General features: G+C 34.5%; 2 protein-coding genes, 1 long non-coding RNA gene and 4 pseudogenes across 3 annotated transcripts; 3 read left to right on the top strand and 4 right to left on the bottom strand.

Moving 5' to 3' along the window:
• Positions 1-1,909: 1,909 nt before the first annotated feature.
• On the top strand, positions 1,910-11,648 carry LOC124309808 (cytochrome c oxidase subunit 1-like; annotated as a pseudogene).
• Positions 11,649-15,573: 3,925 nt separating this feature from the next.
• On the bottom strand, positions 15,574-31,785 carry LOC124309798 (NADH-ubiquinone oxidoreductase chain 5-like; annotated as a pseudogene).
• Positions 19,436-20,602, top strand: LOC124309799 (cytochrome b-like). The gene is given in 1 exon segment (XM_046773551.1): positions 19,436-20,602. A coding segment is annotated over 1 exon segment (816 nt). The 5' UTR covers positions 19,436-19,454; the 3' UTR covers positions 20,271-20,602.
• Positions 21,805-25,060, bottom strand: LOC124309802 (uncharacterized). Its single transcript, XR_006909395.1, has 2 exons — positions 24,985-25,060; positions 21,805-22,240 (listed from the first exon to the last, which is right to left on the bottom strand). It is a non-coding gene; the product is annotated as an uncharacterized LOC124309802 (long non-coding RNA).
• Positions 31,786-33,201: 1,416 nt separating the features above from the next.
• LOC124309800 (cytochrome b-like) lies at positions 33,202-34,108 on the bottom strand. Its single transcript, XM_046773552.1, is given in 1 exon segment — positions 33,202-34,108. A coding segment is annotated over 1 exon segment (816 nt). The 5' UTR covers positions 34,100-34,108; the 3' UTR covers positions 33,202-33,283.
• Positions 34,109-44,518: 10,410 nt separating this feature from the next.
• Positions 44,519-45,935, top strand: LOC124309801 (NADH-ubiquinone oxidoreductase chain 5-like; annotated as a pseudogene).
• A 4,486-nt stretch (positions 45,936-50,421) lies between these two features.
• LOC124309807 (cytochrome c oxidase subunit 1-like) lies at positions 50,422-52,116 on the bottom strand (annotated as a pseudogene).
• Between the last annotated feature and the right edge of the window lie 70,535 nt (positions 52,117-122,651).

Here is a 122,651-nt window from a genome sequence, read left to right as displayed (position 1 = left end):
TCCATTTATATCCAATTGAATTAATGAATGATATACATATATATACACACGTACAAATATAGGAATATACATATACATATATATATACATATATATACATATATATACATATATATATATACATGTATATACATATATATATATATATACATATGTACATATATATTTCAATTTTGAATCGACTTCAAAAAAAAAAAAGAAATTTTTGAAAAAAAAATTTTTTTTTGGTCAATTAAATTCATTAAAAATAAATATAATTATTCAAAAAATCCTACTCATTTTTTGATTATTTGCTCACATATGAATCAAATTTGAAAACATTATTTATTAGAAAAATAATTTATTCAATCAATTATGTCCTTTTTTTATCAAATCATTTGACATAATTACCTCCATTTATATTGAATTATATGACTGTATAATATATATACAAATAAATGTATTCATATTCAATTATATTATTGTATAATATACAAATACATATGGATATATATTGTGATTTTCAATTCACTTTCAGAAAAAGAGAAATTCAAAAAGAAAAAATTTTTCACAATGGATAAATTTATTGAAAATTGATATAATTATTCAAAAAATCCTACGTATTTTTAAATTATTTGCTCACGTAATAATTGAATATAATTAATATCTGTTAAGGAAAATAATTTATTTAAATCAATTATTTGCTTCTTTTATTGAATTATTTAACTTAATTACCTCCATTTATATCCAATTGAATTAATGAATGATATACATATATATACACACACGTACAAATATAGGAATATACATATACATATATATATACATATATATACATATATATACATATATATATTAGGCTGATTCAAAAAAAATGGCTAATTTTTTTTTTTCAAAATCCCCACACAAAAACTTCCGAGAAGGTGTGAAAAGACGCCTGTAAAAAGCAGAGCCCTTGATATTATTATTAGGAGGTCGCGCATCGGGAATTTCTATTTCCCATTTAAATAACACAGGAATAAATTTTTTTAAGTTTCACAATTTCGTATTTTTGCAACGGCTCATTGAATTAGCGGACCAAAGCACGTTCTTGTAGGAAATTTGACGCTCTACAAAAAAGGTCCTCACAAAGTTTTCGATAGTCACACTCCTTCAAAAGTTATTCGAGGTCAAAGTTGAACTTACAAAAAAATTCAATGTTTTTTTTTTTTTTCGATGATACTATGAATCTTTTCTCAATATTTTGCTAATAATAATATTTCCTGATGTATTTTTACTATTCGGAGATTTTTTTAACTTTACTTATAAGTTGATTCGTCTTTCGGCACAAAACCTTTGGTTTAGGCGCTTTTTTTCAAACGAATGAACTGAAGTTGCTTTATTAAAAAAAAATTACTTACAGTAGCTCATTAAGAAATGGAGCTCACTTGTTTACCGACATAACCTAAAAGACACATGTTTTGATTTTCCTCGTTACTGTGCCACATTGTTTCTAGCTCTCTTTTCAATCGAACTTAAGATATTACTATTTATTATTTTGCTCCCTAAGTTCATTGTTTTGTTGTTTATCATTTCATTGACTATTATGGAAAATAAGAAATACTTAATTGGTGATATCAAAGAAAATCTTGTTGGACGAAAATTACCAACAAACGGAGAGGTTCTATCAGCGTTCTTATATCAGCATTGTATACACAAACTAACATTAAAAAAAAGTGCTTCAGGTACAATAAAAAAAGTTGAAGAAAAATGGTTACAAGCTGGACTTCCAACTTGCAAAAATTATCATGCTGTGCAGAAGGTTTTACAATTATTTAATGAATGGTTGAAACTCAAGAAAAGTCAATATCGAAAAAAATCTACTGCGCAGAAAAAAAAGAGACAATGTTAAAAGAAAAGTTTGTGAAATTATTTGATATTGCTCGTTTAGATCCGAAGCAAAAACTTGGTGATACAAAAAAACTATTTTTGGAAGCTCAACGATCTAACAAACGTTATGGATTTATTGACACAAGTGCTTCAAATGAAGAAATTCATCAAGTTGCCATGGATATCGATGTTGATGGTTATTATTTATTTTATTTTTTTAGAAAACAATTATTTCATATTTTATCTCAAATAGGATTGCATTTGTTTCTTAAGTATTAGCTGTTAATCATATATATTTGTTAATAGGTATTAATCAGCCTACAACTAGTAGTCCAGTTCAGGATGGTGGTATTATTTCACGGTTCCAATCGACAATTGGTACAGGAACGAGATCTGGAAGTCAACAATCAGAAATGTTTTCTGACTTTGAACCTCCATCTAGTCAGCCAAATCCTCCTCCTAAAATTGATATAATGACTCCTGAACTTGTATCTGCCCTCGATCGAGCAAATGTTACTAGTCGAAATGCTACTTTTATCTTAGCTCCTGCTTACCAAAGTATTGGAATAGATATTGAAACATTAAATTTAAGCTACAGTACTATCCGGCGAGCCCGTCTTAAATTTAGACAAGCTATCGCAGAGCACTTGAAAGAAAAGTTTAAAACTGAAGATCGCTATACTGTACATTGGGATGGTAAAATTTTAACTGATTTGACCGGTTCTGAATCTGTAGATAGAATTGCAATAATATTATCTACTTCGAACGTCAATCAACTCCTCGGTGTACCAAAAATATTTGACGGAACTGCAGAAAATCATGCTGTAGCCATATTAAATACATTGGAAGACTGGAAAGTTACTCCTTACATTAAGGGAGCTTGCCAGTGTGAAATTTTCAAAAAATCGATTTTTTTTTTTTGCTTTATCGAATAGTATACACTCTTCCGAATATTCCCTGAAATTTTCATGCCGAAATTCAGATTATTTCGGTTACTGTACAGCGTTTTTTGGAAGAAGGCAACGGAGCGCTACAGCTGCCGCGTCGGCCGTCTGCCCGTGCGACTGTTATTTCTATTGTCTCGTTCCTACCTGCACGTACATGAACTTGGCTCGCCAATTGTCGAAAATGCGAATTCGGACTATTGAATAATTTGCCGTTAATTAGCCGTAAATTAGTCGCGCGACTTATTTTTTTGTCGCACTCAATTTTCAAAAAAAAAGCGGATGGCGTGCTAAATTCTTGAAAATCAATCAATCACTGTGTGTGGCAACTAGCCCCAAAGCACGTATTCTGCGGCAAGCAGATAGTAGAAATCGCTACGCAGTGTGCTGTGTGCACCTTCAATGAAGGTTACGACCCAATTTTAAAAATTTTGAAGACGATGGGATGCACGATAGGGCCGAGCGCCGCAGATTTCGCCGCTAAGTACAAGAATGCGCGCATCATCCAAGCAAACCGCCAGGCGTCCCTGGATAGCAAAGAGGCGAGGACAGCTCGTCGGACTGAACAATCCATTGAGCAGGATCTTTTCGAAGAAGCAGAAGGGATATTGTACGGACCTGGCATCGCTGATTGACCGTAAGTAAACGATTTACCTAAAATTTCCTCACTTGAAACTTTGAACGCGTTTTTCTCGAAACAGCATTTTTCAAAACGGTGTCCAACTTGGAGGGCAGAGTTTTAAAGCTTTCGAGTTGAATTTTTTACACAATATTCTTAACGTCATTGTTTATCGTGCTATGGAAGCTTTTTTTTTTTTTTTGACATCTTCCTATTTTTTTGTAAAAAAAACTGCCAAAAAAAATGCTAAAATCGATACTTTTTGTTCAAACCGGCGCCATTATTGCAAAAAAAAAAAAAAAGAAAAAAGCCTCCATAGCACGAAAGCCAATTATATACCGATCAATAATCTTTTTGTGTTTTTTGTTTCAGATCAAAATTGTGACCCCCAACGTGGACACCACATCCAAGTGCATTTTCTGCAACAATTGTTTCATCATTTTTATAGATATTAATTAATAAATAAATCGATCTTTAAAAAATTGTTTAGTATTCTTCAATACCCAATTAATATACAAAAAAAAAACCAGACCGATTAGATTATTTTTTCTTTAAAAAAAAAAATCGCGAAAAACAGCGATTTTTCGGGCTGTCACACTGGAAAGCTCCCTTAAGGCTATGTGCTTTGACACTCCAGCAGTGAATACTGGTATGGTTTGTTTCGTTATCTTTAAATAATTGAAAATCTAGTTAATACCTACTAATTAATACTATTTTCTCACTTATGTTTCTCTTAATAATTGGCACTATCTTTAATCTACATATTCATACATTATTTACAGGAATACTAAATGGCACAGCTGCTTTGATTGAAAGAAAATTGAACCGGAAACTAATTTGGTTACCTTGTCGCCACCACATTTTCGAAATTATTTTGAAAGGAGTTTTTGAGGTGTTTTGGCCCACAACTTCTGGTCCCAGTGTACCTATTTTTGGGCGATTTGAAAATTGGTGGAGCAAAGCCGATCATTTGAAGTATCAAAGTGGCATGAAAGATGAATTTGTTGCAAATGCCTTGAATACAGACAGACTTGAAATGATTAATCTCATCGATAATTTCTTAACGGTATATTTCTTATAATTTATATTTGAAATAGTTGGGAATTCGTGTTTAAAGATTTTAATTAAAAAAATTTTTTTAAACAGGTTACTCAGCCAAGGAATGATTACAAAGAACTTCTCGAGTTATCATTGATTTTTCTTGATGGTCTTCCAGAAAATGAAATAAGTTTCAAATGTCCAGGAACGATGCATCATGCTCGATGGATGGATAAGGCCATTTACAGCTTGAAAATTTTCATGTTCAGAGACCAATTTTCTCTTTCTAAACGAGAAATTAATAGTTTGCGTCAAATATGTATTTTTATTATTTTAATCTACATTAAAGTATAGTTTACTTGTTCGTTGGCAATCGAAGCACCGAATAATGATTTGCAATTGTTGAAAAAGTTACTTCTTTGCGAGGAAATTCAATCATCAGTCGTACAAAAAGCATTAAAAAAATTTAGTGATCATCTATGGTACATGAATGAAGAACTAGCAGCACTGGCATTGTTTGACAACAATGTCTCAAATGAAATAAAAAAAAAATGTGTGAAGCAATTATTAATAATAAGGAGAGTAAAATTATTCGAGAAAAACGATACGTTGCTAAAGGAATCGAATTGAAATCATTTTTTGATAAAGATTTAAGTGAATTCGTCTCGAAAAATTCACTCATGCTTTTTGAAGCCTTTGATTTATCATACGATTTTCTTGAAGTCGACGTATCATTATGGTCTAATATTGAAAGTTATAGAGATAATTTAGATTTTTTTAGAAGACTTTCTGTAGTTAATGACTCAGCAGAACGAGGTATTGCTCTGATTGAGGATTACAACAACTGTTTAACCAAGAACGAAGAACAATTACAGTATCTATTGCAAGTCGTCCAAGAACATCGTCGTAGTTTCCCAGATTGTAATAAAACAACCTTGAAATAGTCTTTATTTGAGAATATTATAGACGAGAAATCTGAATGTAAAAGTTATAGAATATAACACAATGAATATATCTGACTATAATTGGGCTTTTTCAATCATTAATTTTCCCATCGAGTCAATATAAAGTTACCTTACTTACATGCGATGTTAAATAATAAACATGTTATCATGGAGAATCCATAACTGATGCACTTGACTATTTAAAAATGTAATTGTTCCGAAATCTATCTTCTTTATAACAAAATAATGAGAAAAGATTCATAGTATCATCGAAAAAAAAAAAAAAAACATTGAATTTTTTTGTAAGTTCAACTTTGACCTCGAATAACTTTTGAAGGAGTGTGACTATCGAAAACTTTGTGAGGACCTTTTTTGTAGAGCGTCAAATTTCCTACAAGAATGTGCTTCGGTCCGCTAATTCAATGAGCCGTTGCAAAAATACGAAATTGTAAAATTTGAAAAAATTTCTTCCTGTGTTATTTAAATGGGAAATAGAAATTCCCGATGCGCGACCTCCTAATAATAATATTAAGGGCTCTGCTTTTGACAGGCGTCTTTTCACACCTTTTTGGAAGTTTTTATGTGGGGATTGAGAAAAAAAAAAATTAGCCATTTTTTTTGAATCAGCCTAATATATATACATGTATATACATATATATATATATACATATGTACATATATATTTCAATTTTGAATCGACTTCAAAAAAAAAAAAGAAATTTTTGAAAAAAAAATTTTTTTTTGGTCAATTAAATTCATTAAAAATAAATATAATTATTCAAAAAATCCTACTTATTTTTTAATCATTTGCTCACATATAAATCGAATTTGAAAACATTAATCATTAGAAAAATAATTTATTCAATCAATTATGTCCTTTTTTCATCAAATTATTTGACATAATTACCTCCATTTATATTTAATTATATGAATGTATGATATATAGACAAATGAATGTATTCATATTTAATTATATTATTGTATAATATACAAATATATATAGATATATATTATGATTTTTAATCTACTTTCAGAAAAAGAGAAATTCGGAAAGAAAAAATTTGTTCACAATGGATGAATTTATTAATAATTGATATAATTATTCAAAAAATCCCACTTATTTTTTAATCATTTGCTCACATACGAATTGAATTTGAAAACATCATTCATTAGAAAAATAATTGATTCAATCGATTGTGTCCTTTTTTTATCAAATTAGTTGACATAATTACATCCATTTATATTTAATTATATGAATGTATAATATATATACAAATAAATGTATTTATATTCAATTATATTATTGTATAATATACAAATATAGATAGATATTGTTACGTGGGGGCGAGGGTGTACTGAGCGGTGGTAGTTAATGATTAACTGAATAATCAAGCTCCCACGTAACGACAATGAATAATTATTAAAACTAAGAGAAGACCTACCTTTCGATAAGCCGGTAATTTGTAGGATCGTGTTGCTATAGTCCTGTACAGGTCTGTGAGGTTTGTTTAAATTGTTGAGGCAATTTTATAATAAAGAAAGTGGGAAGAAGGTCGTTCAAAATAAATGTTTAATATGATTTAACTAGTAAAAGATGAAGTATATTCTGTTTCGATTTGGTTATTAAGATGTCTGGTAACAATCAATGGTGATAATGATATATGAGCCGAAAATAACAATTTATAAAGTGTTCAAGTTCATACAAATCGTGTGTTATAATATTCTAAAAGATATTATTATTTGGTACCAGGAACATCTACTCTGAACGATGGTTAACTAGCTGGTCGTGATTATTGGATTGTATCTCTCTTTTTAGATTATCTTGAATCAATTATATATATATTATGGTTAAGTCTTATTCGTTAATTCTTAGAAACAATAAATACGATTTAATTGGGGGTAGTGAAGCTAGCCACCAATTCTAGACTTGATTTTGAATGAAAATTACTGAAGTAGATTTTGATTATAAAGGTGAAACAAGAATTCGTTTAATTTCGAAGATTAACACTCGGGTTGACTTAGCTTTAGGTGAATCGGTCGACGAGATTGAGAGCCGTCGGATCGTGTCGGTCTGCGTCGGTAGAATGCTGGACCAGGAGCCTCACCTCAAGTTTGGAAGAGTTGATCAATCGAACGGTGTTGAACGTCGGTCACTTAGTCTTTTAGATTTGGAATTATATTTAAGATTACCTGATTCGATTGAATCAGGGCCGAACTCAATTTAATTATGGAAAATGGAATATCATAAAAATGTCTATTCACAGAAAAGATGAGATTTAGTAAAGAACAGAAAAGATGGAAATGTAGGAGAAAGTGAGTCTCTTGCAGCTAACAGAATAACTGAATGTTCGAATTTGACGAATTAGCGCGAGACTTTAGGCCGGTCACAACTAAGATTTTCCGAACGCTACTATTGCTCGAGAGGGCTAATCCGGGTTTACGTCCACGCACTTCGCGACTTGACAGACGTAAGACATGGCTGCTTGGGCCAGAGGGTATTAATAGGGAAAAATCTGCAGTTGCAACAAGTTGCAACAGTAATTAGCCAATTAAGTGCGGGGGCGACCTCCCGGTGTCCAAATCTACACGGTCAGCGTTAGTTCGCGCCATTCGACGGTGTTCCAACGATTCTCAATCTCGTCACTTATACGTACAAGATGTTAACAGAAGGTATCTTAAGATAATTCTCACGCATTCATCCACACATCTTAACAAATAATCTATTTTAATTTGGTGGTTCCAAAGGTAGTGGTTTATCCTAATTATTGATGATAATTTTGACTTAAAAAGAGAGATATTCCCGGGCTGAGTGCCACTGTTACTAGGTCAGTAATTTTATAGCGCAATTCCTGGTGTCAGCAAATAAGATACAGTGTCAGCGGATGCCGAGGACTGTACGTGACCTTATTAGAATATGAGATTGTAATGAAATAATTAAAGAAATGAAATGAAATGGAATTTTGAAAAAGGTACGCCAAGGCAGTACGTCGGGGCGTAACAATATATATTATGATTTTCAATTTACTTCCAGAAAAAAAGAAATTCGTAAAGAAAAAATTTTTTCACGATGGATAAATTTATTAGAAATTGATATAATTATTCAAAAAATCCTACGTATTTTGAAATTATTTGCTCACATAATAATTGAATATAAATAATATCTGTTAGGGAGAATAATTTATTCAAATCAATTATTTTTAAATTTTTTTTTTAAATTTCTCTTTTTTTAAGAGTAAATTAAAAATTATAATATATATATATATATACACACTTGTATGTATATATATACTTATATATATACATACTTATACATATATATATATATATATATATATATATATATATATATATATATATGTATAAGTATGTATATATATATATATACATATATACTTATATATATATATATACATTAATATGATAGAATATAAATGGAGGTAATCAAGTTAAATAATTTAATAAAATAAAAAATGATTTATTTAAATAAATTATTTTTCTTAAATTAAAGAATAATTAATTTTTAAAAATTAAAAATATGAAATTAAATAAATAATCATTTATCTATCTGTATGTTTTCTTAAAAGTTCATAATAAGTTCTAATCCATTGTATAAATGTTCCAAACTACAATTCATTAAGTTAATTAAATGGCATTTTCTCAATGAATAATATTTTTATCTTAATTAATATGTGAGCAAATAATTAAAAAATATATAGGATTTTTCTAATAATTATATATAATTTTGCAAAATTTAATTAATGTAAAAAAAAAAATATTTTTTATAATTTCTCTTTTTTTAAGAGTAAATTAAAAATTATAATATATATATATATATATATACACACATAATTAATAAATAAATTTAATTTTCAATTTATATAAATTATAATTTATAAAAAATTTTAATAAAAGAAATTTTAATTTCATAAATAAATTTACAATTTATCGCCTAAATTCAGCCATTTTATCAAATATTGAATAAATGACCATTTTCAACTAATCACAAAAACATCGGCACATTATATTTTATATTTGGAATCTGATCAGGAATATTAGGACTATCTTCTAGAATAATCATTCGTATAGAACTAGGAACACCTTCATCATTTATTGGTGATGACCAAATTTATAACATAATTGTAACATCTCATGCATTCTTAATAATTTTTTTTATAGTTATACCCATTATAATTGGAGGATTTGGAAATTGACTAATTCCTCTAATACTAGGAGCACCTGATATAGCTTTTCCCCGAATAAATAATATAAGATTTTGACTATTACCACCATCATTAATTTTATTAATTTCAAGAAGATTAGTAGATTCAGGAACAGGTACAGGTTGAACAATTTACCCCCCATTATCAAGTAATCTTGGACACTCAGGACCCTCTGTTGATTATACAATTTTTTCTTTACATATAGCAGGAATTTCATCAATTCTTGGAGCAATTAATTTTATTTCTACAATAATTAATATACGACCAAAAGGAATAAGATTTGAACAAATACCTTTATTCGTCCGAGCAGTAAAACTAACAGCTATTCTACTTTTATTATCTCTTCCAGTTCTAGCAGGAGCAATTACAATATTATTAACAGATCGAAATATAAATACAACTTTTTTTGACCCTTCAGGAGGAGGAGACCCAATCTTATACCAACACTTATTTTGATTTTTTGGACACCCAGAAGTTTATATTTTAATTTTACCAGCCTTCGGAATAATTTCTCATATTATTTCACAAAAATCAGGAAAAAAAGAAACATTTGGAACTCTTGGAATAATCTATGCAATAATAACAATTGGATTATTAGGATTTGTAGTTTGAGCACATCATATATTTACTGTAGGTATAGATGTTGATACACGGGCTTACTTTACCGCTGCTACAATAATTATTGCAATCCCTACTGGTATTAAAATTTTTAGATGATTAGCAACTCTATATGGATCTAAAATAAATTTTAGATCATCAATACTATGAACATTAGGATTTATTTTTCTATTCACAATAGGAGGATTAACAGGAATTATACTTTCTAACTCTTCAATCGATATTATTCTACATGATACATATTATGTTGTAGCACATTTTCATTATGTTTTATCTATAGGAGCAGTGTTTGGAATTATAGCAGGATTTATTTACTGATACCCATTATTTACTGGAATAACATTAAATATAAAATGATTAAAAATTCAATTTACTATTATATTTTTAGGAGTAAATATAACCTTTTTCCCTCAACATTTTTTAGGACTAAATGGAATACCACGCCGATACTCTGATTACCCAGATGCATTTACAATATGAAATATTATTTCAACAATTGGATCAATTATTTCTTTTATTAGAGTACTATACCTAATTTTTATTATTTGAGAAAGAATATCAACACAACGACAAATTATATTTATAGAAATTACAAATTCATCTATTGAATGAAAACAAAAATTTCCCCCTTCAGATCATAGATATGAAGAAGTTCCAAAAATAACAAAAAAATTCTATTATGGCAGAAAAATGCATTGGATTTAAACCCCATAAATAAAGTTTTAAACTTTTTTTAGAAAATGATAACCTGATCAAGAATAAATTTTCAAAATGCTAATTCACCTATTATAGAACAATTAATCTTTTTTCATGATTATACTATAATTATCTTAATCTTAATTACAATATCAATTTTATACTTAATATTAACTATAATATTAAATAAATTTACTAATAAAAACCTTTTAAATAAACAAAATATTGAAATTATTTGAACAATAACTCCTTCAATATTATTAATCTTTATTGCTTTACCATCAATTCATCTACTATACTTAACAGATGAAATTAATAAACCCCTAATTACAATTAAAACAATCGGACATCAATGATACTGAAGATATGAATACTCAGACTTCAAAAATATTGAATTTGACTCTTATATAAATAAATCAATTAATAAAAATTCTTTCCGTTTATTAGATGTAGATAATAACACAATTATTCCCTTAAATACACAAATTCGTATAATTATTAGATCAAATGATGTAATTCACCCATGAACAATCCCTAGACTAGGGAAAAAAATTGATGCAATTCCAGGACGATTAAATCAAATTAGATTATTAATTAAACGACCAGGATTAATATTTGGACAATGCTCAGAAATTTGTGGAGCCAATCATAGATTTATACCAATTGTTATAGAAAGAATTCCAATAAACTATTTTTTAAAATGAATTAATTCATTTTAATTCATTAAGTGGCTGAAAAGCAAGCAATGATCTCTTAAATCATTTTATAATATATTAGCAAATATTCTTAATGAAAAGAATTAATTTATTAAAATAATAGTTAGTCAAACTATAAATATTAGAAAATTCTAATATTCTTTTATTCCACAGATATATCCTATAAATTGATTATTTTTATTTACAATTTTTACTATTCTTTTTACTACAATTATTATTATAGCATATTTTAGAAAAAAGAATTTTTTTTAAAAAAAATTCGATAAATTTTTTAAGAAAAAAAAATTTGGTTTCTGAAAATGATAATAAATTTATTTTCAATTTTCGATCCAACTTCAACATTTTTTCCTAACCTAAACTTAAATTGATCAAGAACATTAATTGGAACCTTCCTATTTCCATCAACAACTTTTTGACTAATTATATCACGAAAAAATATTTTATGATGAAAATCAATATATATAATTCATTCAGAAGTAAAAATTTTATTAGGTAATTTTAAAATTAACAGAACATTAATTTTTTCATCTTTATTTTTATTTATTTTATTTAATAATTTTATAGGTCTTTTTCCTTATATTTTTACTAGAACTAGACATTTATCAAATAGAATTACATTATCATTATCTTTATGATTAAGACTCATACTATTTGGATGATTTAAAAATATAAATCATATATTTACTCATCTTGTTCCTCAAAACACACCAAATGCATTAATACCTTTTATAGTATTAATTGAATCAATCAGAAATTTAATTCGTCCATTAACACTTGCGGTACGATTAACGGCAAATATTATTGCAGGCCATTTACTAATAACCTTATTAAGAAGAATCGGAACAAAAATTAATATATTATCATCATCTCTTTTAGTAGTTAGACAAATTTCTTTACTAATTTTAGAATTCGCTGTTTTGTTACGTTCCGAGAGGAACGTTTCGAGTCGACTCTGATTCGCCGCGTGATTTAAATTGTTCTCCTGACTTACGTAGTTGGTGTATGTAAATCTCGGGAATCCGCTGATCAGCTCCTCAGATCTTCTCGTTCAACTCGCCTACAATTCTGAGAGTTTGTTAGGTAGGGCTCGTGCCAACCATCACTATGCGTGATTGAAATAATTATTTATGACAACACTTGGGTTAATTACACATTGATTAACGGTCTCCTTCTAGTTCTCGATGGTAGGTTTACAATCGTGGTACAGATTGGTGTTAATCACTATCGCAGTGACAAACTGTTAACAAGTCTCGAAGGTTCTGAATGACTTATAATGATTTTATTCTAGGATTTCGGTAGAGGTCTGATCTGTTCTCTATGATGTCTGAAGTTCTTCTCTTCATTCTGTTTTTGGGAAGTTTGACTTAGAGGGAAAATAGGAGGAGTTCAAAAGGAGTCGCGGTTTCTCGCGGGTCTCGGATGATTGGTTGAGGATGATGAAAAAATTGGGGGTAAGGTTTCTGGTTCGTGCGTGGGATCTCGGTGGTGGATTGGCGCGAGGTGGTTGGTTAAGAGAAGCAAGCGGCGAAGCGCTGACTGGTCTTGTTTTTGTTAAAATAAGGGCGCTATCCTGAATTCTGGGAATAGGGGTTTCTTTCTCTGTGAGCTATCCGTGATTTATCTTCCCTCGTTTCCGGTGTTTTGTCTTTTTGGTTATCTTAACTGTTGCAGGTTTATTAGTTTGGGTTATTACGGTTGAATGGGAAAAAATATATATATAACATGTATGTTATGAATTTGACTGATGAAATAACGGTTAATCTAGCGTGTGAGGACTGTTGATATAAGAATTTGGACGTTGTGATGGTAACTAAGTGCGTTGGTATTAATCTACGACTATCGGTAAGAGCACGTGGGGCTCTCTTATGGTAACTGCACGCTGGTCAGGTAGAGCGCAGAGAGGGCGCCGCCGTGGATACCGGCTGGCACGTAACAGTTTCAATTATTCAAGCTTATGTTTTTATAGTACTAATCACTCTATACTCTAGAGAAGTAAACTAATAATGTCAAATAAAAATATACCTTTTCCTCAACACCCATTTCATTTGGTTAACTACCGGCCATGACCTTTATTAGGATCATTAGCTGTAATAATTATACTTTTAGGTTCTATTAAATGATTCAATTTAAAATTAAAAAATATATTAATGTTAGGAATTCTAATCACCATTTTAATTATAATTCAATGATGACGAGACATCATTCGAGAAAGAACCTATCAAGGATTACATACATCAAATGTAATAATAGGAATAAAATTAGGAATAATTTTATTCATTGTTTCAGAAATTTTTTTCTTTTTATCTTTTTTTTGAGCTTTTTTTCATAGATCTCTATCACCTTCAATTGAAATTGAGAGAATATGACCTCCTAAAAATATTACACCATTTAACCCTTATGATATTCCTTTATTAAATACAATTATTTTAGTTTCTTCAGGAGCTACAATTACACGAGCCCACCATAGACTAATAAATAATATAAAAAAAGAAACACTAAAAAGAATATTATTAACAATCATTCTAGGCATTACTTTCTCAATATTACAATGATATGAATATTTAGAAGCACCATTCACAATAGCAGATTCAGTTTATGGATCAACTTTCTTTATTGCTACAGGATTCCATGGAATTCATGTATTAATTGGCACAACATTTATTATAATTAACTTTTTTCGAATATATTTAAATCATTATTCTAATTTTCATCACTTTGGGTTTGAAGCAGCAGCATGATACTGACATTTTGTAGATGTAATTTGACTTTTCCTTTATATTTCTATTTACTGGTGAAGAACATACTAATATATTTATATAATGTAACTTAAGTATAATTGATTTCCAATCAATAAGTCTAACAAAATTTAGTATAAATAATTAAATTAATATTTAATACCTTAATAATAATTATAATAATTACTATTATTATATTAACTATTTCAATAATCTTATCAAAAAAAACATTTTATGAATTAGAAAAAAATTCACCATTTGAGTGTGGATTTGATCCAAAAGGATACCCACGTATATCATTTTCTATTCGTTTTTTTTTAATTGCAGTTATTTTTTTAATTTTCGATGTAGAAGTAACATTAATATTACCAATAATTATAACATTAACAATTTCAAATATAAAAATTTGACTACTTATAGTGTCATACTTTATTTTAATTTTATTATTAGGATTATATTATGAATGAAAATTTGGAGCACTAAACTGAATTTAAACCTACAAAGTTGAAATAAAATTTATATTCAGTTTCGGCCTGAAATTATAGTTATTTATTAATAACTCTACTTTATAGGGCAATAGTTAAATATAACATTTGATCTGCATTGAAAAATTATTAATATCAATTAATTTACCTTAAATAATTTATATTAAATTAATTGAAGCCAAAAAGAGGCTTATTATTGTTAATAATAAAAATGAATAAAAATTCCAATTAAATAGAAATATAAAATAAAAAAGCTTCTAACTTTTTATTAAATGATTAAAATTCATTTATATTTCTAATTTATATAGTTTATAAAAACATTACATTTTCATTGTAAAAATAAATTATTTAATTTTATAAATTAAATGTTTAAAGATTTAAATAAATCATCATATTATCTTCAATAATATACTTTAAATTTTAAGCTATTTAAACATTTATAATATAAAGAAATAATAAAAAAATAAAAAAGCAAATAATAAAAATAAATTTAAAACATTATTAAAATAAAAAATTAATAAATCTATAAATATATAAAAATTATTTATAAAAATTATAATTATTCTTCTTTCATAAAATTCTAATCAATTTTGATTAAAATTTAATGTTAATTCTTTGTTTATAAATATAATATTTTTAATTAAACCATAAGTAGAAATAACAGGTAAAAACCATATTATTCTAAAAAATAACTTTAAAAAATAAAACTTTAACTTAAACATTTTAACATTTAAATAATAAACAAAAAATCCAAATAATATACCTAAAAAAATAATTAAAATTGGTAAAATTTTTATATAAAAAGGCAAAATAATGACATATCTATAAGGAAAAATTAATCAACTAAATATAGAACCCCCTAAAATTACTATCAATATCATAAAATATATTGAATTATTTATATAAACATCATAATCATTTAAATAATTTAATCTAATTATATTATATCAACCTAATATAGAAAAATAAATCAAACGAAAAGTATAAGAAACAGTTAAAAAAGTTGAAATAAAAAAAATAAATATAATAAATATGTTATAATTTAATATTAAAACTATTTCTAAAATTATATCCTTAGAATAAAATCCAGCTAAAAAAGGAAATCCACATAAAGATAAATTAGAAAAATGAAAACAAATAGAAGTAAAGGGTATTTGATTAAATATTGAACCTAATAAACGGATATCTTGAAAATTATTCAATCCATGAATAAAAACTCCTGAACATATAAATAATAATGCTTTAAAAAATGCATGTATTAAAAGATGGAAAAAAGCTAAAAACTTAAATCCTAAAAATAAAATTCTTATTATTAAACCTAATTGACTTGAAGTTGATGAAGCAATAATTTTTTTTAAATCAAATTCAAAATTTGCGTTTAATCCAGATATAAATATAGTTAATCTAGATAATAATAAAAATATAATAATAAAATTCTCTCTATTAAATAAATTTTCAAATCGAATTAATAAATAAACCCCAGCCGTTACTAAGGTAGAAGAATGAACTAATGAAGATACAGGAGTAGGAGCGGCTATTGCTGCAGGGAGTCAAGAAGAAAAAGGAATTTGAGCACTTTTAGTAAATGAAGCAATCAAAATTATTAAAGTAATTACTATTATAAAAGAATTATATTTTAAAACATCTATATAATAATAAAAATTTCGACCCCCAAAATTTATTATTCAAGAAATTGATAATAATAAAAAAATATCACCAATACGATTAGAAATGACAGTTAATATCCCAGCATTAAAAGACTTAAAATTTTGATAATAGATTACTAAACAATAAGAAATCAAACCTAACCCATCTCAACCTAATAAAATACTAATTAAATTTGGACTAACAATTATTAATATCATTGATACAACAAATAAAATTACCAATATAATAAATCGATTCAAATTTAAATCATTTATTATATAAGAATTTCTATATAAAATTACCAAAGAAAAAATAAATAAAACTGTTCTTATAAAGATTAATGATATCCAATCAAATGAAAATGTTATTACTACACAAGAAGAATTAATTTCAATTAAATTATACTCAACAAAATAAACTAAATCATATAATAAAAAATAAATACTTAATATAAATAAAAATAATCTAATAAAAAAATTTTTAATAAAGCTAAATAAACAAATATTTAATATAAAAATAATTTAAAAACTAAATTTAATTTTCTTTGATACCACAAATCAATATTTTAAATAAACTATTAAAATTAATTTATATTCAAACAATAAAAAATTCTCTATTTAAAATAATTAAATTTAAAGGAATTCAATGTAATATTAATAAAATATACTCACGAACATTACCTTGAGAAAATGAATAAAAAAAATAATTTATTTTACCATGTTGAGTAAAAGAATATAAATATAGTGTGTAACAAGCTCTAAAAAAAGATAAAAAAATGATTAATAAAAAAATTATTTTACTTCATATAATTAATCTATTGATTAATATAATTTCACCTATTAAATTTAAAGAAGGAGGAGCTGCTATATTTGAAGAACATAATAAAAATCATTATAAACATATTCTAGGCATATAATTTATTAAACCTTTATTAATAAATAATCTCCGACTTCTTAAACGTTCATAAATAATATTTACTACACAAAATAAACCTGAAGAACATAAACCATGAGAAATTATTAACAAATAAGAACCATAAATTCCCCATCTTATTAAAGTTAATAAACCAGATAATATTATTATTATATGAGCAATTGAAGAATAAGCAATTAAAGATTTTAAATCAACTTGAAATATTCTAATTAAACTAATATAAATTCCTCCTATTATTCTTAAAACAATCAAATAAACATTTAAAAAAAATACCTATATTAATTAAATATATATAAACTCGTAATAAACCATATCCCCCTAACTTCAATATAATAGCAGCTAAAATTATTGACCCACAAACAGGGGCTTCTACATGAGCTTTAGGCAATCATAAATGTATAAAAAAAATTGGTAACTTTACTAAAAAAGCAAAAATCAAAAATACAAATAAATAAAAAGAATAAACTTGAAATAAATTTTCTACAGAAAAAATATAATTTAAATTTTTAAATTCAAAAAATAAATAAATAATTCTTAATAATAAAGGTAAAGAAGCAAATAAAGTATAAAATAATAAATGAATGCCTGCTTGAACCCGATCCAATTGATTACCTCAACCTAAAATTAAACAAAAAGTAGGGATTAATCTACATTCAAAAAAAAGATAAAATAAAAATAAATTATTTACAGTAAACGTCAAAAATAAAAATAAAATTAAAAAAAATATCAATAAAATAAAATAATTTAAAAAAATTTTTAATTCATAAATAAAATATCTTGATATAATTATTAATGCTCCAATTCATAAAGTTAATAAAACTAAACCAAAAGATAAATTATCACACCCCAAAAAAATATTTATACTCTTAAATTCAAATCTATAATTTCCAGAAAATATAAAAAGAAATCTTAAAAAAAATAAATTAAACTGAAAAAATCAAAAATTATTTTTAGAAACTATAATTAAAAACAATAAATAAAAATAAAACTTTATCATTAAAAAATATTTAAAACTTGAAAATAATCATTACCATGTAAACGAATTATATAAATCAAAACAGATAAACCCAAAACCCCTTCACAAACTCTAAAAATTAAAAAAATTATAATAAAATACATCTCTAATATATATATTTAAAAATAAAATTAATATTAAATATAACATTAAAATAATAAATTCAATTCTTAATAAAACTATCAATAAATGAAAACGATTTAATCTTAAACTTAAAAATCTAATTAAAAATATAAAATAAACAAAATAATAAAAATCTATTAAAATAATAAACTATATATATATATATATATATATATATATATAATTTCAAAAAAAAGAGAAACTTTCCTATCATTAATCTCCAAAATTAATATTTTATTAAACTATTTTTTGGAATTTTAATATTAAATATAAGTTTTAATAGTTTATTTAAAATATTGATTTTGTAAATCAAAGAAAAAATTTTTTTTTAAAACTAATTAATATAAATTTATTTTAATTGATTGATTATAAAAATTTTCATACTACTTATATTAATTAATACTATAATAATATATTTAACAAAAACCCCATTTACAATAGGATTAATTTTACTAATCCAAACATCTTCAATTTCTGTAACATCAGGAATATTAAATATAAGATTTTGATACTCATATATAATTTTTTTAATTTTTTTGGGAAGATTATTATTAATTTTATTTATGTATCAAGATTAATCTCAAACGTAAAATTTCTTTTTAATAAATGAATAATAATAAACATTATCATAATTATTTTAATATTAATATTAGTAATTAATTATAATAAAAGAAATTTTACGTTTGAAGATACAATAAAATTATCTTATATTGAATTAAATAGAAATATATTAACTAAAATATCATTAAACAAATTATTTAATAAACCAAATTATATTATTTCATTCATAATAATAAATTATTTATTTATTACATTAATTATTGTTGTAAAAATTTCTAATATCAATTTAGGATCTTTACGGAAAACTTTATAATGCTACCTTTACGTTTAAAAAATAGTTTATTAAAAATTATAAATGGATCATTAGTAGATTTACCAACACCATCAAATATTACAACAATATGAAATTTTGGTTCATTATTAGGATTATGTTTAATAACCCAACTAATTACAGGTATTTTTTTAGCTATACATTACACACCTAATATTCAAATAGCATTTGATAGAATTATCCATATTTACCGAAATATTAATAATGGTTGAATAATCAAAAATTTACATGCAAATGGTGCTTCAATATTTTTTATCTGTATATACTTACATATTGGACGAGGAATATTTTTTGGATCATTCAACCTTAAACCAACTTGAATTACAGGAACAACAATATTATTATTAACTATAGCAACCGCATTTTTAGGATACGTATTACCTTGAGGACAAATATCTTTTTGAGGAGCTACTGTAATTACTAACCTTCTCTCAGCAATTCCATATTTAGGAGAATTCTTAGTACAATGATTATGAGGAGGATTTTCTATTAATAATGCTACACTAACACGATTTTTTACTCTTCATTTTATTATTCCCTTTATTATTATTATAATAACAATTATTCATTTAATATTTCTACATAACACAGGATCAAGAAACCCTTTAGGAACTAATAGTGATATTGATAAAATGTCATTTCAACCTTATTTTTTATTAAAAGACATTGTAGGATTTATTTTAATATACTTTATCTTAATTTATATTATTTTAATAAATCCTAATATATTAAGAGACCCAGATAATTTTACCCCTGCTAATCCTATAATTACTCCTCCTCATATTAAACCTGAATGATATTTTTTATTTGCATATGCAATCCTACGATCTATCCCTAATAAATTAGGAGGTGTAATTCTTCTTCTAATGTCTATTTTAATATTATTAATTATACCTTTTTATAAAATAATAAATTTCAAAGGATTAAATTTTTACCCATTTAGACAATTTATATTTTGAATATTTATTAGAATTGTATTAATATTAACATGAATTGGAATAAGGCCTGTAGAAAATCCATTTATTATTGTTGGACAAATTTTAACATTAATATACTTCTTTTATTTTTTAATTTATCCTACACTAACAAAAATATGAGTCATTTTATTAAATTAAATTAAATCAACAAATCAATGAACTTGAATAAGTTTATGTCTTGAAAACATAATATAAAAGTTTTAAATCTTTTATTGATTTAAACTTAAATAATTAAATTTTTAATATAATTTATAATAAAAAAGAATAAAATATAAATTTTAAACCTATAAATAAAATTAAATAATTTAATGAAACAGGTAAAATTTTTTTTCAAGCTATTATCATTAATTTATCATAACGTAACCGGGGTAAAGTTCCTCGAATCAAAATAAATAAAAATCTAATAAAAATCATTATTAAATAAAAAATTAAACTATATAAATCACCCCCTAAAAACATCAAAACAAATAATATACTTATAAATAAAATTCTTGAATATTCAGATAAAAAAATTAATGAAAATCCTACACCTCTATACTCAATATTAAACCCAGAAACCAATTCAGACTCCCCCTCAGAAAAATCAAAAGGTGTTCGATTTGTTTCAGCTAAACAAATAATAAATCAAACTAAATTTAAAGGAAAAGTTAAAAAAATAAATCAAATAAATTCTTGATATAAATCAAACAAACTTATAGAATAACCTTCAATTAAAAATAAAATTGATAAAATCACTATAACTAAACTAACTTCATAAGAAATTGTTTGAGCAACAGTACGTAATATTCCCAAAAAAGAATACTTAGAATTTGAAGATCATGCAGAAATCATAATAGGATATACCCCAATACCTAAACAACATAAAAAAAATACTAAACTAAAATCAAATGAATGAAAATTAGTAACATAAGGTATTGTTATTCAACAAATCAATATTAATATTAATATAATTGAAGGAGATAAAAAATAAGGGAAAAAATTTGATATTAAAGGAATAGAGAACTCCTTAGAAAATAATTTAATAGCATCAGAAAATGGCTGTAAAATACCAACGATTCTAACTTTATTAGGTCCTTTACGAATTTGAATTAAACCTAAAACTTTACGCTCTAAAAGAGTTAAAAAAGCTACTCTAACTAACACTATAATAAGTAAAATTAATCTTCTTAAAAAAACTATAATCAATTCATTAATATAAATTACTAATTGTATAATAAAATATACATAAATAAATTCTAAATTTATTACATTAATCTGCCAAAATAGTTAACAAATTTAATAAAATTCATTTTGAATAAAATTATAATAATTCAAAATTATGGTCCTCTCGTACGAAAAACTTTTAATAAAATTAAGGATAGAAACCAACCTGGCTTAAACCGGTTTGAACTCAGATCATGTAAAATTTTAAAGGTCGAACAGACCTAAATTTTCAAGCTTCTACACCCAAAATAAATTTTAATCCAACATCGAGGTCGCAATTTTTTATGTCAATAAGAACTTTAAAAAAAATAACGCTGTTATCCCTAAGGTAATTTAATCTAATAATCTAAAATATAGGATCAAAAATTCATTAATTAATGTAAAAAAAAAATAAAAAGTTTATTAAATTTAATTATCACCCCAACAAAATAATTATATTTATTTCATAAAAATAAATTTATTAATAAAATAAATTTAATTATAAAACTCTATAGGGTCTTCTCGTCCTCTAATAAAATTTAAGCTTTTTAACTCAAAAATTAAATTCAATAATTAATAATTATAAGACAGTCTTAATCTCGTCAAATCTACCGCAGGTGGCGGGGGGGTTAAATCCCTCGTTCGGGACGTGACGACCCCGCGTACATCGAGTAAGTCAAGGGGGACTGAAGTTGGCCCAGGCCCAATGGATGGCCCCCGAGGCGGCCTCAGGAGGCGGATTGGGCGTAAAAACCTGGTCCGCTCGGGAAGTGACGACCCCGGGGTTTTCTAGTAAGTCGGAGGGGACGGAAGTCGGCACAAGTCCGACGGAAGGCCCCCGAGGCGACCTCAGGGGCCGTGCTATGTTCCGGCGCGGTACGGGGAGTCGCGCCCCCGAGAGACCCGTAGCACTTAGGAACTTTTATGGAGATGCATAAGGTAAACAACGAATTACCTCAGGTGGTAGCCCCAGCACAGGGGAAATCCACCCTGGGTTCCGATCGGGTGAAAGCCCCGGTGGCCCATGGCAGCGGCACGGATTCTGAGGGCCGCAAATTGTGCAAGGACCAGGTGACAAAGACGGTAACAAAGACAGCGGACACGAAAACTGGAACAGCGGACAGGACGATACTGGGACACCAACGACGAGACAGGACGGACAGCGTGTCGAGCACGGGCAGCGGAGCGAGTTGCGCTTCCGCTGTATCCGGGATCGGCACGAAGACACGAATCACGGACGATATGGACCTGACGGACCTATTGTCACTGATCCACAGTACGGCGACAAGGATGGCCGAGGCAGCGGCCATCCAAAAAAACATGAGTATGTCCGTCAAACTGGGCATAAAGACCATTCTCGAGGCTGCCGACGTTGCGCTTAACAGGCGCGCTAAAGCAGCCCCGAAAGACCACAAGACGGACAACGAGACGACGGAGACGGACGTTGAGACTGACCAACGGACACAAAACACTCCGCGGACGAAACGGAAACGGGAGGCGACTGGAACCACTCCGGAATCCTCTCAAAAGAGGGCAACGGTTGTGGAACCGGTCGCTGACTGGCAGACAGTCACAAGGAAAAACAAGGAAAAAAAGAAACGGAAGACGCGGACGGACGAGACGAACGCGACAACGGACACGACGGCCGGGGCTGAGGGGCGCAGAGCGGCTCCCAAACACTGGGGGACGGCGGTGCTCGTCAAACCCGGGAACGACACGACGTACTCCGACATCGTCAGGAAGATACGGACCACGGTCGACCCTGCGAAGAGTCACGTTAAAGTGACGACTCTCAGGAAGACGAAGAATGGTCTGTGTCTCCTGAAGATAAAGACAGACGCCAACGGACGAGACGACTTCCGACGCGTCCTGCAGGACGCGGTCGGCGACGCAGGCAACGTCAGGACCGGGACCTCCAGGGTTCAACTGGAGATCATGGATCTTGACTGTGTCACGACCAGACACGACGTGATACAGGCACTGCGACGAGAGACGGGACGAGACGCGGACTTTGGGGTCCATATCTTCGGTCCGAACCGGGCGGAGCAGTTTATGGCCGTATGCGACCTAGAGTCGCAAGAAGCCAGAGCGCTGCTCGGCCGGGGACGGATCGGGATTGGATGGGTAGCTTGCCGCGTCCGACCACGACTGACGGTGACGAAATGCCACAAGTGCCTGGGATACGGGCACACGAAGGCAAAATGCAAAAATACAGACCGGACGAAGTGCTGCAGGAAATGTGGCGAGACAGGACATTACGCCACGGACTGCAAAAACAGACCGGCCTGCCCAATGTGCGCCGAGGCGGGACACGGCGATGCGGCGCATGTCGCGGGCTCCGGGAGGTGCGCGGTGTACCGGGTTGCGCTGGAGGAGTGCAAGAAGCAGGCCGGAAGACGGACAGGATAGTTCAGGGCAACCTGAACCGTAGTAGGACAGCAGACATGCTACTACCACAGATAGCAGACGAACACGACGCCGACATTCTGATCCTGTGCGAGCCGTACAGGGTGCGACAAGCACAGGATTGGATTACGAACGAGACCAAGACAGCGGCTATCTGGGTGAGGGGCGCTGCCCGAGCCCGGATAACCGCTCGTGGCGTCGGGGACGACTACGTCTGGGCTAGGGTGGGCGCTATCACTTACGTCAGCGTCTACCTGACCCCAAACTGCGCTGCGGCGGAATTCCGGGCGAAGGTTGCGCTCCTCGAGGACGGACTCAGGGACCTGCCCGGGGACCTCGTGGTCGCGGGGGACCTCAACGCGAGGGCGGTCGAGTGGGGCATGACGGCAACGAACAGACGCGGACGGCTGCTGCTGGAGATGGCCGCAAGGCTGGACCTAGTAGTGGCAAACACAGGAGACGTACCAACGTACAGACGGCCGGGATTTGGAGACTCCATCCCGGACGTAACGATGACGACGGACAGAACTCTGCCACGGATAGGGCGGTGGCGGGTGCTCGAGGGCTACACGGCCAGCGATCATCAGTACATCGCCTTCGAAGTGGCAGGAGAGACAAGGACGACACGGACGAGGACCCGGCACCCCCCGCGGTGGAACGTAGACAAACTCGACATACTGAAGTTCTCGGCGGAGCTGGCGGCAGCGCCGGCCCCAACTACCGACGTCCCCCCAGAGCTGACTGGCCGGCAAAGGGCGGAAAGACTAGCGGACGAGACGGCCAAACTGACGACGCGGCTGTGCGACAGCACAATGCCAAAACGACGGTACGGACGTAACAGACCACCACAATACTGGTGGACGGACGAGATAGCCGAGCTGCGGAAGAGTTGCCTGGCAAAACGACGACGGGTTACGAGGGCTGGAGGGAGACCCGAAAGGGAAACCCTTCAGGCCGAGTACAAGACTGAACGGAAACGACTGACGTACGCCATCAGAGACAGCAAGACGCGATGCTGGAAGAAGCTCTGCGAGGAGGTGGACCGCGACCCCTGGGGTGCCGGTTACAAGATTGTGACCGGTAGGCTGGGGGCCCGGATCCCGCCAGAACTCAAGGATGCTGAAACCGCACGACGGATCGTCGACGGACTGTTCCCGACGCACCCGACGCGTACGGACGCGACGAACGACGACGAGACGGCGGCGCCCCCCGTCTTCACCGCCGAGGAGCTCGTCGGAGCGACCAAAGCGATGAAGAGGGGTAAGGCGCCAGGACCGGACGGGGTACCGGCGGAGGTTCTTCGGCTGATGGCGAGCCTGAGGCCGGAGATACTTCTCGACCTCTACAACACGTGCCTTACGACAGGGACATTCAGCGACCGGTGGAAGGTGGCGAGGCTGGTCCTTATCCCAAAGGGTAAGGGTGACCCCAGCACGCCGTCGGCCTACCGGCCGCTGAGCTTACTGGACACGACAGGGAAACTGTACGAACAGCTTCTGCGACCACGACTTACGGACGCGATACGGGACGGCGGAGGCCTCTCTGACCAGCAGTTCGGCTTCCGGAGGGGTCGATCAACGATTGGAGCGATCCAAGAGGTGGTTGACTCCTTCCGGTCGACAGACAGACATTGCCACGCTGTGCGACCCGTCGCGCTGCTGGTGACACTTGACGTTAAGAACGCCTTCAACTCGGCCAGGTGGGTGGATATCCTAGGGTCGCTGAGAGGCGACTTCGGGGTCCCGCTTTACTTGCTCCGAGTTGTTGAAGACTACCTTCGGAACAGACGACTGACGTACGAAACGACCGAAGGCCAAGTGACGCGACAGATTACCGCGGGGGTCGCTCAAGGTTCCATACTAGGACCCGACTTTTGGAACGGGATGTACGACGGCCTGCTCAGACTGGAGCTTCCGCTCGGCGTTCGCCTGGTCGCTTACGCTGACGACGTGGCGGCAGTGATAGTCGAGCGAACTCCAGATCTGGCACAATACGCACTGAACCAGACGATGAGACGAGTCGGACGGTGGATGACTGACCACGGACTGCAACTCGCGACGGAAAAGACAGAACTGGTGCTTCTCACCAGGAGACGAATACCGACGACATTACGCATGACGGTCGGGACGGACGAGATCGAGACCAGAGGGGAAGTCAAGTACCTGGGGGTGACCCTGGATACGAAGATGACCTTCTGGCCTCACATACGACGAACGGCTCAGAAGGCGGCTGAAAGGATAGCATCCCTAAGCCGCCTGATGGCAAACACGAACGGACCGAGACCAGGGAAACGGAGACTTTTGATGTCGACGGTGAACTCGATTCTCCTCTACGGTGCGGAGATCTGGGCAGACTCCCTGAAGACTAAGAAATACTGTCACGCAATGACGACGGTACAGAGACGAAGCGCGTTGAGGATCGCTTGTTCCTATCGGACGGTCTCAGCACAGGCCGTTCTGGTGGTGGCAGGCGTGATTCCCATAGACCTTCTCGCGTTCGAGCGCAAAAGAGTCTACGGAAGAGACGCGGACGTGACCCGACTGGACGCGGCAACGACGGAAAGAGACGCGACGATACAGACGTGGCAGGAACGGTGGACGGAAGACACAACGGGAAACTGGACGAGACGACTCATTAAGGACCTGAGACCGTGGATCCAGAGGGGGTTTGGGGATGTGAATTTTTACGTCACCCAGCTTCTGACGGGCCATGGCTACTTCAGACGATACTTACACAACCTGAACCGAGTACGGACGCCCAACTGTACGTACTGCGGACACGAACGAGACGACGCGGAACACACGTTCTTCGAATGTGACCGCTGGACAGAACTGCGACAGAGACTGGAGACGGTCGTCGGAGGCATCACTCCCGACAACATTGTCGGGGTGATGCTCCATAGTACAGAAAGGTGGCAACTTGTTGCCACCTACACAGAGACAATTTTACGACGTAAGAACGCGGACGGCTGCCTGACGTAACGTAACTGACGGACTGCCTGCACGGGACGGACGGACGGACAGACTGACAAAACACACCGACAGAGCTCCCAGCTAGAAGTAATATCACCATAGTTCCTGGCTGGGAGCGTTGCACAGGAGGTGGCGGTTTAGTGGGTAGGCCACCCTGGAGTCCCACATCCGCGCTAGCCCGTATGACTGGCGCGAATCCGTAACTTGGATTCCGCAACTCCTCGGAAAAAAAAAAAAAAAAAAAAAAAAATCTCGTCAAATCATTCATTCTAGTCCTAAATTGAAGAACAAATTATTATGCTACCTTTGCACAGTTAGAATACTGCGGCTATTTAAAATTTTCACTGAGCAGATTGGACTTTTTATGTTTTATCAAAAAGACATGTTTTTGTTAAACAGGCGAATTAATTTTTTGCCGAATTCCTTATAATTAACTATCATATAAATTTATATTTACAAATAATTATAATATTTACTAATTTAATCATCATTTAAATTAAATAATTATTAATTAAATTATTTTAATAAAAAATTAAATTAAAAATAAAATTTATATATATATATATATATATATATATAATTTATAAAATTATTACAATTTTCAAATTAAAACTAATTCTAAGCCTAAAATATAATTTTATATAATTTAAAATAAATTATAAAATTAAGAATTAAAGCTAATCCCTTAAAACTTTTATATCAAAAATAATTATTTTTATTAATTAAAATAATTAATAATGATATTTAAATTAAATTTATTTATCAAAAAACTAGATAACTTAAAAAACGAAAAACATTTCATTTCTATTTAAAAATTAAAAATAATTATTAAACATTAAAAATAATTTAAAATTGAATAGATCTTTTCAATTCGAGAAAAATATTAATTTATATTATTTTTTTTAATTAACCCTGATACACAAGGTACAATAAATAAAATATACTTTTTTAAAAATTTTTTTTCCAAAATATTTCAAATTTCTATCAATATACAATTAAACTATAATTTAAATTATTTTTTCTTTTAACAATACTAAAATTATAAATTTAATAAAAATATTTTTATTAATAAAAGAAATTTTAAATATAAAAAATATAATTTATTAATTTCAAATTCAGTTGAATTAAACAACTATTTAATTTATTGTAAATAAAAAAATCCTTCTAAGTAATTTGAATTCTAAATACACTTTCCAGTATATTTACTTTGTTACGACTTATCCCATTTTATAATGAGAGTGACGGGCGATTTGTACATATTTAATTCTCAATTCAAATAAATATAATTTTAAATTTTACTATTAAGTCCAATTTTAAATAAATATTTCAATTTAATATCCAAAAATAAAATTTTTGTTGTAATTCATTTAAACTTTAATATAAGCTACATCTTGATCTGAAATAAAATTTATATAAAATTTAATGAAAATTAATAATTTTAAAAAAATATTCTTTCAACGAAAATGAATAAACTCAATTAATTAAAGTAAAATTTATCGTGGATTATCGTTTAATAAATAAATTCCCCTAATTAGTTTTAAATACAGCCAATTTTTTTAATTTTAAAGAACATAACTATTAATTATTAAAATATCATATTAACATCTAAAATAATAGGGTATCTCATCCTAGTTTAAATCTTAGATTTCATAAAATAATATATATATATATATATATATATATATATATATATATATATATATATATTTATAATCAAATAATTTTATTTCACCATAAAATTATTTTTAATTAAATATAAATAAATTAATGCAATTTATTAATTAAAAACATTAATTTGTATAAAACGTTTAACCGCTACTGCTGGCACAATTTTTTTGTCTATACTTTTATATTATTCATAATTCTAAATTTCTTCAATTATTAAAATTAAATGCTGCAAAAAAATATTTCTAATTAATTAAAAAAATACATGCAAAAAAATAATAATACTAATATAAAAACCAAAATCAAACTTTAATAAAAATAAATAAAAATTATAATATATATATATATATATTATTTAGTGTAATAAGCACAAAGATTTTTGAAATCTTTAGAAATAGTTTAACTCTATTATTAATAAAATGAGATTTAAAAACAAATTTTTATTTAAAACTTTGAAGGTTATTAGTTTAATTAACTTAAAATCTTAATTTTATAGTTAAATATATAACATTAAATTGCAAATTTAAAATTATAAAAATTTTTCAAAATTATATATTAAAATATAATATAATAAAATAAATTATTAATATAATAAAAACATTAAATAAAATAATTATAAAAAAATAAAAATTAAATATAAAATTATTTAAATTTAATTTAAATATTAATTTTAAATATAATAAAGTAGGTAAAATTAAATTTATATAATAAAATAAAACAATTAATGTAAAAATAATAAACATAAAACATTCAATAAAAAATTTATTATTTACTATTAAAATAAAAACAAAAAACTTTGGAATAAAACCAAATATAGGTGGAATACCAGCTATTGATATAAATATTATTATAACTATAAACTTCATAAAATATCTTATATTATTAAATTTATAAACTTGATTCAAATAATTTATATTAAAGTAACTAAAAAACATACAAATTATTAAATTATTTAAAGAATAAATTATTAAATAAATTAATAAAATATAAAAATCAATTAATACTGACATGAACATTCAAGATATATGATTAATAGAAGAATAAGCTATAATCAATTTTAATGAAATTTGATTTAACCCCAATAATGAACCTATATATCCAGACAAAATTATTGATGTATAAATAATTAATCTATTATTAATATTAATTAAAATAAATAAAGGAGCAATTTTTTGAATAGTTAAAATAAAAAAACAATTTAATCATCTAATATTATTAATAATCTTCACCAACCATCAATGAAATGGCCTAGCTCCTAATTTTAAAATTAATCTAATTTGTAATAAAATCATAAAAAAATTTATATTCATAAAAATTAAACTCATTTTTATTATTAAAATTCTTATAAATAAAAAAGAAGAAGCCCCAACTTGAATGATATAATACATATATTATTGAAGAATTATAAAATTTAGACAATTTATTACTACTATTTATTAATAAAGGAATAAATGATAATAAATTTACTTCCATACCTATTCAAACACCAATCCATGATGAAGAATTAATAGTAATCAAAATACCAAAAATTAATATTAAATAAAAATATTTATTTAAACTAATTAATTGTATAAATTTTTTAAAAAAAATTAAATTTATCATTAAAAATTATAATAATTTATAAAATAAACTATAAAAGTAATTATTACAATATTACATAATTTATTCTATCAGAATAACCCTTTTTCAGGCATTTTATATAAAAAGAAAAAAATTAAAATTTTTATCTATGAGGTATGAACCCATTAGCTTAATTAGCTTATCTTTTTATACATTAATATAATAGAATATAAATGGAGGTAATTAAGTTATATAATTTAATAGAATAAAAAATGATTTATTTAAATAAATTATTTTTCTTAAATTAAAGAATAATTAATTTTTGAAAATTAAAAATATGAAATTAAATAAATAATCATTTATCTATCTGTATGTTTTCTTAAAAGTTCATAATAAGTTCTAATCCATTGTATAAATGTTCCAAACTACAATTCATTGAGTAAATTGAATGGCATTTTCTTAATGAATAATATTTTTATTTTAATTAATATGTGAGCAAATAATTAAAAAATATATAGGATTTTTCTAATAATTATATATAATTTTGAAAAATTTAATGAATGTAAAAAAAAAATTTTTTTTTAAATTTCTCTTTCTTAAGAGTAAATTGAAAATTATAATATATATACACACACACACACACACACACTTATATATATACTCATATATATACTTATATATATACTTATATATATATATATACATAAATATAATAGAATATAAATGGAGGTAATTAGGTTAAATAATTTAATAAAATAAAAAATGATTTATTTAAATAAATTATTTTTCTTCAATTAAAGAATAATTAATTTTTAAAAATTCAAAATATGAAATTAAATAAATAATCATTTATCTATCTGTATGTTTTCTTAAAAGTTCATAATAAGTTCTAATCCATTGTATAAATGTTCCAAACTACAATTAATTAAGTAAATTAAATGGCATTTTCTCAATGAATAATATTTTTATCTTAATTAATATGTGAGCAAATAATTAAAAAATATATAGGATTTTTCTAATAATTATATATAATTTTGAAAAATTTAATTAATGTAAAAAAAAAAATTTTTTTTTAAATTTCTCTTTTTTTAAGAGTAAATTAAAAATTATAATATATATATATATATACACACACACTTATATATATATAATTACTTATATATATATATATATATACTGATATATATACATTAATATAATAGAATATAAATGGAGGTAATTAAGTTAAATAATTTAATAAAATAAAAAATGAAGAAAAATAATTTATTTGAATAAATCATTTTTTATTTTATTAAATTATTTAACTTAATTACCTCCATTTATATTCTATTATATTAATGTATATATATATATATATATATAAGTATATATATAAGTATATATAAAATTGCGACCTCGATGTTGGATTAAAATTTATTTTGGGTGTAGAAGCTTGAAAATTTAGGTCTGTTCGACCTTTAAAATTTTACATGATCTGAGTTCAAACCGGTTTAAGCCAGGTTGGTTTCTATCCTTAATTTTATTAAAAGTTTTTCGTACGAGAGGACCATAATTTTGAATTATTATAATTTTATTCAAAATGAATTTTATTAAATTTGTTAACTATTTTGGCAGATTAATGTAATAAATTTAGAATTTATTTATGTATATTTTATTATACAATTAGTAATTTATATTAATGAATTGATTATAGTTTTTTTAAGAAGATTAATTTTACTTATTATAGTGTTAGTTAGAGTAGCTTTTTTAACTCTTTTAGAGCGTAAAGTTTTAGGTTTAATTCAAATTCGTAAAGGACCTAATAAAGTTAGAATCGTTGGTATTTTACAGCCATTTTCTGATGCTATTAAATTATTTTCTAAGGAGTTCTCTATTCCTTTAATATCAAATTTTTTCCCTTATTTTTTATCTCCTTCAATTATATTAATATTAATATTGATTTGTTGAATAACAATACCTTATGTTACTAATTTTCATTCATTTGATTTTAGTTTAGTATTTTTTTTATGTTGTTTAGGTATTGGGGTATATCCTATTATGATTTCTGCATGATCTTCAAATTCTAAGTATTCTTTTTTGGGAATATTACGTACTGTTGCTCAAACAATTTCTTATGAAGTTAGTTTAGTTATAGTGATTTTATCAATTTTATTTTTAATTGAAGGTTATTCTATAAGTTTGTTTGATTTATATCAAGAATTTATTTGATTTATTTTTTTAACTTTTCCTTTAAATTTAGTTTGATTTATTATTTGTTTAGCTGAAACAAATCGAACACCTTTTGATTTTTCTGAGGGGGAGTCTGAATTGGTTTCTGGGTTTAATATTGAGTATAGAGGTGTAGGATTTTCATTAATTTTTTTATCTGAATATTCAAGAATTTTATTTATAAGTATATTATTTGTTTTGATGTTTTTAGGGGGTGATTTATATAGTTTAATTTTTTATTTAATAATGATTTTTATTAGATTTTTATTTATTTTGATTCGAGGAACTTTACCCCGGTTACGTTATGATAAATTAATGATAATAGCTTGAAAAAAAATTTTACCTGTTTCATTAAATTATTTAATTTTATTTATAGGTTTAAAATTTATATTTTATTCTTTTTTATTATAAATTATATTAAAAATTTAATTATTTAAGTTTAAATCAATAAAAGATTTAAAACTTTTATATTATGTTTTCAAGACATAAACTTATTCAAGTTCATTGATTTGTTAATTTAATTTAATTTAATAAAATGACTCATATTTTTGTTAGTGTAGGATAAATTAAAAAATAAAAGAAGTATATTAATGTTAAAATTTGTCCAACAATAATAAATGGATTTTCTACAGGCCTTATTCCAATTCATGTTAATATTAATACAATTCTAATAAATATTCAAAATATAAATTGTCTAAATGGGTAAAAATTTAATCCTTTGAAATTTATTATTTTATAAAAAGGTATAATTAATAATATTAAAATAGACATTAGAAGAAGAATTACACCTCCTAATTTATTAGGGATAGATCGTAGGATTGCATATGCAAATAAAAAATATCATTCAGGTTTAATATGAGGAGGAGTAATTATAGGATTAGCAGGGGTAAAATTATCTGGGTCTCTTAATATATTAGGATTTATTAAAATAATATAAATTAAGATAAAGTATATTAAAATAAATCCTACAATGTCTTTTAATAAAAAATAAGGTTGAAATGACATTTTATCAATATCACTATTAGTTCCTAAAGGGTTTCTTGATCCTGTGTTATGTAGAAATATTAAATGAATAATTGTTATTATAATAATAATAAAGGGAATAATAAAATGAAGAGTAAAAAATCGTGTTAGTGTAGCATTATTAATAGAAAATCCTCCTCATAATCATTGTACTAAGAATTCTCCTAAATATGGAATTGCTGAGAGAAGGTTAGTAATTACAGTAGCTCCTCAAAAAGATATTTGTCCTCAAGGTAATACGTATCCTAAAAATGCGGTTGCTATAGTTAATAATAATATTGTTGTTCCTGTAATTCAAGTTGGTTTAAGGTTGAATGATCCAAAAAATATTCCTCGTCCAATATGTAAGTATATACAGATAAAAAATATTGAAGCACCATTTGCATGTAAATTTTTGATTATTCAACCATTATTAATATTTCGGTAAATATGGATAATTCTATCAAATGCTATTTGAATATTAGGTGTGTAATGTATAGCTAAAAAAATACCTGTAATTAGTTGGGTTATTAAACATAATCCTAATAATGAACCAAAATTTCATATTGTTGTAATATTTGATGGTGTTGGTAAATCTACTAATGATCCATTTATAATTTTTAATAAACTATTTTTTAAACGTAAAGGTAGCATTATAAAGTTTTCCGTAAAGATCCTAAATTGATATTAGAAATTTTTACAACAATAATTAATGTAATAAATAAATAATTTATTATTATGAATGAAATAATATAATTTGGTTTATTAAATAATTTGTTTAATGATATTTTAGTTAATATATTTCTATTTAATTCAATATAAGATAATTTTATTGTATCTTCAAACGTAAAATTTCTTTTATTATAATTAATTACTAATATTAATATTAAAATAATTATGATAATGTTTATTATTATTCATTTATTAAAAAGAAATTTTACGTTTGAGATTAATCTTGATACATAAATAAAATTAATAATAATCTTCCCAAAAAAATTAAAAAAATTATATATGAGTATCAAAATCTTATATTTAATATTCCTGATGTTACAGAAATTGAAGATGTTTGGATTAGTAAAATTAATCCTATTGTAAATGGGGTTTTTGTTAAATATATTATTATAGTATTAATTAATATAAGTAGTATGAAAATTTTTATAATCAATCAATTAAAATAAATTTATATTAATTAGTTTTAAAAAAAAATTTTTTCTTTGATTTACAAAATCAATATTTTAAATAAACTATTAAAACTTATATTTAATATTAAAATTCCAAAAAATAGTTTAATAAAATATTAATTTTGGAGATTAATGATAGGAAAGTTTCTCTTTTTTTTGAAATTATATATATATATATATATATATACAGGGTGTCCCTAAATTGAGGGACACGGACCAGCGAGCGTGATACCTGACTGAAATGCAACCGAGAATTTCTTTACCGGAAGGTCGTCCGACGCATAGTTTTTGAATTATAAGCGATAGCGTTAGGCCAATCAGAGTGCACCATTTCATCTGGATTTGCCGCCACGGAAATTGCTGTTTTGTTCGCTGAGTGAATTATTATTATTCGGTTACAAAGTAAATATCGGCACCTCCCCTCACTCGCTGTTGTACCCCTTCTCGAGCGCTGACCTCGGTATTGTTGCCGCGGCACACGCTGCCGGCCGCACACCCACGGACGCACACTCGTGTGTGTGAAAACAAGCGAATGCCCAGCTCCACAATACTACGAAACACACATACACGAGTGAAAATAAAAATAAATCTCGAAATAAATCAGCGGATTTAAGATGTAATGTTATAAAACACTTCCAATCATCGATGTATGCATAAAACTAGAGATTTTAGATGATTGATATGCCGTTAGGGTTCATAATTAGTCATTCAATCAATCTGAATTATGCTTTCCGAACATTTTTTGTGTCTTTGCAACATAACTTTTCCACTAGTTTGAAATTCATCATTGACATCCGATTTTTCAATAATGCGAGGGAACAACAACTCGCTGAATTGACGTGTCAATAGGTTTGTAAATCAATTACAATTCACCTGAGTTAACACAAAATAACTGAGTAAATGAGAATTCACTGAATCACTAAAAATGATAACTGAAATCATGAGAATTATTTGAGATATAACTGAATTAGGAAGAGTTGTAATAAGTCAAGTTACTTTGAATAACTTTAGATTCGTGCCAAAATTTTATGTTTAAAGAGAAAAATAATTAAATTCAAATAAAAAAGTAATTTTAAATCAAGAAGAAGAAAATTTTCAAATACCTGAATTCAAATGAAGCAATTTGAATTTAATAAATCTATCCGAATTTGAGGAGAAATAATAATTATTATTTGGACCAGAAAAATGAAGTCGAATTACATGAATAAATTCAATTAATTCAACTCAAAAAATATGGTGTCATTCAAATTCCAAGTTATTTCCTCGTCGATTCAATGCGGGTCTGGAGTGGCAAGTAACGTTGAAATTGTTGAGATCAATGCTAGTGATGGCCACTTATTTGAGAATAATCGATGTATTGATTAATCGATTTCAACAAAATAATCGGACACGGCTCGATTGAATTGGTAAAGATTAATCGATTTGGTAAATTTCTGCGTGTAGTCTTAATATCAGAAGAGATATTTTGATAATTCATAGTCTTATTCAAAATATTTTTAAGTTTGATAAATTTTCAGTAATTAATACTTAAACCACATACATCGATACTGTATTGCATCGTTCGTATGAGTAAACAAGCGGCTTAAGGCTGACCGTGAGCCAGCCCTCGAACTTCCCGTTTTCACACTGCAAATTCAAGGTTCATGGAACAAATAAATATTAATATCCAATTCCAATTTTCCAACTACGAATTCAGAGTCGTGATTGACGATTCAAAAGCCCTCGCATATCATATTACATAAAAAAATATTACGATTGTTTTTATTTTGAACCACTAATAATGGATCGACCATCATAAATTTTAGAAATCTGACCTTGGATCGGTCACTGATGACCGGAAAAATCTCCACTCACACATTTCTACCAAAATCCGAATATTTTAAGATTTTGTTTCACCATGTGAGTTCGCCATTTCGAATTTTTCAAATCTAACCCCAGATTCGTGATCAGCGACCCCAAAATCCTCATGGTATCAATTTTCATTCAAATCCGTGAATCCATTCTCAATAATATGTAAATTTCCTTTTTTAAAAATTACCTCAATCAAAGACCTATCCGATGAGGGGGGATGCCAACAAGATTTTTCATAAAAAAAAAAAACTTCTAAACATCGAATTTAAAATCGAAAAGCGATGAGTCTCAGTATCCTTTCGTGCTTTTGCTGCCTATTTTGCGACAAAAAATGTATTTTATAGCCAGACAAATCAATGCTCGAATTAAATGGGATTTCGTAATTTCGACAATGCTTCATTTTACCTGGAAACATCTTTTCTTATACCCGGACATTGCCAAATTTTCGAAAGAAATTTCGATTATGTAGACAGAGAGAAGCATTTTAGCGCACAATATCCTTTCACGGCAAAGAAGGAATGAATTCAAAGACACGAAAATTTAGATAAACCAACTGAGTGATAAGTGAGTCATACCATACATTATTTCACTGAATAAATTATTGATTATTCGGAAAAGGTTAATTTTGCTAAATTCATGTTACATACTAGATTTATTCGCACTGTTTTCGGCAACACTCAATTGTTCCATAAATCAGTTTACGGCGCTACAAATGTTATTGGATAAAAAAAAATTCTCATGTTCTTCCCATTCGAAGTCACAAAAAATCGATGTACTCCAATTCCAGAAACATAATTTCAATCACGTTCCATGATTCTGTGTTATTATTACTAGGAAATGAGAAACATCGTACGGCACTCTGTTTTGTTTTCGGTATTGACAACTAATCGTTCTTTGCGAAATTATTTGGTGGCTCTGAAAAGTGCCGTTTTTGATCGGGTCAGTGTGACGACTCGTTACAGGGGCTGCAGGTTCTCGAAATGGCCGCCACCTACTTCGATGCAAAGCCTGCAGCGCCTAACTAAATTTTCCATCGCTCCATGAACGATTTCCGGAGTCACCGTCGCTGTCGCTTCCACGATTTTAGCCTCCAGAGCTTGCAAAGAATTCGGTGGGTCCTTGTACACGAATTCTTTGATCAACCCCCATAGACAATAATCCAGAGGGTTCAGGTCAGGTGATCGCGGTGGCCAGGCGATGGGACCCCCACGGCCTATCCACCTCCCCGGAAACCGTTCGTTGAGATACTGACGCGTACGCGCACTGAAATGCGCTGGAGCACCATCATGCTGAAAAGTCAGGGCGGCTCGGCGATCAAGCGGAACGTCCTCCAGCAGTTCCGGAAGCTGATTTTCAAGAAACTCGTGGTACGAGTTTCCATTCAATCTTGCCGGTAGAACGCAGGGGCCAATCTGTGTCAAAAATTACCCCGTATTGTGTGATTGCATAATTAAACGATAATCCTTGCTCTATCACTGATTGCACAAATATTATAATTATTGATAAAATATCTTGACTGTAGTGATTCAACAAAGTTATTTTCATCAAAAGCAGTAAAACACATCTTTAAAGAAATTTTTCGAAGTCAAGCAATAAAACTGTAGCAAATTATATCTGTTTCCATGCATTATCAAACAAGCTTACCAACTCATCGCCAAGCATGCCGCACCACACGTTGATACTCCAGCGAACTTGGTGGCTTGATTCCCGAACATTGTGCGGGTTTTCTTCTGCCCAATGATGGATATTATGGCTGTTGAAAACCCCGTCGCGATCGAAATTCGACTCATCCGTAAATAAGATGTTAAATACGAACATCGGGTCTGCTTCATGCTGCTCCAATATCCACTCGCAAAAAGCGGTTCTTGCCACACGGTCTGGACCGTGCAGTGCTTGAACCTTTTGCGAGTGAAATGGTTTCAGCTCGTGAGTTCGCAAGACCCGGTGTACGCTTGACTTATCAGTCTCGTGTTCCGCGGCCAAACCCCGAGTGCTTTTAGTAGGCGCCCTGTCAACATTGTCGAGGATACGTTCTTCAAACTGGACCGTCCGTCTGGATCTCGGACGTCCAGCGTTAGAACGATCCGGGACGAAGCTGCCAGTTTCGCACAGGCTTCGCTCCAAGCGGCGGAAGACCTTCGCAGACGGATGCCGCCTCAACGGATACCGGTCCGCGTATTCGCGAGCTGCGTCCCCCGCAACGTTGTCACACCTTCCCATCATCAGCACCATATCGTACATCTCGCGATTTGAAAAATCCATGGCAAAGACAATTGTACTCGAGCGATGCTGAAGACAATATGAGCAAAATCTGCCAGTTGCCAGTCAAAGCGCGTTGTTTATAACAATTGACTCTCGAGTTGCTATGCAACCGTATTACTTTCCGTACACAACGGGTGTAAAATAGAATTCGATTGAAAACGAAAGACTGAACTTATTTCAGCAGCATAATATTGAAAATGTCTGAAAGTCGTTAATCTATGATCTGAATAATGAGTAACTACACGGAAAAAATGGAAAAATTGCAATTGTAAGTGGCGCTTCGTAAATAAAACTGGAAAAATTACAGTTTTAGATAACATTTTTATGAATTCAATTTTAAAAATGAATTCTTACAGTTACAAATGTAATTTCACATTTTTAATATGTAATTTCGACAGAAAATGTAAAATTTACACCTGAAACTTTGATTTTTCAAGTTGCTTTCGAAGCGCTACGTTACATAAAAAACTGTGAATTTTCCATTCTTCTTTTTTCTGTGCATTGCAACTTTGAATTCGCGGTCAATCAGCTTCATTTGAGATTTTTAGTTACCCGGAAAGTAGTACTCGAAGAATTATTTCTGAATAATCTGGGTTTAATCAGTTAGTCTTCCATTCTTAGCAAAGGTTCGATCACTGTATGGGTCAGACCATGCGGAGAGAATAAATTCTTGCGACAACGCATTACAGCAGCATAAAGCGGAACCGCTGTTCATGTTTCATATCTTGTTTGCACATAAGTAGAATTTCGATCTGGTTTGAATGTTAAACGTCCACAACGTTTATCACTGGGCTAAATGAAATCCACGCAATGTTCGTAAGTCGAGCCATCAAGTTCGATGGATTTATCAATGTGTTTTTGCAGCATGTTGGATGACGAGCTGGAAAGCTTGCTTAATAATTCTTCAATACAGACATAAATTGCTATCATCACATTGACTTGATTTTGAACTTCATAAGTGGAGACCTGTTTTATGACTGTTCGGAAAAATTCATATGAAATATTTGACCAATCAATGATTCAGCGAGCATTATGGGTTGATTATAAATTCAATCAATGCGGGGTTATTCGTACGACAGATTGGTCTCTGCTTTTTACGCGCAAGATGGTATTAAAAAACTTACCTGAAGTTTCTGAAAATCAAGCTTCCAGATCTGCTGAATAATCGTCTGCTTAAACGTAGAGCAGAGATATTCGTTGATCATGGTAATTTGTGAATGACAGATTTCAGGACAGGTATAAGATACGCCGTAGACGCCGATCGCTTGGCCACTACGATCAGCGGAAGTGAATCCGTTGAATTCTTCCGTGTAGAGCATGACTTAGAAGGTAACGACAACGGCTACTCCGGACGTCGGTCGAAAAGTTATCGGTCAGCTGGTCGAATGTTGCAGGAGAAATCGCTGCCCCAGTAACAAGCGAAAAGCCGCATTTTTCGAAACCGCAAATCAACACTGAATGGAACGATTAGTTGTCAATACCGAAAACAAAACAGAGTGCCGTACGATGTTTCTCATTTCCTAGTAATAATAACACAGAATCATGGAACGTGATTGAAATTATGTTTCTGGAATTGGAGTACATCGATTTTTTGTGACTTCGAATGGGAAGAACATGAGAATTTTTTTTTATCCAATAACATTTGTAGCGCCGTAAACTGATTTATGGAACAATTGAGTGTTGCCGAAAACAGTGCGAATAAATCTAGTATGTAACATGAATTTAGCAAAATTAACCTTTTCCGAATAATCAATAATTTATTCAGTGAAATAATGTATGGTATGACTCACTTATCACTCAGTTGGTTTATCTAAATTTTCGTGTCTTTGAATTCATTCCTTCTTTGCCGTGAAAGGATATTGTGCGCTAAAATGCTTCTCTCTGTCTACATAATCGAAATTTCTTTCGAAAATTTGGCAATGTCCGGGTATAAGAAAAGATGTTTCCAGGTAAAATGAAGCATTGTCGAAATTACGAAATCCCATTTAATTCGAGCATTGATTTGTCTGGCTATAAAATACATTTTTTGTCGCAAAATAGGCAGCAAAAGCACGAAAGGATACTGAGACTCATCGCTTTTCGATTTTAAATTCGATGTTTAGAAGTTTTTTTTTTTTATGAAAAATCTTGTTGGCATCCCCCCTCATCGGATAGGTCTTTGATTGAGGTAATTTTTAAAAAAGGAAATTTACATATTATTGAGAATGGATTCACGGATTTGAATGAAAATTGATACCATGAGGATTTTGGGGTCGCTGATCACGAATCTGGGGTTAGATTTGAAAAATTCGAAATGGCGAACTCACATGGTGAAACAAAATCTTAAAATATTCGGATTTTGGTAGAAATGTGTGAGTGGAGATTTTTCCGGTCATCAGTGACCGATCCAAGGTCAGATTTCTAAAATTTATGATGGTCGATCCATTATTAGTGGTTCAAAATAAAAACAATCGTAATATTTTTTTATGTAATATGATATGCGAGGGCTTTTGAATCGTCAATCACGACTCTGAATTCGTAGTTGGAAAATTGGAATTGGATATTAATATTTATTTGTTCCATGAACCTTGAATTTGCAGTGTGAAAACGGGAAGTTCGAGGGCTGGCTCACGGTCAGCCTTAAGCCGCTTGTTTACTCATACGAACGATGCAATACAGTATCGATGTATGTGGTTTAAGTATTAATTACTGAAAATTTATCAAACTTAAAAATATTTTGAATAAGACTATGAATTATCAAAATATCTCTTCTGATATTAAGACTACACGCAGAAATTTACCAAATCGATTAATCTTTACCAATTCAATCGAGCCGTGTCCGATTATTTTGTTGAAATCGATTAATCAATACATCGATTATTCTCAAATAAGTGGCCATCACTAGCATTGATCTCAACAATTTCAACGTTACTTGCCACTCCAGACCCGCATTGAATCGACGAGGAAATAACTTGGAATTTGAATGACACCATATTTTTTGAGTTGAATTAATTGAATTTATTCATGTAATTCGACTTCATTTTTCTGGTCCAAATAATAATTATTATTTCTCCTCAAATTCGGATAGATTTATTAAATTCAAATTGCTTCATTTGAATTCAGGTATTTGAAAATTTTCTTCTTCTTGATTTAAAATTACTTTTTTATTTGAATTTAATTATTTTTCTCTTTAAACATAAAATTTTGGCACGAATCTAAAGTTATTCAAAGTAACTTGACTTATTACAACTCTTCCTAATTCAGTTATATCTCAAATAATTCTCATGATTTCAGTTATCATTTTTAGTGATTCAGTGAATTCTCATTTACTCAGTTATTTTGTGTTAACTCAGGTGAATTGTAATTGATTTACAAACCTATTGACACGTCAATTCAGCGAGTTGTTGTTCCCTCGCATTATTGAAAAATCGGATGTCAATGATGAATTTCAAACTAGTGGAAAAGTTATGTTGCAAAGACACAAAAAATGTTCGGAAAGCATAATTCAGATTGATTGAATGACTAATTATGAACCCTAACGGCATATCAATCATCTAAAATCTCTAGTTTTATGCATACATCGATGATTGGAAGTGTTTTATAACATTACATCTTAAATCCGCTGATTTATTTCGAGATTTATTTTTATTTTCACTCGTGTATGTGTGTTTCGTAGTATTGTGGAGCTGGGCATTCGCTTGTTTTCACACACACGAGTGTGCGTCCGTGGGTGTGCGGCCGGCAGCGTGTGCCGCGGCAACAATACCGAGGTCAGCGCTCGAGAAGGGGTACAACAGCGAGTGAGGGGAGGTGCCGATATTTACTTTGTAACCGAATAATAATAATTCACTCAGCGAACAAAACAGCAATTTCCGTGGCGGCAAATCCAGATGAAATGGTGCACTCTGATTGGCCTAACGCTATCGCTTATAATTCAAAAACTATGCGTCGGACGACCTTCCGGTAAAGAAATTCTCGGTTGCATTTCAGTCAGGTATCACGCTCGCTGGTCCGTGTCCCTCAATTTAGGGACACCCTGTATATATATATAGTTTATTATTTTAATAGATTTTTATTATTTTGTTTATTTTATATTTTTAATTAGATTTTTAAGTTTAAGATTAAATCGTTTTCATTTATTGATAGTTTTATTAAGAATTGAATTTATTATTTTAATGTTATATTTAATATTAATTTTATTTTTAAATATATATATTAGAGATGTATTTTATTATAATTTTTTTAATTTTTAGAGTTTGTGAAGGGGTTTTGGGTTTATCTGTTTTGATTTATATAATTCGTTTACATGGTAATGATTATTTTCAAGTTTTAAATATTTTTTAATGATAAAGTTTTATTTTTATTTATTGTTTTTAATTATAGTTTCTAAAAATAATTTTTGATTTTTTCAGTTTAATTTATTTTTTTTAAGATTTCTTTTTATATTTTCTGGAAATTATAGATTTGAATTTAAGAGTATAAATATTTTTTTGGGGTGTGATAATTTATCTTTTGGTTTAGTTTTATTAACTTTATGAATTGGAGCATTAATAATTATATCAAGATATTTTATTTATGAATTAAAAATTTTTTTAAATTATTTTATTTTATTGATATTTTTTTTAATTTTATTTTTATTTTTGACGTTTACTGTAAATAATTTATTTTTATTTTATCTTTTTTTTGAATGTAGATTAATCCCTACTTTTTGTTTAATTTTAGGTTGAGGTAATCAATTGGATCGGGTTCAAGCAGGCATTCATTTATTATTTTATACTTTATTTGCTTCTTTACCTTTATTATTAAGAATTATTTATTTATTTTTTGAATTTAAAAATTTAAATTATATTTTTTCTGTAGAAAATTTATTTCAAGTTTATTCTTTTTATTTATTTGTATTTTTGATTTTTGCTTTTTTAGTAAAGTTACCAATTTTTTTTATACATTTATGATTGCCTAAAGCTCATGTAGAAGCCCCTGTTTGTGGGTCAATAATTTTAGCTGCTATTATATTGAAGTTAGGGGGATATGGTTTATTACGAGTTTATATATATTTAATTAATATAGGTATTTTTTTTAAATGTTTATTTGATTGTTTTAAGAATAATAGGAGGAATTTATATTAGTTTAATTAGAATATTTCAAGTTGATTTAAAATCTTTAATTGCTTATTCTTCAATTGCTCATATAATAATAATATTATCTGGTTTATTAACTTTAATAAGATGGGGAATTTATGGTTCTTATTTGTTAATAATTTCTCATGGTTTATGTTCTTCAGGTTTATTTTGTGTAGTAAATATTATTTATGAACGTTTAAGAAGTCGGAGATTATTTATTAATAAAGGTTTAATAAATTATATGCCTAGAATATGTTTATAATGATTTTTATTATGTTCTTCAAATATAGCAGCTCCTCCTTCTTTAAATTTAATAGGTGAAATTATATTAATCAATAGATTAATTATATGAAGTAAAATAATTTTTTTATTAATCATTTTTTTATCTTTTTTTAGAGCTTGTTACACACTATATTTATATTCTTTTACTCAACATGGTAAAATAAATTATTTTTTTTATTCATTTTCTCAAGGTAATGTTCGTGAGTATATTTTATTAATATTACATTGAATTCCTTTAAATTTAATTATTTTAAATAGAGAATTTTTTATTGTTTGAATATAAATTAATTTTAATAGTTTATTTAAAATATTGATTTGTGGTATCAAAGAAAATTAAATTTAGTTTTTAAATTATTTTTATATTAAATATTTGTTTATTTAGCTTTATTAAAATTTTTTTTATTAGATTATTTTTATTTATATTAAGTATTTATTTTTTATTATATGATTTAGTTTATTTTGTTGAGTATAATTTAATTGAAATTAATTCTTCTTGTGTAGTAATAACATTTTTATTTGATTGGATATCATTAATCTTTATAAGAACAGTTTTATTTATTTTTTCTTTGGTAATTTTATATAGAAATTCTTATATAATAAATGATTTAAATTTGAATCGATTTATTATATTGGTAATTTTATTTGTTGTATCAATGATATTAATAATTGTTAGTCCAAATTTAATTAGTATTTTATTAGGTTGAGATGGGTTAGGTTTGATTTCTTATTGTTTAGTAATCTATTATCAAAATTTTAAGTCTTTTAATGCTGGGATATTAACTGTTATTTCTAATCGTATTGGTGATATTTTTTTATTATTATCAATTTCTTGAATAATAAATTTTGGGGGTTGAAATTTTTATTATTATATAGATGTTTTAAAATATAATTCTTTTATAATAGTAATTACTTTAATAATTTTGATTGCTTCATTTACTAAAAGTGCTCAAATTCCTTTTTCTTCTTGACTCCCTGCAGCAATAGCCGCTCCTACTCCTGTATCTTCATTAGTTCATTCTTCTACCTTAGTAACGGCTGGGGTTTATTTATTAATTCGATTTGAAAATTTATTTAATAGAGAGAATTTTATTATTATATTTTTATTATTATCTAGATTAACTATATTTATATCTGGATTAAACGCAAATTTTGAATTTGATTTAAAAAAAATTATTGCTTTATCAACTTCAAGTCAATTAGGTTTAATAATAAGAATTTTATTTTTAGGATTTAAGTTTTTAGCTTTTTTCCATCTTTTAATACATGCATTTTTTAAAGCATTATTATTTATATGTTCAGGAGTTTTTATTCATGGATTGAATAATTTTCAAGATATCCGTTTATTAGGTTCAATATTTAATCAAATACCCTTTACTTCTATTTGTTTTCATTTTTCTAATTTATCTTTATGTGGATTTCCTTTTTTAGCTGGATTTTATTCTAAGGATATAATTTTAGAAATAGTTTTAATATTAAATTATAACATATTTATTATATTTATTTTTTTTATTTCAACTTTTTTAACTGTTTCTTATACTTTTCGTTTGATTTATTTTTCTATATTAGGTTGATATAATATAATTAGATCAAATTATTTAAATGATTATGATGTTTATATAAATAATTCAATATATTTTATGATATTGATAGTAATTTTAGGGGGTTCTATATTTAGTTGATTAATTTTTCCTTATAGATATGTCATTATTTTGCCTTTTTATATAAAAATTTTACCAATTTTAATTATTTTTTTAGGTATATTATTTGGATTTTTTGTTTATTATTTAAATGTTAAAATGTTTAAGTTAAAGTTTTATTTTTTAAAGTTATTTTTTAGAATAATATGGTTTTTACCTGTTATTTCTACTTATGGTTTAATTAAAAATATTATATTCATAAACAAAGAATTAACATTAAATTTTAATCAAAATTGATTAGAATTTTATGAAAGAAGAATAATTATAATTTTTATAAATAATTTTTATATATTTATAGATTTATTAATTTTTTATTTTAATAATGTTTTAAATTTATTTTTATTATTTGCTTTTTTATTTTTTTATTATTTCTTTATATTATAAATGTTTAAATAGCTTAAAATTTAAAGTATATTATTGAAGATAATATGATGATTTATTTAAATCTTTAAACATTTAATTTATAAAATTAAATAATTTATTTTTACAATGAAAATGTAATGTTTTTATAAACTATATAAATTAGAAATATAAATGAATTTTAATCATTTAATAAAAAGTTAGAAGCTTTTTTATTTTATATTTCTATTTAATTGGAATTTTTATTCATTTTTATTATTAACAATAATAAGCCTCTTTTTGGCTTCAATTAATTTAATATAAATTATTTAAGGTAAATTAATTGATATTAATAATTTTTCAATGCAGATCAAATGTTATATTTAACTATTGCCCTATAAAGTAGAGTTATTAATAAATAACTATAATTTCAGGCCGAAACTGAATATAAATTTTATTTCAACTTTGTAGGTTTAAATTCAGTTTAGTGCTCCAAATTTTCATTCATAATATAATCCTAATAATAAAATTAAAATAAAGTATGACACTATAAGTAGTCAAATTTTTATATTTGAAATTGTTAATGTTATAATTATTGGTAATATTAATGTTACTTCTACATCGAAAATTAAAAAAATAACTGCAATTAAAAAAAAACGAATAGAAAATGATATACGTGGGTATCCTTTTGGATCAAATCCACACTCAAATGGTGAATTTTTTTCTAATTCATAAAATGTTTTTTTTGATAAGATTATTGAAATAGTTAATATAATAATAGTAATTATTATAATTATTATTAAGGTATTAAATATTAATTTAATTATTTATACTAAATTTTGTTAGACTTATTGATTGGAAATCAATTATACTTAAGTTACATTATATAAATATATTAGTATGTTCTTCACCAGTAAATAGAAATATAAAGGAAAAGTCAAATTACATCTACAAAATGTCAGTATCATGCTGCTGCTTCAAACCCAAAGTGATGAAAATTAGAATAATGATTTAAATATATTCGAAAAAAGTTAATTATAATAAATGTTGTGCCAATTAATACATGAATTCCATGGAATCCTGTAGCAATAAAGAAAGTTGATCCATAAACTGAATCTGCTATTGTGAATGGTGCTTCTAAATATTCATATCATTGTAATATTGAGAAAGTAATGCCTAGAATGATTGTTAATAATATTCTTTTTAGTGTTTCTTTTTTTATATTATTTATTAGTCTATGGTGGGCTCGTGTAATTGTAGCTCCTGAAGAAACTAAAATAATTGTATTTAATAAAGGAATATCATAAGGGTTAAATGGTGTAATATTTTTAGGAGGTCATATTCTCTCAATTTCAATTGAAGGTGATAGAGATCTATGAAAAAAAGCTCAAAAAAAAGATAAAAAGAAAAAAATTTCTGAAACAATGAATAAAATTATTCCTAATTTTATTCCTATTATTACATTTGATGTATGTAATCCTTGATAGGTTCTTTCTCGAATGATGTCTCGTCATCATTGAATTATAATTAAAATGGTGATTAGAATTCCTAACATTAATATATTTTTTAATTTTAAATTGAATCATTTAATAGAACCTAAAAGTATAATTATTACAGCTAATGATCCTAATAAAGGTCATGGCCGGTAGTTAACCAAATGAAATGGGTGTTGAGGAAAAGGTATATTTTTATTTGACATTATTAGTTTACTTCTCTAGAGTATAGAGTGATTAGTACTATAAAAACATAAGCTTGAATAATTGAAACTGTTACGTGCCAGCCGGTATCCACGGCGGCGCCCTCTCTGCGCTCTACCTGACCAGCGTGCAGTTACCATAAGAGAGCCCCACGTGCTCTTACCGATAGTCGTAGATTAATACCAACGCACTTAGTTACCATCACAACGTCCAAATTCTTATATCAACAGTCCTCACACGCTAGATTAACCGTTATTTCATCAGTCAAATTCATAACATACATGTTATATATATATTTTTTCCCATTCAACCGTAATAACCCAAACTAATAAACCTGCAACAGTTAAGATAACCAAAAAGACAAAACACCGGAAACGAGGGAAGATAAATCACGGATAGCTCACAGAGAAAGAAACCCCTATTCCCAGAATTCAGGATAGCGCCCTTATTTTAACAAAAACAAGACCAGTCAGCGCTTCGCCGCTTGCTTCTCTTAACCAACCACCTCGCGCCAATCCACCACCGAGATCCCACGCACGAACCAGAAACCTTACCCCCAATTTTTTCATCATCCTCAACCAATCATCCGAGACCCGCGAGAAACCGCGACTCCTTTTGAACTCCTCCTATTTTCCCTCTAAGTCAAACTTCCCAAAAACAGAATGAAGAGAAGAACTTCAGACATCATAGAGAACAGATCAGACCTCTACCGAAATCCTAGAATAAAATCATTATAAGTCATTCAGAACCTTCGAGACTTGTTAACAGTTTGTCACTGCGATAGTGATTAACACCAATCTGTACCACGATTGTAAACCTACCATCGAGAACTAGAAGGAGACCGTTAATCAATGTGTAATTAACCCAAGTGTTGTCATAAATAATTATTTCAATCACGCATAGTGATGGTTGGCACGAGCCCTACCTAACAAACTCTCAGAATTGTAGGCGAGTTGAACGAGAAGATCTGAGGAGCTGATCAGCGGATTCCCGAGATTTACATACACCAACTACGTAAGTCAGGAGAACAATTTAAATCACGCGGCGAATCAGAGTCGACTCGAAACGTTCCTCTCGGAACGTAACAAAACAGCGAATTCTAAAATTAGTAAAGAAATTTGTCTAACTACTAAAAGAGATGATGATAATATATTAATTTTTGTTCCGATTCTTCTTAATAAGGTTATTAGTAAATGGCCTGCAATAATATTTGCCGTTAATCGTACCGCAAGTGTTAATGGACGAATTAAATTTCTGATTGATTCAATTAATACTATAAAAGGTATTAATGCATTTGGTGTGTTTTGAGGAACAAGATGAGTAAATATATGATTTATATTTTTAAATCATCCAAATAGTATGAGTCTTAATCATAAAGATAATGATAATGTAATTCTATTTGATAAATGTCTAGTTCTAGTAAAAATATAAGGAAAAAGACCTATAAAATTATTAAATAAAATAAATAAAAATAAAGATGAAAAAATTAATGTTCTGTTAATTTTAAAATTACCTAATAAAATTTTTACTTCTGAATGAATTATATATATTGATTTTCATCATAAAATATTTTTTCGTGATATAATTAGTCAAAAAGTTGTTGATGGAAATAGGAAGGTTCCAATTAATGTTCTTGATCAATTTAAGTTTAGGTTAGGAAAAAATGTTGAAGTTGGATCGAAAATTGAAAATAAATTTATTATCATTTTCAGAAACCAAATTTTTTTTTCTTAAAAAATTTATCGAATTTTTTTTAAAAAAAATTCTTTTTTCTAAAATATGCTATAATAATAATTGTAGTAAAAAGAATAGTAAAAATTGTAAATAAAAATAATCAATTTATAGGATATATCTGTGGAATAAAAGAATATTAGAATTTTCTAATATTTATAGTTTGACTAACTATTATTTTAATAAATTAATTCTTTTCATTAAGAATATTTGCTAATATATTATAAAATGATTTAAGAGATCATTGCTTGCTTTTCAGCCACTTAATGAATTAAAATGAATTAATTCATTTTAAAAAATAGTTTATTGGAATTCTTTCTATAACAATTGGTATAAATCTATGATTGGCTCCACAAATTTCTGAGCATTGTCCAAATATTAATCCTGGTCGTTTAATTAATAATCTAATTTGATTTAATCGTCCTGGAATTGCATCAATTTTTTTCCCTAGTCTAGGGATTGTTCATGGGTGAATTACATCATTTGATCTAATAATTATACGAATTTGTGTATTTAAGGGAATAATTGTGTTATTATCTACATCTAATAAACGGAAAGAATTTTTATTAATTGATTTATTTATATAAGAGTCAAATTCAATATTTTTGAAGTCTGAGTATTCATATCTTCAGTATCATTGATGTCCGATTGTTTTAATTGTAATTAGGGGTTTATTAATTTCATCTGTTAAGTATAGTAGATGAATTGATGGTAAAGCAATAAAGATTAATAATATTGAAGGAGTTATTGTTCAAATAATTTCAATATTTTGTTTATTTAAAAGGTTTTTATTAGTAAATTTATTTAATATTATAGTTAATATTAAGTATAAAATTGATATTGTAATTAAGATTAAGATAATTATAGTATAATCATGAAAAAAGATTAATTGTTCTATAATAGGTGAATTAGCATTTTGAAAATTTATTCTTGATCAGGTTATCATTTTCTAAAAAAAGTTTAAAACTTTATTTATGGGGTTTAAATCCAATGCATTTTTCTGCCATAATAGAATTTTTTTGTTATTTTTGGAACTTCTTCATATCTATGATCTGAAGGGGGAAATTTTTGTTTTCATTCAATAGATGAATTTGTAATTTCTATAAATATAATTTGTCGTTGTGTTGATATTCTTTCTCAAATAATAAAAATTAGGTATAGTACTCTAATAAAAGAAATAATTGATCCAATTGTTGAAATAATATTTCATATTGTAAATGCATCTGGGTAATCAGAGTATCGGCGTGGTATTCCATTTAGTCCTAAAAAATGTTGAGGGAAAAAGGTTATATTTACTCCTAAAAATATAATAGTAAATTGAATTTTTAATCATTTTATATTTAATGTTATTCCAGTAAATAATGGGTATCAGTAAATAAATCCTGCTATAATTCCAAACACTGCTCCTATAGATAAAACATAATGAAAATGTGCTACAACATAATATGTATCATGTAGAATAATATCGATTGAAGAGTTAGAAAGTATAATTCCTGTTAATCCTCCTATTGTGAATAGAAAAATAAATCCTAATGTTCATAGTATTGATGATCTAAAATTTATTTTAGATCCATATAGAGTTGCTAATCATCTAAAAATTTTAATACCAGTAGGGATTGCAATAATTATTGTAGCAGCGGTAAAGTAAGCCCGTGTATCAACATCTATACCTACAGTAAATATATGATGTGCTCAAACTACAAATCCTAATAATCCAATTGTTATTATTGCATAGATTATTCCAAGAGTTCCAAATGTTTCTTTTTTTCCTGATTTTTGTGAAATAATATGAGAAATTATTCCGAAGGCTGGTAAAATTAAAATATAAACTTCTGGGTGTCCAAAAAATCAAAATAAGTGTTGGTATAAGATTGGGTCTCCTCCTCCTGAAGGGTCAAAAAAAGTTGTATTTATATTTCGATCTGTTAATAATATTGTAATTGCTCCTGCTAGAACTGGAAGAGATAATAAAAGTAGAATAGCTGTTAGTTTTACTGCTCGGACGAATAAAGGTATTTGTTCAAATCTTATTCCTTTTGGTCGTATATTAATTATTGTAGAAATAAAATTAATTGCTCCAAGAATTGATGAAATTCCTGCTATATGTAAAGAAAAAATTGTATAATCAACAGAGGGTCCTGAGTGTCCAAGATTACTTGATAATGGGGGGTAAATTGTTCAACCTGTACCTGTTCCTGAATCTACTAATCTTCTTGAAATTAATAAAATTAATGATGGTGGTAATAGTCAAAATCTTATATTATTTATTCGGGGAAAAGCTATATCAGGTGCTCCTAGTATTAGAGGAATTAGTCAATTTCCAAATCCTCCAATTATAATGGGTATAACTATAAAAAAAATTATTAAGAATGCATGAGATGTTACAATTATGTTATAAATTTGGTCATCACCAATAAATGATGAAGGTGTTCCTAGTTCTATACGAATGATTATTCTAGAAGATAGTCCTAATATTCCTGATCAGATTCCAAATATAAAATATAATGTGCCGATGTTTTTGTGATTAGTTGAAAATGGTCATTTATTCAATATTTGATAAAATGGCTGAATTTAGGCGATAAATTGTAAATTTATTTATGAAATTAAAATTTCTTTTATTAAAATTTTTTATAAATTATAATTTATATAAATTGAAAATTAAATTTATTTATTAATTATGTGTGTATATATATATATATATATATTATAATTTTTAATTTACTCTTAAAAAAAGAGAAATTATAAAAAATATTTTTTTTTTTACATTAATTAAATTTTGCAAAATTATATATAATTATTAGAAAAATCCTATATATTTTTTAATTATTTGCTCACATATTAATTAAGATAAAAATATTATTCATTGAGAAAATGCCATTTAATTAACTTAATGAATTGTAGTTTGGAACATTTATACAATGGATTAGAACTTATTATGAACTTTTAAGAAAACATACAGATAGATAAATGATTATTTATTTAATTTCATATTTTTAATTTTTAAAAATTAATTATTCTTTAATTTAAGAAAAATAATTTATTTAAATAAATCATTTTTTATTTTATTAAATTATTTAACTTGATTACCTCCATTTATATTCTATCATATTAATGTATATATATATATATAAGTATATATGTATATATATATATATACATACTTATACATATATATATATATATATATATATATATATATATATATATATATATATATATATGTATAAGTATGTATATATATAAGTATATATATACATACAAGTGTGTATATATATATATATATTATAATTTTTAATTTACTCTTAAAAAAAGAGAAATTTAAAAAAAAAATTTAAAAATAATTGATTTGAATAAATTATTCTCCCTAACAGATATTATTTATATTCAATTATTATGTGAGCAAATAATTTCAAAATACGTAGGATTTTTTGAATAATTATATCAATTTCTAATAAATTTATCCATCGTGAAAAAATTTTTTCTTTACGAATTTCTTTTTTTCTGGAAGTAAATTGAAAATCATAATATATATTGTTACGCCCCGACGTACTGCCTTGGCGTACCTTTTTCAAAATTCCATTTCATTTCATTTCTTTAATTATTTCATTACAATCTCATATTCTAATAAGGTCACGTACAGTCCTCGGCATCCGCTGACACTGTATCTTATTTGCTGACACCAGGAATTGCGCTATAAAATTACTGACCTAGTAACAGTGGCACTCAGCCCGGGAATATCTCTCTTTTTAAGTCAAAATTATCATCAATAATTAGGATAAACCACTACCTTTGGAACCACCAAATTAAAATAGATTATTTGTTAAGATGTGTGGATGAATGCGTGAGAATTATCTTAAGATACCTTCTGTTAACATCTTGTACGTATAAGTGACGAGATTGAGAATCGTTGGAACACCGTCGAATGGCGCGAACTAACGCTGACCGTGTAGATTTGGACACCGGGAGGTCGCCCCCGCACTTAATTGGCTAATTACTGTTGCAACTTGTTGCAACTGCAGATTTTTCCCTATTAATACCCTCTGGCCCAAGCAGCCATGTCTTACGTCTGTCAAGTCGCGAAGTGCGTGGACGTAAACCCGGATTAGCCCTCTCGAGCAATAGTAGCGTTCGGAAAATCTTAGTTGTGACCGGCCTAAAGTCTCGCGCTAATTCGTCAAATTCGAACATTCAGTTATTCTGTTAGCTGCAAGAGACTCACTTTCTCCTACATTTCCATCTTTTCTGTTCTTTACTAAATCTCATCTTTTCTGTGAATAGACATTTTTATGATATTCCATTTTCCATAATTAAATTGAGTTCGGCCCTGATTCAATCGAATCAGGTAATCTTAAATATAATTCCAAATCTAAAAGACTAAGTGACCGACGTTCAACACCGTTCGATTGATCAACTCTTCCAAACTTGAGGTGAGGCTCCTGGTCCAGCATTCTACCGACGCAGACCGACACGATCCGACGGCTCTCAATCTCGTCGACCGATTCACCTAAAGCTAAGTCAACCCGAGTGTTAATCTTCGAAATTAAACGAATTCTTGTTTCACCTTTATAATCAAAATCTACTTCAGTAATTTTCATTCAAAATCAAGTCTAGAATTGGTGGCTAGCTTCACTACCCCCAATTAAATCGTATTTATTGTTTCTAAGAATTAACGAATAAGACTTAACCATAATATATATATAATTGATTCAAGATAATCTAAAAAGAGAGATACAATCCAATAATCACGACCAGCTAGTTAACCATCGTTCAGAGTAGATGTTCCTGGTACCAAATAATAATATCTTTTAGAATATTATAACACACGATTTGTATGAACTTGAACACTTTATAAATTGTTATTTTCGGCTCATATATCATTATCACCATTGATTGTTACCAGACATCTTAATAACCAAATCGAAACAGAATATACTTCATCTTTTACTAGTTAAATCATATTAAACATTTATTTTGAACGACCTTCTTCCCACTTTCTTTATTATAAAATTGCCTCAACAATTTAAACAAACCTCACAGACCTGTACAGGACTATAGCAACACGATCCTACAAATTACCGGCTTATCGAAAGGTAGGTCTTCTCTTAGTTTTAATAATTATTCATTGTCGTTACGTGGGAGCTTGATTATTCAGTTAATCATTAACTACCACCGCTCAGTACACCCTCGCCCCCACGTAACAATATCTATCTATATTTGTATATTATACAATAATATAATTGAATATAAATACATTTATTTGTATATATATTATACATTCATATAATTAAATATAAATGGATGTAATTATGTCAATTAATTTGATAAAAAAAGGACACAATCGATTGAATCAATTATTTTTCTAATGAATGATGTTTTCAAATTCAATTCGTATGTGAGCAAATGATTAAAAAATAAGTGGGATTTTTTGAATAATTATATCAATTATTAATAAATTCATCCATTGTGAACAAATTTTTTCTTTCCGAATTTCTCTTTTTCTGAAAGTAAATTAAAAATCATAATATATATCTATATATATTTGTATATTATACAATAATATAATTAAATATGAATACATTCATTTGTATATATATCATACATTCATATAATTAAATATAAATGGAGGTAATTATGTCAAATAATTTGATGAAAAAAGGACATAATTGATTGAATAAATTATTTTTCTAATGATTAATGTTTTCAAATTCGATTTATATGTGAGCAAATGATTAAAAAATAAGTAGGATTTTTTGAATAATTATATTTATTTTTAATGAATTTAATTGACCAAAAAAAAATTTTTTTTTCAAAAATTTCTTTTTTTTTTTTGAAGTCGATTCAAAATTGAAATATATATGTACATATGTATATATATATATATGTATATACATGTATATATATATATGTATATATATGTATATATATGTATATATATATGTATATGTATATTCCTATATTTGTACGTGTGTATATATATGTATATCATTCATTAATTCAATTGGATATAAATGGAGGTAATTAAGTTAAATAATTCAATAAAAGAAGCAAATAATTGATTTAAATAAATTGTTTTCCTTAACAGATATTAATTATATTCAATTATTACGTGAGCAAATAATTTAAAAATACGTAGGATTTTTTGAATAATTATATCAATTTTCAATAAATTTATCCATTGTGAAAAATTTTTTCTTTTTGAATTTCTCTTTTTCTGAAAGTGAATTGAAAATCACAATATATATCCATATGTGTTTGTATATTATACAATAATATAATTGAATATGAATACATTTATTTGTATATATATTATACAGTCATATAATTCAATATAAATGGAGGTAATTATGTCAAATGATTTGATAAAAAAAGGACATAATTGATTGAATAAATTATTTTTCTAATAAATAATGTTTTCAAATTTGATTCATATGTGAGCAAATAATCAAAAAATGAGTAGGATTTTTTGAATAATTATATTTATTTTTAATGAATTCAATTGACCAAAAAAAATTTTTTTTCAAAAATTTCTTTTTTTTTCAGAAGTAAATTCATAATTAAAATGTATATGTATATATATACATATATATATGTATATATATGTATATATGTATATATGTACATTTATATGTATATATATGTATACATATTAGGGTGCTTTTTTTTTTGGACTATATTTTTTTTTTTCGGTCCCATCGTGAAATTTTGTTGGAAATACAACAAAAAAAATTCCCTGAAAGATTGAGCCCTTAATATTAATATTAAGTGCTCGCCCAAGGCATGTCAAGATTTCCCGCTTAAAATACACGCATACTTCAATTTTTTTCTTTAAAACATCTACAGTTCAGAGGCATTCTACGGTGTAGTCTAGGACGTCAGTAGGTTTTCTTCGGAATGAAATGCTCTAGAAAAGTGCTCACACCGGCGAAGTCGTACGGGCCACCCAAACCCAATTTTTTCATAAAATTCTTGTCTTTTTGCCCGTATCTCGTAAATAACAGGAGCTACAACAAAAAAATATTCAACAAATTTGTAGGAAATTTTTGTAGAGCATTTCACTCCGAAGAAAAACTACTGACGTCCTAGACTACACCATAGAATGCCTTTGAAATGTAGATGTTTTAAAGAAAAAAATTGAAGTTTACGTGTATTTTAAGCGGGAAATCTTTACATGCCTTGGGCGAGCACTTAATATTGATATTAAGGGCTCAATCTTTCAAGGAATTTTTTTTGTTGTATTTCCAACAAAATTTCACGATGTGACCGAAAAAAAAAAAATATAATCCAAAAAAAAAGCACCCTAATATATATGTAAATTATTATATAAAAACGTATGTATATATATAAATATTATTCAATAATTTAATTGGATATAAATGGAGGTAATTAAGTTAAATGATTCAATAAAATAAGCAAATAATTGATTTGAATAAATTATTTTCCCTAACAGATATTATTTATATTCAATTATTATATGAGCAAATAATGAAGAAATACGTAAGATTTTTTAAATAATTATATCAATTTTTAATAAATTTATCCATTGTGAGAAAATTTTTTCTTTTCGAATTTCTCTTTTTCTGAAAATAAATTAAAAATCATAATATATATCTATATACATTTGTATATTATACAATAATATAATTAAATATAAATACATTCATTTGTATATATATTATACATTCATATAATTGAATATAAATGGAGGTATTTATGTTAAATAATTTGATAAAATTATTAAATATTATTAAATATTTGATAAAAAATTAATTATTTAATTGATTGAATAAATTATTTTTCTAATGAATAATGTTTTCAAATTCGATTCATATGTGAGCAAATAATTAAAAAATAAGTAGGATTTTTTGAATAATTATATTTATTTTTAATGAATTTAATTGACCAAAAAAAAATTTTTTTTCAAAAATTTCTTTTTTTTTCAGGAGTAAATTCGAAATTAAAATATATACGTATATATATATATGTAAACAAATATGACGAGGCCTATATTCACCTCATCATATTTCTTCCTCACGCCCAAATTTGAAATTTCACCGCACAACAATAAGCGCCTTTGGCAGTTTCACCGTCAATAGTACATACGTGTGAATATGAGCGAATAGAAACAATAGAATGCCGAGGGCATTATGACAGATTAGTACATAAGCTATTATCAGCCGAATCGCACGTGGAAACGTCAGAACGAGAGGAAAATAAGCTGTAAATGTCGTTTCTCCATTTACAGGTAATATCATTTTTATTAAACATAGAATATAAGTACGAAATGTAAAGAAAAGTAATGTAATGTAATAGTATACGAAACAATAAACTCCATTTACACAGAAACTCATCGAAGCTTCGACAGTGTTAAAAAAGGAACATTATAAAACGACATTTTTGCTTAAAAAAAAAAAAAAAAAAAAAAAAAAAATACAGAATGGAAAAACTGAAATTTGAATTTACGGTCAAGTCTTCGACGGAAGATCCGAAAACAAACATAATCGCCATAACCTCAATAACCACACCCGACGATCGCTGTTTTATACTCCCGGACCAGCTTCAACCGATGAGACATCATGCGAAACTTACAACTACGGCGGGTTATCAGAAAATAAAAGCTACACTACAAAAAAGAGGACAAGCGAGAAAAGTATGGATTAGTTTGGCCGGAGATATACTACAACAGTATAAGGATGAAGATGGGAACATAATATGCAACGACTACTTACTTGAAGAAATGTCAACAGCGCAAGACACTACACCCACAGCAAACATCACAGAAGAGACATTATCAAGAATTTTGGAAAAATTTACCGAAAAGAAAACTGAAGATAAGCCCCAAGATTATGGAATCCGTAACTTAAGAAAGGTATCTGAAAAATTTGTAATAGAGAAATTGACAGGCAAAAATTCAAATGTGCCCCAGTGGATGGATATTTTTGAAAATGAATGTTTTCGATTAGGTGTAGAAAGAGATATCGAAAAAATCGAGATCTTTAGACTTTTTCTAGAAGATTCATGCATCGACTGGTATGGGTCAATGCTGATAAAATATACATTAGATTCAGAGTGGAGAACATGGAAACAAAATTTCTGTGAAACTTACGCCAATAAAGGGTGGACTGGGATTAGATATGCAATATCTTACAAATACATAAAGGGTTCGCTATTAGAATATGCTTTAAAGAAAGAAAGACTTCTATTAGAAACAAACAAGTCAATAGATACGCCCACCTTAATTGATCTTATTGCTGTAGGGTTACCAAATTTTGTATCCGATAGAATAGATAGAGAAAAGTTAAATCAGACTGAAGATATATTCAAGGAGATCAGAGGACTAGAGCACCTGGTGAATAAAAAAAATTCAGAAAAAAAGAGTACTACAACTACTACTTATATTGAAAACAAAAGTGAAGCGAAAAATAGTGACCATAAACCATGTTCGATTTGCGAGAAAAAAAATAAGAGCAATCGCTACCACCCAGAATCTTTATGCTGGTTCAGGAACAAAGCCGACGATCAACAAAACAAAGAATACATAAGGCATGTAAATAACTCTGGGTTAGAAATAGAATTAAATACCAAAGATCCAAAAAACTTATAGTGCCACCATTAATCAAAATCAAAGTATTGCTAAATAATGCGTTACAAATCCAAGGAATTTACGATTCCGGCTCGAACGTTTCTTTAATTAATTCAAAGCTGTTACATTTAAAACAAAAGAAACTTCATAACTCACATAACGCACATTCAAAAACGATTAGTGGTGTAAGAAAAGCAAACGGCATGATAACTCTAAAAGCTAAAATTTTTGATATCGAAAAAGAAATTGATGTTTTCATGATAGATAACGAACATTTTGAACACGATTTTTTAATCGGACTAGACTGTATAAAAAATTTCCAATTAAGACAAAACGAAAATTTAGAAATTACACAAAAAATCCAGGCCATTCCTGAAAATAGACTTAAAAACAAACCTAACATACAAAATACAAATAAAGAATATATTGAAAACAAAACAAAAAATTACCAATTGAATTTCAATGAACATTTAAATACGTCAGAATTTAACATAGTAATAAACCACTTGGAAATGCAACAACAATCCGAAATTGACAAACTAATCGATAAATATAAATCGATTTTTGCCAGAGATAAATACGACATAGGCACTGTAACGGATTATGAAGCTCGTATTGATTTATTAGTTGATAAATATTGTTACAAAAGACCGTACAGAGGCACTATGGAGGATAAAAAAGAAATAGAACACCAAATAACAAAATTATTAGAAAAAAATTTAATTGAAGAATCTTATAGCCCATTCGCTGCACCAGTGACATTAGCTTATAAAAAAGATGAAGGAAAGAAAGCTAGACTATGCATAGATTTCCGGGAATTAAACAAGATAGTCATTCCTCAGGCGCAGCCTTTTCCATTAATTGAAGATCTGATAGTTAAGACACGAGATTGTAAATATTTTTCGTCCTTAGATATAAATTCAGCTTTCTGGTCAATTCCCCTAAAAATTGAAGACAGACGAAAAACCGCATTCGTAACTCAAGAAGGCCATTTCCAATGGACCTGCCTACCCTTTGGTTTAAAAACATCACCAGCGATTTTCCAGAGAATATTAAGTGATATAATAAGAAAGCACAAGTTCTCGAACTTCAGCGTAAATTATATAGATGACATTCTAGTATTTTCAAAAACTTTTGATGAACATATTGACCACTTATCACAGCTATTAGAGTCAATTATGAAAGAAGGATTCAGACTAAAACTTTCAAAATGTACCTTCGCATCAGACTCAGTTAAATATTTAGGCCACGAAATAAGATACAACTCGATTAGTCCACTCAATGACAATCTAATCTCAATAAAAAAATTTCCAACTCCAAAAACAAAAAAAAAATGTTCGACAATTTCTAGGAAAAGTGAATTTTTACGGAAAATATATACCAAACGTTTCGATTACCTTAGATCCGCTACATAACTTACTAAGAAAAGGGCAAAACTTTATTTGGTCCGAACAATGCCAAAAAGCTTTCGAAAGCATGAAATCTCTACTTTGCTCTGAACCGATTTTAACAATTTTCGATCCACATCTGCCAATATATTGTTACAACGGGGGGAAATTACGAAAGATCTAAGAGAATCAAAGAGTTCTCTGTGCGATTTAAGCGAACGCCGAGCCAAAGAAGTCTCACGAACAAGGAATATTTAGAAAGAAAATAGATGTATTTGGACACAAGCTCTCTTTTTAAAGTCTAGAGACTGACTGTTTTTACAATAATGTCGGTTGACGCAGCAACCTTATTCTTTTTAAAGACATAAGAGGTTTATAAACGTCTTTTATCTATGATGACTACTAGATCATTTAAAAGGGGACAAAACGGGTGATTTCACCCTTTGTAACACTACTCCCCCTCGAGGAAAAGAGTCGACCCGACTCGGAAAAGATAAACAATTACAAAAAAATGTGATCTAGCAGTCAGTGCTCGAAGGTGAGTTGGAGCTGTGGCTCTAAAAATTAAGAACTCCCTTTTTTACTATCTGGCATTTGCCCACAGTCTCAAGGTAAACCACAGAAAACCTTGAGCAGATAGTTGAGCATTAAACAATCTCAAAAATTTATGTGCCATGTTTTATAAAGGTTAGTGTTATTGAGTGTTATGTGGCTTCATGAATTCAAAGTTATCAGCAACGGCCCAGATTGATGTCGGGAAGAAATTCAATCTTCTTCATGAAGGATCCCTCCGAAACAGGTTCGGATGAAAACACCGAAGCGGAAACCGACAATTCCGACAAAAACAGACTTCTCTTCACAGGAAATAAGGAAATAGTGGGGTGACTGATCCTAATCTTCTTTAGAAATAGTTCACCCTAGAGTTTGGAGGACAAATGTGAGTGGTGGTATAACAATTCAAATTCACCAAGTGAATTTGGGAGAATACACGAATAAAATAAATTAAATATGTAGTCAAAAGAAAAGGAACGATCTTATCTGAATATCCGGAGAACCCAGGCTAAGACCGGACAAACAGTACAGTTGGAGGTAACATCGGGAACAGCCAAAGACGGCAGATTCGTCGGGAAAAATCTATAAAAACTCAAAGAAACTGACATATGGGTTAGAAAAATAAGAGAGGATCGACCAAACGCTCACTACTTCATTCAAGCGCAGAACCGAAACACTCTTCAAGCCAAAGAAATCGATGTATCAAAATTTCTCGAATCGAACAACATCGAACTAACCTTAACCTGTCAACGAACATTCTAACCTTCAGAGAGCTACTGAAACGATGCTCTTGACTGATAAGGAGCTAAGCGATCCAGATGAACGACTTTGGATTTCGAACGAGGGGAACGTCTAATTCTAAAAACAACGTCGTTAATCCGGTCAACAATAAAATAAGGACCTTCCCAATTACTTTGGAGTTTGGGACAACGCCCTTGTTGCCGACGAGGTTGAAATAACCAAACGGAATCTCCCTTCTCAAATTTTAAATTTCTAGCTCTAATATCATAACGATCCTTAGTCTTATCAGAGACCATACGAATTCTTTCCCTAGCGAATTCATGAACCTCGTCCAATTTTTGACGGAAAACGGAATTAAAATACATCTGGGACGAAGTCACGGAAGGATTAACGCCCTTTTCTAAATCTGACGGAAGTCGAAGATCCCGACCTGTCAACATCATAGCTGGAGAAAAACCGGTAGTATCGTGAATTGCAGAGCGATACGATAAAAGAAATAAGGGAATCCACTCATCCCAATCTTTCTGATCCTGATCAACGAAAGAAGAAAGATAACGAAGAAGCGTCCTATTCAATCTTTCTACCATTCCATTAGACTGCGGATGCAAAGCGGTGGTACGAGTTTTCCTAATCCCTAAAATTTGAAGGAACTCCTTCATCAAATTCGACTCAAAATTTCGACCCTGATCTGTGTGTAATTCAAGAGGAGCTCCGTAACGACAGACAAATTCTCGAATGAAAGCTCGAGCAACGGTGCTAGCTTCTTGATTCGGAATTGGGACTACTTCTAACCACTTTGTAAAATAATCTGCTATCACCAGGGCATACCGATTTCCTGACCTAGAAAGAGGAAGAGGGCCTAGGATATCCATTGCGACTCTTTCAAATGGAGCTCCTACGTTATATATTTGAAGAGAGCTCTTCCCTTTTTCACGAGGTCCCTTCTTGGCTAAACAAACCGTGCAAGTTCTGCACCAATTTTCAACGTCAGCTCGACAGTGAGCCCAAAAATACCTTTCTCTGATCCTACCTAAAGTCTTATTAGAAGCGAAATGACCACCGACAGGTGAATCATGAAAGCTTGACAAAATCTCGGTTATCTTTTCTCTAGGAACCAGAAGCTGCCAACGAACCGACCTGGAGTCAGGTGATTCCCATTTCCTATAAAGCAACTGATCGAGGAGAAACAAGGAGTCCCACTGCGCCCAGTAAATTTTCAAAGACTGACTCATAGAAGATATTTCTTCCCACTGAGGCCTGACTCCTGTGGATTTCCAATTCCGAACTAAGAGAAGATCTGAATCTTTCCCCTGAGCGATAATCCAGTCTTCTTTATTTTCAACGAGAGAAATTTGACGAACGTTAAGCGAAGGATCTAGCTGTTTATTTAAACGAGAGCACTGTTTGCAATCGTCCCCGCACGGACGACGAGAAAGTGCATCAGCATTACCATGCAGAACTCCGGGACGGTGTTTAATTTCGAAGTCATATTGACCTAACCTCTCCAACCATCGAGCTACTTGGCCTTCAGGTGATTTGAACGAAAGAAGCCAAGTTAAGGAAGCATTGTCCGTCCGAATCAAAAATTTCCTTCCATAAAGATAATGATGAAAATGGCAAATAGATTTTACCATCGCTAATAATTCCCTACGGGTAACACAATAATTGCGTTCCGGTTTAGACAAAACCCGACTGAAATAACTAACAACGCGCTCTTGATTATCCTGAATTTGAGACAAAACCCCACCTATACCACAGAGAGAAGCGTCAGAATCTACGATGAATTGAGAATCGGTGATGGGATAAGCTAATATCGGTGACGAAGTTAATAATTTTTTAAGGAGAACAAAGGCTCCTTCGCATTCGGAAGTCCAATCGAAAACAACTTTAATTCCTGTAAGAGCATGGAGGGGTCTCGCTATAGAAGCAAAGCCCTTAACGAAACGTCTGTAATAAGTACAAAGTCCTAAGAAACTTTGAACCTTTGCTTTTGAATCGGGACGAGGCCAATTCAAGACCTTTTCTATTTTAGAAGGATCTGTCTTAACACCTTCCGCTGAAACGACGTGTCCGAGAAAAGATACTTCCTTTTTGAAAAAATGACATTTTTTGGGACTCATTTTTAGACCAGCTTGGAATAAACGACTAAAAACCTGCTTAAGATTTTCCAATTCCTCATCAAAAGTCTTACCAAACACAATGATGTCATCGAGATAAACTAAACAAATCTTGCCAGTCAGACCTTGAAGGGTGAATTCCATCACTCTTTCGAAGGTAGCTGGTGCATTACAAAGGCCAAAAGGCATAACTTTAAATTGCCAAAGTCCACCTAAACCTGTGACAAAAGCTGTTTTCGCTTTGTCTAACGGATTCATTTCGACTTGCCAATAACCACTCTGTAAATCAATCGTAGAGAACCAACGGGCACCAGAAATTAAATCAAGGGTATCTCCTATCTGAGGAAGCGGATACGCATCTTTCTCAGTGATCTCGTTCAACTTCCTATAATCTATACAAAACCTCTTTGAACCATCTTTTTTATTGACCAAGACAATGGGAGAAGCCCACGGACTAGAAGACGGCTCTATAACATCTGCTGTTCTCATATCCTCTACTAATTTTTCAACTTCCCTGCGACCATTTAAAGGAAGCCGTCTAGCTGCCTGTTTAATCGGAGCGTTATTCCCTACATCTATCGAATGCTTAGCTATGGTACATCTCCCGATGTCGGCAGAGTCTTTAGCAAAAATCTCTTTAAAATCGTTAAAAAGACAAACGAGACTGTTAGTCTGAGCAATATCTAAATCTTTAGAAGACCTAGTAAAGAGTTCCGTGAGATAAGAAGGAACGACTAATGAGTCCGACACATGTTCTAAAACGCGCAAAGACGAGAGAGTTTCTTTCTGTTCAGAAGAGTTAATAAACCTAGACGTTTCGAGGTTAATTTTACGGTAACCAGAACAGAGAGTCGAATCGCCGGTAGAAATGACGCAGTTGTGAGCGGAAAGGAAATCTACGCCTAAAATGCCTTCATCTTCTATATCAGCTACTAGAACTTCATGTGGGGATTGAACACAATCCGCTACTGTTACCTGCACGACCATCTTACCTACGACAGGAGTAATTGCTCCGGTAGCAGTGCGAATAGACGCAGAAGGATTAATTGAAGCAAGAGACGAAATCATATCAGGACGAACAACGGAAATTTCGGCTCCAGTATCTATGACCCACAAACAACTTAGTCCGTTAACGGAACCTTTAGCATATAGGCCGGTACGACGCAGGCCTCTAACCACGAACTGTGAAGCAATAGGGCTAAGGAACTTGGAAGAAACCGATGATATCCGCCCTTTCGAAACATCGGTATCTAGTTTCCCGAATTCTGAGGAACAGAAGGTTGCGCTGACCAAACTGGATTAGAGGTAGCCCTCTTGGAAGCATTTTTGCGCCACGAATCTTCCGCAGTCTTCAACTGACGGTCGAGTTTAAAACAATTCTTCGCGATATGTCCTCTTACGCCGCAAAACTGGCACTCTGAGACAGGCCGATTGGAGTTTGTGTCACGTGCGGAGCGGTCTCGCACGCGACGACTTACCCTCTTGGTTATTAATGAGGTTTATTATTTAATTATTGGCGGATTCGGGGGTGAACGTCCTCTACAGGGCGTTCCATGGGAAATGGTTTGGAGGATTTCAATTATTGTGTGCGAATGTTTTGAATGGAAGCAAGTATAGATTTTTAATGAATAACTTGAAGCAGCGATAATAAGACAAGGAAGCTTACAATATTTCTTACGCTGCTCACGTTCTCGCTCTTTCGTGATCTCACTGACTGGATTCGGCTTCGGCCTCTCAGGTGCCGAAGCTTGCACCTTCACTCACTCACTTATGTACTACACGGCTTAATCAAGTTCGTGGCTTTGCTTATAGCGCTTAATTCTAACTTCACAGACTGATGTCGCGACGCGAGACGCTTGAATGACCGCGGATAGATTCACAGGGAATTCTCTCTGTGATCGTCGGAGATCCAAGACTGATAACTCTTCACTCGACAGCTCTGAAGGAGCCTGGTTCCGTAGATGTTGGTTTAATGCTGTCTCTAACGGGACTGACTTCGCTCGCTCGTCCGACACCCCTTGGAACGTCGGACGGCGAGCGAGCTTTTTGCTGAGTTTGCAATTTTAAACAAAGGCTCGCCTCGCAACGGTCATCCTCGGAGCGCGTGATTTCGCGCTCGCCTCATCCCGGTGTTGATTACACCCGGGATACGGCGGGCGCGAAGACGCTGACGTTGCTGGCTGTCCAGCTACGCCGTTGCCCTTGGCTATACCACGAACTGATTATGAGACATTTTATATGGTCAACTAAAGCTATGCTTCCTTGTCTTTATGATGATAATAATAAAAATGATAGTTAAAAATGATAATGTTAAAAAAAGAAATGTTACAATTTTGGTTAGATGTGCGGCGCTCGTGACATCCCTCCCCCCTTAGGTGTCGATGCCCTCATCGACTCGGTGCGCCGGGCCGACGGTGACACGGACACTGGAGGGTTGGCTCACAGCTGACCGCACATTTCATACATTCGGTATTTACATTGTTTGTGTGTTGCGCATATGCTCTTTCATGACCCACACACACACACACACACACAACACTTTTATTTTTGTTTTCGTTTGGCTTATCACTCACTTGTCACCACACTGCTGGCTCGTCGCTCGGTCGTCCTTGCGTCTCGCCAGCTGCGTTGCCCTCGTGAGCTTCGTCCACAGGTCTCCTCAGACGGCCTTGGTGTTGTCAGCTCCTTCCGTCTGTGTTGACTCGGCCGTTGTGGATGGAGTCTCCCACTGGATCAGGTCTTCGGCGACCTCCGGTTCGTCCAGCAGGACGTCCGCGAGATTCGCCGGAGATCCTGGCGTTGTGGGTGTCATCTCCCACTGGATTAAGTTCCCCTCTCCCGGTTCTTCGTCTTCCGCTGGTCCCAGGAGCAGCATCATCTCCCTTTCCAGAGTGATCCAGCGACCCAGAAGCCGTGTACGGACGGCGGGAATCATCACCCTGGTCAACCTCCGGTAGTCAATTAAGAAGGGAGCTTCCTCTCCCTCCAAAATGACTAGGTGGTCCGTTTGTATACCCTTGTCCTTCGTGTCCCGTCCGGTCTGTATCGCCTTTTCTTTGGTTGCGGGAGTGTGGCGCCGTGATGTTGTCGCCTGCACCGGCGCATTGATCCTTGGCGCTGTGTTCGGAGCTGCTTTCTTCTCTTTGAGGAGGCGGCCGAAGGCTTCCACGCAGTGGCCTGCGTGTAGGCCCGGCCTGTTTCCTACACTCTCTCCGCAGAGTGTGCAGATCGTGCTCGGCGACCTCCGGCGCGAGAGGAAACGTTCCAGGTAGCATTCTTCCCAATGCTGGTTTCCTCCGCTCTTTTTGCAGGTCGGGCAGGTGCCGTTCCTCAGACTCATCACCGCCTGGTTTATCACCGCCGTTGTCGCCTTCGCCGTTGGAGGTGGTGCTGTCACCACCAGCTTCGGCGTAACGGTCGAAACCGCCGCCTCAGCCGGTGCTGGTTCGGGCGCTGTTGGTCTTGCCGGTGGTAGCTCTCGTACCGGCGCTGGTACTCGTGCTGGTGGCCGGATCGCTATTTCGCACTTCGATAAGCACGAGACTGCGTGAGCCACCCGTTCCTCTCCCGGTAGATCCGTTTTGCACAGTGGACAGGGGTTGATTTCCGTCCCGTTCCCCTGATCCGCCCATTTTATGTAACATGTTACCCAAGTTGGGCAACTTGTTAGGTTTTCGCGGCAGACCGCGCACTCCTTGGCTGCCTTCGCCCTCGCGAACGTGTTCAGGTAAGCCGCGTCGGACATTTTCTGCACGATTTTCTAAGTATTCTTTCTCTTCTAAACTTGTGACTGCTCGGGTCTAACTCCGGTAATCGAATGGCATATGGTTATGCCCTCTGGCTCTCCTTCCCTTTGGCGTGGTGGTGGGAGAAGTCTCGATGTTTTGAGGGTATTTTTCCTAGTATGCCACCTCAGCCTCTTGCCGGGGAAGGGGGCAAGAAGACTCTCCTCCTCTTCCCTTGGGTTGTCCCGTTGTTCTTTCCTTATTCACTTCGTACCGTGTACGTAGGGCGATTTCTGGGGCCGCACTCGGGTTTCCGGCGCCGCCGTGGTCTCGACATGGGTCCTGTTTTGTCTGGGCGAGCTCGATATCTTCGTAATGTGTTGCAGGTGCCTTACGCTTCGGGCGTCTGCATGGCAACCCAATCCATTTAGCCACTTTGTAGATATTGGCTCGCCATATGTAAGTAACCAATATTATTCCAAGAAGGAGGTCCAGGGCAAACCCGGTCGTAAACAGGATGTGCTGTTCTTCCTTGTCACGGCGATGGCCGCCGATTTCTGAGAGTCGCCGTTGTACGTCGTCCAGGGATTCGTCAGCACGTGACATTCGCCATGCTGAGTCCTTCTCGGTATATTGCGACAGTATGTTGCCTTGACCTGAGTTTTCTAATTTTTCCTCCAACGGTTTTCCGAAGCTGGGGGCAATTAGAGAAATATTCAGTGAAATTTCCGGCGCATAAAAGTATTGTTCACGACTCTCGTAAACCCGCATTCCAGTGAGGGAGGTACTTCGGGTGCGTCCAACACAGTCAGAGCTGAGGTGGAGTATCCCGGCACCTTTCAACGTGGTTGAGACTTCCGTTCTTGCTGGACAGAGTATGTGGATATGTTCTGATGCGTGTAAAGAATAGAGCCATCCACCCTGGGAGGGTAGGTGCTTCCAGAACGGCTCATCCGTCGTTTGTATCCTCACGTCGCAGTGCCTGTATGCGTCAATTGATGGGTTTATTAGCATCGCTACCTCGCATTGCTGTGACGTCGATACCTCCTTGAGAGGGGTCTCCATCGAGCAGATGTATCGGCGCTCTACACTGGTGCATTGGTTTATGTATACGGAGTCCGCCATAAAGTATGTACGGTGGTCTGCCGACACAACTAAATACGGTGCCGACGGCTGAATATGAGCCGATCCGTTTAGTAGCGTTCCGCGCTGCGAGGCTGGCCACGCATGCATTCGGTAAAGATGATAAGCCGTTCGCTCGAGCAGGGGAATATGTACCACAATTAGGATCCTGCCCGAGTGAAACACTATGTCCGTATTGACTACGCGGGCCAACGATTCTCCTCGTAAGTACTCGGTCGCGAGGGGAAATTCGAAATCGGGTGCCCGAGTTTGTATTTCCTTCGTTATGGCAGTCAGCTGCGTCGTTGTTAACATGCTGGGATCGTAACGTCCTTCTCTAGCCATCGATATCGCGTGCAAGTACTTTTCGCTTGTCTGGATATACTGCTTGATCTTGGCCTCCACTCTGTACGCGAAGTTCGCTAGGATGTTCCGGCGCATCATCAAACTCGTCTGGTTGGATAGCTGATTAATCCGTGCGTGCAGTTTATCAACCATGTCTAGTTCCATCCGATGTTCTCGATGCAACTCCTGGAATTTTGAGTGGGTTACATGTATTTCCTTGCTGATAATTTGAGTTAGGTTCGATTGGTCACTAAACAATCGATCGATCTGCGCATTGATATACGTAGCATCCTCTTCGTTCATGGTGCCGAACAGCGATTTGCTGAGCGACCCGATGAAACCTAGCGGGACCGATCGTTTCTTCATCGTTCTGATTTGTAATGGCTTCATCGGCGCGCTGAGTCTGGAGTGGTGAGAAATGGCCTCTAAGTTGTCCGCCATTTCTTTAGCGCGCCTCATGAGGCCTTGAAGATAATCCAAATTTGTCGTTTCACGGCAAGCCTCCTTGGTCATGACCTGGCAGCATGCCTTGAATGCTTCGTTTAACTGCCTCTCGGCGGGGGGTGAATCCGTAATAAAGGCGTCTATATCCATGAACACGGTGACTCTCCAGTCCACGTGTTGCAAGCGGAGGGGGGCCACCCTCTCGTAGTAAATTCCCGGCTGGTCTTCCATGGGTATTATGTGATACGCATTGTTGCTGCGAAGCTCGGCGGCGGCCAGGGCCGTCGAAGCTAGAAGCATCCACACGCACAACATCGTCGAATTGGGTGACGGTGGCTCGTACTCCTACACTGGTTGTTTACGCGTCTCTCTTTCTCACTCCCGCACTCTTGTTCTGCGAACACATGCAGATAACATGTTTACACACGCCTTACTGGTACCTCTCACACTCTTACTTGCACACCTTCATACATGTGTTTGCTTTGCTTACGGCAATTACTGCGTAGCTCCGCTGTACATTCCGATATATATATTTTTATGGTACAATTTCAGCAAACTGGCTAGCGGCTTATACCACTGCCAGTTTTACCTTGTCGACATGCTTCCTTATCCTTTTCCCGTTTTCTGCTTCTAGTATTATATTGCTATGGTCAGTTATTTGGACAATTTTATATGGGCCATGATATTGGGAGTCGAACTTACCCTTACGAGGTTCCTTAAGGACATAGGCAAGGTCGCTCACTTTACCTGGGAAAGGACGGACTTTCTTGTCGTAGTATTTTTTGGTTGTTTCCTTCGCGCGATTTTGATTTTCACCGGCCATTTCGCGTATTTCGGAGAGGCGTTTTATTAGCTCGATAGTATATGAATTATACGTGGATAGTTTTTCGTCCACGGGGAACTGACTCGGTAGCCGAGGCAGCCTCCCGTACACGATTTCGTAAGGGGTGAAATTTGTCGCCTCGTGCACGCTAGTGTTATACGATAATTCCGCGTATGGCAACAAACGGTCCCAATCGTCGTACGTACCTGCATACTGCTTTATGTATTCCGCTAACAGTATGTGACTTCGTTCGAGCGCTCCGTTCGTCTGTGGTCGATAGCCGGATGTCGTTATTTGATTTATGTGAAAGATTTTGGATATTTCGCGTAGTAAATTTCCGGTAAAGGCTGCTCCGCGATCGGTAAGGATCGCACGGGGAGCTCCGAATTGCGCAATTAATCGCCTCGCCATAGCTTCGGCGATCGTAGTCGCTTTTAAATCGGGTATCGGTTCCGCTAAACAGTATTTTGATAAGTGGTCTTGCATGGTTAATATGTGCTTATTGCCATGTGGTGTAGTCGGCAACGGACCCACCGTATCGAGTGACACCTTATCAAAGACGTCAGCCGGCGTATCAGTAATGAGCATCGGCTCGCGCGTCTTCGCTCGAACCAATTTACGTTCCTGACAGCCTTTGCAGCTACGAATATAATTTTGCACTTCGTTTCTCAGCGAAGGCCAGTAAAAACGTTCACGGATTTTACGATAGGTCTTGGTTACCCCTCGATGGCCTCCGACAAGGCTCGCATGAAATTCCTTAATTATTTGCGGGTGTTGTTCGTCCGGTGGTCGTCGAATGGTACCATAGCATATCGTGGTGACTATGTTTGTTTTACCGAGTATCTTGTTTAACCAATCGAGCAGTTTTGTGCGCGGTAGTTCGTCCGTATAGTCGCCCGAGCGTGAAATACGAACCGACTTCACGGCCGCTTGTTGAAGGGCGAATTTAAGATTCTCGAGTCCCTTGTATATGTGCTCGGTGTTTGTTTCGTCATAGTACCGTTTTTTAATAACAATGCTATAAATTTTATTGGACCCATACGGAGTCACCGCTATTTGTCCGATCGATAATTTCCGGTCTTTAATTGTCTGTCCATTTATCCTACCTAGGTCAGCGAGTAATTTTCCCACTGAGGTTGATAATTCTCCATCGGCAGAGATAAAATGGACTAAATTATCTGGTTTGTACGTTAGACATTCTCGCGAGCTAATTATCGTACTTGTTTTTGCTATAGGTTTTTCCTGGTCATGTTCCTCTTCACTGGACGAGTCCAGTGAGGACGACGTGATCGGGGACGAACTCGTGTCTTTCGATCCTATTATGATGGGGTCATCAGAGAAAGTTATGAATTTGCTTTTATTACCGGGAGACTTTTCGGAAGGTAAAGCACGTGGTAGCGCACGTGCTCGGTATGGTGTAGACTTTGCAGCCGGGGCCGCATCGTTGCTGGGCAATGACCATCTCACCGTGAGGCGGGGAGCGGGCAGTAGAGAGGTCCGAGCGGGCTGCGTGGTGTCGGGTTCGCGCTCGAGTCCCGCGGCCATACTTGTCTCGGGTCTCTCTCTCGCGTTTTCTCGCGGCGTGCTCTCTCTCTCAGCTGGTTGCTCGTCATTTTCGTCGTCCGCCTCCGTTCCTTCTTCTTCCGTGCGTGATGTTATCTTCTCCCTCGCACTCAGCCGCCGTACTAGTTCCTGGTCCGATGGTGACTTGAACCTGTCTTCTAATGCCTTCAAGCGGCTGGCAAGCTCAGCATCTCCGACGATGTCATCGAAAGGGTCTTGTTCTTGGAGAATCATCTGGGCCTCCTCTTCTACCTCATCCCCCTCCGACAGATGATCGGGCCAGTCAAAATCTGCTTTATCGGGACCCTTTTTGGGGTCGCGGGAGGAATTGGCTTGATGCCTCTCTTCCAAACGCCTTAATGATTCGTTGAATTTGTTAATCGAATCTTCAAGAGTTGCTGTTACCGTCTTTGAATTATCTGCTTCCGATTCCTCCGTGCTTCCATCTGAATCGTTGCTGGGGGCGGTGAGCGGGACCGTGATAGTGGCAGGCCTCTGATCAGCCGTCTCGCTTGCGGATTCCGATGAGAACACCGTCTCTTGGGGACCTCTGGGGGGCTTGACCTCTACGGGGGGTGGAGACTTTGGTCTTTTCGGAGGAAGTAACTGTGAGGGCAACATACTGCGGTGTAAGCGCTGTATGGGTGGCCCTGAGCTCTCGGGTTCAGATCCGGAGGGTTTCGCATCGGCGGGAGGTGGGCGCCTGGCAGGTCTTGTAACGACCTTCCCGCGCGTTCGTGTCGCCACCGGGCCTGAGCTCTGCGAGCTCCCCTCTCCTGTTTCGGGTACTGTGGGGACCGTGGGCACGCTGCGTAGGCGCGAGCGTGTGCGCGCCGCTATGATCGATGCGTCGGCCTTGGACGGGCCAGCTGATGTCTCAGGTTTCTTGTCTTTTCTGTTACCGGAAGGTTTCGAAGATAAAGGCAAGATCTGAGCCTTCTGAGGGACATTCGTCTCTACTTCCGAATCACTTGTAGACGAGAATTTCTCTAGGTCTACGGGATTACGGGAGAGCGCATCGGCATTTAGATTTTCACGCCCTGGCTTATGTTGGAATTCATAATCGTATTTACACAATCTAATTTTCCATCTGTTGAGCCTCTTGCCTGGATCAAGCGTTGAACGCATCCATTTGAGAGGCTCGTGGTCGCTTACGAGCTTAAATTTTCTTCCATAGAGATACGTGGAGAAATGTTCAATTGAATCGATTATGGCCAGACACTCTTGTTCCGTAGTTCCGTAGTTCTTTTCAGCGTTAGTAAAGATTCTAGAGTGGTACGCAACCGGTAGATCGTGGCCATCGTGAATTTGCGACAATACTGCACCGAGTGCAAATTCCGAGGCGTCGGTCGTTAGAATAAATTGTTTAGATAGATCGGGGTATTGTAAGATCGGTTCTCGACAAAGGGCCTTGCGAAGCCTGCGAAAGCTGTGTTTCTGCTCTCGTTCCCATACGAACGATTTTCCCTTTTTGAGTAAGTCTGATAAGGGCTTGGATATGGCTGCGAAATCCGGAATAAACCGACGGTAATAACCGGCGAGTCCCAGAAATTGCCGCACGTTTTTCTGCGTCCTTGGGTGCGGGAATTTACGCACTGCCTCTAACTTCTTCGGGTCCATTCGCAACCCGTCGCGGCTAACGATATGCCCGAGATACGCGACTTCGCTACGCAAGAACTCGCATTTATCCGGTTCGAGGACGAGATTAGCTTCCTCGAGACGTTGCATGAGACGCCTGATTTTAGTCTTATGTTCTTCGAGAGTTTCCGCAAATACTACGATATCATCGAGATACACGAACAGTTCTGTCCCTTGCAACCCAATCAGCACCCGATCCATCAGGCGCTGAAAGGTCGCAGGCGCGTTTTTAAGACCTTCGGGCATCCGAGCGTACTCGTAGTGCCCGTTTATTGTGGAAAACGCCGTCTTTGGACCGTCTCTCCGATCCATCGGAATCTGCTGGAAGCCGCTCGCTAGATCGAATGTCGAAAAGTACGTAGCTTTTCCCAGCTGTTCGAGTATTTCTATCATATTCGGGAGGGGGTACGCGTCGGAAATCGTCTTCTCGTTCAATTTACGGAAATCGATGACCATGCGCATCCGCGGATTCCCTTGAGAGTCGGGTTTCTTGGGAACTATCCAGACCGGCGAGTTATACGGGGAGCGTGAATGAACAATTATTCCCTCGCTTAGCTTTTTCTCAACTTGCCGCTCTAGTTCCGACCTATATACTACAGGAAATCTGTATTGTTTTGCGTTTACCGGGAGCTCGTCCACCGTCGGGATCCGATGGCGAACTTGATCCGTGCATCGCAATCTATCGCCTGGTAGCTTATACATGTGAGGGTATTCCTCAATGAGACTTATAACATGTGCGCGCTCTACCTCATTGAGCCTGTCCAATCGCAATGATTTAACTATAGCTTCTACTCGATCCGTCGGCGGAGTAGTTTCTACATCGCTACCGTCGGAGCTTTCGTCGCTCCAATAGCCGTTCTCCCGATAGTGCTCGAAATCTTCGAGTTCCTGAGGCTCGATTTCTAATTCGACGTCGTCGAATAGCGTGTTTATTGCTAAGACGTAGCACGATCCTCCCGTAGGAGCAACGATACCTTCTCCGATAAACACACCCGGTTGAGTTTCGATTCGCGGTAAATATCCCTCCTTTAGATTCGCGTTCTTTAAAGGGATGCTTATTTGCTCACTCGTACGCGCGCGCAGTTTGTAACTTCGTTTCTCCGGAGCGATTTTCACCGCTAACACGCGCCTTGTGGGTTCTGCGTCGGAAGGAGGTAGACCTATGAAACGCTTAGGTCGGATGGGATCGCTCGAGGTAACTAAAGTATTATGGTGAAACGAAATTTCGGCTTTTTCCGCGAAAAAGTAAGGTTTACCGATTAACGCGTCGCATCTCAGCGGCAGGTTTCGTAAGACGTAAAACTTAGTTGGTTTTTCAGAGATGTGGAGGACAACTGAGCCGAGTGTCGGAATATCCGATTCCTCTAATCCTGTTACCCATATTTTATCGTCAGTGTTTATAATTACGTCTGGATCGAGGGCATTTAGTTTAATTAAGCTGGCTGATGAACCCGTGTCAAGAAAGAATTTTCCCTTCTTGTTACGAAGTTCGGGAGCACTTAGTTCGACTACTGGGCTCTCCTGGTCGGTGGGGGTCCAGAGAACGAGACATCGTTCTCCAGGAACCTCACTGACTGTTGGTGTTCTCGGGGTCGGCTCGATTCGCTCACTCCGCTCGGGCCCGCAGGGGAATTTGCCCGGCGAGCCCCGGGGCAGTTTAAAGGCTCTCTTTGCGGGGAACGTCCCCGAGATGACTGTTGCATTAACGGGCAGCACGGGCAACACCTGGTTTGTTTGCAGCAATGTGTATATCCGCAAGGTGTTAACGGACTAGTATATGGCCCTCCCGTAGCAGTCTCGCGGTTATTAGTGGTTTGCGTGGGTTTAGAGAAAAACCCGGTTGCCGGTTGTGGTGACTGGCTTCGATAAGTAGACACCGGTCTACCTTCCCGAGCCGTCGGCGACGGAGTTCGGGAGTTATAGCGTGCGTAAAGAACACGCGCCATTTCCTCCTGGTTCGACTCTATTCCTTTCCATTGACTGCTTCGAAGCGCTAGCCTTTCGGCTATTTGGAAGGCTACTTCGAGACTTTCCGGCTCTCGCAAGTCTACCGCGGCTCCGATATGGGTAGGCAACCCTTTTACGAATGAACCTAGCGCGATTCGATGTAGCGGGTCCCGGTTCAATTCTGGCGGTTCGACGCCAAAATATGACTTGTACGCGCTTCTTCCGCCGCTTAGCAAAATTCGGACTTTGTCGTAAAATTGCCCGATGGTTTGATCGCGTTTCATCCGGACCGTCATCAGCGCCTCTGTATAGTAATCGTAGGTGTGTCCGCGGGCGAGCCGATTTTTCAACAGTTTCACTAACCCGGCCATGCTCTCGATCTTTTCGCCGTAGATACAGTTTCGCGCGTCCCCGCGTAATCGCGATATTACTGCGCCGAGGTACTGCGGTTCTGCCGCGGCTGGCACGAACATGGACGCGTTTTGAATGTCTTGCAAAAAATCTCGTAACGGCATATTCGTCCCGTCAAATTCGGGAATGTTCGCGAAATTATTTTGAATAGTCAAATTTTCCACCATAGTGGAGACACTGGCGACCAGGTCGGCCGTCACATCGGCGGCGTCTCTGGCCTGAGCGTGATTTGGCATGTTGATAAGTCCGGGGGTAGGGAAGGATATCGAAAGGATAAGCGATTCTATTACGTATAGTTCGACTCCCTCTTTGGTTAAAGATAACAAAAAATTCGAAAAATTTTTGATTTTAAATTTCACAAAAATTGAATCCTCGATTCCAATTCCCAAGGAAAATCACCTCCTCAAATCCCACTTCTGACACCAGTTTAGTCTGTCACGTGCGGAGCGGTCTCGCACGCGACGACTTACCCTCTTGGTTATTAATGAGGTTTATTATTTAATTATTGGCGGATTCGGGGGTGAACGTCCTCTACAGGGCGTTCCGTGGGAAATGGTTTGGAGGATTTCAATTATTGTGTGCGAATGTTTTGAATGGAAGCAAGTATAGATTTTTAATGAATAACTTGAAGCAGCGATAATAAGACAAGGAAGCTTACAATATTTCTTACGCTACTCACGTTCTCGCTCTTTCGTGATCTCACTGACTGGATTCGGCTTCGGCCTCTCAGGTGCCGAAGCTTGCACCTTCACTCACTCACTTATGTACTACACGGCTTAATCAAGTTCGTGGCTTTGCTTATAGCGCTTAATTCTAACTTCACAGACTGATGTCGCGACGCGAGACGCTTGAATGACCGCGGATAGATTCACAGGGAATTCTCTCTGTGATCGTCGGAGATCCAAGACTGATAACTCTTCACTCGACAGCTCTGAAGGAGCCTGGTTCCGTAGATGTTGGTTTAATGCTGTCTCTAACGGGACTGACTTCGCTCGCTCGTCCGACACCCCTTGGAACGTCGGACGGCGAGCGAGCTTTTTGCTGAGTTTGCAATTTTAAACAAAGGCTCGCCTCGCAACGGTCATCCTCGGAGCGCGTGATTTCGCGCTCGCCTCATCCCGGTGTTGATTACACCCGGGATACGGCGGGCGCGAAGACGCTGACGTTGCTGGCTGTCCAGCTACGCCGTTGCCCTTGGCTATACCACGAACTGATTATGAGACATTTTATATGGTCAACTAAAGCTATGCTTCCTTGTCTTTATGATGATAATAATAAAAATGATAGTTAAAAATGATAATGTTAAAAAAAGAAATGTTACAATTTTGGTTAGATGTGCGGCGCTCGTGACATCCCTCCCCCCTTAGGTGTCGATGCCCTCATCGACTCGGTGCGCCGGGCCGACGGTGACACGGACACTGGAGGGTTGGCTCACAGCTGACCGCACATTTCATACATTCGGTATTTACATTGTTTGTGTGTTGCGCATATGCTCTTTCATGACCCACACACACACACACACACACAACACTTTTATTTTTGTTTTCGTTTGGCTTATCACTCACTTGTCACCACACTGCTGGCTCGTCGCTCGGTCGTCCTTGCGTCTCGCCAGCTGCGTTGCCCTCGTGAGCTTCGTCCACAGGTCTCCTCAGACGGCCTTGGTGTTGTCAGCTCCTTCCGTCTGTGTTGACTCGGCCGTTGTGGATGGAGTCTCCCACTGGATCAGGTCTTCGGCGACCTCCGGTTCGTCCAGCAGGACGTCCGCGAGATTCGCCGGAGATCCTGGCGTTGTGGGTGTCATCTCCCACTGGATTAAGTTCCCCTCTCCCGGTTCTTCGTCTTCCGCTGGTCCCAGGAGCAGCATCATCTCCCTTTCCAGAGTGATCCAGCGACCCAGAAGCCGTGTACGGACGGCGGGAATCATCACCCTGGTCAACCTCCGGTAGTCAATTAAGAAGGGAGCTTCCTCTCCCTCCAAAATGACTAGGTGGTCCGTTTGTATACCCTTGTCCTTCGTGTCCCGTCCGGTCTGTATCGCCTTTTCTTTGGTTGCGGGAGTGTGGCGCCGTGATGTTGTCGCCTGCACCGGCGCATTGATCCTTGGCGCTGTGTTCGGAGCTGCTTTCTTCTCTTTGAGGAGGCGGCCGAAGGCTTCCACGCAGTGGCCTGCGTGTAGGCCCGGCCTGTTTCCTACACTCTCTCCGCAGAGTGTGCAGATCGTGCTCGGCGACCTCCGGCGCGAGAGGAAACGTTCCAGGTAGCATTCTTCCCAATGCTGGTTTCCTCCGCTCTTTTTGCAGGTCGGGCAGGTGCCGTTCCTCAGACTCATCACCGCCTGGTTTATCACCGCCGTTGTCGCCTTCGCCGTTGGAGGTGGTGCTGTCACCACCAGCTTCGGCGTAACGGTCGAAACCGCCGCCTCAGCCGGTGCTGGTTCGGGCGCTGTTGGTCTTGCCGGTGGTAGCTCTCGTACCGGCGCTGGTACTCGTGCTGGTGGCCGGATCGCTATTTCGCACTTCGATAAGCACGAGACTGCGTGAGCCACCCGTTCCTCTCCCGGTAGATCCGTTTTGCACAGTGGACAGGGGTTGATTTCCGTCCCGTTCCCCTGATCCGCCCATTTTATGTAACATGTTACCCAAGTTGGGCAACTTGTTAGGTTTTCGCGGCAGACCGCGCACTCCTTGGCTGCCTTCGCCCTCGCGAACGTGTTCAGGTAAGCCGCGTCGGACATTTTCTGCACGATTTTCTAAGTATTCTTTCTCTTCTAAACTTGTGACTGCTCGGGTCTAACTCCGGTAATCGAATGGCATATGGTTATGCCCTCTGGCTCTCCTTCCCTTTGGCGTGGTGGTGGGAGAAGTCTCGATGTTTTGAGGGTATTTTTCCTAGTATGCCACCTCAGCCTCTTGCCGGGGAAGGGGGCAAGAAGACTCTCCTCCTCTTCCCTTGGGTTGTCCCGTTGTTCTTTCCTTATTCACTTCGTACCGTGTACGTAGGGCGATTTCTGGGGCCGCACTCGGGTTTCCGGCGCCGCCGTGGTCTCGACATGGGTCCTGTTTTGTCTGGGCGAGCTCGATATCTTCGTAATGTGTTGCAGGTGCCTTACGCTTCGGGCGTCTGCATGGCAACCCAATCCATTTAGCCACTTTGTAGATATTGGCTCGCCATATGTAAGTAACCAATATTATTCCAAGAAGGAGGTCCAGGGCAAACCCGGTCGTAAACAGGATGTGCTGTTCTTCCTTGTCACGGCGATGGCCGCCGATTTCTGAGAGTCGCCGTTGTACGTCGTCCAGGGATTCGTCAGCACGTGACATTCGCCATGCTGAGTCCTTCTCGGTATATTGCGACAGTATGTTGCCTTGACCTGAGTTTTCTAATTTTTCCTCCAACGGTTTTCCGAAGCTGGGGGCAATTAGAGAAATATTCAGTGAAATTTCCGGCGCATAAAAGTATTGTTCACGACTCTCGTAAACCCGCATTCCAGTGAGGGAGGTACTTCGGGTGCGTCCAACACAGTCAGAGCTGAGGTGGAGTATCCCGGCACCTTTCAACGTGGTTGAGACTTCCGTTCTTGCTGGACAGAGTATGTGGATATGTTCTGATGCGTGTAAAGAATAGAGCCATCCACCCTGGGAGGGTAGGTGCTTCCAGAACGGCTCATCCGTCGTTTGTATCCTCACGTCGCAGTGCCTGTATGCGTCAATTGATGGGTTTATTAGCATCGCTACCTCGCATTGCTGTGACGTCGATACCTCCTTGAGAGGGGTCTCCATCGAGCAGATGTATCGGCGCTCTACACTGGTGCATTGGTTTATGTATACGGAGTCCGCCATAAAGTATGTACGGTGGTCTGCCGACACAACTAAATACGGTGCCGACGGCTGAATATGAGCCGATCCGTTTAGTAGCGTTCCGCGCTGCGAGGCTGGCCACGCATGCATTCGGTAAAGATGATAAGCCGTTCGCTCGAGCAGGGGAATATGTACCACAATTAGGATCCTGCCCGAGTGAAACACTATGTCCGTATTGACTACGCGGGCCAACGATTCTCCTCGTAAGTACTCGGTCGCGAGGGGAAATTCGAAATCGGGTGCCCGAGTTTGTATTTCCTTCGTTATGGCAGTCAGCTGCGTCGTTGTTAACATGCTGGGATCGTAACGTCCTTCTCTAGCCATCGATATCGCGTGCAAGTACTTTTCGCTTGTCTGGATATACTGCTTGATCTTGGCCTCCACTCTGTACGCGAAGTTCGCTAGGATGTTCCGGCGCATCATCAAACTCGTCTGGTTGGATAGCTGATTAATCCGTGCGTGCAGTTTATCAACCATGTCTAGTTCCATCCGATGTTCTCGATGCAACTCCTGGAATTTTGAGTGGGTTACATGTATTTCCTTGCTGATAATTTGAGTTAGGTTCGATTGGTCACTAAACAATCGATCGATCTGCGCATTGATATACGTAGCATCCTCTTCGTTCATGGTGCCGAACAGCGATTTGCTGAGCGACCCGATGAAACCTAGCGGGACCGATCGTTTCTTCATCGTTCTGATTTGTAATGGCTTCATCGGCGCGCTGAGTCTGGAGTGGTGAGAAATGGCCTCTAAGTTGTCCGCCATTTCTTTAGCGCGCCTCATGAGGCCTTGAAGATAATCCAAATTTGTCGTTTCACGGCAAGCCTCCTTGGTCATGACCTGGCAGCATGCCTTGAATGCTTCGTTTAACTGCCTCTCGGCGGGGGGTGAATCCGTAATAAAGGCGTCTATATCCATGAACACGGTGACTCTCCAGTCCACGTGTTGCAAGCGGAGGGGGGCCACCCTCTCGTAGTAAATTCCCGGCTGGTCTTCCATGGGTATTATGTGATACGCATTGTTGCTGCGAAGCTCGGCGGCGGCCAGGGCCGTCGAAGCTAGAAGCATCCACACGCACAACATCGTCGAATTGGGTGACGGTGGCTCGTACTCCTACACTGGTTGTTTACGCGTCTCTCTTTCTCACTCCCGCACTCTTGTTCTGCGAACACATGCAGATAACATGTTTACACACGCCTTACTGGTACCTCTCACACTCTTACTTGCACACCTTCATACATGTGTTTGCTTTGCTTACGGCAATTACTGCGTAGCTCCGCTGTACATTCCGATATATATATTTTTATGGTACAATTTCAGCAAACTGGCTAGCGGCTTATACCACTGCCAGTTTTACCTTGTCGACATGCTTCCTTATCCTTTTCCCGTTTTCTGCTTCTAGTATTATATTGCTATGGTCAGTTATTTGGACAATTTTATATGGGCCATGATATTGGGAGTCGAACTTACCCTTACGAGGTTCCTTAAGGACATAGGCAAGGTCGCTCACTTTACCTGGGAAAGGACGGACTTTCTTGTCGTAGTATTTTTTGGTTGTTTCCTTCGCGCGATTTTGATTTTCACCGGCCATTTCGCGTATTTCGGAGAGGCGTTTTATTAGCTCGATAGTATATGAATTATACGTGGATAGTTTTTCGTCCACGGGGAACTGACTCGGTAGCCGAGGCAGCCTCCCGTACACGATTTCGTAAGGGGTGAAATTTGTCGCCTCGTGCACGCTAGTGTTATACGATAATTCCGCGTATGGCAACAAACGGTCCCAATCGTCGTACGTACCTGCATACTGCTTTATGTATTCCGCTAACAGTATGTGACTTCGTTCGAGCGCTCCGTTCGTCTGTGGTCGATAGCCGGATGTCGTTATTTGATTTATGTGAAAGATTTTGGATATTTCGCGTAGTAAATTTCCGGTAAAGGCTGCTCCGCGATCGGTAAGGATCGCACGGGGAGCTCCGAATTGCGCAATTAATCGCCTCGCCATAGCTTCGGCGATCGTAGTCGCTTTTAAATCGGGTATCGGTTCCGCTAAACAGTATTTTGATAAGTGGTCTTGCATGGTTAATATGTGCTTATTGCCATGTGGTGTAGTCGGCAACGGACCCACCGTATCGAGTGACACCTTATCAAAGACGTCAGCCGGCGTATCAGTAATGAGCATCGGCTCGCGCGTCTTCGCTCGAACCAATTTACGTTCCTGACAGCCTTTGCAGCTACGAATATAATTTTGCACTTCGTTTCTCAGCGAAGGCCAGTAAAAACGTTCACGGATTTTACGATAGGTCTTGGTTACCCCTCGATGGCCTCCGACAAGGCTCGCATGAAATTCCTTAATTATTTGCGGGTGTTGTTCGTCCGGTGGTCGTCGAATGGTACCATAGCATATCGTGGTGACTATGTTTGTTTTACCGAGTATCTTGTTTAACCAATCGAGCAGTTTTGTGCGCGGTAGTTCGTCCGTATAGTCGCCCGAGCGTGAAATACGAACCGACTTCACGGCCGCTTGTTGAAGGGCGAATTTAAGATTCTCGAGTCCCTTGTATATGTGCTCGGTGTTTGTTTCGTCATAGTACCGTTTTTTAATAACAATGCTATAAATTTTATTGGACCCATACGGAGTCACCGCTATTTGTCCGATCGATAATTTCCGGTCTTTAATTGTCTGTCCATTTATCCTACCTAGGTCAGCGAGTAATTTTCCCACTGAGGTTGATAATTCTCCATCGGCAGAGATAAAATGGACTAAATTATCTGGTTTGTACGTTAGACATTCTCGCGAGCTAATTATCGTACTTGTTTTTGCTATAGGTTTTTCCTGGTCATGTTCCTCTTCACTGGACGAGTCCAGTGAGGACGACGTGATCGGGGACGAACTCGTGTCTTTCGATCCTATTATGATGGGGTCATCAGAGAAAGTTATGAATTTGCTTTTATTACCGGGAGACTTTTCGGAAGGTAAAGCACGTGGTAGCGCACGTGCTCGGTATGGTGTAGACTTTGCAGCCGGGGCCGCATCGTTGCTGGGCAATGACCATCTCACCGTGAGGCGGGGAGCGGGCAGTAGAGAGGTCCGAGCGGGCTGCGTGGTGTCGGGTTCGCGCTCGAGTCCCGCGGCCATACTTGTCTCGGGTCTCTCTCTCGCGTTTTCTCGCGGCGTGCTCTCTCTCTCAGCTGGTTGCTCGTCATTTTCGTCGTCCGCCTCCGTTCCTTCTTCTTCCGTGCGTGATGTTATCTTCTCCCTCGCACTCAGCCGCCGTACTAGTTCCTGGTCCGATGGTGACTTGAACCTGTCTTCTAATGCCTTCAAGCGGCTGGCAAGCTCAGCATCTCCGACGATGTCATCGAAAGGGTCTTGTTCTTGGAGAATCATCTGGGCCTCCTCTTCTACCTCATCCCCCTCCGACAGATGATCGGGCCAGTCAAAATCTGCTTTATCGGGACCCTTTTTGGGGTCGCGGGAGGAATTGGCTTGATGCCTCTCTTCCAAACGCCTTAATGATTCGTTGAATTTGTTAATCGAATCTTCAAGAGTTGCTGTTACCGTCTTTGAATTATCTGCTTCCGATTCCTCCGTGCTTCCATCTGAATCGTTGCTGGGGGCGGTGAGCGGGACCGTGATAGTGGCAGGCCTCTGATCAGCCGTCTCGCTTGCGGATTCCGATGAGAACACCGTCTCTTGGGGACCTCTGGGGGGCTTGACCTCTACGGGGGGTGGAGACTTTGGTCTTTTCGGAGGAAGTAACTGTGAGGGCAACATACTGCGGTGTAAGCGCTGTATGGGTGGCCCTGAGCTCTCGGGTTCAGATCCGGAGGGTTTCGCATCGGCGGGAGGTGGGCGCCTGGCAGGTCTTGTAACGACCTTCCCGCGCGTTCGTGTCGCCACCGGGCCTGAGCTCTGCGAGCTCCCCTCTCCTGTTTCGGGTACTGTGGGGACCGTGGGCACGCTGCGTAGGCGCGAGCGTGTGCGCGCCGCTATGATCGATGCGTCGGCCTTGGACGGGCCAGCTGATGTCTCAGGTTTCTTGTCTTTTCTGTTACCGGAAGGTTTCGAAGATAAAGGCAAGATCTGAGCCTTCTGAGGGACATTCGTCTCTACTTCCGAATCACTTGTAGACGAGAATTTCTCTAGGTCTACGGGATTACGGGAGAGCGCATCGGCATTTAGATTTTCACGCCCTGGCTTATGTTGGAATTCATAATCGTATTTACACAATCTAATTTTCCATCTGTTGAGCCTCTTGCCTGGATCAAGCGTTGAACGCATCCATTTGAGAGGCTCGTGGTCGCTTACGAGCTTAAATTTTCTTCCATAGAGATACGTGGAGAAATGTTCAATTGAATCGATTATGGCCAGACACTCTTGTTCCGTAGTTCCGTAGTTCTTTTCAGCGTTAGTAAAGATTCTAGAGTGGTACGCAACCGGTAGATCGTGGCCATCGTGAATTTGCGACAATACTGCACCGAGTGCAAATTCCGAGGCGTCGGTCGTTAGAATAAATTGTTTAGATAGATCGGGGTATTGTAAGATCGGTTCTCGACAAAGGGCCTTGCGAAGCCTGCGAAAGCTGTGTTTCTGCTCTCGTTCCCATACGAACGATTTTCCCTTTTTGAGTAAGTCTGATAAGGGCTTGGATATGGCTGCGAAATCCGGAATAAACCGACGGTAATAACCGGCGAGTCCCAGAAATTGCCGCACGTTTTTCTGCGTCCTTGGGTGCGGGAATTTACGCACTGCCTCTAACTTCTTCGGGTCCATTCGCAACCCGTCGCGGCTAACGATATGCCCGAGATACGCGACTTCGCTACGCAAGAACTCGCATTTATCCGGTTCGAGGACGAGATTAGCTTCCTCGAGACGTTGCATGAGACGCCTGATTTTAGTCTTATGTTCTTCGAGAGTTTCCGCAAATACTACGATATCATCGAGATACACGAACAGTTCTGTCCCTTGCAACCCAATCAGCACCCGATCCATCAGGCGCTGAAAGGTCGCAGGCGCGTTTTTAAGACCTTCGGGCATCCGAGCGTACTCGTAGTGCCCGTTTATTGTGGAAAACGCCGTCTTTGGACCGTCTCTCCGATCCATCGGAATCTGCTGGAAGCCGCTCGCTAGATCGAATGTCGAAAAGTACGTAGCTTTTCCCAGCTGTTCGAGTATTTCTATCATATTCGGGAGGGGGTACGCGTCGGAAATCGTCTTCTCGTTCAATTTACGGAAATCGATGACCATGCGCATCCGCGGATTCCCTTGAGAGTCGGGTTTCTTGGGAACTATCCAGACCGGCGAGTTATACGGGGAGCGTGAATGAACAATTATTCCCTCGCTTAGCTTTTTCTCAACTTGCCGCTCTAGTTCCGACCTATATACTACAGGAAATCTGTATTGTTTTGCGTTTACCGGGAGCTCGTCCACCGTCGGGATCCGATGGCGAACTTGATCCGTGCATCGCAATCTATCGCCTGGTAGCTTATACATGTGAGGGTATTCCTCAATGAGACTTATAACATGTGCGCGCTCTACCTCATTGAGCCTGTCCAATCGCAATGATTTAACTATAGCTTCTACTCGATCCGTCGGCGGAGTAGTTTCTACATCGCTACCGTCGGAGCTTTCGTCGCTCCAATAGCCGTTCTCCCGATAGTGCTCGAAATCTTCGAGTTCCTGAGGCTCGATTTCTAATTCGACGTCGTCGAATAGCGTGTTTATTGCTAAGACGTAGCACGATCCTCCCGTAGGAGCAACGATACCTTCTCCGATAAACACACCCGGTTGAGTTTCGATTCGCGGTAAATATCCCTCCTTTAGATTCGCGTTCTTTAAAGGGATGCTTATTTGCTCACTCGTACGCGCGCGCAGTTTGTAACTTCGTTTCTCCGGAGCGATTTTCACCGCTAACACGCGCCTTGTGGGTTCTGCGTCGGAAGGAGGTAGACCTATGAAACGCTTAGGTCGGATGGGATCGCTCGAGGTAACTAAAGTATTATGGTGAAACGAAATTTCGGCTTTTTCCGCGAAAAAGTAAGGTTTACCGATTAACGCGTCGCATCTCAGCGGCAGGTTTCGTAAGACGTAAAACTTAGTTGGTTTTTCAGAGATGTGGAGGACAACTGAGCCGAGTGTCGGAATATCCGATTCCTCTAATCCTGTTACCCATATTTTATCGTCAGTGTTTATAATTACGTCTGGATCGAGGGCATTTAGTTTAATTAAGCTGGCTGATGAACCCGTGTCAAGAAAGAATTTTCCCTTCTTGTTACGAAGTTCGGGAGCACTTAGTTCGACTACTGGGCTCTCCTGGTCGGTGGGGGTCCAGAGAACGAGACATCGTTCTCCAGGAACCTCACTGACTGTTGGTGTTCTCGGGGTCGGCTCGATTCGCTCACTCCGCTCGGGCCCGCAGGGGAATTTGCCCGGCGAGCCCCGGGGCAGTTTAAAGGCTCTCTTTGCGGGGAACGTCCCCGAGATGACTGTTGCATTAACGGGCAGCACGGGCAACACCTGGTTTGTTTGCAGCAATGTGTATATCCGCAAGGTGTTAACGGACTAGTATATGGCCCTCCCGTAGCAGTCTCGCGGTTATTAGTGGTTTGCGTGGGTTTAGAGAAAAACCCGGTTGCCGGTTGTGGTGACTGGCTTCGATAAGTAGACACCGGTCTACCTTCCCGAGCCGTCGGCGACGGAGTTCGGGAGTTATAGCGTGCGTAAAGAACACGCGCCATTTCCTCCTGGTTCGACTCTATTCCTTTCCATTGACTGCTTCGAAGCGCTAGCCTTTCGGCTATTTGGAAGGCTACTTCGAGACTTTCCGGCTCTCGCAAGTCTACCGCGGCTCCGATATGGGTAGGCAACCCTTTTACGAATGAACCTAGCGCGATTCGATGTAGCGGGTCCCGGTTCAATTCTGGCGGTTCGACGCCAAAATATGACTTGTACGCGCTTCTTCCGCCGCTTAGCAAAATTCGGACTTTGTCGTAAAATTGCCCGATGGTTTGATCGCGTTTCATCCGGACCGTCATCAGCGCCTCTGTATAGTAATCGTAGGTGTGTCCGCGGGCGAGCCGATTTTTCAACAGTTTCACTAACCCGGCCATGCTCTCGATCTTTTCGCCGTAGATACAGTTTCGCGCGTCCCCGCGTAATCGCGATATTACTGCGCCGAGGTACTGCGGTTCTGCCGCGGCTGGCACGAACATGGACGCGTTTTGAATGTCTTGCAAAAAATCTCGTAACGGCATATTCGTCCCGTCAAATTCGGGAATGTTCGCGAAATTATTTTGAATAGTCAAATTTTCCACCATAGTGGAGACACTGGCGACCAGGTCGGCCGTCACATCGGCGGCGTCTCTGGCCTGAGCGTGATTTGGCATGTTGATAAGTCCGGGGGTAGGGAAGGATATCGAAAGGATAAGCGATTCTATTACGTATAGTTCGACTCCCTCTTTGGTTAAAGATAACAAAAAATTCGAAAAATTTTTGATTTTAAATTTCACAAAAATTGAATCCTCGATTCCAATTCCCAAGGAAAATCACCTCCTCAAATCCCACTTCTGACACCAGTTTAGTCTGTCACGTGCGGAGCGGTCTCGCACGCGACGACTTACCCTCTTGGTTATTAATGAGGTTTATTATTTAATTATTGGCGGATTCGGGGGTGAACGTCCTCTACAGGGCGTTCCGTGGGAAATGGTTTGGAGGATTTCAATTATTGTGTGCGAATGTTTTGAATGGAAGCAAGTATAGATTTTTAATGAATAACTTGAAGCAGCGATAATAAGACAAGGAAGCTTACAATATTTCTTACGCTACTCACGTTCTCGCTCTTTCGTGATCTCACTGACTGGATTCGGCTTCGGCCTCTCAGGTGCCGAAGCTTGCACCTTCACTCACTCACTTATGTACTACACGGCTTAATCAAGTTCGTGGCTTTGCTTATAGCGCTTAATTCTAACTTCACAGACTGATGTCGCGACGCGAGACGCTTGAATGACCGCGGATAGATTCACAGGGAATTCTCTCTGTGATCGTCGGAGATCCAAGACTGATAACTCTTCACTCGACAGCTCTGAAGGAGCCTGGTTCCGTAGATGTTGGTTTAATGCTGTCTCTAACGGGACTGACTTCGCTCGCTCGTCCGACACCCCTTGGAACGTCGGACGGCGAGCGAGCTTTTTGCTGAGTTTGCAATTTTAAACAAAGGCTCGCCTCGCAACGGTCATCCTCGGAGCGCGTGATTTCGCGCTCGCCTCATCCCGGTGTTGATTACACCCGGGATACGGCGGGCGCGAAGACGCTGACGTTGCTGGCTGTCCAGCTACGCCGTTGCCCTTGGCTATACCACGAACTGATTATGAGACATTTTATATGGTCAACTAAAGCTATGCTTCCTTGTCTTTATGATGATAATAATAAAAATGATAGTTAAAAATGATAATGTTAAAAAAAGAAATGTTACAATTTTGGTTAGATGTGCGGCGCTCGTGACATCCCTCCCCCCTTAGGTGTCGATGCCCTCATCGACTCGGTGCGCCGGGCCGACGGTGACACGGACACTGGAGGGTTGGCTCACAGCTGACCGCACATTTCATACATTCGGTATTTACATTGTTTGTGTGTTGCGCATATGCTCTTTCATGACCCACACACACACACACACACACAACACTTTTATTTTTGTTTTCGTTTGGCTTATCACTCACTTGTCACCACACTGCTGGCTCGTCGCTCGGTCGTCCTTGCGTCTCGCCAGCTGCGTTGCCCTCGTGAGCTTCGTCCACAGGTCTCCTCAGACGGCCTTGGTGTTGTCAGCTCCTTCCGTCTGTGTTGACTCGGCCGTTGTGGATGGAGTCTCCCACTGGATCAGGTCTTCGGCGACCTCCGGTTCGTCCAGCAGGACGTCCGCGAGATTCGCCGGAGATCCTGGCGTTGTGGGTGTCATCTCCCACTGGATTAAGTTCCCCTCTCCCGGTTCTTCGTCTTCCGCTGGTCCCAGGAGCAGCATCATCTCCCTTTCCAGAGTGATCCAGCGACCCAGAAGCCGTGTACGGACGGCGGGAATCATCACCCTGGTCAACCTCCGGTAGTCAATTAAGAAGGGAGCTTCCTCTCCCTCCAAAATGACTAGGTGGTCCGTTTGTATACCCTTGTCCTTCGTGTCCCGTCCGGTCTGTATCGCCTTTTCTTTGGTTGCGGGAGTGTGGCGCCGTGATGTTGTCGCCTGCACCGGCGCATTGATCCTTGGCGCTGTGTTCGGAGCTGCTTTCTTCTCTTTGAGGAGGCGGCCGAAGGCTTCCACGCAGTGGCCTGCGTGTAGGCCCGGCCTGTTTCCTACACTCTCTCCGCAGAGTGTGCAGATCGTGCTCGGCGACCTCCGGCGCGAGAGGAAACGTTCCAGGTAGCATTCTTCCCAATGCTGGTTTCCTCCGCTCTTTTTGCAGGTCGGGCAGGTGCCGTTCCTCAGACTCATCACCGCCTGGTTTATCACCGCCGTTGTCGCCTTCGCCGTTGGAGGTGGTGCTGTCACCACCAGCTTCGGCGTAACGGTCGAAACCGCCGCCTCAGCCGGTGCTGGTTCGGGCGCTGTTGGTCTTGCCGGTGGTAGCTCTCGTACCGGCGCTGGTACTCGTGCTGGTGGCCGGATCGCTATTTCGCACTTCGATAAGCACGAGACTGCGTGAGCCACCCGTTCCTCTCCCGGTAGATCCGTTTTGCACAGTGGACAGGGGTTGATTTCCGTCCCGTTCCCCTGATCCGCCCATTTTATGTAACATGTTACCCAAGTTGGGCAACTTGTTAGGTTTTCGCGGCAGACCGCGCACTCCTTGGCTGCCTTCGCCCTCGCGAACGTGTTCAGGTAAGCCGCGTCGGACATTTTCTGCACGATTTTCTAAGTATTCTTTCTCTTCTAAACTTGTGACTGCTCGGGTCTAACTCCGGTAATCGAATGGCATATGGTTATGCCCTCTGGCTCTCCTTCCCTTTGGCGTGGTGGTGGGAGAAGTCTCGATGTTTTGAGGGTATTTTTCCTAGTATGCCACCTCAGCCTCTTGCCGGGGAAGGGGGCAAGAAGACTCTCCTCCTCTTCCCTTGGGTTGTCCCGTTGTTCTTTCCTTATTCACTTCGTACCGTGTACGTAGGGCGATTTCTGGGGCCGCACTCGGGTTTCCGGCGCCGCCGTGGTCTCGACATGGGTCCTGTTTTGTCTGGGCGAGCTCGATATCTTCGTAATGTGTTGCAGGTGCCTTACGCTTCGGGCGTCTGCATGGCAACCCAATCCATTTAGCCACTTTGTAGATATTGGCTCGCCATATGTAAGTAACCAATATTATTCCAAGAAGGAGGTCCAGGGCAAACCCGGTCGTAAACAGGATGTGCTGTTCTTCCTTGTCACGGCGATGGCCGCCGATTTCTGAGAGTCGCCGTTGTACGTCGTCCAGGGATTCGTCAGCACGTGACATTCGCCATGCTGAGTCCTTCTCGGTATATTGCGACAGTATGTTGCCTTGACCTGAGTTTTCTAATTTTTCCTCCAACGGTTTTCCGAAGCTGGGGGCAATTAGAGAAATATTCAGTGAAATTTCCGGCGCATAAAAGTATTGTTCACGACTCTCGTAAACCCGCATTCCAGTGAGGGAGGTACTTCGGGTGCGTCCAACACAGTCAGAGCTGAGGTGGAGTATCCCGGCACCTTTCAACGTGGTTGAGACTTCCGTTCTTGCTGGACAGAGTATGTGGATATGTTCTGATGCGTGTAAAGAATAGAGCCATCCACCCTGGGAGGGTAGGTGCTTCCAGAACGGCTCATCCGTCGTTTGTATCCTCACGTCGCAGTGCCTGTATGCGTCAATTGATGGGTTTATTAGCATCGCTACCTCGCATTGCTGTGACGTCGATACCTCCTTGAGAGGGGTCTCCATCGAGCAGATGTATCGGCGCTCTACACTGGTGCATTGGTTTATGTATACGGAGTCCGCCATAAAGTATGTACGGTGGTCTGCCGACACAACTAAATACGGTGCCGACGGCTGAATATGAGCCGATCCGTTTAGTAGCGTTCCGCGCTGCGAGGCTGGCCACGCATGCATTCGGTAAAGATGATAAGCCGTTCGCTCGAGCAGGGGAATATGTACCACAATTAGGATCCTGCCCGAGTGAAACACTATGTCCGTATTGACTACGCGGGCCAACGATTCTCCTCGTAAGTACTCGGTCGCGAGGGGAAATTCGAAATCGGGTGCCCGAGTTTGTATTTCCTTCGTTATGGCAGTCAGCTGCGTCGTTGTTAACATGCTGGGATCGTAACGTCCTTCTCTAGCCATCGATATCGCGTGCAAGTACTTTTCGCTTGTCTGGATATACTGCTTGATCTTGGCCTCCACTCTGTACGCGAAGTTCGCTAGGATGTTCCGGCGCATCATCAAACTCGTCTGGTTGGATAGCTGATTAATCCGTGCGTGCAGTTTATCAACCATGTCTAGTTCCATCCGATGTTCTCGATGCAACTCCTGGAATTTTGAGTGGGTTACATGTATTTCCTTGCTGATAATTTGAGTTAGGTTCGATTGGTCACTAAACAATCGATCGATCTGCGCATTGATATACGTAGCATCCTCTTCGTTCATGGTGCCGAACAGCGATTTGCTGAGCGACCCGATGAAACCTAGCGGGACCGATCGTTTCTTCATCGTTCTGATTTGTAATGGCTTCATCGGCGCGCTGAGTCTGGAGTGGTGAGAAATGGCCTCTAAGTTGTCCGCCATTTCTTTAGCGCGCCTCATGAGGCCTTGAAGATAATCCAAATTTGTCGTTTCACGGCAAGCCTCCTTGGTCATGACCTGGCAGCATGCCTTGAATGCTTCGTTTAACTGCCTCTCGGCGGGGGGTGAATCCGTAATAAAGGCGTCTATATCCATGAACACGGTGACTCTCCAGTCCACGTGTTGCAAGCGGAGGGGGGCCACCCTCTCGTAGTAAATTCCCGGCTGGTCTTCCATGGGTATGATGTGATACGCATTGTTGCTGCGAAGCTCGGCGGCGGCCAGGGCCGTCGAAGCTAGAAGCATCCACACGCACAACATCGTCGAATTGGGTGACGGTGGCTCGTACTCCTACACTGGTTGTTTACGCGTCTCTCTTTCTCACTCCCGCACTCTTGTTCTGCGAACACATGCAGATAACATGTTTACACACGCCTTACTGGTACCTCTCACACTCTTACTTGCACACCTTCATACATGTGTTTGCTTTGCTTACGGCAATTACTGCGTAGCTCCGCTGTACATTCCGATATATATATTTTTATGGTACAATTTCAGCAAACTGGCTAGCGGCTTATACCACTGCCAGTTTTACCTTGTCGACATGCTTCCTTATCCTTTTCCCGTTTTCTGCTTCTAGTATTATATTGCTATGGTCAGTTATTTGGACAATTTTATATGGGCCATGATATTGGGAGTCGAACTTACCCTTACGAGGTTCCTTAAGGACATAGGCAAGGTCGCTCACTTTACCTGGGAAAGGACGGACTTTCTTGTCGTAGTATTTTTTGGTTGTTTCCTTCGCGCGATTTTGATTTTCACCGGCCATTTCGCGTATTTCGGAGAGGCGTTTTATTAGCTCGATAGTATATGAATTATACGTGGATAGTTTTTCGTCCACGGGGAACTGACTCGGTAGCCGAGGCAGCCTCCCGTACACGATTTCGTAAGGGGTGAAATTTGTCGCCTCGTGCACGCTAGTGTTATACGATAATTCCGCGTATGGCAACAAACGGTCCCAATCGTCGTACGTACCTGCATACTGCTTTATGTATTCCGCTAACAGTATGTGACTTCGTTCGAGCGCTCCGTTCGTCTGTGGTCGATAGCCGGATGTCGTTATTTGATTTATGTGAAAGATTTTGGATATTTCGCGTAGTAAATTTCCGGTAAAGGCTGCTCCGCGATCGGTAAGGATCGCACGGGGAGCTCCGAATTGCGCAATTAATCGCCTCGCCATAGCTTCGGCGATCGTAGTCGCTTTTAAATCGGGTATCGGTTCCGCTAAACAGTATTTTGATAAGTGGTCTTGCATGGTTAATATGTGCTTATTGCCATGTGGTGTAGTCGGCAACGGACCCACCGTATCGAGTGACACCTTATCAAAGACGTCAGCCGGCGTATCAGTAATGAGCATCGGCTCGCGCGTCTTCGCTCGAACCAATTTACGTTCCTGACAGCCTTTGCAGCTACGAATATAATTTTGCACTTCGTTTCTCAGCGAAGGCCAGTAAAAACGTTCACGGATTTTACGATAGGTCTTGGTTACCCCTCGATGGCCTCCGACAAGGCTCGCATGAAATTCCTTAATTATTTGCGGGTGTTGTTCGTCCGGTGGTCGTCGAATGGTACCATAGCATATCGTGGTGACTATGTTTGTTTTACCGAGTATCTTGTTTAACCAATCGAGCAGTTTTGTGCGCGGTAGTTCGTCCGTATAGTCGCCCGAGCGTGAAATACGAACCGACTTCACGGCCGCTTGTTGAAGGGCGAATTTAAGATTCTCGAGTCCCTTGTATATGTGCTCGGTGTTTGTTTCGTCATAGTACCGTTTTTTAATAACAATGCTATAAATTTTATTGGACCCATACGGAGTCACCGCTATTTGTCCGATCGATAATTTCCGGTCTTTAATTGTCTGTCCATTTATCCTACCTAGGTCAGCGAGTAATTTTCCCACTGAGGTTGATAATTCTCCATCGGCAGAGATAAAATGGACTAAATTATCTGGTTTGTACGTTAGACATTCTCGCGAGCTAATTATCGTACTTGTTTTTGCTATAGGTTTTTCCTGGTCATGTTCCTCTTCACTGGACGAGTCCAGTGAGGACGACGTGATCGGGGACGAACTCGTGTCTTTCGATCCTATTATGATGGGGTCATCAGAGAAAGTTATGAATTTGCTTTTATTACCGGGAGACTTTTCGGAAGGTAAAGCACGTGGTAGCGCACGTGCTCGGTATGGTGTAGACTTTGCAGCCGGGGCCGCATCGTTGCTGGGCAATGACCATCTCACCGTGAGGCGGGGAGCGGGCAGTAGAGAGGTCCGAGCGGGCTGCGTGGTGTCGGGTTCGCGCTCGAGTCCCGCGGCCATACTTGTCTCGGGTCTCTCTCTCGCGTTTTCTCGCGGCGTGCTCTCTCTCTCAGCTGGTTGCTCGTCATTTTCGTCGTCCGCCTCCGTTCCTTCTTCTTCCGTGCGTGATGTTATCTTCTCCCTCGCACTCAGCCGCCGTACTAGTTCCTGGTCCGATGGTGACTTGAACCTGTCTTCTAATGCCTTCAAGCGGCTGGCAAGCTCAGCATCTCCGACGATGTCATCGAAAGGGTCTTGTTCTTGGAGAATCATCTGGGCCTCCTCTTCTACCTCATCCCCCTCCGACAGATGATCGGGCCAGTCAAAATCTGCTTTATCGGGACCCTTTTTGGGGTCGCGGGAGGAATTGGCTTGATGCCTCTCTTCCAAACGCCTTAATGATTCGTTGAATTTGTTAATCGAATCTTCAAGAGTTGCTGTTACCGTCTTTGAATTATCTGCTTCCGATTCCTCCGTGCTTCCATCTGAATCGTTGCTGGGGGCGGTGAGCGGGACCGTGATAGTGGCAGGCCTCTGATCAGCCGTCTCGCTTGCGGATTCCGATGAGAACACCGTCTCTTGGGGACCTCTGGGGGGCTTGACCTCTACGGGGGGTGGAGACTTTGGTCTTTTCGGAGGAAGTAACTGTGAGGGCAACATACTGCGGTGTAAGCGCTGTATGGGTGGCCCTGAGCTCTCGGGTTCAGATCCGGAGGGTTTCGCATCGGCGGGAGGTGGGCGCCTGGCAGGTCTTGTAACGACCTTCCCGCGCGTTCGTGTCGCCACCGGGCCTGAGCTCTGCGAGCTCCCCTCTCCTGTTTCGGGTACTGTGGGGACCGTGGGCACGCTGCGTAGGCGCGAGCGTGTGCGCGCCGCTATGATCGATGCGTCGGCCTTGGACGGGCCAGCTGATGTCTCAGGTTTCTTGTCTTTTCTGTTACCGGAAGGTTTCGAAGATAAAGGCAAGATCTGAGCCTTCTGAGGGACATTCGTCTCTACTTCCGAATCACTTGTAGACGAGAATTTCTCTAGGTCTACGGGATTACGGGAGAGCGCATCGGCATTTAGATTTTCACGCCCTGGCTTATGTTGGAATTCATAATCGTATTTACACAATCTAATTTTCCATCTGTTGAGCCTCTTGCCTGGATCAAGCGTTGAACGCATCCATTTGAGAGGCTCGTGGTCGCTTACGAGCTTAAATTTTCTTCCATAGAGATACGTGGAGAAATGTTCAATTGAATCGATTATGGCCAGACACTCTTGTTCCGTAGTTCCGTAGTTCTTTTCAGCGTTAGTAAAGATTCTAGAGTGGTACGCAACCGGTAGATCGTGGCCATCGTGAATTTGCGACAATACTGCACCGAGTGCAAATTCCGAGGCGTCGGTCGTTAGAATAAATTGTTTAGATAGATCGGGGTATTGTAAGATCGGTTCTCGACAAAGGGCCTTGCGAAGCCTGCGAAAGCTGTGTTTCTGCTCTCGTTCCCATACGAACGATTTTCCCTTTTTGAGTAAGTCTGATAAGGGCTTGGATATGGCTGCGAAATCCGGAATAAACCGACGGTAATAACCGGCGAGTCCCAGAAATTGCCGCACGTTTTTCTGCGTCCTTGGGTGCGGGAATTTACGCACTGCCTCTAACTTCTTCGGGTCCATTCGCAACCCGTCGCGGCTAACGATATGCCCGAGATACGCGACTTCGCTACGCAAGAACTCGCATTTATCCGGTTCGAGGACGAGATTAGCTTCCTCGAGACGTTGCATGAGACGCCTGATTTTAGTCTTATGTTCTTCGAGAGTTTCCGCAAATACTACGATATCATCGAGATACACGAACAGTTCTGTCCCTTGCAACCCAATCAGCACCCGATCCATCAGGCGCTGAAAGGTCGCAGGCGCGTTTTTAAGACCTTCGGGCATCCGAGCGTACTCGTAGTGCCCGTTTATTGTGGAAAACGCCGTCTTTGGACCGTCTCTCCGATCCATCGGAATCTGCTGGAAGCCGCTCGCTAGATCGAATGTCGAAAAGTACGTAGCTTTTCCCAGCTGTTCGAGTATTTCTATCATATTCGGGAGGGGGTACGCGTCGGAAATCGTCTTCTCGTTCAATTTACGGAAATCGATGACCATGCGCATCCGCGGATTCCCTTGAGAGTCGGGTTTCTTGGGAACTATCCAGACCGGCGAGTTATACGGGGAGCGTGAATGAACAATTATTCCCTCGCTTAGCTTTTTCTCAACTTGCCGCTCTAGTTCCGACCTATATACTACAGGAAATCTGTATTGTTTTGCGTTTACCGGGAGCTCGTCCACCGTCGGGATCCGATGGCGAACTTGATCCGTGCATCGCAATCTATCGCCTGGTAGCTTATACATGTGAGGGTATTCCTCAATGAGACTTATAACATGTGCGCGCTCTACCTCATTGAGCCTGTCCAATCGCAATGATTTAACTATAGCTTCTACTCGATCCGTCGGCGGAGTAGTTTCTACATCGCTACCGTCGGAGCTTTCGTCGCTCCAATAGCCGTTCTCCCGATAGTGCTCGAAATCTTCGAGTTCCTGAGGCTCGATTTCTAATTCGACGTCGTCGAATAGCGTGTTTATTGCTAAGACGTAGCACGATCCTCCCGTAGGAGCAACGATACCTTCTCCGATAAACACACCCGGTTGAGTTTCGATTCGCGGTAAATATCCCTCCTTTAGATTCGCGTTCTTTAAAGGGATGCTTATTTGCTCACTCGTACGCGCGCGCAGTTTGTAACTTCGTTTCTCCGGAGCGATTTTCACCGCTAACACGCGCCTTGTGGGTTCTGCGTCGGAAGGAGGTAGACCTATGAAACGCTTAGGTCGGATGGGATCGCTCGAGGTAACTAAAGTATTATGGTGAAACGAAATTTCGGCTTTTTCCGCGAAAAAGTAAGGTTTACCGATTAACGCGTCGCATCTCAGCGGCAGGTTTCGTAAGACGTAAAACTTAGTTGGTTTTTCAGAGATGTGGAGGACAACTGAGCCGAGTGTCGGAATATCCGATTCCTCTAATCCTGTTACCCATATTTTATCGTCAGTGTTTATAATTACGTCTGGATCGAGGGCATTTAGTTTAATTAAGCTGGCTGATGAACCCGTGTCAAGAAAGAATTTTCCCTTCTTGTTACGAAGTTCGGGAGCACTTAGTTCGACTACTGGGCTCTCCTGGTCGGTGGGGGTCCAGAGAACGAGACATCGTTCTCCAGGAACCTCACTGACTGTTGGTGTTCTCGGGGTCGGCTCGATTCGCTCACTCCGCTCGGGCCCGCAGGGGAATTTGCCCGGCGAGCCCCGGGGCAGTTTAAAGGCTCTCTTTGCGGGGAACGTCCCCGAGATGACTGTTGCATTAACGGGCAGCACGGGCAACACCTGGTTTGTTTGCAGCAATGTGTATATCCGCAAGGTGTTAACGGACTAGTATATGGCCCTCCCGTAGCAGTCTCGCGGTTATTAGTGGTTTGCGTGGGTTTAGAGAAAAACCCGGTTGCCGGTTGTGGTGACTGGCTTCGATAAGTAGACACCGGTCTACCTTCCCGAGCCGTCGGCGACGGAGTTCGGGAGTTATAGCGTGCGTAAAGAACACGCGCCATTTCCTCCTGGTTCGACTCTATTCCTTTCCATTGACTGCTTCGAAGCGCTAGCCTTTCGGCTATTTGGAAGGCTACTTCGAGACTTTCCGGCTCTCGCAAGTCTACCGCGGCTCCGATATGGGTAGGCAACCCTTTTACGAATGAACCTAGCGCGATTCGATGTAGCGGGTCCCGGTTCAATTCTGGCGGTTCGACGCCAAAATATGACTTGTACGCGCTTCTTCCGCCGCTTAGCAAAATTCGGACTTTGTCGTAAAATTGCCCGATGGTTTGATCGCGTTTCATCCGGACCGTCATCAGCGCCTCTGTATAGTAATCGTAGGTGTGTCCGCGGGCGAGCCGATTTTTCAACAGTTTCACTAACCCGGCCATGCTCTCGATCTTTTCGCCGTAGATACAGTTTCGCGCGTCCCCGCGTAATCGCGATATTACTGCGCCGAGGTACTGCGGTTCTGCCGCGGCTGGCACGAACATGGACGCGTTTTGAATGTCTTGCAAAAAATCTCGTAACGGCATATTCGTCCCGTCAAATTCGGGAATGTTCGCGAAATTATTTTGAATAGTCAAATTTTCCACCATAGTGGAGACACTGGCGACCAGGTCGGCCGTCACATCGGCGGCGTCTCTGGCCTGAGCGTGATTTGGCATGTTGATAAGTCCGGGGGTAGGGAAGGATATCGAAAGGATAAGCGATTCTATTACGTATAGTTCGACTCCCTCTTTGGTTAAAGATAACAAAAAATTCGAAAAATTTTTGATTTTAAATTTCACAAAAATTGAATCCTCGATTCCAATTCCCAAGGAAAATCACCTCCTCAAATCCCACTTCTGACACCAGTTTAGTCTGTCACGTGCGGAGCGGTCTCGCACGCGACGACTTACCCTCTTGGTTATTAATGAGGTTTATTATTTAATTATTGGCGGATTCGGGGGTGAACGTCCTCTACAGGGCGTTCCGTGGGAAATGGTTTGGAGGATTTCAATTATTGTGTGCGAATGTTTTGAATGGAAGCAAGTATAGATTTTTAATGAATAACTTGAAGCAGCGATAATAAGACAAGGAAGCTTACAATATTTCTTACGCTACTCACGTTCTCGCTCTTTCGTGATCTCACTGACTGGATTCGGCTTCGGCCTCTCAGGTGCCGAAGCTTGCACCTTCACTCACTCACTTATGTACTACACGGCTTAATCAAGTTCGTGGCTTTGCTTATAGCGCTTAATTCTAACTTCACAGACTGATGTCGCGACGCGAGACGCTTGAATGACCGCGGATAGATTCACAGGGAATTCTCTCTGTGATCGTCGGAGATCCAAGACTGATAACTCTTCACTCGACAGCTCTGAAGGAGCCTGGTTCCGTAGATGTTGGTTTAATGCTGTCTCTAACGGGACTGACTTCGCTCGCTCGTCCGACACCCCTTGGAACGTCGGACGGCGAGCGAGCTTTTTGCTGAGTTTGCAATTTTAAACAAAGGCTCGCCTCGCAACGGTCATCCTCGGAGCGCGTGATTTCGCGCTCGCCTCATCCCGGTGTTGATTACACCCGGGATACGGCGGGCGCGAAGACGCTGACGTTGCTGGCTGTCCAGCTACGCCGTTGCCCTTGGCTATACCACGAACTGATTATGAGACATTTTATATGGTCAACTAAAGCTATGCTTCCTTGTCTTTATGATGATAATAATAAAAATGATAGTTAAAAATGATAATGTTAAAAAAAGAAATGTTACAATTTTGGTTAGATGTGCGGCGCTCGTGACATTTGATCTATTGTAACGAGAGAAACCACTATTTTTCCTTCCTGGAAGAGAATCTGAGCTAGGCTGATTGACTGAAGGACGGGACGAAGAATTTTCTGAAGGTTCAGCTTGGCTCAATCGATGAAGTTGACGCGAACCTAAATCCGCCTCGTTTATGGCTTCTAATTCTAAGCCTTTAATAATTGCTTCATGTAGAGAAGTTGGAGCTGCGAGCCTCAGATGATACCGAAGCTCCGGATTCCGAATTGCATTAATGAATTTCGCCCGAGCTATCTGATCTCTAGCCTTTTCTGTACAATCAGTAAGGGAATGTCGAGCGAGACGTTCGATGTCATTTCCGAGAGAGGCTAAATCTTCCTTGGGCCCTTGACGTCTATTTTCAAACTGAGTAAAATAAAGTTTGGAAAGATGTTCTTCGCCAAACCGGAGTTTAAGAGCCGCACAAATGCTGTCGAAATTTTCAGAATCCGAGTCTGAAAGCGATCCAAGAACTACCAAAGCCGGACCAGACAAAGACGCTGTCAAATTAGCTGCTTTCTGGGACGGATTCCAACCATTAACCTTACTAATCATGTTAAACTGACGTTCGTATAGACTCCAAGCAGACGAACCGTCATACGAACCGGGCTTCAAATTCGATTGTTTCGAGGGCAACTCTACAATACTCGCGGAAGGTACAGAGACCTGATTGAGTCCGAACGAGCTCTGAGTTTGCGGAGGGAGAACATTGACAGTTCCGCGTGATTTTAAAAAGGCCAAGAACTCTGACTGAATATCTACGCTAGGCTGAGACGACGCGACAGGAGGCTCAACTACTTCCGAAATATCACGTGACGGAACATCGTGGCATCGCGGAAAAGAGCTAACCTGAGCTTGTCGCGAGACATGAGCAGGTGGAAAATTTTTAGCAACAGGGGGAATTTCGCCTCCCCCATAAATAGCGTCAGACCTTGATTGATCCGGAATTGAATGAATGGAGGTCCTCCTTGCCGGAACCGGGACTGAAGGAAGAGAAGTCCTTCTACCTGGAGATGGGACTGGGCGTATCGGGAATTCCTGCGGTCGCTCCTGAAGCTTCTGCACACCTTGCAGGATCCCGATCAGCGCCTGGGACACGATTTCTTGTTGTTGACGCTGTTGCGAGAGGAGTTCGTGCAGAAGATTCTGCTGTTCTTGTTGCTGCTGTTGTAGCAGTTGTTGATGTTGTTGTTGCTGTTGTTGATGTTGTTGTTGCTGTTGTTGATGTTGTTCTTGCTGCTGAATCTGACGCATCAGCAAATCTTGGTTTCCCTGGATGAGCTCTGCCAAGAGAGCTAATTGGGGCTGGGGCTGAACCTCAGCTTCCGAACGACGAGAAACGGGAGGAAACGCCGGTTCAGGAGAACGCTGGCACGATGAAACGCGTCCGGCAGCTCGTCGCTCCGCGCGTGATGCTCTCGTCAGAGGAGATCTTTGCATTTTTTTTTTTGTATACTTCTTTACACCCAAAATCCACTCAAATGGCACAGAAGAGATCCCGCTTCTGACACCAATGTTACAACGGGGGGAAATTACGAAAGATCTAAGAGAATCAAAGAGTTCTCTGTGCGATTTAAGCGAACGCCGAGCCAAAGAAGTCTCACGAACAAGGAATATTTAGAAAGAAAATAGATGTATTTGGACACAAGCTCTCTTTTTAAAGTCTAGAGACTGACTGTTTTTACAATAATGTCGGTTGACGCAGCAACCTTATTCTTTTTAAAGACATAAGAGGTTTATAAACGTCTTTTATCTATGATGACTACTAGATCATTTAAAAGGGGACAAAACGGGTGATTTCACCCTTTGTAACAATATATCCACACGGACGCAAGCTTACAAGGCATTGGGGCTGTACTAAAACAAACACAATTAAACAAAGAAGATAAACCAGTCGCATATTTTTCAAAAAAATTAAATGTGTCCCAAAAAAGAAAGAAAGCTATCTATATAGAATGTTTAGCAATAAAAGAGGCAATAAAATTCTGGCAGCACTGGCTTATAGGAAAATCATTTACGGTTTTCTCGGATCATAAACCTTTAGAAAATATGAATATTAGGTCTAGGACAGATGAGGAATTAGGTGACTTAATGCATTATCTATCTCAATACGATTTCAAAATAAAATACACTCCAGGAAAGGACAATTTAGAAGCAGACTGCCTCAGCAGAAACCCAGTACTAGAACCTAATGATAATGAAGAAGAAATTTTAAAAACCGTTAATTTCATGAAAATAGAAGACATTCAGAACGATCAGGAAAACAATAAAGACATCCAAAACGGTAAAGACAAGTTACTATACAAGAATAACACGTATTATAAAAGAATAGGAACAAGTGAAAAAATTCTACTCTCAGAAGATTTCAGTAAAGAACTTATACAAAAAGTACACCTCTTCTATTGTCATTTAGGAATGAAACAAATACAAAATAAGATAAAACCATTTTACATAGCAAAAAATCTGAACCAAAATATTAAAACAATTTGCGAAAACTGTGAAGTTTGCATCAAAAATAAATCAAGAGGAAAGCACAAAATTGGATTAATGTCCCAATTAGGTCCTGCGACTTACCCCTATGAAATAGTGTCTATAGATACAATTGGCGGATTCGGAGGTTCACGGTCAACAAAAAAGTATTTACACTTGCTCGTTGATCATTTCACAAGATATGCTACTATTTTGACCTCAAAAACTCTGAATGCAACTGATTTTATAAAATTGATACAGACAGTCTTGCCAAATAATAAAATAAATATGATCCTGTCCGATCAATATCCAGGGATAAATTCCAAAGAGTTCAAAGAATTTTTGAATAAGGAAGATATAACCTTGACTTTTACAGCAGTAAACGCACCGTTTTCAAACGGACTCAATGAAAGAATAAACCAAACGCTAGTTAATAAAATTAGATGTAAGATAAACCAGAAAAAATCAAAAACTGCGTGGACAACTGTAGCACATGAGTGCATAAAAAAGTACAATGATACAGAACATACTGTAACAGGATTCTCTCCTAGATACTTAATGGAAGGAAAAAGCATTACAATCTTACCAGAAGAGCTAAAACAAGAAAAAACAGAAAACGATTTGCATGAAGATAGAAAACGTGCTCTAGAGAATACAAAGAAATCACATGAATATAATGAAAAGCAATTCGACAAAAATAGAAAATATCATGAATTTAATATTGGAGACCTAGTTTACGTTGAAAATAGCCATAGACTAAAGAGGAAAAAATTAGATGAACTAAAAATCGGACCATACAAAATTATAGAAAAAATTTCAAACTCAATTTATAAAATACATACAGATCGAAATAAGTCAGAGTCATTATTTCACATTACAAAACTTGTACCGGTCCCAAAGGTTATTCAAGAAGACCAGTGTCTCCTCACTGGTTTCTTTTCTTCGGGGGGGGAGATGTAAACAAATATGACGAGGCCTATATTCACCTCATCATATTTCTTCCTCACGCCCAAATTTGAAATTTCACCGCACAACAATAAGCGCCTTTGGCAGTTTCACGGTCAATAGTACATACGTGTAAGTATGAGGGAATAGAAACAATAGAATGCCGAGGGCATTATGACAGATTAGTACATAAGCTATTATCAGCCGAATCGCACGTGGAAACGTCAAAACGAGAGGAAAATACGCTGTGAATGTCGTTTCTCCATTTACAGGTAATATTATTTTTATTGAACATAGAATATAAGTACGTAATGTGAAGAAAAGTAATGTAATGTAATAGTATACGGAACAATGAACTCCATTTACAGAGAAACTCATCGCAGCTTCGACAGTGTTGAAAAAGGAACATTATATATATATATATATATATATATATATATATATATATATGTATATTTGTATATGTATATATATATATGTATATATGTATATATATGTATTTTATTATATATGTACGTATGTATATATATGTATATTATTCATTAATTTAATTGGATACGAATAGAGGTAATTAAGTTAAATAATTCAATAAAATAAGCAAATAATTGATTCGAATAAATTATTTTCCCTAACTGATATCATTTATATTCAATTATTATGTGAGCAAATAATTTAAGAATACGTAGGATTCTTTGAATAATTATATCGATTTTTAATAAATTGATCCATTGTGAAAAAATTTTTTCTCTTCGAATTTCTTTTTTTCTGAAAGTGAATCAAAAATCATAATATATATCTATATATATTTGTATATTATACAATAATATAATTGAATATAAATACATTTATTTGTATATATATTATACATTCATATAATTAAATATAAATGGAGGTAATTGTGTCAAATAATTTGATGAAAAAAGGACATAATTGATTGAATAAATTATTTTTCTAGTGAATAATGTTTCCAAATTCGATTCAGATGTGAGCAAATGATTAAAAAATAAGTAGGATTTTTTGAATAATTATATATGTTTTCAATGAATTTAATTAACCAAAAAAAATTTTTTTTTTCAAAAATGTCTTTTTTTTTTCAGAAGTGAATTCAAAATTAAAATATATATGTATATATATATATATATATATGTGTGTATATACATATGTATATTATTATATATGCACGTATGAATATATATGTATATTATTCATTAATTTAATTGGATATAAATGGAGGTAATTAAGTTGAATAATTCAATAAAATAAGCAAATAATTGATTTGAATAAATTATTTTCCCTAACAGATATTATTGATATTCATTATTATGTGAGCTAATAATTTAAAAATACGTGGGATTTTTTGAATAATCATATCAATTTTTAATAAATTTATCCATAGTGAAAAAATTTTTTCTTTTCGGATTTCTCTTTTTCTGAAAATAAATTAAAAATCATAATATATATCTATATACATTTGTATATTATACAATAATATAATTAAATATTAATACATTCATTTGTGTATATATTATACATTCATATAATTGAATATAAATGGAGGTAATTATGTGAAATATTTCGACAAAAGAAGGACATAATTGATTGAATAAATTGGTTTTCTAATGAATAATGTTTTCAAATTCGATTCATATGTGAGCAAATAATTGAAAAATGAGTAGGATTTTTTGAATTATTACATTAATTTTTAATGAATTTAATCAACCAAAAAAAATTTTTTTTTCAAAATTCCTTTTTTTTTCAGAAGTAAATTCAAAATTGAAATATATATGTATATATATACATATACATGTATATATTTGTGTATTTATATGTATATATATATATATATATATATATATATATATATATATATATATATATATATATATATATATACATGTATATATATGTATATATATATGTATATATGAATATACATATATATGTATGACATGTATATATATGTATGTATATATTTATGTATATCATTATATATGCACGTATGTATACATATGTATATTATTCATTAACTCAATCGGATATAAATGGAGGTAATTAAGTTAAATAATTCAATAAAATAAGCAAATAATTGATTTGAATGACTTATTTTCCCTAACAGATATTATTTATATTCAATTATTATGAGAGCAAATAATTTAAAAATACGTAGGATTTTTTGAATAATCACATCAATCTTTAATGGAATTATCCATTGTGGAAAAATTTTTTCTTTTCGAATTTCTCTTTTCCTGAAAGTCAATTAAAAATCATAATATATATCTACATATATTTGTATATTATACAATAATATAATTAAATATGAATACATTTATTTGTGTGTACATTATACATTCATATAATTAAATCTAAATGGAGGTAATTATGTCAAATAATTCGATAAAAAAAGGACATAATTGATTGAATAAATTATTTTTGTAATGAATAATGTTTTTAAATTTGATTTATATGTGAGCAAATAATTGAAAAATGCGTAGGATTTTTTGAATAAGTATATTTATTTTTGATGAATTTAATTAACCAAAAATAATTTTTTTTTTCAAAAATCCCTTTTGTTTCAGAAGTAGATTCAAAATTAAGATATGTATGTGTATATATATATATGTATATCATTATATATGTACGTATGTATATGTATGTATATTATTTATTAATTTAATTGGATATAAATGGAGGTAATTAAGTTATATAATTCAATAAAATAAGCAAATAATTGATGTGAATAAATTATTTTCCCTAACAGATATTATTTATATTCAATTATTATGTGAGCAAATAATTCAAAAATACGTAGGATTTTTTGAATAATTATATCAATTTTCAATAAATTCATCCATTCTGAAAAAATTTTTTCTTTTCGAATTTCTCTTTTTCTGAAAGTAAATTGAAAATCATAATATATATCTATATATATTTGTATATTATACAATAATATAATTGAATATAAATGCATTTATTTGTATATACATTAAACATTTATATAATTAAATATATATGGTGGTAATTATGTCAAATAATTTGATAAAAAAAGGACATAATTGATTGAATAAATTATTTTTCTAATGAATACTGTTTTCAAATTCGATTCATATGTGAGCAAATAATTAAAGAATAAGTAGGATTCTGTGAATAATTATATTTATTTTTAATAAACTCAATTGACCAAAACAAAATTTTTATATCAAAAATTTCTTTTTTTTTCGGAAGTAAATTCAAAATTAAGACATATATGTGTATATATGTATATGTATACATATATGTATATTATTATATATGTACGTATGTATATATATGGATATTATTCATTAATTTAATAAGATATAAATGGAGGTAATTGAGTTGAATAATTCAATGAAATAAGCAAATAATCGATTAGAATAAATTATTTTCCCTGACAAATATTATTTATATTTAATTATTATGTGAGCAAATTATCCAAAAATACGTAGGATTTTTTGAATGATTACATCAATTTTTAATAAATTTATCCATTGTGAAAAAATTTTTTCTTCTCGAATTTCTCTTTTCCTGAAAATAAATTAAAAATCATAAGATATATATATACACATTTGTATATTATACAATAATATAATTAAATATAAATACATTCATTTGTATATACATTAAACATTTATATAATTAAATATAAATGGTGGTAATTATGTCAAATAATTCGATAAAAAAAGGACATAATTGATTAAATAAATTATTTTTGTAATGAATAATGTTTTCAAATTTGATTCATATGTGAGCAAATAATTGAAAAATGTGTAGGATTTTTTAAATAAGCATATTTATTTTTGATGAATTTAATTAACCAAAAATAATTTTTTTTTTCAAAAATCCCTTTTTTTTCAGAAGTAGATTTAAAATTAAGATAGGTATGTGTATATATATATACATGTATATATATGTATAAATATATATATATATATATATATATATATATATATATATATGTATATATATGTATATGTATGTGTATATATATATATGTATATCATTATATATGTACGTATGTATATGTATGTATATTATTTATTAATTTAATTGGATATAAATGGAGGTAATTAAGTTATATAATTCAATAAAATAAGCAAATAATTGATGTGAATGAATTATTTTCCCTAACAGATATTATTTATATTCAATTATTATGTGAGCAAATAATTCAAAAATACGTAGGATTTTTTGAATGATTATATCAATTTTCAATAAATTCATTTATTCTGAAAAAATTTTTTCTTTTCGAATTTCTCTTTTTCTGAAAGTGAATTAAAAATCATAATATATATCTATATATATTTGTATATTATACAATAATATAATTGAATATAAATACATTTATTTGTATATATATTACACATTCATATAATTAAATATAAATGGAGGTAATTATGTCAAATAATTTGATAAAAAAAGGACATAATTGATTGAATAAATTATTTTTCTAATGAATAATGTTTCCAAATTCGATTCATATGTGAGCAAATGATCAAAAAATAAGTAGGATTCTTTGAATAATTATATATGTTTTCAATGAATTTAATTAACCAAAAGGAATTTTTTCTTTCAAAAATTCCTTTTTTTTCCAGAAGTGAATTCAAAATTAAAATATATATGTATACATATATATATATATGTGTGTATATATATATGTATATTATTATATATGTACGTATGTATATATATGTATATTATTCATTAATTTAATTGGATATAAATGGCGGTAATTAAGTTAAATATTTCAATAAAATAAGGAAATAATTGATTTGAATAAATTATTTTCCCTAACAGATATTATTTATATTCAATTATTATGTGAGCAAATAATTTAAGAATACGTAGGATTTTTTAAATAATTATATCAATTTTTAATAAATTTATCCATAGTGAAAGAATTTTTTCTTCTCGGATTTCCCTTTTTCTGAAAATAAATTAAAAATCATAATATATATCTATATACATTTGTATATTATACAATAATATAATTAAATATAAATACATTCATTTATGTATATATTATACATTCATATAATTGAATATAAATGGAGGTATTTATGTCAAATAATTTTATAAAAAAAGGACATAATTGATTGAATAAATTATTTTTGTAATGAATAATGTTTTCAAATTTGATTCATGTGTGAGCAAATAATTGAAAAATGGGTAGGATTTTCTGAATAAGTATATTTATTTTTGATGAATTTAATTAACCAAAAATAATTTTTTTTTTCAAAAATCCCTTCTTCTTCAGAAGTAGATTTAAAATTAAGATATGTATGTGTATATATATATACATGTATATATATGTATAAATATATATATATATATATATATATATGTAATGTTTGTTGTACAGGAGGGTTGGGGTTGTCGGATAAGCAAACCAAATTTGTTTCTCTGTAAATAAGAGATTTTTTTATGTTATAACCAATGTTGCTATTTACAATATTTACACGCGTGGCCAGTTACCTGTAAATAAGAGAAACGACAATTAAGGCCACTTATTCGTCTCTCTTTCACTGCTCTGTATACTGTTTATGCTCTTTGTCCTGGCACGTACTCTCTCTTTTGTCTCTTCTCTCTATCTGTCCCTTTCTATCTCTCCCTGTCTTTATCTTGACTCTGTTTACCTGTCGATCCAATTCGCACTCGACGAGGCATCTAGCAGGTGTCACATAAACGTGCGTGGGGATCATTAAGCGCGCTAAATATAAAGAGAATATATTCTCTTTACATCTCCCCTCATTGAGATGAAAATTGCACAATTTTTTTATCATCCTCTTCTTCCCACATTGGAGTTAGTTTTGTCGCATGGAATAGACTTGTATCTTGATTTCTCTTCTCAGTTTTCATTTTATACATCGAGTTTGAAATCTTTTCCTCTATTATGAATGGTCCAATTCTTAGTTCTTCTAGCTTTTTCCTGTTGAGTTTGTTCCCATTTTCTATGAATACCTTGTCTCCAACGTTGAATTCGTGGTGCCTTCTATTTCTGTCAAATATAGCTTTATTATACTTATGTGATCTTAGTGTTCTTTCCAGTGCTAACTTCTTATCTCTCATCCAGTCTTCTGCATTTTTCTTTCTTCTTAATTCTTTTGGTATGTTTCTGGTGTCTGTGCCGTATAATAGGTACTCTGGTGTAAATCCTGTGACCGTGTGTTCTAGTTTATTATACTTGTCCACACATTCTCTCGCTATCGATGTCCATGCTCTCTTGTTTTTCTCTTCGTTTATTCTACATCTTATTTCATTTATTAGCGTCTGGTTCAGTCTTTCATTCAAACCATTAGAAAACGGTGCATTTATTGCAGTGAAAATTAGTTGCAATTTTTCCTTTTCTAGGTAGTCTTTAAATTCTCTCGAATTTAGTCCGGGGTATTGATCGGTTAAGATTGTTTCGATGTTTTCTATTTCTGGCACAGTTTGAACTAATTTTATAAAATCGTTGGCGTTTTGAGTTTTTGATGTTAGAATAAACGCGTATCTCGTGAAGTGGTCGACGAGTAGATGTAGATATTTTTTTGTTGACCTATTGCTTCCCAATCCTCCAATTGTGTCTATGGATATAAGTTCGAAAGCTTTAGTCGCTGGTCCTAATTGTGATATTGAGCCCAATTTATGTTGTCCTCTTGATTTATTCCTAATACATATATCGCATTCTTTACATATTTTTTTTATATTCTTCACTAAGTTTTTAGCAGTGTAATATGGGCTTATTTTCATTCTTGTCTGTGTTATTCCTGTGTGACACCATTCTTTGTGTGTTTTTTTTATTAAATCGATACTGAATTTTTCAGATATATGATTTTCTCTCTTTTTTTTACTCTTTTATAATATATTCCATTTTTTTTTTACTGATTTTTCTTTTTTATTTTGTAGTAATGTGTTATTCATTTGATCTAATTTTATTTCATCTATTTCGATAAGATTTACTGTTTTCAATAAGTCTTCTTCTTCTGTATTTGATTCTAGTACCGGGTTTCTGCTTAAGCAGTCCGCTTCTGTATTGTCTTTCCCTGGGATGTATATAATTTTAAAATCGTATTGGGATAGGTAGTGCGTTAGATCGCCTAGTTCTTCATCTGTTCGTGCTCTTATATTCATGTTTTCTAGTGGTTTGTGATCAGAGTGTATTTCGAAGTATCTCCCTATCAGCCAGTGTTGCCAGTACTTTATTGCCTCTTTTATAGCTAAACATTCAAGATATATTGCTTTTTTCTTTTTTTGTGTATCATTGAGTTTCTTTGAGAAGTAGGCCACAGGTTTTTCTTTTCCGTCATCTTGTGTTTGTTTTAATATTGCGCCTATGCCTTTAAGTGATGCATCTGTGTATATTTTGATTGGAAGGTCTTTGTCGAATATCTGTAGTACTGGTTGGGAGCATAGCATTTCCTTTATGTTTCTGAACGCTTTTTCGCAATCTTCTGTCCATGTGAATTTTGTGTTTTTCTTTAATAGTTGATGTAGTGGGTCTAATAATATTGAGCTCTTTTCTATATATTCATGGTAAAAGTTTATTTTTCCCAAAAATTGTCTGATTTGTTTTTGTGTGGTAGGAGTCGGAAAATTTTTTATTGATGTTATATTATCTTTCAATGGTGTCACTGTATTTTCTCCTATTACATGTCCTAAATATCTAACCGAACTAGCAGCGAATGTGCATTTTTTAAATTTTAACCTAAATCCTTCTGCTTTTATTGCTTCTAGTACTTTTTCGATGTGGTCTAGATGTTCTCCGAACGTCGGTGAGTGTATTAGGATATCGTCTATATAGTTTACCGAGAATTCAATTAGTCCATGTTTTCTCAATATGTTGCTCAGTATTCGTTGGAATATAGCTGGTGACGTTTTCAGGCCAAACGGTAGACATGTCCATTGAAAGTGACCATCTTTGTACTTAAAGTAATGAGCATATGTTCTGCTACTCCATCCTTTACTTGAAAAGGTTTCCGTTAACGTCTGTTTCCATCCTTCCCAATCGTTTTCATGCTCTCTTTTTATCGCTGTAGAAGTGTACCAGTCCTGGCAAGTTGCATCTAAGAATATTCGCAGTAGTTCGATTTTGGTTTCATCTTTTTCTATTTTAAATCTTCCACATTCTTTCTCAAATGTGTTTAACCATTGCTTGACATTCGATGTTTTATAATTGAATTTTTCCAATACAAATTTTTCTGCAATGTGTTTCAAGTTTTGCTCTTCTTCTTTTTTCTCTGATTTTTCAACTAATTTTTCCAATATCTTTGTCAAGTCTGAGTGTTCTTTAATGTTTTCTTGAGGTGTTTGTCTTAAATATTTCCCTCCGAACTGGAAATTTTCTTCATCATCCAAATATATTTTTTGCAATTCCTTCGTCATCGTTATCCATATTTTTAATTCGTCGTGCCTTTTTCCTAATGACTCTCTTACCTTTTTGAAAGCCTCCGTTTTTTTCAGCTCCTCGTGAAACTCTGCGTAAACGAGTTCATCTGGTATGGCATATTTTTCTCCTTGTTCTGTTGTAATTGAGGTTATGGCTATCACTGTACTTCTACTGTCCTTTGGGGAAGCCACCGCCTTGAATTCAAATTTCAACTTCATTTTGTGACAAAAATTGTCGTTTTGTAATGTTTGTTGTACAGGAGGGTTGGGGTTGTCGGATAAGCAAACCAAATTTGTTTCTCTGTAAATAAGAGTTTTTTTTATGTTATAACCAATGTTGCTATTTACAATATTTACACGCGTGGCCAGTTACCTGTAAATAAGAGAAACGACAATTAAGGCCACTTATTCGTCTCTCTTTCACTGCTCTGTATACTGTTTATGCTCTTTGTCCTGGCACGTACTCTCTCTTTTGTCTCTTCTCTCTATCTGTCCCTTTCTATCCCTCCCTGTCTCTATCTCGACTCTGTTTACCTGTCGATCCAATTCGCACTCGACGAGGCATCTAACAGGTGTCACATAAACGTGCGTGGGGATCATTAAGCGCGCTAAATATAAAGAGAATATATTCTCTTTACATATATATGTATATATATGTATATAGCTGTATATATACATATATATATGTATATCATTATATATGTACGTATGTATATGTATGTATATATATATATATGTGTATATCATTATATATGTACGTATGTACATGTATGTATATTATTTAATAATCTAATTGGATATAAATGGAGGTAATTAAGTTATATAATTCAATAAAGTAAGCATATAATTGATGTGAATGAATTATTTCCCCTAACAGATATTATTTATATTCAATTATTATGTGAGCAAATGATTCAAAAATGCGTAGGATTTTTTGAATAATTATATCAATTTTCAATAAATACGTCTATTCTGAAAAAATTTTTTCTTTTCGAATTTCTCTTTTTCTGAAAGTAAATTAAAAATCATAATATATATCTATATATATTTGTATATTATACAATAATATAATTGAATATAAATGCATTTATTTGTATATACATTAAACATTTATATAATTAAATATAAATGGTGGTAATGATGTCAAATAATTTGATAAAAAAAGGACATAATTGATTGAATAAATTATTTTTCTAATGAATACTGTTTTCAAATTCGATTCATATGTGAGCAAATAATTAAAGAATAAGTAGGATTCTGTGAATAATTATATTTATTTTTAATAAACTCAATTGACCAAAACAAAATTTTTTTTTCAAAAATTTCTTTTTTTTTTCAGAAGTAAATTCAAAATTAAGACATATGTGTATATATGTATATGTATACATATATGTATATTATTATATATGTACGTATGTATATATATGGATATTATTCATTAATTTGATAAGACATAAATGGAGGTAATTGAGTTGAATAATTCAATAAAATAAGCAAATAATCGATTAGAATAAATTATTTTCCCTAACAAATATTATTTATATTTAATTATTATGTGAGCAAATTATCCAAAAATACGTAGGATTTTTTGAATAATTACATCAATTTTTAATAAATTTATCCATTGTGAAAAAATTTTTTCTTCTCGAATTTCTCTTTTTCTGAAAGTAAATTAAAAATCATAATATATATCTATATATATTTGTATATTATACAATAATATAATTGAATATAAATACATTTATTTGTATATATATTACACATTCATATAATTAAATATAAATGGAGGTAATTATGTCAAATAATTTGATAAAAAAAGGACCTAATTGATTGAATACATTATTTTTTTAATGAATAATGTTTCCAAATTCGATTCATATGTGAGCAAATGATTAAAAAATAAGTAGGATTTTTTGAATAATTATATATGTTTTCAATGAATTTAATTAACCAAAAAAAATTTTTTTTTTCAAAAATTCCTTTTTTTTTCAGAAGTGAATTCAAAATTAAAATATATATGTATATATATATATATATATGTGTATATATATATGTATAATATTATATATGTACGTATGTATATATATGTATATTATTTATTAATTGAATTGGATATAAATGGCGTTAATTAAGTTAAATAATTCAATAAAATAAGGAAATAATTGATTTGAATAAATTATTTTCCCTAACAGATATTATTTATATTCAATTATTATGTGAGCAAATAATTTAAGAATACGTAGGATTTTTTGAATAATTATATCAATTTTTAATAAATTTATCCATAGTGAAAAAATTTTTTCTTTTCGGATTTCCCTTTTTCTGAAAATAAATTAAAAATCATAATATATATCTATATACATTTGTATATTATACAATAATATAATTAAATATAAATACATTCATTTGTGTATATATTATACATTCATATAATTGAATATAAATGAAGGTATTCATGTCAAATAATTTCATAAAAAAAGGACATAATTGATTGAATAAATTATTTTTGTAATGAATAATGTTTTCAAATTTGATTCATGTGTGAGCAAATAATTGAAAAATGAGTAGGATTTTTTGAATAAGTATATTTATTTTTGATGAATTTAATTAACCAAAAATAATTTTTTTTTTCAAAAATCCCTTTTTCTTCAGAAGTAGATTCATAATTAAGATATGTATGTGTATATATATATACATGTATATGTATATGTATGTATATATATATATATATATATATGTATATCATTATATATGTACGTATGTATATGTATGTATATATATATATATATGTATATCATTATATATGTACGTATGTACATGTATGTATATTATTTATTAATTCAATTGGATATAAATGGAGGTAATTAAGTTATATAATTCAATAAAATAAGCAAATAATTGATGTGAATGAATTATTTCCCCTAACAGATATTATTTATATTTAATTATTATGTGAGCAAATGATTCAAAAATGCGTAGGATTTTTTGAATAATTATATCAATTTTCAATAAATTCATCCATTCTAAAAAAATTTTTTCTTTTCGAATTTCTCTTTTTCTGAAAGTAAATTAAAAATCATAATATATATCTATATATATTTGTATATTATACAATAATATAATTGAATATAAATGCATTTATTTGTATATACATTAAACATTTATATAATTAAATATATATGGTGGTAATTATGTCAAATAATTTGATAAAAAAAGGACATAATTGATTGAATAAATTATTTTTCTAATGAATACTGTTTTCAAATTCGATTCATATGTGAGCAAATAATTAAAGAATAAGTAGGATTCTGTGAATAATTATATTTATTTTTAATAAACTCAATTGACCAAAACAAAATTTTTTTTTCAAAAATTTCTTTTTTTTTTCGGAAGTAAATTCAAAATTAAGACATATATCTGTATATATGTATATGTATACATATATGTATATTATTATATATGTACGTATGTATATATATGGATATTATTCATTAATTTGATAATATATAAATGGAGGTAATTGAGTTGAATAATTCAATAAAATAAGCAAATAATCGATTAGAATAAATTATTTTTCCTAACAAATGTCATTTATATATAATTATTATGTGAGCAAATTATCCAAAAATACGTAGGATTTTTTGAATAATTACATCAATTTTTAATAAATTTATCCATTGTGAAAAAATTTTTTCTTCTCGAATTTCCCATTTTCTGAAAGTAAATTAAAAATCATAATATATATCTATATATATTTGTATATTATACAATAATAAAATTGAATATAAATACATTTATTTGTATATATATTACACATTCATATAATTAAATATAAATGGAGGTAATTATGTCAAATAATTTGATAAAAAAAGGACATAATTGATTGAATAAATTATTTTTTTAATGAATAATGTTTCCAAATTCGATTCATATGTGAGCAAATGATCAAAAAATAAGTAGGATTTTTTGAATAATTATATGTGTTTTCAATGAATTCAATTAACCAAAATAAATTTTTTTTTTCAAAAATTCCTTTTTTTTTCAGAAGTGAATTCAAAATTAAAATAAACATGTATATATATATATATATATGTGTATATATATTAGGGTGCTTTTTTTTTTGGACTATATTTTTTTTTTTTCGGTCCCATCGTGAAATTTTGTTGGAAATACAACAAAAAAAATTCCCTGAAAGATTGAGCCCTTAATATTAATATTAAGTGCTCGCCCAAGGCATGTAAAGATTTCCCGCTTAAAATACACGTAAACTTCAATTTTTTTCTTTAAAACATCTACAGTTCAGAGGCATTCTATGGTGTAGTCTAGGACGTCAGCAGGTTTTCTTCGGAGTGAAATGCTCTACATATATATGTATATTATTATATATGTACGTATGTATATATATGTATATTATTCATTAATTTAATTGGATATAAATGGCGGTAATTAAGTTAAATTATTCAATAAAATAAGAAAATAATTGATTTGAATAAATTATTTTCCCTAACAGATATTATTTATATTCAATTATTATGTGAGCAAATAATTTAAGAATACGTAGGATTTTTTGAATAATTATATCAATTTTTATTAAATTTATCCATAGTGAAAAAATTTTTTCTTTTCGGATTTCCCTTTTTCTGAAAATAAATTAAAAATAATAATATATGTCTATATACATTTGTATATTATACGATAATATAATTGAATATAAATACATTTATTTGTGTATATATTATACATTCATATAATTGAATGTAAATGGAGGTATTTATGTCAAATAATTTTATAAAAAAAGGACACAATTGATTGAATAAATTATTTTTGTAATGAATAATGTTTTCAAATTTGATTCATGTGTGAGCAAATAATTGAAAAATGGGTAGGATTTTTTGAATAAGTATATTTATTTTTGATGAATTTATCTGACGAAAAATAATTTTTTTTTGAAAAATCCCTTTTTCTTCAGAAGTAAATTCAAAATTAAGATATGTATGTGTATATATATATACATGTATATATATGTATAAATATATATATATATATATATATGTATATATATGTATATGTATGTATATATATATATATATATATATATGTATATCATTATATATGTACGTATGTATATGTATGTATATATATATATATATATGTATATCATTATATATGTACGTATGTACATGTATGTATATTATTTATTAATTTAATTGGATATAAATGGAGGTAATTAAGTTGAATAATTCAATAAAATAAGCAAATAATCGATTAGAATAAATTATTTTCCCTAACAAATATTATTTATATTCAGTTATTCCGTGAGCAAATTATTCAAAAATACGTAGGATTTTTTGAATAATTATATCAATTTTCAATAAATTCATCCATTATGAAAAAATTTTTTCTTTTCGAATTTCCCTTTTTCTGAAAGTAAATTAAAAATCATAATATATATCTATATATATTTGTATATTATACAATAATATAATTGAATATAAATGCATTTATTTGTATATACATCATACATTTATATAACCAAATATAAATGGAGGTAATTATGTCAAATAATTTGATAAAAAAAGGACATAATTGATTGAATAAATTATTTTTCCAATGAATAATGTTTTCAAATTCGATTCATATGTGAGCAAATGTTTAAAAAATAAGTAGGATTCTTTGAATAATTGTATTTATTTTTAACGAATTTAATTAACCGAAAAAAAAATTTTTTTTTCAAAAATTTCTTTTTTTCTTCAGAAGTAATTTCAAAATTGAAATATATATGTATATATATGAATATATATATATATATATATATATATATATATGTATATATCTATATTTATATATGTATATATATGTATATATATGTATATATGTATATATATATATTATTATATATGAACGTATGTATATACATGTATATTATTCATCAATTCAATTGAATATAAATGAAGGTAATTAATTTGAACAATTCAATGAAATAAGCGAAAAATTGGTTTGAATAAATTATTTTCCCTGAAGAATATTATTTATATTCAATTATTATGTGAGCAAATAATTTGAAAAAATGTAGGATTTTTTGAATGATTATATCAATTTTTAATGAATTTATCCATTGTGAAAAAATTTTTTCTTTTCGAATTTCTCTTTTTCTGAAAGTCAATCAAAAATCATAATTTATATCTATATATATTTGTATATTATACAAGAATATAATCAAATATAAACACTTTTATTTGTGTATATATTATACATTTATATAATTAAATATAAATAGAGGTAATTATGTCAAATAATTCGATAAAAAAAGGACATAATTGATCAAATAAATTATTTTTGTAATGAAAGATGTTTTCAAATTTGATTCATATGTGAGCAAATAATTAAAAAATGAGTAGGATTTTTCGAATGAATATATTTATTTTTGATGAATTTAATTAACCAAAAATAATTTTTTTTTTTCAAAAATTCCTTTTTTTTTCAGAAGTAAATTCAAAATTCAAATATATATGTATATATATATATATATATATGTATATATATATATATATATGTATATTATTATATATGGACGTATGTATATATTTATGTTATTCATTAATTTAGTTAGATGTAAATGGAGGTAATTAAGTTAAATAATTCAATAAAATAAGCAAATAATTGATTTGAATAAATTATTTTCCCTAACAGATATTATTTATATTCAATTATTATGTGAGCAAATAATTTAATAATACGTAGGATTTTTTGAATAATCATATCAATTTTCAATAAATTTATCCATTGTGAAAAAATTTTTTCTTTTCGAATTTCTCTTTTGCTGAAAGTAAATCAAAAATCATAACATATATCTATATATATTTGTATATTATACAATAATATAATTGAATATAAATACATTTATTTGTATACATATTATACATTCATATAATTAAATATAAATAGAGGTAATTATGTCAAATAATTCGATAAAAAAAGGACATAATTGATCAAATGAATTATTTTTGTAATGAAAGATGTTTCCAAATTCGATTCATATGTGAGCAAATGATCAAAAAATAAGTAGGATTTTTTGAATAATTATATGTGTTTTCAATGAATTCAATTAACCAAAATAAATTTTTTTTTTCAAAAATTCCTTTTTTTTTCAGAAGTGAATTCAAAATTAAAATAAACATGTATATATATATATATATATGTGTATATATATTAGGGTGCTTTTTTTTTTGGACTATATTTTTTTTTTTTCGGTCCCATCGTGAAATTTTGTTGGAAATACAACAAAAAAAATTCCCTGAAAGATTGAGCCCTTAATATTAATATTAAGTGCTCGCCCAAGGCATGTAAAGATTTCCCGCTTAAAATACACGTAAACTTCAATTTTTTTCTTTAAAACATCTACAGTTCAGAGGCATTCTATGGTGTAGTCTAGGACGTCAGCAGGTTTTCTTCGGAGTGAAATGCTCTACATATATATGTATATTATTATATATGTACGTATGTATATATATGTATATTATTCATTAATTTAATTGGATATAAATGGCGGTAATTAAGTTAAATTATTCAATAAAATAAGAAAATAATTGATTTGAATAAATTATTTTCCCTAACAGATATTATTTATATTCAATTATTATGTGAGCAAATAATTTAAGAATACGTAGGATTTTTTGAATAATTATATCAATTTTTATTAAATTTATCCATAGTGAAAAAATTTTTTCTTTTCGGATTTCCCTTTTTCTGAAAATAAATTAAAAATAATAATATATGTCTATATACATTTGTATATTATACGATAATATAATTGAATATAAATACATTTATTTGTGTATATATTATACATTCATATAATTGAATGTAAATGGAGGTATTTATGTCAAATAATTTTATAAAAAAAGGACACAATTGATTGAATAAATTATTTTTGTAATGAATAATGTTTTCAAATTTGATTCATGTGTGAGCAAATAATTGAAAAATGGGTAGGATTTTTTGAATAAGTATATTTATTTTTGATGAATTTATCTGACGAAAAATAATTTTTTTTTGAAAAATCCCTTTTTCTTCAGAAGTAAATTCAAAATTAAGATATGTATGTGTATATATATATACATGTATATATATGTATAAATATATATATATATATATATATGTATATATATGTATATGTATGTATATATATATATATATATATATGTATATCATTATATATGTACGTATGTATATGTATGTATATATATATATATATATGTATATCATTATATATGTACGTATGTACATGTATGTATATTATTTATTAATTTAATTGGATATAAATGGAGGTAATTAAGTTGAATAATTCAATAAAATAAGCAAATAATCGATTAGAATAAATTATTTTCCCTAACAAATATTATTTATATTCAGTTATTCCGTGAGCAAATTATTCAAAAATACGTAGGATTTTTTGAATAATTATATCAATTTTCAATAAATTCATCCATTATGAAAAAATTTTTTCTTTTCGAATTTCCCTTTTTCTGAAAGTAAATTAAAAATCATAATATATATCTATATATATTTGTATATTATACAATAATATAATTGAATATAAATGCATTTATTTGTATATACATCATACATTTATATAACCAAATATAAATGGAGGTAATTATGTCAAATAATTTGATAAAAAAAGGACATAATTGATTGAATAAATTATTTTTCCAATGAATAATGTTTTCAAATTCGATTCATATGTGAGCAAATGTTTAAAAAATAAGTAGGATTCTTTGAATAATTGTATTTATTTTTAACGAATTTAATTAACCGAAAAAAAAATTTTTTTTTCAAAAATTTCTTTTTTTCTTCAGAAGTAATTTCAAAATTGAAATATATATGTATATATATGAATATATATATATATATATATATATATATATATGTATATATCTATATTTATATATGTATATATATGTATATATATGTATATATGTATATATATATATTATTATATATGAACGTATGTATATACATGTATATTATTCATCAATTCAATTGAATATAAATGAAGGTAATTAATTTGAACAATTCAATGAAATAAGCGAAAAATTGGTTTGAATAAATTATTTTCCCTGAAGAATATTATTTATATTCAATTATTATGTGAGCAAATAATTTGAAAAAATGTAGGATTTTTTGAATGATTATATCAATTTTTAATGAATTTATCCATTGTGAAAAAATTTTTTCTTTTCGAATTTCTCTTTTTCTGAAAGTCAATCAAAAATCATAATTTATATCTATATATATTTGTATATTATACAAGAATATAATCAAATATAAACACTTTTATTTGTGTATATATTATACATTTATATAATTAAATATAAATAGAGGTAATTATGTCAAATAATTCGATAAAAAAAGGACATAATTGATCAAATAAATTATTTTTGTAATGAAAGATGTTTTCAAATTTGATTCATATGTGAGCAAATAATTAAAAAATGAGTAGGATTTTTCGAATGAATATATTTATTTTTGATGAATTTAATTAACCAAAAATAATTTTTTTTTTTCAAAAATTCCTTTTTTTTTCAGAAGTAAATTCAAAATTCAAATATATATGTATATATATATATATATATATGTATATATATATATATATATGTATATTATTATATATGGACGTATGTATATATTTATGTTATTCATTAATTTAGTTAGATGTAAATGGAGGTAATTAAGTTAAATAATTCAATAAAATAAGCAAATAATTGATTTGAATAAATTATTTTCCCTAACAGATATTATTTATATTCAATTATTATGTGAGCAAATAATTTAATAATACGTAGGATTTTTTGAATAATCATATCAATTTTCAATAAATTTATCCATTGTGAAAAAATTTTTTCTTTTCGAATTTCTCTTTTGCTGAAAGTAAATCAAAAATCATAACATATATCTATATATATTTGTATATTATACAATAATATAATTGAATATAAATACATTTATTTGTATACATATTATACATTCATATAATTAAATATAAATAGAGGTAATTATGTCAAATAATTCGATAAAAAAAGGACATAATTGATCAAATGAATTATTTTTGTAATGAAAGATGTTTTCAAATTTGATTCATATGTGAGCAAATAATTAAAAAATGAGTAGGATTTTTTGAATTATTATATTTATTTTTGATGAATTTAATTAACCAAAAATAATTTTTTTTTTTTCAAAAATTCCTTTTTTTTCAGAAGTAAATTCAAAATTCAAATATATATGTATATATATATATATATATATATATAAGTATATATATATATATGTATATTATTATATATGGACGTATGTATATATATGTATGTTATTCATTAATTTAGTTAGATGTAAATGGAGGTAATTAAGTTAAATAATTCAATAAAATAAGCAAATGATTGATTTGAATGAATTATTTTCCCTTACAGATATTATTAATATTCAATTATTATGTGAGCAAATTGTTGCGTACCAAGCAGCATTTAGGCTAAATAGACTGTAGCTAGCATAATATAGTTTGTAAGGTCTTCCAATGATTTCTGTGTTTATCCAAATGTTCACCCGATGGACGGTCATACCGAAACATACTTTTGTACCTGACCGCCATAAACGAAGGCCATAAAACCTTCGTCTGATAAGCTGGCACCCTCTATCCAACAAATTCCACTTTTTGGTCTGTGTGCCAGCTGTCAGCAATATAGTTTTATTATAGAGTGCATCTACGCACATTTTTTATGTTCTTGGCATGTTCGCCAGATTTGCCATCTGGCAATTTAAATTACCACTCTTCCGTGATTGGCGACCTCTGGACTTCCTTCTTGGGGTTTCCGGTCCGCTTGACCAATCATCGGTCTCATACTATTCGAATCCTGAAGTGAGCGTCAACGCCTTCTTCTCTAAGGATCTCGAAATTGTCAATCACGGAAGTCAGTCTAGCAACAACCACAGAACGAGTAACATCACATCCAAGATTTGACTTAGTATACTTCTTTAACGTCACATCGACTATTTGATTTATTAACTTCTTCATCCTTCTAAACTTCGGTGTAACAACCATATACGTGAATAAAGCGTTAAGTTTTTCAAAATAAAGCACCGCGCAATATTAAGTTGGCGCGCGGGTTCCCGTTTGGCGTGGCATCCCCTTTTCTCGACCAAAGGGGTGACGAGACTTACACCCTCGTCAGGTATCGTACCAACGTCGCGAGGAGACGGGACATTTTTGGTCCTTCGAGCCGGATGTTATATTTGTTCGGGAAAACTTCGTTTAAGAAGAGCTAGATTCCGGTATTGCACCGTCATTTTACACAAAGAACATTCACCACTTCACAGTGCGGTCCATAGCGCGCGTGTCGGTGAACAAGCAGGCGCAGTCGTCTTTATTCCTGCAGACTTTACATACTGCAGAAACAATCATTGTCAACGGGGTATCCGACATTGTACAGTGA

The sequence above is a fragment of the Neodiprion virginianus genome, unplaced genomic scaffold (genome assembly GCF_021901495.1).
Source record: "Neodiprion virginianus isolate iyNeoVirg1 unplaced genomic scaffold, iyNeoVirg1.1 ptg000042l, whole genome shotgun sequence".
Taxonomy (NCBI): Eukaryota; Metazoa; Arthropoda; class Insecta; order Hymenoptera; family Diprionidae; genus Neodiprion; species Neodiprion virginianus.
This window is presented reverse-complemented; position numbering and strand designations above follow the sequence as displayed.